The sequence below is a fragment of the Dendrobates tinctorius genome, unplaced genomic scaffold, assembly GCF_039654945.1.
Source record: "Dendrobates tinctorius isolate UK_male_01 unplaced genomic scaffold, ASM3965494v1 ptg000065l, whole genome shotgun sequence".
NCBI lineage: Eukaryota > Metazoa > Chordata > Amphibia > Anura > Dendrobatidae > Dendrobates > Dendrobates tinctorius.
Genome location: NW_027361733.1, coordinates 30873367 through 31017545, shown reverse-complemented (window position 1 = coordinate 31017545; position 144179 = coordinate 30873367). Strand labels below are relative to the sequence as shown.

Below are 144179 nucleotides of genomic sequence, written 5' to 3'. Positions count from 1 at the left end.
TTAGAGATATGATACGGGCCTGAGGAGAGCTGTATGGAGGGTCACCAGGTGCACTCAGGGGAGTCGCTGGAGGGGAGCAAATTGTCTGTTCTGCTAAGCAAGGACTGGTTTTTACTGGAGTGGACAAGCTAACACAGACACTACATGTTAATTTATGTCTAGGGAGGGGGTCCATAGAACAGGGTGTCTGAGTGTGGTGTCAGCCAGGGTGGGGTCAGCTCTGGGGAATCTGCTGTGTCTGAGGAGATAATAACAGCCAAGAGAGAACCAATAAGGATGAGAGCCGCTAATCTCTAACCCTGGGAAGGAATAAGAAACCAGAAAGGTGTGCTGCAGTCTGCAGGCACCAAGCATTCCAAATAACATAATAAATATAATAATACCATAAGAATATGAAATGCCAAAAATAATTTGTATTGATACCATGATATCACACACAAACACTAATGAGCGTATTAAAACCATTTAAAAACAGTGAAAAAGTTGTCCATGGATTCATCAGGTCATGATAAATAGGGTTTAGAGCAGAAAAAGTTAATCTCAATAGGTAATGTGGACTAAGCAATTCCAAAATGTATAGGATCTTATAAATCAGTACACTGTAAGCATACCTATGCCAATCTTAGAATTGCATCTACAGTAAATGAAATATTATAGGCAAAATATGCCAGTATAAAGAGATGCTGAACAGTTGCAATATGCAGTGATAATAGGAAGAAATCCAAAAAAACATTAATTGAAGCATTATAATAACACCATTATGGCATAGCAAAGATTCTAAATAAATAGATATTGTTAGCGTGGCTGGTCTGGAGCCGGAATCTCCAGGAGTGGACCCTCTGGGCCGTGGCACCGAGGGGCCCTTGGCGAGCTGCCAGGTGGAACTGACCCCTATACAGGGACTTTTAGGAGCAGGCCCAGTGGTTCGAGTACCACGGTAGCCGGTACTGAGAGGGGCAGCTCAGGATGGACTGGAGTAGGACTGTGGGGCTGAAATGTAGATGACAGAACAGAGCTGGAACACAGGAGACAGGAGTGGAGTAAGACTGTAGACTGGAACGTGGAGGGACTGAAGTGTAGATGACAGGACAGAGCTGGAACACAGGAGACAGGAATGGAGTAAGACAGTAGACTGGAACGTGGAGAGATGGCTGGAGCAGGAACACAGGAGACAGGATTAGAGGAGGACGGAAGGACTGGAGCAGGATGGAACTGGAACACCGGAGGCAGGACTGGAGTAGGACGGAAGGACTGGAGCAGGATGGAACAGGAACACCGGAGGCAGGACTGGAGTAGGACGGAAGGACTGGAGCAGGATGGAACAGGAACACCGGAGGCAGGACTGGAGTAGGACAGCAGGACTGGAGCTGGATGGAACAGGAACACTGAAGGCAGGACTGGAGTACAGCAGGGGACACGGATAGCTGGACTGCGAGGCTGCTGCTGGGAGCACACGAGAACGGGACTGTGAGACTGCAGAGAGCACACGAAGAAGTGAGGCCCAGTGTGCTAGGAAACACAACAATCAGGCACCTCCCTCAGGGGGAAGCGGCCTGATATGCCCCTGTCTGGTCTGCCATTGGTCAGCGGGGGCTTCCGGGTCAGGGCATAGCCAGAGCACAAGAAGCAGAAGGGAGGTGCGGCCTATGGCGCATGCGCATTGCGTGCAAAGACGCTGTCGGCCACGCGCCTGTCAGAGGTGACCGCCGTGGCTGTCAGGCGGCGAGGGGCTGCGGCGTGGGAGCGATGGCTGGGTGAGTATGCAGAGACGGCGTGACAGTTATGCATACAAACCACCAATCAGTAGTGCATAAAAAAAGGAGAATAGCCAACCCTACACGTTCCGCCATATCCCTTCAGGGGTAGTATTGTTTGTAATGTTTGGTACCTGAAGTACACCTTTTTTGTTTCTTATTTTTTCCCCCTTTTTTGGTGTATGGCACAACATTAACGTTTAAACATTCTGTGGTGCCAGATCTTACCAGTTTAGAAACCCTGGGAAGGGGCTGCTTAGTTGAGTTGAGGTTGTAACAGTAGCCAGTTGAGTGGGGACTAGCGAGGGGCTGTAATGTAGGCCCGGATACTTGGAAGCTTGAGGTGTAGATTAGTTGGCTCAGTTGTGAGGTGTTTCAGACCTAATGGAATTGTCCCTTTAGGGTGACTAGAGCTCTCGGTAGTAACCCCAGTGGTCTTGGGAGTAGAGAAGAGGTTAACAGAAACAGCGTTCTGAAGGATAGGGTCTGGGCTGCGAGAAGTATCCACCTGGGTTTTGAGGGGCAGGGAATTGGCACTGGAGAACTGTGTGTAGAAGGTCCAGGGGTGTAGAAGGTCCTATAGTGTAGAAGGTCCTGAGGTGTAGAAGGTCCTGAGGTGTAGAAGGTCCTGAGGTGTAGAAGGCCCTGAGGTGTAGAAGGCCCTGAGGTGTAGAAGGTTAGGTTACACAAATGTTCAGTTTTAGATTTTATTCAGTTAAATTCTGTCCCTTTATATGAAGAATAGAAAAAGCAAAGTGTACATCTTTAAAATTAAATTGGTCTATGATTGTCTTCTGTAAATGGAAACCACTGGAGAAAACCCCACAATACGAAACCACTAGTCAGACCACCTGGTATAATGAGTGCAGTATATATTATGTGCAATATTTGACACCAGTGCACAAGAAGACAGGTTTCCAGTTTTAGAAAACCTCTATCCTCAGACAACAGCCTTTACCTTACTCACCCTTCCCAGGTCCAGTGCTGATCCCTTTCTGCTGCTCCCAGTTTCTGTTATTTTCTGTGGTGCTGATGTCACACTTGGAGGTCTTTCTTGACTGCAATGATTTGACAGGTTGAGGGTACTAGATTTCTGGACATTTCTTTTACTCTCTTAGACAGGTTTCACACGTCCTGATATTTCAGGTACCGGAAATATCCGTGTCCGTGTGTGCCTGTGTCAAATTGTCAAATTCGTGTGGCATCCGTGTGCTATCTGTGTGTGATCCGTGTGCTGTCCATATGCTGTCCGTGTATTGAAAAAATTTGTTTCAATGTTAACCCTATGACTGTTAAAGCGCACACGAAGGGCACATGGACGCCATCCGTGTGCGATACGTGTTTACATGGACCCATTGACTTGTATGGGTCATTTTGATCCGTGCATGTCAGCATGTTTTGCTCACGGAAAACACGCTGACATGTACATAGACCCATTCATTTGAATGGGTCTACATGTGTCAGTATCTCTGGTACGTGAGAAACTGTCACCACACGTACCGGAGACACTGACGTGTGAAACCGGCCTTATATATGTGCCATTTATTACCCCAGAGCTTTCCAGACATCATTTATGGACAAGATTCTTTTTTTGCCTTTATAGTATTTGCTGCAGTTTTTTGCATTAAATTCTTCAAAATGGTGCACACGGTTCATGATTTCTATCCTGATTCAAAAATGGTCTTTCATTTTTTTGTTTTTGTCCTGTTTTCCACCTTTTGTTGTGCAAAATATCGCATTTTTTGCAAAATAGAGCAAAAATTGCCCCAGAACACTTGGCGTACAGAAAATCACTGTGTGCACACATTGCTGATTTTGATGCGGATCCGCAGCGCTTTTGACACCCGGATTTGAATGAAATCCACAGTGTAGTGCACAGGCAATGTTAGTCTATGGTAAATTAAGAATTGCTGTGCACATGCTGCGGAAAAACCGTGCAGATTTGCAGCGTTTTTTTTTCTGCAGCATTGCGGATCCGCAGCAGCGTTTTCCAGTCTGCCACATAAAAATCTCTCTCTCGCTCCCTCTCTCCCAGATGCACAAGGAAGAAAATTCACAAATCCGCACACCAAAAACGCATTACAATCCGCAGGAAATCCGCAAGCGTTTTCCCCTGCGTTTTCTGCCAAGAGATACAGATTTTGCGCAGAAAATTCTGCAGACTAAACTGCAGCGTGTGCACATACCCTAAGGGGGACTGGTTTTCATTTGAGACAAATTTTGCGACTTTGCAATAAGTCACAAATCATGAATCAGGCGAAAACATCTGGAAAGGGGAAAATAAATATAGATTAAATAATCCCTTTATTATGTGCAAAAACTAAATATAAAAACAATAACGACAAGGACAACATCTGAAAGCCCTAAAGTCTGCTTACCACGGTGAACTTCGGAAAGGCATAAATGGAAGATGAATATGGTGCAAACAAAAAAGGCACAAAACAATGTGACTTTAATTTTTCATTTCTGGATTTTTTAGTTACCATTTTTATGTATTGTGGCTTTTGTTGCCATTTTTTTGCGCTAAATTCTTCAATATGGTGGACGCAGTTCATAAAGTTTGCATAGTACCAAACGAAAATTGTGCCAAAACATAAAATTCAATCATAAAGTGTATCGGTGCAAACATTTTGTGACTTTTTAAAAAATTGCAATGAATGAATCAGTTAGAAAATAAAAATATCTGGAAACATTAAACTCTGCCCAATATATATATATATATATTTGTAGATTGTGAGCCCTCTGGGAAGGGTCCTCTCTCCTCCTGTACCAGTCGTGACTTGTATTGTTTAAGATTACTGTACTTGTATTTATTATGTATACACCTCCTCACATGTAAAGCGCCATGGAATAAATGTTGCCATGATAATAATAAATAATAATTATATATATATATAAACAAAACAGACGAACACGAAAAATAGATATAAAAAAGAGCAAAGTGCTAAATACGTGCCAAAAAAAAAAAGCCACCACAAATGCAATAATGAATAGATACATGTGCTCATCAGCAGTATCGCACATGATCAGCCCCTTCTGCCAGTCACAGAGCCCCATTGTCCATGCCCCTCTCCTCCCCCTGGGCTGCTGTGCCCTCCCACCGCCCTATATAACCCCACTCCACGTCTGCTTTGGCAGCATAACTTCAGTGATCAAATCTCTGGTCGTGGAGACAAGTCCCAGCTTCTCCTCCTCAAATGGGCCCCGTCGCCTAGCGTCTAACCCCTAGAGCCAGGCTCCTGAGGACACATCCAGTCGGAATACAGGTAGTAGTGGATGGGGTAACATGGCGTCGTGTCTACAGGGTCTTTGTTCTGTTTTGTCTTCTATGTATATTAATATTTCCAACATATACATTTGCAATATTCATCACTTTTCCAATTTCTGGCCAACACGGTACAAACGTGTTTCCAGTTGTATGGCCTTTCAGGGTCTGTACTAGGGCCTTTCAGGGTCTGCACTAGACCGTCTAACCCCTTTAAGTCCGCTATTGTACACCGCTATAGAATATGCTGGTGCCATAGAAAGCAATAATTATAAACTTATTGATGGTCAAGAAGGAGCCATCAGAGATAGATTTGAGCATAAGCTCTTGGGGGTTTTGACTTTATTTTTTCTGATTGAATTGATAGCGAGCTTCTGTATGAAAGATGTTGGATACATTGTGTCAGCAGCAAGTAATGAGGAGGCAGGCAGGAGCTCGGGGGTTAATCTGGCTGCTACATTGTAACAGTATTGTTCCTGTCCTGTAGTCAGGAAATGGACAATGTTCTCCTTCCCCACCAACCAGTGAAGGAGAACATCACAAATGGGTTCTGTCTCTGATGATAGGGGTGGTGATACTGATGATGAGGGTGGTATTGATGACTTTATAATCATTGATTGGATTTGTTTTCATGGGGGAGAATTGTCAAATAAGACAATGGTTACTTCATCAGCTCGCAAAAAAATCATGGAATGGTCCATTGGCCACTGACATGGCAGGTATAGACACAACTATCAGTCATATTAGTGCCCACAATGACTTTTAACTATCCTAGCCCCATTTTTATAGGGGCTAGGATACAGTATCCATAATCATTGATTAATGGCGCACAACAGCTTTTCTTCTTTCCTTAGAATGTCAGCTCTTGGGACAAATGGGAGTCCATGCAGCTCTGTTGACTTATGGGGATGAGTTTGAGCAGCTGAGCCTTTGTTCTGCCTGAATGCAGTTTGTTTTTCCCATCCCCATAGCAGAGAGCTGTTCTTATGGGGGAGGAGGAAGGCGCAGGGGTGGGGGGAGAGAGGAGGTGGATGTGGTTTAGCCAGTTCAGACCAGTTTCTTAACAGTAGAGAGAGAATTAATCATCCCCTAACCCTTTCCTGCCAGAAACGTTTTTTTTTGCAATTTGTGTAAAATGCATTAGGGCATTGATGTAGCATTTTTGTGAAATTGCAGATAATACAGTAGGTTATTCTGCAATCCTATACAAACCTGTGGCTACTATGTGACAAACTGGACTTTGCTTTTGCGTCTGATCTTTCCCAAAGAGATGAGCCGGAGAATAAATTTGTGTAGGTGCATGTTCACACTGGCCATTTAACAGACAAAACCTAAGATGAAAACAAATGAGCATATACTCTGCTGTTAGTGAAAAACAATAGTGCATATAAATAACACAGTACTTGGTAAACACTGTTTTTTGATCATAAAATCCATCCCACAACAAGGTGTACCCAAATTTGGACAGTCCTATCCTCTAATATTAAAACCTCACCTAGGGTCAGCTAAGGTTTTGTCTCCATCTGATCTTGTGAATTGTCATCCAAGATCTCTAGACCGTGGAAATAGATTGCAAGGTTTGCAGTCCAGATTGTGATGAAGCATAGACCATACCATCGCCTTGTGGATGTCTTGTTATCATACTGTATAATCCCCTTATGTATATGAGGAGTAATAGGTGACCTGTATGTAACTGGCCATTGTGATGGAGCATTGTGTGCAGGTATTAGACAGCCAGGTGACGCTCATCCCGCTGCCCATATGTCCACTCGTTGTAATCAGGTGGAAGATTAAGTCTCTTCAAACCACAAGACAATAGTCTATGGTGGGTGACATCTGATGAGAACTTATTGCAATCTGTCTTTTGGTGAGGGCAAACAAGAACTCACCCAAAAAGTCCTTAAAGCCCAAACTTAAAAGAATCCATCATGGTGAGAAAATTTGGAGAAATCCAGGAACCAGGACACCAGATGTCCTCCTTTTAGTAACGTTATTGGTACAGAAAAATCACAACGTTTTGGATGCGTAGGGTCTTTTATCAAGCTATAGAAAGAGGATCATTTTTATGGCTTGATAAAGGCCCTGCACGGCCAAAACGGTATGATTTTTCTGTACGAATAAAATTACCACATAATAAAATTGCCCTGGTTTCTGGATTTCGCTGTACTGCTTCAACTTTGTGGAGGGTTGCACCAAGTGTCCAGACAACTGAGTGGTGCACTGGACTCATCTATTGCAACTATGGTGTGATAATTTAGAGGTCTCTTTTTTTGCACATTGTGAAGCCCAGAACTTGCTGGAAACATGAGACCGTGATCGTAAATTTATGAAGTCCATAGTCAACTAGTAGAGGAGGAGCAGAGGGACAGATTAAAATATCTCATTATGGAATGATCGATGTACATGGAAGTAATGTGGTCCCATACCAAAGACTGAATTGGCTCACTAATCATGACCCCCAAGTTTGCCACCCATGAGAATAATGCCTCCCCAATTCTTAAATGACAAATGGATGGTACACCAAGGCTTCGCCCCATAGCTGCCACATGGTTTGTCTCTCTTCTCCATTCAGAATGTACCTTGGATGGACATAACTTACATTTCTATGCAGCTGACTGCTCCGATCCCTAGTGTTGGCGGCAGTGCCGGGTATTGACGTGCGAGTTTCTCGCAAGTCTGACCCCAGTCTATATGGACAATAGTAGCTTTTGATGTAAACAGATCCGAATATCAATCTAGACCTCAGACCAGGACTGGTCATCTTATGTTGTTGTGACATAATTTATGGAGATGTTCTTCAGACCTGAATTGATTGGACTGCAATGTGAGGAAGAAGGACTATTGAGTCCAAGGGCGCAAATTGTGACCCTGTCATGATGTTCGAGTCAATAGACGTTTACGGGGTCACATCAACACCACCAGAAAAATATGCATCTGGGGACCCCAACATAACTGAATCCGCAATGAGCATCACCTTTGGGTGAAACTGGACAAAGTCAGTTTTCTGCTTGTCAAAGAGCAACGTAACTCTGGAAATCTTTGGCGTTGTAGGTGAATAATGCCAATATGTAATACCACTCATAACCTGTTGACAAGTGTGGTGCTGTTTTTCTAACTCTGACAACAGTTTAAAGAACTTATTCACATGTCGTGATAAAGTCTTGGCTTTTTTTTTTGTGTTGGTCTGTATACCTTTCAAATTTTTTTTTTTTTTTTTTTTTTTGAGGCTTCTGAAAAACAAGGTGAAGACCGTGATGCTATCGCCATATAGGAAAGAATCCTATGGGCATGCTTACATCAAAAGTGGTTTCCATGATGAGAAAAACATTGCTGTTTTACTTTCATAAACCGCACCGTTCCTGACCGTATTCAGTGCATGCTTCTGCTCTCTGGTGTCAGCCCCATACGGATCAGCTTGAGCAGGAGGCCTGGATTTCTGACTACACAGTCCCCTACCTCTGTAGTTAGCAGCGGGGGAGGATTGCCAGTTCCTCCCTTTCTGGTGTATTTTATGTAATGTCCCCACCACAGCCTTACAAGTCTGCATTATTTTTTTTTTTTCCTCCATAACCCCCACCGGAGCGGTGGGGGTTGTGGAGGAAAAAAAATGCAGACTTGACTATGAACTCAACAACCTACTCAGATTTTTTTTTTTTTTTGTAGTTCTACTGCTTATTTTGGCACCAAAGAGTTAACCCTATCCTTGCCCAATTAATGCGCATGTGTTTTCAGTCAGCACTGATTCCTCTATGAGAAAACTGAGGCCTTTTGCTTTGGAGAAACACTTGGTGAACAGACAGGTTTTTTTCTTGGGAGGGTTTGTCTTTAGTGTCAGGTGGGTGAACTTGGGATTGGTAAAAAAATAGTCTTTATGTGAGCTACAGTACTGGTGATCTACAACCTTGTATGAGCTAAATTGGGTGGTTGAACCTGTAGTAGTGGTCCTCATCCCTGAGCCACCAAGGGTATCTACTAAAAACCATGGCACTTCTACAAATGGGATGTAGCGTTTTGGAGACCACAATTATTTTTTTTTTTTTCCTTTCATGGTTGTGAGTAGTAGTTTGTCTATCCCCTTTTAATCTCAATACATCTTCTTGTTGTCTTCCAGGGTTTACATCATCTTAAGTCAAGCAAGGTTTGAAACATGGCTGCCATTCCATCCAGCGGTTCACTGGTCGCAACCCATGATTATTATCGCAGTAAGTATTCTTACATGAAGCTTTATAACTGGAGTCTCTACAAAAGGCTTGAATCCTACAGCTGTTGGTTGAGTAATGTGGTGTAGGGCCTGACACCAGTTTTGGGTCACATGTTTAAAAAAAAAAAAAAAAAAAAAAAAGTGTAGATTAAGACTAACCCTCCACGCGCCCAAAACCATGCGGCCATTGGCCACCACATTTCTCTGCTCTTGGTAACCACACAGACTACTTGCATAGGAGCAGTGGTGTATGAGACTGGAATAAGATGTTCATTGTTGTATGTTTTATGTAGAGGATACTCTGATTAGAAGTCGGGCTATGATTAAAAGGCAGACCTCCAGAAACACTTTGAAACGGTGCAAAACATTTGTGCTACTTCAAGTTCTGCAAAAACTTTGCTAATTTTGTTTTTCAAACCAGTTCTGCTAGATATTCTTCAAAAGCTGTGCTATTTCAGTGGAGTAACTTGCTCCAGGCCCTGACTGAAGTATAGTTTCTGAGAAGGCGCACAGGCTTGAGGTTTGAGTCTGCTGTCACACTGTGGAGGAAAGACTTCTGAATCCTCAAAGGATTCAGCAAACAGTGACTGCAGACTTTAACTTTAAGTCTGGACAACCCCTTAAAGAACAGTGTTACTGAATCTGGCCCATTGACTTTAATGAAAGGAAAGTCCAGTCTGAGCCTGGATTTGACATGTGTAATGGATTTACCTCTGAATCTGTAGCGCCTCTATGTATGGCATGTACATCTTGCCTCACGGATTTCAAGTCACTTATTAACCAGCACTGGGTATAATCTCAGCATGACCATCTGTTGCCTTATGAGGTCTAGGTCGTTGGTAAATATTATTGTGAAGCTGATTTTTGGCTGCTTCTTACAGGACGCCTGGGATCCACCTCTAGTAGCAGCTCATGTGGGAGTGTGGACTACTCTGGAGAGGTCATCCCTCACCACCCAGGTACGTTCCCTTGACCTGCTCAGTTACCTGCTGATAACCTCAGCTTCTAAGCCTTGTATAAGTCTGAGTAACCATTTACCTGATAGAAGGCTTTGGGTATTATCATTTTACCACTTTATGGCTGGGTGCAGTTATCCATCTCATTTACATCTGCAAGACCTGAACCTCCAGACATAAAAGCTGCAAAAAATTCTATATTTTGGCAAGTCTCCATGAATAACTGTTTCTGAACCACTATGGACCTCCTCAAAATGGACCCCCTCTATATTTGTATATTTGCTTCCATGGTTTCTCCTTGGGTAGGAAGTATGGACATGCTCCATATTGCTCTGTTATGGTGGTCCTCATTTCTCTCATCCTTAACTATACTGCCAACCACCCTTGTACAAAGGCCATGATTGCTGTCTACACTTCCAAGGTTCTTCATGATCATTTGCTACATTAAAGTTTCTTGTGCTTTTCATAAGTCTTAATAAGTACTGCTTGTCCCACAGGTCTTCCGAAGTCTGATCCTGGTCACTGGTGGGCCAGCTTCTTCTTCGGTAAACCGGCTCATCCAGCCATGACCACTGTTTCGGAATCACCAGAGAAGTGAGTATCTTGTAACAACTTGTTCCTAGGTATTAGCGATCTTAACACGTGTAGGCTGATGACATCTGACACTATGGATTTCCTGTTGTGTGATGGTCCACTCACGTTTCTTGCCTTATCTTCATATGATAATTGGGTGACTGCCTCTTACGTGTCACTTGTGAAGTAATGGTAATTACCTGTCAGTAATCTTGTGCACAAACAGGTTCCTTGTGGCCAACTTGTGCTGTGAGATTTATTTGGTGCCAACTGTATAATGTTATGGCAGGAATGATTGGTCTGGAGAACATGACTGCAACCACTTCTAGTCTGTACAAACACATACGTTCAAAAGTAAACTGATTCTTCCTTTTATTGTCGATTTTGTTGTAATCTTTCCATATTGAAATGTATTAAGTTGTTAGTTCACCAAATTTCCCCTAACCCTTTTTCTTCTCTCCTTCTACAGCTCAGGAAGCTTCCGCGTGACCAATGGCCTTTTCCCCTGCGGCCTGGCTCAGGAGCCGGTGAGGAAGAACCATGATGGCCAGTCCAAGACTGACTCCAGCGCCTAAGCCTGATTCCCTACTTGCATTCCCCTCCTCACCGGGAAGACGCTGGGTGGCGGAGCCCAGATCCCACCCCCACCCAACAGGCTGCCCTTCCCATAGTATTAGTCACCAATCTCTTTTGTTTTTAATGTCAATTTTTTTTTAATGTCTTTTTATTACACTTGTTAACACTGAAACATTCTTAATTGTTTGGTTCAATGCCTTATAATTTCATGGTTTTATTTGTACTTCTGTAATAATAAAGATGGGCGGCCTATGAAGCAAAGCGTGGACTGCTGGTTTTATTACTCTAAAGTTTAGAAACTGCTGCTCAAGGGTAACCCCTTATGTGCTAATGTCAGGGCAGTGGTGTAACTAGAGTTCTATGGACCAGCGCACCTACACATACCACTGCTCAGATGTTTGGGCCCCAGTGGCATTGATGGTCTGTTGGCCCCCCATAACAAAGTTAAACAAATACATGATACAAATTTGACATGGCATGAAGTCCAGTATACTACTAAAACAATGGTACCACCACAACTTGACCTTGTATTACTACCACACAGTTTTAATATTACCATACGGCAAAAAGTAGCAATATCATTGTGATGTGAAGCTGGTGTGCTCTGCAGCTGCTGCCCTTTAGGCCTTTGGCTGTAGAGTAAGCCACTGGCTCCCTGCCCCATACTATCTGCTCCGCAATGATTTTCTACTACAGGACGCAACTAAATCGCTCTGGCCCCCAACGTCATTACACCTGTCAGGATATGCTAGGAAATTTTTTTTTTTTTTTTTTTTTTCTAGTTCAAAATTCTTCTAACTTTTTAGAATAGGAGTTGTCAATGTATCTGAAAATTTTTTTTTTTTTTTTTTTTTTTTAGGTGTATTTTGAAGCCATCCTTCTCTTAAGGTGTGTGTTTTTATACACCCTTCAAGCCACACTCGCTCCACGCGCAAAGCCCCATATAATATCCAATATATATTAATCTATATATCTAATATATCTCTCATAGGCACATCTTCTTGACCACAACAGGTACACTGCCTTTTGCCCATAGCAACCAATCACTAAGCATCTTTTCTTTCACCAGAGCTGTTTAAAAGATAAAAGTTGAGTTGTGATTGGTTGGTTGCTATGAGCAACAGTTTTCCTTTTAGACAGTTGTGGTAACTGAGGCCTATTCTTATTTCTATGGTATCATCGTCCTCCTGTAAATAACACAACTTATTACCGTGCTGACAAAGACCACCCTCTGACACAGACTGCAGGGGGAGCCCAGAATCAGGAACTTCTTTGTCTGGCATGAAGCATCCTCATTAACTTAATAATTCAAACAGCTTAAAAAAAAAAAAAAAAAAACACAAGATGGATTTCTCCAACCCAGGTATCATTTTAATCAGTGTGTAAGGGCTCATACTCACTTTCAGAGACTCGCATGATTCTCGTGCGACTCTCTCGCATGAAAACCTGGCACTGCCGCCAGCATTCAGACCGAAGCATGCGGCTACATGTATTTCAATTTAGCTGCACGCTTCAGTGCCGGGTTTTCATGCGAGAGACTCTCATGAGAATCGTGCAAATTTTTCGCAAGGGAGTTTGAGACCTAACAGTGCCAGCCAGGCAATGTTGGCTTTGATGGGATGATGTGGGATATTGGGGGTAGTTGTCCGGTGGCTCTGGCTGACGGGATGATGTGAGATATTAGGGCTAGTAGTTCGGTGGCTCTGGCTGATGGGAATATGTGGGATATTAGAGTGAGTGTGGCTCTACACACAGCTTTATATAGATATAATCATTATTTGTTATAACTAACCAGTTATTATGCCCGGGCAACGCCGGCCACTTCAGCTAGTACTTATAATAAGCTGGATGGTGAGTCTAGAATGGGTATCACAAGCTTATAATCTTTTGTGACCCTCTGCACCCTGCGTGTCCAATAAATGTGGACTTATTGATACTTTTGGTCTCCTCTTGACAACCTTCATACTGTACATTCTTGGCTGAGAGTTTCTTTTCCTTATTTGTATAGTTAATATCAAAATGGGTCATGTTTACGAATACGTAAAAAAAGCTGTGCTTGGTGACTACTCTGACCTTCAACAGACACTTCACTGGAGATCCTTAGGCCTGCCACAAGAAGCTCTCATAAGGCCTGAAGCCTTATGCATTAGGTTAGGGTTACATGGTGGCTTAGTTCACAACAGCCTTTGCATCACCAAAGTTTGCTTGGTGCCGCTGCTTTATTGTTTTGTTATAAAAGTCTGACCATGACAAAGTTGCCAAAAACATCCAACTGTTCCATTTTTGTCTCATCTGGCCATAGGACATTCTCCCAGAAGCTTTGTGGCTTGTCAATATGTAGTTTCGTGAATTCCAGTCTGGCTTTTTTTATTTTTATTTTTTTCCCAACAATGGTGTTCTCCTTGGTTGTCTCCCATGAAGTCCACTATGGCTCATACAATAACGGAAGGTGCGATCTGACACTGATGTTCCTTGAGCTTGAAGTTCACCTTTAATCTGTTTAGAAGTTCTTCAGGGCTCTTTTGTTACCATTCGTATTATCTGTCTCTTTGATTTGTCATCAATTTTCCTCCTGCGGCCACATCCAGGGAGGTTGGCTACAGTCCCATGGGGCCTAAATTTCTGAATAATATGTACAACTGTAGTCAGAGGGACATCAAGCTGCTTGGAGATGGTCTTATAACTTTTACCTTTAACATGTTTGTCTATAATTTTCTTTCTAATCTCTTGAGACAGCTCTTTCCTTCGCTTCCTCTGGTCCTTGTTGAGTGTGATACACACCATGTTACCAAAAAGCACAGTGAGTATCTGTAGCCCTCTATACAGGCCACTCACTGATTCCAAGATTGTAGACACCTGTGATGCTAATTAGTGGACACTCTGTGATTTAACAAGTCCCTTTTGTCACATTATTTTCAGGGGTACCATCATTTCTGTCCATGCCTGTTTCATGAGTTTTTTTTTTTTTTTTTAAATTCTGTAGAAGCATGGTTGAAAAGCAATGTCTGACTTTCATTTGTTAATTTTCATAGATTTTTTTATGTATTATTACTTTTGTCAGATTCAAGTTATTTCTGTGACCATTGTGGGTTTTTCTGTCATTAAACAATGGGTACCAACAATTTTGACCACATGATTATTAGTTTCACTTTTTGTATTGAAGAACTGAAATAAATTAACTTTTTGATATTCTAATTTTGTGAGAAGCTCCTGCATATTTGCTTGTATTGCGGCCAAACTCACCGTGTAGCCCATGCCTAGACCTTCATATGTTTGGCTCCAATTGGGATTTTCTTTGGAGGCGATTGTGTTTGTCTCCAGTGGATAAGCTGAACAATGTCTGCAGTGGATCCTGTCCAGATGACTAGTGTATTGGCTACTTTTGACACTCCAAGACCAAGTGTAATGCATGTAGCGATATTGGACGGGTCAGGCTGTTTTCTGGCATAGGCCACAGCTTTTCCTTTATACGTAAGCTGAGTACCTCCCTACTCAGAGGAGTTAGTATCGGTACCACCTTGGACACTTTGTAATGATCTCCCAGATGTACCACTATAGCACTGGTAGACAGCTTTCTTCCATAGTGTCCGCTATAGAAACCAGCACAAGGTTGGGGCTACCCTTTGTTGTGACTAGTAGTGTATCCAAAATTTGCAGCTTTGCACCATTCCCCTCTTTAAAGGGCTTGTTTGGGCCAAGGAAGGACATACCTGGTGGGTCATGTTCATATATTGAGAATGTGTCTTATTCTAACATAGCAGATGCATGATGCCTACGGATTTTGTAGGTGCTTTCTAGACATGGTGCCGGAGAACATCTATTTTGATAACCCAAGTGCCCTAACTTCATAAAAGATCAAGATTGTCCAGATTTTTTGCCAGTAACCCACTAGTGAACTCCGTAAACCCACATTGTCGATATGGTCACATGACCGCTTTCTCTCCATCCGAGAAATACGGTATGATTATTCTGTTGTGAGTTCGATCAAAGGAAAAATGTGGACTTGTGAATGGCCCCAGAAAATATCATGGTTATGAGTGCTATTCTTGAAAACCAAGGATAGCACTTGTCTGATTTAAATGCTCGTGTGCACGAGCCCTAAAAGGATAAGCCCCTTTAGAAGAAAGTGAAATAAGCCTTTCCCTGATTTGTTCCGGCTGTTGCCCAATTTCTCTGGAGCCGTAGCCCTCGTGATCCCACAATTAAGGACTGTGCTACGTGCTTATGACATTGGGAAATAGTCGTTATGTTTCAGGATCCATTATAATGTCCTGCAGGTTTAACACATCCTGGCTGGCACTACACTATAGACTCTGATCCAAGACTCTGTTCATTGTCTCTTTCTAAAACAGTGTGCCCATGAAAGTGGGATCCTGCCAAACTCTACATACAACATTATATCAAAGTGAATGAAAATCTTGATGCAGACATTATGTATATTTTACAAACATCGAGGGTACAGACCCATGGTGGTGGCCACATGCGACCAAACTTCATGTAGTAGCTGATGGCCACATGATTTTGTGGGGAACATGTCCGTTATATTGGCACACATGTATGGCTATCCACCATCGCATGTGGGCACGGTTTGTGGCTGTCCTTGCATGTTCCCTCACCATAATATCTTCCAAAGTGTCCACACCAAGCTTTCCTTGTGTCCTGAAAAGAAAATCTGCCTAGTAATGTAGTAGAATTTATCATCACATAGCTCAGAATATTCTTGAGCTTTTCCATTCAGTATATGGGAAAAGGAGAGTGACAACCAATGTGTTGGAAATCAGCTCCCATCTGGTCTTCTTCTCTTCTCACCCAAGATTTCATCTTTAATCAATTTCCATTCAGCCTAAATTCAATATTAATGTTATATAATAGTGAAGACCCCGAGGTCGTCATGTCAAACTCACTGACCTCTGTGGATCCTGCAGCTGCTGCTGATCCTTGGCAGATCCCCAAGTGTGTTCTTTCCTTCCAGCTACAGTATGACTTGCTTGTCTCTCTATATATAACAGGTCCATGCATTGTACACGCATCTCCACATGCTGCCTCCAGCTGGAGTTATGAAATCCAATGGTGTCTAACTTGTGACTTTCCCATTGCTACAAAACTACAACTCCCAGCATGCTAGAAGTTGTCATTGTGCAACAGACAATTAGCAGAACTCTAGCTTTGAATAGGAATCCCGAGGTGGGTATCCTCATGTGACTACCTGTATGGGTCATTAAAAGAGGTTAGAACCAGGAGGTAGAGATCTGGTGGTCTAGTATACCCATTTTTCAATAGGCTTTCAAGGAACTGACCCAAGGAACAACTTGATATTGGAGCATGTAATCACATATTCTTGGTAAGGACCGCCATGTTCGGACTGGAAGCAGATCTCCTATGCTTTTGAGGCTGTTGAGTTTGATTCGGGAGACCTGCGAACCATACTCAGATGCAGGTCCATGATCTCAACAGGATTGGCCAATGGTCTAATATGTATGGGGACATCTCTACTCTCTCCTGATTATTGCAAACAAGCATTCCTGCATGATTGCTATGCATTTCAAGCATGCTGGCGATCATCCTACGAATGAGTGTAACACTTGTTCGTAAGGTGAAATGACCTTTTTCATTCTAAGCATCACATAGTCCTGTACAAACAGGATCTGGATACAGAATGGTATATTACAGATCATTCACTATGCATCTGAAGTCAGTTCTGCCTGGGTACACAGGCCATTAAACAACCAAAACATGTAGCTGATCAGAGGTTGCTAACTGCCACAGATCGTGTAATATCATGTACCGTAACTGCACTTTAAAGTGAATCTGTCAGCAAGATACCACTCCCCATAGGTAGCTCTTTCCAATATCATATCATTTGAACTGATATGCAAATGAGCGAAAGTGCTATTTGCAGCCTGTGTCAGTCTAGGTCTATTACCCACCCAGCACCGCTTCCTCCTGCTTGACTGGCAGCCTCTATGCTGTGTGACTTTGGGTAAAGGAGCTGTCAGTCAAGAAGAAGGCGGCGGCACTAAGTAGGGAATAGAGCTGGAGTGACAGAGGCTTCAGATCTTCCATTGTTCTTCAGACTCATTTGCATAACAATTCAACTGCTGATTTCTCAGTAATAGAGGAAGGGACTAGCCATGTAAAGGTATTGCTGGATTTGCTTTTGAAAGCGCTACTTGGACATATAAATAGTTTGGGGTGTGAAATCCTGCTGACAGATTCCCTTAAAGGGACCCTGTCACCCCCCCCCCATGTGTTATTAAGTAAAAGAGCCACCTTGTGCAGCACTAATGTTGCATTCTGTCAAGGTGGATCTTTTATTTAGCGTCCCTTCCACCGCAGAAATAATCGTTTTTAAAGAAGCAGGCGCGGTAGGAAGGACATCATGTGATGTCAGAGAAGGGTAGCGTTAACTGCGCATGCCCAAGAAAATATATTACAGCTCATGCGCCAGCATTTGAAATGAATGCTGAGGAGGCGGAGCAAATACCGAAGGAGGAAATGACTGATGGCTCAGAGGCGTCTGTGTCAGAGGGGGAAAGACCTGCCCCACGGTCAAACTTCTGGTATGTCTGGCTAATTTTAAAAATGCTTATATCGGCGGTGGAAGGGAAGCTAAATAAAAGAGCCACCTTGACAGAATGCAGCATTAGTGCTGCACAAGGTGGCTCTTTTACTTAAAAACGCCTGGAGGGGGTGACAGGTTCCCTTTAAGGTTTGTGTATATTATATGATTTGAATCCTGCTATAACTATCAGTTTTCCCCTCTGCAGGCTCCAGTCACTAGAGGCCTCAGCTGTTCTCTCTGTGAACACAGCTTCTGTCTCCCTCCAGCATCTCCTCCCCCCCTCCATACAATTCTAGAGGCAGCAGAACTGCAGACAGATTTGAGCAGCTTTTGAGAGTAAATGATCAGTGCAGGAAAGAAGTGACTGATTGGTGGAGAAAGATGCATATTTCGCTAAGAAGATGAATTGCAAACTTTCTTATTTTCATTTGTACTAAGCATTCATAAAAAAAATTGGCGTGGTTACTCTTTAAGCACAACAACAAAAATAATGTGAATTTAAACTTTTTGGATCTCTAGGTTTCAGGGCTTGAGTGCGATCGCAACCTCTCCACCTATGATTAGCAACCATGCAAGCATTCTGTGCCCCCGATTTGTCACTGCTGAGGCCCCAAGCACAGGGCCTAATATTAAGTGCCAGTATATTATAAAAAGTCACCACTTGTATTTTGATGATAGCCTCAGTAATAAGTCTGCACTCGCCAACCTGGCCCACACTGTCTGCACTGATGTTTTGCAGTGATGTTTTGCACTTCTTGTAAATGTTTGAAAACAAAATGTACAAAATGTTAATAAGTAACTCGGCCTGGATACATAATGGCAGCACTGCTTAGCTGACAGAGGCCCTGGGTGCAGCCTGTCCCTGACTGGCACTGAGAACGGATGAACTTTGTCCTAGTTCCTATTCTGAGTCCCCATATGCAGGTTAGAACTGGGAGAGGCTAGGAAGTCATGACAGGCTGAGGCTGGCTGATATTTCGGGATGACAGAGGGTGACTGTAACGCAGAGCCCCGGGTGAAAGAACATTTTAGAACATAAGTTTTGCATAGCCGCTGAGCCTGGGACACCGGCCAGAGTTCTTTCCCAGTTTAACCTTAGCGATCTAATTACAGATTTTCCATCCTGCTGTATCGCTGGGATTTTTGCATGGCTGTTTCAAAATTAAATCAAACAGAACTTCCACTTATTGGGTTTCTTTGGAAATGTTTCATCTTTTATTTTAGATTTGACTTCAACCTACAAACTTTTTACCTTATCCTGCTTTCCTGGCACACTGCCATTGGCAGACACAGACAGAAAATGGCCCAACAATATACGGGTCCTTTTCAGTCCAAAAGCTCATTACAATGCACAATTCCTCCTGCTTTGGAGGTGGTAGTGGCCCCCTTACCTCTATACATATGTTCACCCTCTGAAGATACCAACCCAAGTGTGACCTTCAAGACCATCTATCCTCTTCTCCATCAGTCACACCTCACAGTATCTAGACCTTCTCCCTTCTACCACAACCCATCCACTGGTTTTCTGTTCTGACAACCTTTAAAAATGACCTTTTTTTTTCCGTTCGAAAGGAATGTGAAGACTGCAGACAATCATTGGTCCCTGATTGTCATGTCACTTCCCCTATAGATGTTGTTGCTCCAAAACCAAAGTGGTACCAGTTGCAGAAGTGTGACACAAGTCCAAGAGGTGAGTATAGGATAGTTTTTTTATTTTCTAACCCTGAGCCCATTTTCAATAACTTTTGAAAACCCTTTTAACCCACTTCATTAATTGACATTGACCATCTCTGGTGGCTTCTTCAATGGCAGCTCCTATCAAACATGGCCAATTGTAAGGTGCCAAAGATTACAGTCTTTCATTTTCTCCAGGTAGTCTCAATATGTCTTTGGACCATCAGGTGCAATCTATGAATCTTTGATCAACAGGCTAGGCCCCATAGCGGTGGTCAACCTCTTTAATGAGGCTCAATAGGCCTTCAGGTCCAATATTCAAATCCTAGATCTGTAGAAGTAATATAATCTGCAGTGGAGGGCTCTGTAGACATCTGGGTCTACACTCTACCCCCCATAGAGGTGATGGAGTTTTCTCATATTATGGATTCTATAGACTTTTAGGTCCAATGATTGGGCATAAAACCTGTTATAGCGCCATGATGGTGCCCATTGTTTGGGTTTAAGAGGAGATTATATTTTTGCCCCTCCTTCAACCATTTGACCATCCATGAACTAAGAAAGTAACTCATTGTCCTATATTCTTTTTCTTTGAAAGGTCCAATAGTTAAAATCCCCACAATATTTCAATTTCATCATTCCACATCTTTGCAAAAACCCATTAAAAAAGTTATATTAAAGACTCATGGAAAAATGACTATTATGGATATAAGCAAACAGAGTATTACTGACATAATTTTCAAATAATAGTGCCCTATTGTGACTAAGAAGTCCCCCATAGAGTGAAATAATAGTACCATGAAAATCCAACATAATATTGACATATAATATCATAATTCTACCATAGTGTGCCTATAAAACAAACAGTGCGTGAATAATAGTGAAATACCGTGGACTTACAACATGACCATGGCCATAAAGTGCATAGATAATAGTGACATGCAACAAGCACATACTATGGCCATGCAAAAAAACTCATAACATGACAATACAAAGAACATACACTCACTGGCCACTTTATTAGGTACACCTGTCCAACTGTGTGTTAAGACTTAATTTCTAATCAGCCAATCACATGGCGGCAACTCAGTGCATTTAGGCATGTAGACATGGTCAAGACAATCTCCTGCAGTTCAAACCGAGCATCAGTATGGGGAAGAAAGGTGATTTGAGTGCCTTTGAACGTGGCATGATTGTTGGTGCCAGAAGGGCTGGTCTGAGAATTTCAGAAACTGCTGATCTACTGGGATTTTCACGCACAACCATCTCTAGGGTTTACAGAGAATGGTACCAATTGAGCATCGTTGCAACGCCACAGCCTACCTGAGTATTGTTGCTGACCATGTCCATCCCTTTATGACCACAATGTACCCAACATCTGATGGCTACTTTCAGCAGGATAATGCGCCATGTCATAAAGCTCAAATCATCTCAGATTGGTTTCTTGAACATGACAATGAGTTTACTGTACTCAAATGGCCTCCTCAGTCACCAGATCTCAATCCAATAGAGCATCTTTGGGATGTGGTGGAACGGGAGATTCGCATCAGGGATGTGCAGCCGACAAATCTGCGCCAACTGTGTGATGCCATCATGTCAATATGGTCCAAAATCTCTGAGGAATGCTTCCAGCACCTTGTTGAATCTCTGCCACGAAGAATTGAGGCAGTTCTGAAGGCAAAAGGGGGTCCAACCCGTTACTAGCATGGTGTACCTAATAAAGTGGCCAGTGAGTGTATAGCAGTGCCATACACTCCATAGACAATAGTGACATACAGTGAACACATACTATGGACAAACAGTGCACAGATAATAGTGACATACAATGGACACATACTATGGCCATACAGTGCACAGATAATAGTGACATACAGTGGGCACATACTATGGCCATACAGTGCACAGATAATAGTGACATACAGTGGACACATACTATGGCCATACAGTGCACAGATAATAGTGACATACAGTGGACACATACTATGGCCATACAGTGCACAGATAATAGTGACATACAGTGGACACATACTAAGGCCATGCAGTGCACAGATAATAGTGACATACAATGGACACATACTATGGCCATACAGTGCATAGATAATAGTGACATACAGTTGACACATACTATGGTCGTACACTGCACAGATAATAGTGACATACATTGGACACATACTATGGCCATACAGTGCACAGACAATAATACCATTAAATGGACACATACTATGGTAATACAAAAACAGGTAACATAACAGTACAATGAACAAATAAAAGTGCCATACACTCCATAGATAATACTGCCATGCAGTGAACACATAACAAGTCAACTATACATAACAAAGATTTTTGCTATAAAACTAAACCATCTCAAGTACAATTATTTTTTAATACAGAAGCTTTATTGAACTATAAGACAAACAACATAAAAAATATATATATATCCACAAATTTAGCTTTACAGCCATAAATACTGAGCACAAACAGAAGTAACAGACGTGGACAAGGTTATGCTAGATTACAGAAATATTGGGAGGGAGAAGAAGTTCTTTGACACATTATATACTTAGCACTTACATGTAATACACCTTAGTATCAGCAAGGGTCATATATATAGGTCCTGTATCAATATAAAGATGGCACCTCAGGGGCAGGGTCTTATCATTACCACTCCCCTCCTCTCCACCCACACAGGGACAAAATAGTTTGCTGCTTTTCTAGGATTTGCATCCTTTGTAGAATAGATAAGGGGATGTATCTCTCTTATGTTGTGGTGGTGACCCCACACAAGTCCACACTATTAGAGGTATTAATTTTACTTATTTCTAAAGACCATTAATTCCAGGGCACTGTACGTGGTGTGACGAGGTCATCACAGAGGAAAATAAGCATTGCCACTCTGGATCCTGAAATTAAGGCACCCATTTTTAAGTCAGGATTCACTAATGGAGTCAAAAATGTGTGGGATTGATGTACTAACTGCTGCCAAGACCCGATGTACCCACATTCTAATGTGTATATCCATCTTTGATAGTTTTGGATGAGCTCCATTCATTCTGCATTGTTAAACCCAACTTCTGGCCACAAACTTGGTGACAAAAGATGGAACCAAGGGGATCCATGTACAGTTGTGGCCAAAAGTATTGACACCCCTGCAATTCTGTCAGATAATACTCAGTTTCTTCCTGAAAATGATTGCAAACACAAATTCTTTGGTATTATTATCTTCATTTAATTTGTCTTAAATGAAAAAACACAAAAAGAATTGTCCTAAAGCCAAATTGGATATAATTCCACACCAAACATAAAAAAGAGGGTAGACAAAAGTATTGGCGCTGTTCGAAAAATCAAGTGATGCTTCTCTAATTTGTGTAATTAACAGCACCTGTAACTTACCTGTGGCACCTAACAGGTGTTGGCAATAACTAAATCACACTTGCAGCCAGTTGACATGGATTAAAGTTGACTCAACCTCTGTCCTGTGTCCTTGTGTGTACCACATTGAGCATGGTGAAAAGAAAGAAGACCAAAGAACTGTCTGAGGACTTGAGAAACCAAATTGTGAGGAAGCATGAGCAATCTCAAGGCTACAAGTCCATCTCCAAAGACCTGAATGTTCCTGTGTCTACCGTGCGCTGTGTCATCAAGAAGTTTAAAGCCCATGGCACTGTGGCTAACCTCCCTAGATGTGGACAGAAAAGAAAAATTGACAAGAGATTTCAACGCAAGATTGTGCGGATGTTGGATAAAGAACCTCGACTAACATCCAAACAAGTTCAAGCTGCCCTGCAGTCCAAGGGTACAACAGTGTCAACCCGTACTATCCGTCGGCGTCTGAATGAAAAGGGACTGTATGGTAGGAGACCCAGGAAGACCCCACTACTTACCCTGAGACATAAAAAAGCAAGGCTGGAGCTTGCCAAAACTTACCTGAAAAAGCCTAAAACGTTTTGGAAGAATGTTCTCTGGTCAGATGACACAAAAGTAGAGCTTTTTGGGCAAAGGCATCAACATAGAGTTTACAGGAGAAAAAAAGAAGCATTCAAAGAAAAAAACACGGTCCCTACAGTTAAACATGGCAGAGGTTCCCTGATGTTTTGGGGTTGCTTTGCCATCTCTGGCACTGGACTGCTTGACCGTGTGCATGGCATTATGAAGTCTGAAGACTACAAACAAATTTTGCAGCATAATGTAGGGCTCAGTATGACAAAGCTGGGTCTCCCTCAGAGGTCATGGGTCTTCCAGCAGGACAATAACCCAAAACACACTTCAAAAAGCACTAGAAAATGGTTTGAGAGAAAACACTGGAGACTTCTAAGGTGGCCAGCAATGAGTCCAGACCTGAATCCCATAGAACACCTGTGGAGAGATCTAAAAATGGCAGTTTGGAGAAGGCACCCTTCAAATATCAGGGACCTGGAGCAGTTTGCCAAAGAAGAATGGTCTAAAATTCCAGCAGAGCATTGTAAGAAACTCATTGATGGTTACCGGAAGCGGTTGGTCGCAGATATTAGGCTAAAGGTTGTGCAACCAAGTATTAGGCTGAGGGTGCCAATACTTTTGTCTGGCCCATTTTTGGAGTTTTGTGTGAAATGATCAATGTTTTGCTTTTTGCGTCATTCTCTTTTGTGTTTTTTCATTTAAGACAAATTAAATGAAGATAATAATACCAAAGAATTTGTGTTTGAAATCATTTTCAGGAAGAAACAGTATTATCTGACAAAATTGCAGGGGTGTCAATACTTTTGTCCACAACTGTAACATAGGACAAGTGAAAACTGAGATGAACAATAGAAGATCCAGTCCAAAGAATGACTAGATTCATTGCACAGTTCATCTAGGAGTTTGCTTTACTCCACAGACAGGAACAGAACTGAGTAACGTAGATCTCCTCAAGAACACGTCAATAGACTTTCCTTCCACCATGGCCATGTACTATGAGATACATTAGTGCGACTGCTGACATCAGGAATGTAAAAGTTTGCTGCACGTTGATTATAAGTTAGAGTCTGTGTCGTACAAGGCCTGATGTTTCCTACCGCTGCATTGCTGCTGGCACAAGGCTCATTACTTAACCGGCATTTTCATCTTGGAGATCCATCCCTTTGCTTTAGAAGAAGGCTTAATTGAATCCTCGGACGGCTCATAGTGTGCCAGGTTGTCTATAGAGATCTTCAGGTCACTAAACATCGGCCTCTTATGTGGATTTTCTTGCCAACAATCCAACATAACTTTGTAGATTTTCTCAGAGCAATTTTGTGGCGCTGCCAAGCGGTTCCCTTGTTTGAGGTATCTAAGCAACTCTGAGTTTGTGATACCTACAGAAAAAATAACAAAACAATTAGCATTGGTACCAATGAGGACTCAGCTGTACATATATAATTATGTACAGAATATACCCAGTTTATACCAGCATGTTCCATATCACTATATACAGAAGATGTATAACTTATACCAGCTGTACATATATAATTATGTACAGAATATACCCAGGTTATACCAGCATGCTCCATATCACTATATACAGAAGATGTATAACTTATACCAGCTGTACATATATAATTATATACAGGAGATACCCAGGTTATACCAGCATGCTCCATATCACTATATACAGAAGATGTATAACTTATACCAGCTGTACATATATAATTATATACAGAATATACCCAGGTTATACCAGCATGCTCCATATCACTATATACAGAAGATGTATAACTTATACCAGCTGTACATATATAATTATGTACAGAATATACCCAGTTTATACCAGCATGTTCCATATCACTATATACAGAAGATGTATAACTTATACCAGCTGTACTTATATAATTATATACAGGAGATGCCCAGGTTATACCAGCATGCTCCATATCACTATATACAGAAGATGTATAACTTATACCAGCTGTACATATATAATTATATACAGGAGATACCCAGGTTATACCAGCATGCTCCATATCACTATATACAGAAGATGTATAACTTATACCAGCTGTACATATATAATTATATACAGGAGATACCCAGGTTATACCAGCATGCTCCATATCACTATATACAGAAGATGTATAACTTATACCAGCTGTACATATATAATTATATGCAGGAGATACCCAGGTTATACCAGCATGCTCCATATCACTATATACAGAAGATGTATAACTTATACCAGCTGTACATATATAATTATATACAGAATATACCCAGGTTATACCAGCATGTTCCATATCACTATATACAGAAGATGTATAACTTATACCAGCTGTACATATATAATTATGTACAGAATATACCCAGGTTATACCAGCATGCTCCATATCACTATATACAGAAGATGTATAACTTATACCAGCTGTACATATATAATTATATACAGGAGATACCCAGGTTATACCAGCATGCTCCATATCACTATATACAGAAGATGTATAACTTATACCAGCTGTACATATATAATTATATGCAGGAGATACCCAGGTTATACCAGCATGCTCCATATCACTATATACAGAAGATGTATAACTTATACCAGCTGTACATATATAATTATATACAGAATATGCCCAGGTTATACCAGCATGCTCCATATCACTATATACAGAAGATGTATAACTTATACCAGCTGTACATATATAATTATATGCAGGAGATACCCAGGTTATACCAACATGCTCCATATCACTATATACAGAAGATGTATAACTTATACCAGCTGTACATACAGTATATAATTATGTACAGAATATACCCAGGTTATACCAGCATGCTCCATATCACTATATACAGAAGATGTATAACTTATACCAGCTGTACATATATAATTATGTACAGAATATACCCAGTTTATACCAGCATGTTCCATATCACTATATACAGAAGATGTATAACTTATACCAGCTGTACATATATAATTATGTACAGAATATACCCAGGTTATACCAGCATGCTCCATATCACTATATACAGAAGATGTATAACTTATACCAGCTGTACATATATAATTATATACAGGAGATGCCCAGGTTATACCAGCATGCTCCATATCACTATATACAGAAGATGTATAACTTATACCAGCTGTACATATATAATTATATACAGGAGATACCCAGGTTATACCAGCATGCTCCATATCACTATATACAGAAGATGTATAACTTATACCAGCTGTACATATATAATTATATACAGGAGATACCCAGGTTATACCAGCATGCTCCATATCACTATATACAGAAGATGTATAACTTATACCAGCTGTACATATATAATTATATGCAGGAGATACCCAGGTTATACCAGCATGCTCCATATCACTATATACAGAAGATGTATAACTTATACCAGCTGTACATATATAATTATGTACAGAATATACCCAGGTTATACCAGCATGCTCCATATCACTATATACAGAAGATGTATAACTTATACCAGCTGTACATATATAATTATATACAGAATATACCCAGGTTATACCAGCATGCTCCATATCACTGTATACAGAAGATGTATAACTTATACCAGCTGTACATATATAATTATATACAGAATATACCCAGGTTATACCAGCATGCTCCATATCACTGTATACAGAAGATGTATAACTTATACCAGCTGTACATATATAATTATATACAGAATATACCCAGGTTATACCAGCATGCTCCATATCACTATATACAGAAGATGTATAACTTATACCAGCTATACATATATAATTATGTACAGAATATACCCAGATTATACCAGCATGCTCCATATCACTATATACAGAAGATGTATAACATACCAGCTGTACATATATAATTATATACAGGAGATACCCAGGTTATACCAGCATGCTCCATATCACTATATACAGAAGATGTATAACTTATACCAGCTGTACATATATAATTATATACAGGAGATACCCAGGTTATACCAGCATGCTCCATATCACTATATACAGAAGATGTATAACTTATACCAGCTGTACATATATAATTATATACAGGAGATACCCAGGTTATACCAGCATGCTCCATATCACTATATACAGAAGATATATAACTTATACCAGCTGTACATATATAATTATATACAGGAGATACCCAGGTTATACCAGCATGCTCCATATCACTATATACAGAAGATGTATAACTTATACCAGCTGTACATATATAATTATATACAGGAGATACCCAGGTTATACCAGCATGCTCCATATTACTATATACAGAAGATGTATAACTTATACCAGCTGTACATATATAATTATATACAGAATATACCCAGGTTATACCAGCATGCTCCATATCACTATATACAGAAGATGTATAACTTATACCAGCTGTACATATATAATTATATACAGGAGATACCCAGGTTATACCAGCATGTTCCATATCACTATATACAGAAGATGTATAACTTATACCAGCTGTACATATATAATTATATACAGGAGATATCCAGGTTATACCAGCATGCTCCATATCACTATATACAGAAGAAGTACAACTATATACCAGCTGTACATATATAATTATGTACAGGAGATACCCAGGTTATACCAGCATGCTCCATATCACTATATACAGAAGATGTATAACTTATACCAGCTGTACATATATAATTATATACAGGAGACACCCAGGTTATACCAGCATGCTCCATATCACTATATACAGAAGATGTATAACTTATACCAGCTGTACATATATAATTATATACAGGAGATACCCAGGTTATACCAGCATGCTCCATATCACTATATACAGAAGATGCATAACTTATACCAGCTGTACATACATAATTATATACAGGAGATACCCAGGTTATACCAGCATGCTCCATATCACTGTATACAGAAGATGTATAACTTATACCAGCTGTACATATATAATTATATACAGAATATACCCAGGTTATACCAACATGCTCCATATCACTGTATACAGAAGATGTATAACTTATACCAGCTGTACATATATAATTATATACAGAATATACCCAGGTTATACCAACATGCTCCATATCACTGTATACAGAAGATGTATAACTTATACCAGCTGTACATATATAATTATATACAGAATATACCCAGGTTATACCAGCATGCTCCATATCACTGTATACAGAATATATATAACTTATACCAGCTGTACATATATAATTATATACAGGAGATGCCCAGGTTATGCCAGCATGCTCCATATCACTGTATACAGAAGATGTATAACTTATACCAGGTGTACATATATAATTATGTACAGAATATACCCAGATTATACCAGCATGCTCCATATCACTATATACAGAAGATGTATAACATACCAGCTGTACATATATAATTATATACAGGAGATACCCAGGTTATACCAGCATGCTCCATATCACTATATACAGAAGATGTATAACTTATACCAGCTGTACATATATAATTATATACAGGAGATACCCAGGTTATACCAGCATGCTCCATATCACTATATACAGAAGATGTATAACTTATACCAGCTGTACATATATAATTATATACAGGAGATACCCAGGTTATACCAGCATGCTCCATATCACTATATACAGAAGATGTATAACTTATACCAGCTGTACATATATAATTATATACAGGAGATACCCAGGTTATACCAGCATGCTCCATATCACTATATACAGAAGATGCATAACTTATACCAGCTGTACATACATAATTATATACAGGAGATACCCAGGTTATACAGCATCCTCCATATCACTATATACAGAAGATGTATAACTTATACCAGCTGTACATATATAATTATATACAGGAGATACCCAGGTTATACCAGCATGCTCCATATCACTATATACAGAAGATGTATAACTTATACCAGCTATACATATATAATTGTATACAGAATATACCCAGGTTATACCAGCATGCTCCATATCACTATATACAGAAGATGTATAACTTATACCAGGTGTACATATATAATTATATACAGAATATACCCAGGTTATACCAGCATGCTCCATATCACTGTATACAGAAGATGTATAACTTATACCAGCTGCACATATACAATTATATACAGAATATACCCAGGTTATACCAGCATGCTCCATATCACTATATACAGAAGATGTATAACTTATACCAGCTGTACATATATAATTATATACAGGAGATACCCAGGTTATACCAGCATGCTCCATATCACTATATACAGAAGATGCATAACTTATACCAGCTGTACATACATAATTATATACAGGAGATACCCAGGTTATACAGCATCCTCCATATCACTATATACAGAAGATGTATAACTTATACCAGCTGTACATATATAATTATATACAGGAGATACCCAGGTTATACCAGCATGCTCCATATCACTATATACAGAAGATGTATAACTTATACCAGCTATACATATATAATTGTATACAGAATATACCCAGGTTATACCAGCATGCTCCATATCACTATATACAGAAGATGTATAACTTATACCAGGTGTACATATATAATTATATACAGAATATACCCAGGTTATACCAGCATGCTCCATATCACTGTATACAGAAGATGTATAACTTATACCAGCTGCACATATACAATTATATACAGAATATACCCAGGTTATACCAGCATGCTCCATATCACTATATACAGAAGATGTATAACTTATACCAGCTGTACATATATAATTATATACAGGAGATACCCAGGTTATACCAGCAGGCTCCATATCACTATATACAGAAGATGTATAACTTATACCAGCTGTACATATATAATTATATACAGGAGATACCCAGGTTATACCAGCATGCTCCATATCACTACATACAGAAGATATATAACTTATACCAGCTGTATATGTATATATATATATATATATATATATATATATATATATATATATATATATAATTATATACAGAAGATGTATAACTTATACCAGCTGTACATATATAATTATATACAGAATATACCCAGGTTATACCAGCATGCTCCATATCACTACATACAGAAGATATATAACTTATACCAGCTGTATATGTATATATATATATATTATATATAATTATATACAGAAGATGTATAACTTATACCAGCTGTACATATATAATTATATACAGAATATACCCAGGTTATACTAGCATGCTCCATATCACTATATACAGAAGATATATAACTTATACCAGCTGTACATATATAATTATATACAGGAGATACCCAGGTTATACCAGCATGCTCCATATCACTATATACAGAAGATGTATAACTTATACCAGCTGTACATATATAATTATATACAGAATATACCCAGGTTATACCAGCATGCTCCATATCACTATATACAGAAGATATATAACTTATACCAGCTGTACATATATAATTACATACAGGAGATACCCAGGTTATACCAGCATGCTCCATATCACTATATACAGAAGATGTATAACTTATACCAGCTGTACATATATAATTATATACAGGAGATACCCAGGTTATACCAGCATGCTCCATATCACTATATACAGAAGATATATAACTTATACCAGCTGTACATATATAATTATATACAGGAGATACCCAGGTTATACCAGCATGCTCCATATCACTATATACAGAAGATGTATAACTTATACCAGCTGTACATATATAATTATATACAGGAGATACCCAGGTTATACCAGCATGCTCCATATTACTATATACAGAAGATGTATAACTTATACCAGCTGTACATATATAATTATATACAGAATATACCCAGGTTATACCAGCATGCTCCATATCACTATATACAGAAGATGTATAACTTATACCAGCTGTACATATATAATTATATACAGGAGATACCCAGGTTATACCAGCATGTTCCATATCACTATATACAGAAGATTTATAACTTATACCAGCTGTACATATATAATTATATACAGGAGATATCCAGGTTATACCAGCATGCTCCATATCACTATATACAGAAGAAGTACAACTATATACCAGCTGTACATATATAATTATGTACAGGAGATACCCAGGTTATACCAGCATGCTCCATATCACTATATACAGAAGATGTATAACTTATACCAGCTGTACATATATAATTATATACAGGAGATACCCAGGTTATACCAGCATGTTCCATATCACTATATACAGAAGATGTATAACTTATACCAGCTGTACATATATAATTATATACAGGAGATACCCAGGTTATACCAGCATGCTCCATATCACTATATACAGAAGAAGTACAACTATATACCAGCTGTACATATATAATTATGTACAGGAGATACCCAGGTTATACCAGCATGCTCCATATCACTATATACAGAAGATGTATAACTTATACCAGCTGTACATATATAATTATATACAGGAGATACCCAGGTTATACCAGCATGCTCCATATCACTATATACAGAAGATGTATAACTTATACCAGCTGTACATATATAATTATATACAGGAGATACCCAGGTTATACCAGCATGCTCCATATCACTATATACAGAAGATGTATAACTTATACCAGCTGTACATATATAATTATATACAGGAGATACCCAGGTTATACCAGCATGCTCCATATCACTATATACAGAAGATGTATAACTTATACCAGCTGTACATATATAATTATAAACAAAATATACCCAGGTTATACTGGCATGTTCATTATTTCAACATACATGAAGACAGGACATCAGAAACATTAATACCCTAGTTACCTATATATGGGATCATTCCCCTGCTCATGATCTCATATAATAAAACGCCATAGGACCAGACATCTGACTTGAGGGTGTACCGGCCATACGCTAAAGCCTCTGGTGCCGTCCATTTATAAGGCACTTCCTTCGAGTGTGATACGTACAGTTCATCCTAAGAAGAAACAACAAATATTTCAATCCAAATCTCTGCTTTCTTTCATATCATGGTAGAGTTAAATAAGCCACCACTAGGTGGAGCTCACTGCATTTAGGTTTATACATGCTCCATTTAACTCTTTGGCAACTGTATAAATCTGCATGTAGGGAACTCTAGCGTAGTGAGCTTCCCCTAGTGGCAGATACAGGTAAACATTTTTTTTTGTTATTCCCTGATTGTCCACTGAAAAATGAGGCCCTCTTATAGTATTCAACTTTTCTTACCTTAATAAATCTTGCCAAGCCAAAGTCTGCGATCTTGCAAATATTATTTTGTCCAATGAGGATATTTCTGGCGGCCAAATCACGATGGACGCAATTTTTGGTCTCCAGGTAATGCATTCCGTCTACTATCTGACCCGCTATATCCAGGAGCCCATCAATATTTAGCTGGTTCCCTTCATTACCTGGGGAAACATTCAACAAATAATGGTAAAAATGTAAACAGGGATTCTCCAAAAGAATTCTTGCTAGATGACAGAAATATGGAATTTTTTTCTACTTGGTGCAATTGCCGCTGTTCTCCTGAATTCGGCGTTGTTTTTCTTTTGTCCCTAGGCCTTTCCTTTGCTGAGATATGCTCCCTTTCTTCCCTAATAGGAAATCTAAACCTTTTAAGCCAAGTGGGTGTGTCCCTATGTGTGATCATACCCAGTTGGCTAAAAAGACCACATTTATATTCTAGGAAGAAGAGGCCATATCTCAGGAATGGAGAGGCTCAGGGAGAAAAGAAAAACAACGCAGGATTCAGGAAAATGGTGACATTTACATCAGTTTAACAAAATGACATTTATGGCTAGTGAAAGATTTTCCTTAAAGGGAATGTCCACCTCATAGCAATATGTCAATCAGTTTTTAATGCATCTTAGTGATAGAGCTGCAATTTGTACTTCAGAGCAGCATTGTAAAAACTGAAAAATTGGACAATAGATAGCAGGGGTGTAGCTGGAAGTGTGGCAGCCAGGGCACGTGCACCTATGAGCCTTTTCTTTGATCACCACAAGCATTCATGTTTCCTCCCGTACAAGTTTCATCCTTACTTTCGCTCATTGAGTACACATGGATAGATACTCCAAAATTGAAGTGTTAACACACAAATGACAACCCACAGACACCAAAGGAGCCTGAAATGCTAATTTCTACATTTATTTCGGTTATTCTGGCTCCTGGTAAACAAGGATGCATAATAATATCCATAATCGGCAACACTCACCTCTCAGAAAGTTAAGCAGGTCCCCCTTGGTCAGAAGCTCGGTGATTATATAAAAGGGGTTTCCCACTGAACATACGGCATACAGGGATAACAGATTACGATGCCGGAGGGTCTTCAGAAATGACGTTTCCCTTATAAAGGTTTCCTGAGTGGTCACCTCTGAAGATATTGAGGAGAAGGAAAAGTATTACAAAAAAAAACAACAACTTGAGCTGTTGCATTGATAATGATCACAGTGGTGAAAAGGGGCAGAGGTGCACACGGAATTAAGGGGGCTCATCATACTGCATGGTGCAATAAAGGGGGCCCATCATAGTGCATGATGGAATAAAGGAGGGCCCATTATGGTACATGGTGGAATAAAGGGGGTCCATCATGGTGCATGGTTGAATAATGAGGGCCCATTATGGTACATGGTGGAATAAAGGGGGCCCATCATGGTGCATGATGGAATAAAGGGGGGCTCATCATGGTGCATGGTGGAATAAAGGGGGCCCACCATGATGCATGGTGGAATAAAGGAGGTCCATCATGGTGCATGGTGGAATAAAGGGGGACCATCATGGTGCATGGTTGAAAAATGAGGGCCCATTATGGTACATGGTGGAATAAAGGGGGCCCATCATGGTGCATGATGGAATAAAGGGGGCTCATCATGGTGCATGGTGGAATAAAGGGGGCCCATCATCATGATGCATGGTGGAATAAAGGGGGCCCATCATGGTGCATGATGGAATAAAGGGGGACCATCATGGTGCATGGTGGAATAAAGGGAGCCCATCATGGTGCATAGTGAAATAAAGGGGGCCCATCATGGTGCATGATGGAATAAAGGGGGCTTATCATGGTGCATGGTGGAATAAAGGGGGCTTATCATGGTGCATGGTGGAATAAAGGGGGCTCTCATCATAGTGCATGGTGAATTAAAGAGGGCCCAGCATGGTGCATGGTGGAATAAAGGGGGCCACATGGTGCATGGTGGAATAAAGGGGGCCCATCATGGTGCATGGTGGAATAAAGGGGGCCCAGCATGGTGCATGGTGGAATAAAGGGGGTCCAGCATGGTGCAGGATTTAGTCACCAAGTACAGATGGGCTCAGTATTTATGCCCCCCCCTTTTCCCATTGCATGGACTTTATAAAACTCTTTAAGCTGTGGTGGGGCATCCGTTCTGCCGCTCAACTTTTGTAGAGGGGATAAAAGCGCCCTGTTGAGGAGGAAAATTTCCAGGTCTGTCGATCAGTCTGAGTCCAAGCGCTTGGACCCCATGATCAATTATCACTGGACAACCCCTTTACGCTCTACAGACAACCCTGGATCTCGGTCCAGTTTTGGACTGCACTGCACGGACTGACTGACGACTCTCCCGACCCAAGCGTCAGTCTCCTAGAAATACATGAAGCTGTCACGCTCGGGTCAGGAGACCTTTCACCCGTCCGTGCATTAGTGGTCTGATTTGCAAGGACATCTGAATGATCCCTAATATTACAGTAAAATATTCAGAATTGAGAGTCCTCAGTGGTTGATACCTTTTAATGGCTAACTGAAAGGATGGTAACACATTGCAAGCTTTCGAGACTACTCAGTTCTCTTCATCAGGCATAAAGTATAGGAGTAACCCCGGCACACTAATAACATGAAAGTAAAGTCTTCTCAACGACAGTCTTTAATTGTTGTGATTTTATTGATTGTGAAAAAAAGGCTGGTGTTACAATCCAAAAAAGGGTGGTGTTACAATCCAACATTTCAGCTCTACATCTCGAGCTTTCATCAGGGATAAGCTCGAGATGTAGAGCTGAAATGTTGGATTGTAACACCACCCTTTTTTGGATTGTAACACCACCCTTTTTTGGATTGTAACACCACCCTTTTTTTTTTCACAATCAATAAAATCACAACAATTAAAGACTGTCGTTGAGAAGACTTTACTTTCATGTTATTAGTGTGCCGGGGTTACTCCTATACTTTAGTCTTGTTTTTTCCCAGAGCACCTAAGTTGGGGTTTGAGCCTGTCATATCTACTTTATATTCTTCATCAGGCATAGACTGATATTACATACTACATACATACATGATATTAATATTACAGTATGATTTTGTGAAACTGCTTTTGACACCAGAGGGTCCAATCATTTTTGCACACGTAACATTATATAATGCAAATAAAATAGTGGCACTTGCCCTTTAAGCGCTTCAATGCATCATTTATATATTCAGCTCACGCTACATTTGGTTTATTGTTGTCTGGGCAGTTGAGAGGTTTAACCTGAATATTCACTCAGAGCTTCACATACTGAGGTCATGACAAGGCGCCAAGCTTTAGACATTATTTGTGTGTATTATACTGGCACCTAGTGGTCAGTTGTTGAAATAGCATTATCTGGATCAGCAGAGTGTAGATGAACAGTAATGGCCTGTAGGAGGCAACAAGAACAAACACCGACTCCAAAAATTTTTAGCTTGAGTTATATGTAGAAACAATGTTTCAGCCAGTAGTCACATGAAAGTAAATATCCCCTTTAAATCATCCAATGCTATCACTCACCTTGATTAATTGTCTTAATTGCCACTTTAATTTTTAATCTTCCAAGCCAGTATCCCTCAAAGACCTGAGAAAAGTTCCCTGATCCCAGCTTCCGTGCCAGTTGGAATTCCTCCCGGGGTCTCTCCCATTCGTCAGCTGGAAGTAGGCTCAACTCAGTGTTTGTGGGCTCATCCTGCACAGAAGGTGTAAGATAAAGTGCTAAATTAGTTGTAGTTAGCTGCCTCTTGTTTTCTACTGCCATAAAAGGCCCAAAAAGTGTATCCAAGTAATGCTTAAATAGCAATGGGGTAAAAGGTAAAGTCCCTGGTGGTCTGGAGCAATAAAAAAAAAAGTATAGAGAGCAATGAAGGCATAACTGATAAAGTCCTTAATGCTGGAGAGCAATCAAGGGTAAAATATAAAGTCTTGTGTGATCTACAGCAATTACAGCAATGAAGAGGTAAATAGTTAAGCCTTTGCTGGCCTACAGCAATAAGAGGGTAAAGGGTAAAGTCCCTGGTGGTCTCGAGAGCAACGAAACATTAAGTGCTACAGAGGTACTGCATCTCCTCCTGAGGTGTGGTACCCCACCATCCAGGTAGGGTGGAGACTCCTGACCACACTCCAACACCTGCATCCCACACAACACAGTAGTGTAGCAAAGCACCTTCGGCGGCTCCCTGCTTGGAGTGCAGCAAAGCACCCATTGGTGGCTCCCTGCTTGGAACACGAAACGTGCTGGGAGGTGGGTGGAGCTTAGTTTACATTAAAGAGAGTGGGAAGAGTTTAGGACTTTAGGCAGTCAGTCAGTCTGTCAGTCAGTTGGTCAGTAAGCAGTAAGAGAAGAAGATCCCCAGAGAGAGGGATAGATGGATGGAAGTGCTGCAGCAGATCCCAGTGACCTGGGTATGCTGGCACAGGAAAGGAAGAGAGAGAGAGCGACATAGACTGAAATCCTGATTCTCCATAGAAAGAAAGATTAGTACGGAACATGAGGAGTAAGAGAGAACAGAGGACGTGGGTTAGAAGAGAACCCTTCCTAGAACTTCTAAGTGCAAGGCCGGGGCCCGGGCCCCAAGGTTGTACGGATACTAATGGTCCTGCAGCAGACACCGGAGGAATAGAAGTTGTTACCACTTTATTCCCACACAAGACTTGGGGGCACAACAGCATCAGAGAAGTGAGCCAGAACTTAGTAGCAAGGAGTCCCCGAAGCAGGCTACAGCTGTCTGCCATACAAGTAGAGTTCTTGGGAACATCTGTCAGGAGGCACTCCAGTGTAACTCAGTACTAGGAGTACTTCACACTTAAAGGCGCTAAAGAGGAGACGTTCAGAAAGGCACATGTTGGCGGAGCGTTGGAAGGGAGCATTCCATCTTGTCTGGAGGTTGACTGAGTCCCTGACCCGGAGGACACGGCACGGAGGCAGGCACCTGTGTGTACTACAGACTGTGAGTAAAGCTTTGGAACTACATGCCCTGGTGTCCTTCACTCATTCCTGCGCCACACACCTGGCACCGCTACATCCCTGTGCCTACACTGCACCATTCCTGCAACGCTTATCTACACTGCCCTGGGACTACAGCTTCACCTGTGGGGAGCTATAACATCTTTCCTGCGCCATACCAGTCCCAGAGGATCTGCATGCAGCATCGGCTTAACATCTCCCTTGCCGAACACCACAGGTGGCGTCCCGAACCATTCAACTTTATTCCATCATTCAATTCCCCTTTTACTTGGGCGCCCAGGGCCACGGACCAGGTCACCGCTGCTGTGACACCTTCCCCCTGAGATACCGGCCCGGTACTGAGTACCCCACAGCCCTGGGAGGGCGACCCACTAAAATCTCTGGTGTTCCTGGAAGAGGTAAATGGTGGAGTCTCTGGTGGTGCAGAGTAGTGATGAGCGAGTATACTCGTTGCTCGGGTTTTCCCGAGCATGCTCGGGTGACCTTCGAGTATCTTGGCGTGCTCGGAGATTTAATTTTTTGTCGAAGTAGCTGCATGATTTACGGCTAATAGACAGCCTGAATACATGTGGGGATTCCCTAACAAACAGGCATTCCACACATGTATTCAGCCTGTCCAGCAGCCACAAATCATGCAGCTGCGGCGACAGAAACTAAATCTCCGAGCACGCCAAAATACTCGGAGAACACCCGAGCATGCTCGGGAAAACCGGAGCAACGAGTATACTCGCTCATCACTAGTGCAGGGCAATGAAAGGGTAAATAATAAAGTCCCAGGTAGTCTAGAGCAATGAAGTGGTAACTGGTGACGACCTTGGTAGTCGAGAGCATTGAAGGGGTAAGTAAAGACCCTGGTGGTCTAGAGCAATGCAGTGTTAAATAGTAAAGTCCCTTGGGATGTAGAGCAATGAAGGCATGAGTGCAAGAATTCCTGGTGGTCCAGAGCAGTGAAAGTAAATGGTAAAGTTCTTGGTAGTCTAGAGCAATGAAGGGGTAAATGGTGAAGACCCTGGTGGTCTAGAGCAATGAAGGGGTAAATAGTAAAGACCCTGGCGGTCTAAATTCCCTTTTTAGAGAGGTGCATGGAGGGAGGTCTTGGAGCTGCCACGAGAGGAATCCAAATTAGACGAGCCATTTCACATGTGGAGGGTGCACGTCCAAGCTAGTTAGCATAGCAGAATCAGGAAAAAAGGAGATTGATGGCACTCCAGGAATAAAGAAAAAAATATATTATATTGTGGCAAATTAAGCCATATTAAAATCAAGTTGCTGACGAGTTCCGAGTGCCTGGTGTGCATTCTTAGTCATAGGACTCTAATGGTGGCAGGAGCGGCGTCTCTACTAAGGGGGCCAGTTAGTTCGCTCTCTTGGGTTGTTACAGGTAGACTCGTGATGTTCTCAGTCTTCTGAATTGACCTGTTTCAGTATTGAGTTCCCAGGATACAGCAGGCGTACGACCCTCACAGCAGCACGGAGACGGCCCCAATTACTGACAAGTAGTAGTTGCCGATATTGAAGATCATAGATTCTCTTCCAAAATATTGCGTCACCTCCTGGCCACTCACCTTCAGACAGGGGGAAGTCAGCAGCAGACCCTTCGCTAATGACTTCACTTTGTAGTATTCAACTAATTTATTCAAATCTGGAAAGAAGCTGGAGGAGTTCACGTGATATTCCCCCTGCTCGTCCTGAAGGATCTTGAAGTGTCGTACAGTGTTCTGATCCCGCGCTGGAATGTAAAGATTCCCAGTTATTTATGTACATTACATTGTGGGGGTGGCAGAAAGATTTTGGTGCAAAAAAGCTGAGCATATAATACGTAATTTGTGCGGATCCTATACTATAGCTTCTGTGTTACTCCAGAGCTGCATTCACAATTCTGATGATTTTCAATAAAATCAGCAAGACTGTTACTAAATAAGCTCCTAACAGGTCAAGTCTGTGTCCTACAATGCAGAGGGCAATTATGTCTTCCTGTATCTGCTGTAAAGGTGACACTTCCCAAAATGTAAGCCACACGTGCAATAAGTAGAAAATGCTGGAAGATTTCAGCTGTGACGCCAGCAAAATAGTGAATGTCGCTCTGGAGTACAATTTAGGATATAACTCCGGATTAGCACAGGATAAGTAATCAGTGGCGTAACTACAAAGTTATGGGCCCCGGTGCAAACTTTCAAATGGGGGCCCCCCATGCCAAAATACACACGTGGCTCCTCTCCGTACACCTTGTACACACGCAGCTCTGCTCCGTACACCTCGCACACGCGCGGCTCCGCTCTGTATACACATCTCCGCTCCATACACCTCGTACACACACGGCTCTGCTCCGTACACCTCGTACACACACGGCTCTGCTCCGTACACCTCGTACACACGCGGCTCTGCTCCGTACACCTCGTACACACACGGCTCCACTCCATACACCTTGTACACACACGGCTCTGCTCCGTGCACCTCATACACACACAGCTCCGTACACCTTTTACACACACAGCTCTGCTACATCCACCCTGTAAACCCCTCCTGACCCCACACATAAACTTCCCCTCATCGAGGACCATAGCAACCAGCACCACAGAGTCCTGCAGACATCGAGGCTCCTGATCATGTGACCCCACTGACTCCTCCCCTCCTGTGACCTCATCACAGGTCCTGTGCGCACAGAAAAGAACAGCCTAGGATATCATTGCAGGTTGTGGGGTGCTGGGGTGGGTCTATCTGGGAGGGCGAGGACTGGGTGCATGGGGGAACGTGGTGGCTCAGTGCAGGAAGAATAGACTCCCAGGTGGGATGCGAGGGGGGTCAAAAACGAGACTGTCCTGTGAGAATCGGGACGGTTGGGAGACATGGTCTGACTTGCCAGGCCCCTGACTTCCCCTGGGCCCGGTCGCAATGGTGACTGCTGCGACCGTGATAGCTACGCCCCTGTAAGTAATGTAATGTATGTACACAGTGACTCCTCCAGCAGAATAGTGAGTGCAGCTCTGGAGTATAATACTGGATGTAACTCAGGATCAGTACAGGATAAGTAATGTATGTACACAGTGACTCCTCCAGCAGAATAGTGAGTGCAGCTCTGGAGTATAATACTGGATGTAACTCAGGATCAGTACAGGATAAGTAATGTATGTACACAGTGACTCCACCAGCAGAATAGTGAGTGCAGCTCTGGAGTATAATACAGGATGTAACTCAGGATCAGTACAGGATAAGTAATGTAATGTATGTACACAGTGACTCCACCAACAGAATAGTAAGTGCAGCTCTGGAGTATAATACAGGATGTAACTCAGGATCAGTACAGGATAAGTAATCTAATGTATGTACACAGTGACTCTGTCGACAGCGGATTATTCAGGATACTCTCCAGGCGTGACAACAGAGCTTCTTTATTCATGAACAAACAGGAACAATATATGATAAGCTTAATAGATCAGGAATAAATCATTTGTGTGTCTCTATCTGTGCAGCATCTACAGCAGGCTGCTTCTCTCATACACAGACACTGGAAAAACAGGAAATATAGTCACATGCTCTCCCTATGTGAGCCTCTGGGAATTTTTTTGGTTCTAACTTTATAAACAGCATACAAATCTAGCAACCAAACACTCATCGACAGGAATGGAGTTGTTGCATCAAACATATTCCTACAGACTCCACTATCAGAATAGTGAGTGCAGCTCTAGAGTATAATACAGGAATCCATGTAACTGAGGATCACTACAGGAGAAATAATGTATAATATATCTAAACATATTTGCCATTAAAGATTCTAGTAGAGATGATTGACAGCCACTGTCAAAGCTATAATGCAAGAAACATCTAACATTTCAAAGTTTGATATACCTGATAGAGCATACGAGAAGCCTTGTTTGTCACTAACACGAACCAGGAAAGATCCCATTGTATTTCCTTCTTTCTTAAGGAGAGAAACAGCCTCCGTCCTCGACAGGTCTCCAAAAAACCATCTGGGGGGACAATTATTAGAGTTAGAAGTTGATTCTGGGACCGTAATATTGCCCTGGTGATGTCATGCTGCAAGATATGATGATGTAAAGGTCGGCCAGGGCGGTAGTCATGGTTGTGTATCTCGGGCATTGTATACCCTGGCCACCCTCAACAGGAAAACGGTACGTCTTCGCTTGTATGGTACAATCAGTACTCACGGTGCTTTCAGCGTCTTCTTTGCTGCGTTGACTTGAAACTGATCCTGGATTCCAATGAATAGAGACACAGTCCAGGGCAACTCTTAACTGAACAAATTTATTTGCTTCAGGACACAGCACATCCACATAGTATTCAGCATTTTCATCACAGTAAAGACGGCACAATACTTAATCTTTCCCTTCACTGTTCCTTACGTCACTAATTGTTTCCGCGGGACGGAGCATCTCAGACAACCCCTTAGTGTCCTCCCTGACAAGCGTTACCATGGTGAAATATTCTCCCGTCCGTTTCGCCCTGGACATCAGAGATCCAGCCCACGAGGCTATCCGCCACATACTGGAGTGACCTGCCCGTACACTTTTATGGTGACCTTCAATCTTCCTCTACTTCCTTCTTTTCCTCTCTACTGCTGGTTCTGCTGTACCTTGTTCTTCTCTATGTAACCCCTGGACGGCTGGGCAATAGCTTTAACTTTATGGGGTAGTTAGGCAGCTTGGGCATATAGCCCACCCGAGCACACCGGGGTCAGGCCCCTGACTGACTACTACAGGAAGACCTACAGCTAACCCCTCCTACAATTAACTCTTGTGTGTACTACATATCTACCAAGTAGTGACTCAGTGCCCCATCTAGTGACCATAACCCAAACTGCACTGTCCCTATCATATACATGGTGCAGAGACATAATAACACATAATATATAAATAATGCAGCAACATGAAATATACATTAGAACTCTACATCGGTATAAAATATATAAATATACAGTGTCTTGCGAAAGTATTCGGCCCCCTGGAACTTTTCAACCTTTTCCCACATATCATGCTTCATATAGAAAGATGCCAATTGTAAATTTTTGGTGAAGAATCAACAAGTGGGACACAATTGTGAAGAAGAACGAAATTTATTGTTTATTTTAAATTTTTGTGGAAATTCAAAAACTGAAAAGTGGGGCATGCAATATTATTCGGCCCCCTTACTTTCAGTGCAGCAAACTCACTCCAGAAGTTCATTGTGGATTTCTGAATGATCCAATGTTGTCCTAAATGACTAATGATAAATATAATCCACCTGTGTGTAATCAAGTCTCCATATAATTCACCTGCTCTGTGATAGTCTCAGGGTTCTGTTTGAAGCACAGAGAGCATCATGAAGACCAAGGAACACAACAGGCAGGTCCGTGATACTGTTGTGGAGAAGATTAAAGACAGATTTGGATACAAAATGATTTCCAAAACTTTAAACATCCCAAGGAGAACTGTGCAAGCAATCATATTGAAATGGAATGAGTATCATACCACTGCAAATCTACCAAGGCCCGGCCGTCCCTCTAAACTTTCATCTCAAATAAGGAGAAACTGATCAGAGATGCAGCCAAGAGGCCCATGATCACTTTGGATCAACTGCAGAGATCTACAGCTGAGGTTGGACAGTCTGTCCATAGGACAACAATCAGTTGTACACTGCACAAATCTGGCCTTTATGGAAGAGTGGCAAAAAGAAAGCCTTTTCTCAAAGATACCCATAAAAAGTGTCGTTTAAAGTTTGCAACAAGCCACCTAGGAGACACACCAAACATGTGGAAGAATGTGCTCTGGTCAGATGAAGCCAAAATCGAACTTTTTGGCAACAATGCCAAACGATATGTTTGGCGTAAAGGCAACACAGCTCATCACCCTGAACACACCATCCCCACTGTCAAACGTGGTGGCAGCATCATGGCTTGGGGCTGCTTTTCTTCAGCAGGGACAGGGAAGATGGTTAAAATTGATGGGAAGATGGATGGAGACAAATACAGGACCATTCTTGAAGAAAAACTGTTGGAGTCTGCAAAAGACCTGAGACTGGGACAGAGATTTGTCTTCCAACAAGACAATGATCCCAAGCATAAAGCAAAATCTACAATGGTATGGTTCACAAATAAATGTATACAGGTGTTAGAATAGCCAAGTCAAAGTCCAGACCTGAATCCAATCGAGAATCTGTGGAAAGAGCTGAAAACTGCTGGTCACAAACGATCTCCATCAAACCTCACTGAGCTCGAACTGTTTGCCAAGGAAGAATGGGCAAGAATTTCAGTCTCTTGATGTACAAAACTGACAGAGACATACCCCAAGCGACTTGCAGCTGTAATCGCAGCAAAAATGGCGCAACAAAGTATTAAGTTAAAGGGGCCGAATAATATTGCACGCCCCACTTTTCAGTTTTTGAATTCCCACAAAAATTTAAAATAAGCAATAAATTTCGTTCAACTTCACAATTGTGTCCCCATTTATTGTTGATTCTTCTCCAAAAATTTACATTTGGTATCTTTATGTTTGAAGCATGATATGTGGGAAAAGGTTGAAAAGTTCCAGGGGGCCTAATACTTTCGCAAGGCACTGTATATATACATAATAACAACATGGAGATTTAAAGGCATAAGACAACCCCTTACAATGACATCATACCGCATAGGATCCATATACTGTGCAAGAACGCCATCTAGGGCCAGTTTATCATTGTAGAAACAATGCATATTTAGAGAGAGGTCAAACTTGGAGATCCCGGGCACCAATACAAAAACTGGTCCGGAGGGCGACTGACAAATATTTTTTCAGAAGTTTCTAAGAACAGGAAGAATTCTTATAGGTCGTACACACCTGGTTTCTTTCCCATATTTTAAGTCGCATCTCACATCCTTAAACCCAGCTGTATGCACCTGCTTTATACAATATATGCGTCATCTGAATAATATGCTTAGTTTTGTCACAATAGTCTCCCGTTACAGTGAAGTAATCAGCCCCATCACATGATAGCAATTAAGGGCTGAAAAGAAGGAAACCAGGTCTAAAAATCATCATCTGGACTCTTATCCACCATCTGGAGACCTCACCAACCATCTCCACCAAGACCATGGAGTACACTGTTGTGATGGTGCTAGTACTCTCTACAACCCTTTATGGTGAGAAGTAACCAAAGACGTAGATTTTGATTCTAGTCCTGGTTGGAAATCCAAATAACTAGATCCTAGACAGGATCTTGTTACCAACGTGCATTGAAGAACACTCCTTCCAGCAGTGGTGTTACCTTCAGCCATGACCAAAATGAGACTTTATAGTATTTTGGATGCATTATGAGAAGTCCCCACTCATCAGGAGAGACAGCAATGGATGAGGAAGAGCAAGTGTACCAACACAAGAGAAAGAATGGCAACAAGATGGACTGTGACAAGCAAGGAATCTGAACGATTGGCCATTATGGAGGAACCATGTCCTTGTGGTCACCGGAGGAAGAAGTGACTTTGACCAATATTAATAACAGAGCTATAAAACTGCCGGCACTGTCCTTGGAGCTGCAATGTGACCTGTAAACTGAGATAAGAGAGCAAAGAGCAAAATAAATATGCTTAGTCAGCTAGAAATTCCCCAGAAATTCTTTGGTTGTGGCCGCTCCAGGTGTATCAGTGTAGTGAACAGTCGCTACAGTCTGGGGTGAGGAAGAACATTAACACTACATGAGCACCGCTGAGCAGGGCCGGCCCAAACGTATAGGCGAACTAGGCGGCCTCCTAGGGCGCCGACCCAAAGGGGGCGCCAGAGAAAAAATAGAAAAAATTATAAAAAATCTTTTCAAAAGGCAAAAAGTTTTAGGGATGGAAAGAAAAGTGTACATATTTAAGGGCAAATATGATGCAAGAGAGGTTGGTTGGGTTGGCAACAATTTCAATAGAATCTGAAGTTGCTAAACAAATTAATCTCGGTGACTTAGTGTCATCCTTTTAAAAAAAAAAGGCAAGGAAACAAAAATTTTAATTACCTATGGTCGTTTTTGTTTTGTGTTATTGATTACTTTGTATATATTTGTCCTATACAACTTCTCAGAAGATTAAAGAGTTAGGAGAGAGTTAATTAATCATTGTTGTTGTGGTTTATTTTGCTCCTAAATTTATATCCCAAGTTTTCATCTACTGCCAAGAATAGTAGGGGCGCAACAAAATAGTTTCGCCTAGGGCGCCGTAATCTCTCGGGCCGGCCCTGCCACTGAGCTTTAGGGCGAGGAGCACTCACTCTGGACAAGCGACCCTGTCCATCAAGCTAAGCGGAGACACACTCCACGCTACATGAGGGGGCGGAATGGTGTACTGAGCACTTGGCCACAACAAGGTAGCACCGAGGAGCCCTGATTTACATATTAAATAAACCAGTTTTCCTAGACAGCAAAAGTAGTAAAATCTGTCGTACAGGCAAGATTTTTTTTTATAGAGGTGTAAGGCTGAGTGCAGACGGACTTTTTAGCCCTGCGGATTTTTCCGCGCAGAATGGAAGAAGTCCGCAGGTCAAATGACCTACATTTTTCCTGCGGATTTCTTCCATTTTTCCTGCGGTTTTCTTGCGGTTTTTGTGCGGTTTTCCACTGCTTATTCCCCCCTGCGGATTTGGAGACAGGAGAGGTGGAAAACCGCACAAAAGAAGTAACATGCTGCAGATTTTGTACCGCAGGAAAACCGCGCAGAAAAATCCGCAACGTCTGCACAGCGTTTTTTTTTCATTGCTTTTAATGGTACTGTACATCACAATGCGGATATGCAACGTTTCTGTGCGGTAAAATCTGCAGCGGATCCGCTGGATATCTGCATCGTGTGCACATAGCCTAAGTCCCCTGTGTGACTGTACTAGCAGTTTAATTGGAGTTTTGCGGATGAGAGACTCCTGTTGCAAATTGTCCTAAAACCATTATAAGGAAAACTTAAAGGGGTAATCCCATCTTCAAGATCCTATCCCAATATGTAATGGGTGTAATAATAATAATATTATCAAATACCTACAGTTAGAAATGTAGTATAGTTCTCCTGATAAGCCATGCCACTTACCCCATGTGCAGGGCATTGCAGTAGCTTAGGTATCCATGGTTACGACCACTAACAACTAATTGTCACTATATGAGTGGCCATAACCATAGATATCTAAGCTACTGCAATGCCCTACACATAGGGTAAGAGACATAGTGAATCAGAAGAACTACACTACATTTCTAATTGGAAGTATTTGCTAATATTATTATGATTACACCTACTTGATATTGGGATAGGATCTTGGTGATGGGAATACCCCTATCACCATGGTGCCCATAACAGAATAGTGTCTATAACAGAAGCTGCAAAATTCTTCAGTTCAAATGTATGAGTTCCAAGGGCGTGGCTTCATGGGGTAACAGTACCACCTGGGCTGTGGCATGTGATGGGGTCCAAAGGCCCCTCGATGACACTAGTATTATAATGGTACACGCAAATTGGGGGCCACAGTACAGATTTTAGGTTAAGGCTCAAGAGCTTCAAGTTACGCCTCTGAGTTTCCTAATAATCATAAAAGGAGGACCAATATTTTGTATAGTCATGAAACCTATAGAACTTTTGGGTAACTTTGGGACTCATGATGTCCTTTTGCCCAGCTGTACCATTTTTAGTATCTATTATAAATCCTTGCAGGAGAATTTTGCTAAAAGACATGAAGTTTCTCAAGGTTTGTGATAATTAAAATGGCTCGTGTGGTTTACAAAAGACATTTTCTAATACCTGGATTAATAGAGGGTGATTCGTCGTTTATAACCTTTGTCAATTGGGCAGAGCAAAGAGCAGCCACAAAGAGCTTCTCTGTCTCAGGAGGAACCAGCCTGTCCATGCATTGTACTGATGTCACGTAATGCTCAATTGCTCCTGCGGTGGTGCTGTAGGAAATTTGCACACCTGTTGTCAGCTTCCTAAACAGCTTCTTGCTGACTACTAGAGCTTATTTTCAAGGGACATTTCTGAAAAAAAAAAAAAAAAATTGTCGAATCACTCCTGTAAGTGTTTGTAAAATTAAAGTGGTTGTCCACCTTTGGAGATCATTACTGCTTTTAAACTTAAATACATGGTTTATTTTGGTAAAAAAAAATCATAATTGTCAAAAATGTTGCATATCCTGCCTTCTGTAGCCACTGTTTTGCATTGTCTATTGCTGGCAGTAGAAAGAGTTAACTGAGAATCCATAAGTGAGCTCATTCTGAGGATTCAACGGTAGAGCTGCTACCTCTTTTATGTCCTTTTCTGACCTTCTCTCAGCTGATTTATGACCACGAATGACAGCAAAGCTGAATGTGCAAAGAAGCAAAGTGTCTGTGATAGCCAAACGGTGCAAATTTTTTAATGAAAGTGAATTTAAAAAATTTTTTTTTTGCCACAAATGCATGTATTAAAGTAAAAAAAAAAATGTTCCCGGGGTGAACAACCCATTTATAGTATTAAATGTATTTTTAAATGATGAAATCAGGTCAATAAAGGATATATAATACAATCTGAAACCACCTTCTCCGATTTGCAATCACAATCGCAGCAGGAAGGGATCAGTAAAAGATTCATTTGACAAGAGCTTTGTCTGAGTGGCGGAGTTTCCTCCTAGCTCCATCCACATTTGGTTTTAGGTTGCAGGGAAAGACCCATAAGGCCGACTTGGGTTTCACTTCATGCTACATCCTTGTTGATGGGGAAAATATTCTCAGAAGGCAACTTCTAACTCTATTAAGGTTTGGCTGTAATTTGAATATTTCACACCCCAGTCCGTTTCTTTATGTCTTCTACAATCCTCAAAAATCCCCTGGAAGTTATAGGGTCACAAGGAGACAACTTTTTTTCCCATCTCCAACATTGTGGATGTTCTATCTATAGTGACCATGCTCCTCTTGATGGTCTTCAGAAAATTGTTCTCAATGGTCCAATAAGGGATGTTGTTCAGCTCCAAAGGAAAGTAGTTAACACTTAGCCTTTAATCATATAGAATAAAAAATATTTGCACAATGTGCACATATTTAAAAAGATACATAATGCTTACACGTTTCAGGTTGAAAGAGCCCTAATCATATCAGAAAAGTGTGAGTAGACTGATTCTGGAAAAATCCAGGGAAAGACAATTGTGTTTGGATGGGATGATAAGTAAAGTGTAAGAAGGTAGTGGATCCTCTAGAAACTGGTGGATAATGGGGTTTTCCATTCTTTGACCCATTTCTCCTCTGTCTTTGTGCCTATATTGGTTCCGTAAGGTCTCTAAAACATTTCACATGCATGAATGATCATACACATTATTTGTATGTCAGCTGGTCTGGACCCTCCGATTTGAGAAGATCCTGACATTCATCTAATGTATATGGTGGCCTCTTGACTGTCCCCCGATGACAGATGTTAGGGAAGATCAGGACTGATCAGATGGATTTAAGCTCCCCAACCCTTTGGTCACCAGAGGAGTCTGGCCATGGCATGATATTGCCTTTCAGCATGTCACTCACACAACCTCTCTCCTCTCTGGTCCCGAGAGAGTTGTCATATTTGGAGGACCCTCCTTTATTATTTCTATACTCTTTATTTGGGAGTAATTGCTCATGTGTTCACCAAAGAAGTCATGAAACCTATAGTTCTAAATGTTGACCTCTCCCAATGATAGAGCCGATCTTCAATCACTACTGGATACTGTTTTCCTTACTTTTAGAACATCGCAGGACAACTGGGAAGACCTTCACCCTGGTATGTCCAATTAGATGTTGTGTATGGAGCTTCTTAAGATATGTGCCCACAGAGTTTTTTGAGGAGTTTAAGCTAAAAAAAAGCTTAAAAAACACTTTGACATCATTGTTTTTCATATGTTCAATATTTTGAGCCTATTTTTTTTCCCATTTTGAAAAACTGGTGAAAAAAAGTGCATATAATTCCTTTGAATTGGTTCCTGGAGGACTCTGCTCCTAACTTGACATTGTCCAATCAAAAGGCTACAAAAAAAGCAAAAAACACTCCAAGAAACAAAAAACTCCTTCACAATAAACCTTATGCCATTTTTAAGACATGCCTGAATCATTGACTCCAACCCTCTGGTCAACGTTGGTCTTGATCTGATGAATTGGGTCCTATATATTTGGAAGAATAGAGCAAAGAAATTTCATCAAAACGACCCCCGGTGTTTCCTTGCAGTGTTTTTGCCTTGGAAAACTCAGCGTTTCAGCTGGCTCCTTAAAGACACTGTGTGCATACACCCCAAAGAAGCATTTTCTGAAGTGGTTTCCACTAGAAAACTCAATTTCTGAGCACATAAAATAACAATCCTATGTGCACACATCCTAATTGTCTCATTTTGACCCTCCATCTCAAGGCTAAAAAAACCTCTTGGAGATCGACTAACATAGATTATGAGTTTGAGTTGTCCATTAGTTAGAACAGCTGAAAGATTGTGGTCCAAAGTTCACATTTATTTACCCAAGCAAAATTTATCTCCATTTGTTTAATCAACCTCTGAGGGTTCCAATCACTTAATGCTCATTCAGCTGTCAGTATTTTCTGAGAAAAACGGACCAATATTATTGATCAGAGCAAGGTCTGAGTGTCATCAGTTTTTCTCGTACGTGGAAACAAGCCCCCAGGAATTTCTCCACCTTCTCCTACCCATCAGTGGACAGATCATGGATGGCATCGAATGCTGTCCGATTTTTTCACAAACCCATAGACCTTCATTGTTGATTTTGATCAGACACGACTCAGATCAATATCAGACGTGTTTCCGCAATTTTGCACTGGACCACTGGGTCCGAAGACAAAATCTGACATGTGAATAGCCCCTTAAGCCCCTTAGGCCGGGACCACACATGTGAAAAACAGGGCCGAGTCTCGCATGTTTATACCCGGCACTGCCGCCGGCACTCGGGAGTGAAGCGTGCGGCAACATAGCAATACATGCAGCTGCACGCTCCGCTCCCGATTGCCGGTGGCAGTGTCGGGTATTGACATGCGAGACTCGGCCATGTTTCTCACATGTGTGATCCCGGCCTTAGACTGTTACAGGTTACGAATGCAAAAAAAACTTGTATGTGAAAGCTGACATCTGAATGGGGCCTTAGGTTCACCGTTCCGACGACCTCTAATCTAATGGAAGCGGTTTGGTTATTTGCACTCTCCTACAATGTACTATGGGTTTTGCTGGTGGCTACGTTGCTATTATTTATGCCAAACTTATTAAAGTGTTGCACAATGGTTGCTCTATTTGGCAAATCTTCAGATACGTTACCTCCTTCCAGAGCTGTTTTTCCACTGTTTACTCTACCCCCTGCTAAAGTGCACATTTTTGCGTCTTTTTAAAAATTTGCAATTAATAAGTCTGTATTAGATCCTTTTTTCCATAGATCAAGCAAACATAGAAAAAAGTTGCACATTTCGACTCAAAAACCCCAAATCTTGATAATTTACCCCCATTGTAGCAAGCTAAGTGCGAGCATAATTGCTCTGAGGCTACACGTATAAGTAATATTGGACTACTTACGGCTGTACTTCCAGCGTTCCTTCTTCTGCCATGTAATTATATGGCACGAACCCCTTCTCGCCAGTCTTGGTGCCATCTGCTCTCAGCTTCTCTACTATCCACCAGTCCCCACTTCTGTCCAGAGCTTGGAAACGATCTCCAGCTTTGAAGCTCAGCTCCTGACGGCCAGCACCTTTAAAGTCCCATTGACTTACATACCTATTGGTCGGTTGGTTGAGGTCACCCATGTTGTACGGTGGATGCAACAACCTCACATGTATTCAGCCCAAGTCAGAAGACACTGTTTACTCGCCAAGACTTTCCCGTCCGGGGATTCTTATAAGATGGGTGTGGAGGCTTAAGAACCGCAGAAGAAAGAAGGTTGGATGAAATATGTAAATATCTCAGGTCACAATGTGCAGTGATTGCTGTGTCCGGGCATTGGAATTATTACCTTTTACTTCCTCATTGCTTTTTACTATTAGCAGTAGCACCTCTGTCACATGGGAGGAGGCAAGTGCGGAAAGTTCACCTGCTTTTTTGTAAGAGGAAGAAAATCCCAAGAATCAACATTTAATCATGAAACTTTCACATTGCCTATAAGATTAGTACTCAGTAATATAAATGCACCGCAACTGGAGCTATGCCAGCAGGTCCTGCCTGCCAAGGGCTCATTCAGATGTCAGTTTTTCACAGATACAACTTGGACCTATTATAATCTATGGGGCCGTTCACATGTCCATGGGTTTTTGCAGACTGTGACAAAATCACGTACGACTTTGTTCTGAGTCTCAGTTCAAACTCGCCAATGCAAATCCATGGGTCCATGTCTAAGGAGCTGGAGATGTTGCCTACATCCCAATACATTGAAGACATATGTATTGTTTCAATGTATTTTGCTATGCAATGTGTTTAGTGATATGCCTTATTAGTAATGGAGTTGTGTTATGCCAGCCACAGGTAGTTACTAGAGACAGTTAATGTTAATGATTGAGACTAACCCAGAGTGGGAGGGGCTAAGGTGAAGGGAAAAATAGAGTTACCTGCCAGGAGATCAGAAAGGGTTTAGCCCACAACAAAGCAGACCTATGGTCTGGCTAATCAACAGAGTCACGTGAAGTGGGTGCTCCTGAAGTGAGAGGAGACCGGGGCAATGCATAGCGTAATCCAGAATAGAGACAAGGAAAAGTGATAGGAGTGAGTGATCTTCCGAAGACTGGATCTGGGGCAGGAAGGCTAGAGGGACGGTTCTGACTTTGCAAGTCAAAGAGGTAATGGAACAGATCAGAATACGGAATTATGAGATGAAATGAGTGCTGAGGCGCCAGCAAGCAGAGAAAGTGAGTGACAGCCATGGTCGCATAAGTACCTCCCCTAAGGGCAAAAGGATGCGTTGGGTTGAAGTACAGGACACTCATTTACTGGACTGTAGTGCTATTTTGGGGACGAGGGAAGCTCCTGCAGCACTGTGCTGAGTTGTGGTGAAGGCAGAGGAACTGAGACACAGAGCTAAGCAAAGATATCCAGCTAAGGGAAAGCTACAACTGATAATGACTACTAACAGCTAGCCAGTTAAATATCTTGCAAATTATTAAAGACGGGAGGCACCTGAGGAAATGCCAGCAGACTAAACCAGATAGAGCAGTAGGACTGTCACTCAAACTGCTGACAGCCCATCACGCCACAGGATTAGATTGAATGACTGGACTGTCACTTACACAGCCATCAGTCCAGCACACTCCAGATTCCATAGAGTGGCTGAGTTGTCACTCACAGTTTTCCTAGGCTACAGTCAGTTGAGAAACCATGTCAGTATCTCAGGATTAGTATAGAATATGTGGCACCCCAGAGGTTTCAGTGCAGTTGGTGCTGGGGACTTGAGCCGTGAGAAGCTCAGCACTGGACCAGCAGACAGTGGAAAGAGAGCAAGGAAAGAGAAGAACAGAAAGATAAGCTTCAGTGGAAGAGATAAAGAAGGGGTCCTAGGGGCACGGGTAGTGAGGAAACCACCAGTGGGGCCTGTATCCACTCCTACTGCAGTTGGGTGGAGGGACCAGGTCGCAGTAGGAGACCGGCCCCAGACTAGTGGAGAAACTGAGGAATCAGCTAGCTAACCGGAGGTTGCAGTGTCTGCATGTGCTGCAGCCACATCCAGCACATTCGCTGAAAAGGCAGCTGTATAGGATGCAGGGGACCTAGAGCACGTCACCCGACAAGATCCGAGACTGCTGGCTTGGGACACTGTTTGTAAAGGCGCAGGGCAGGAGAGGATGGAGCCAGCGCAATGAGACGGCCAGGAAAGGAACATCTGAAGGGGGTTCTGACCCGGTGTACCCCAAATTACCTGGGAGCTGACTGTACCACCGACCCTGAAGACACAGCACCCTGGCTAGGGAATGTAACATCAAAACTGTGAGTAAAACCTGTGAACATTGCACACTGCTGTGTCCTAAAATTTATTTACTGAGTCACTTGTCCTGCACTACAACCACCATCATTACCATCGTATCACACTACAACTGCCCTGGGGTTTAGCTCTACTTGTGGAGAGCTGTAAGGCTATGTGCACACGCTGCGGAGTGGTCTGCGGATTTTTTATCTGCGGAACCGCAGGTAAAACCGCAGGTAAAATGACCTGCGGTTTTCCCTGCGTATTGGCCTGCGGTTTATCACCTCTACAATAGAGGAGATGGTAAACCGCAGCAGAATCCACAGAAAATAATTGACATGTCATTTCTTTCTGCAGATTCAAAACCGCAGCTTTTCCGCAGTTAAAAATCCGCTGCATGTGCACAGCAGAATGTAAATCCCATAGGATAACATGCTACTGTGCACTGTCTGCAGAACTGCTGCAGTTCTGCTGCGGCCAAAACCGCAGCGGAACCGCAGCAAAAACCGCAGCGTGTGCACATAGCCTAACAACTCTGCTGCATCACCATCAGCGCCAGCGGTCTCCCCAAGCAGCGTCGGCTAACATCTCCTATTTGCCGAGTGCCACAGGTGGCATCACGAATCATCTCTTACAAACTTTATTTCCCCTTAAATCATCATTTTTCATTGGATGTCCAGGGCCACGGACCAGGTCACTGCTGCCGTGACACCTCCCCTTAAGAACACGTCCGGTATCGAGTATCCCCACGGCCCTGGCGGGCGCTCTAGATAAGTAATGTATTGTATGTACACAGTGACTACACCAGCAGAATAGTGAGTGCAGCTCTGCAGTATAATACAGGATGTAACTCAGGATCAGTACAGGATAAGTAATGTAATGTATGTACACAGTGACTGCACCAACAGAATAGTGAGTGCAGCTCTGGGGTATAATACAAGACCGGGTCGGACTGGCCCACCAGTGAACCGGAGGATTTCCGATGGGCCCAGGCACTGACACCTGGCCCCCAATGCTCCAGGCATCCCAGCCAGTGGCGCACCCAACTGCTATGGGGCCCCTGAGTCGGGGGGCCGGCCTCGTGCCAGCGGAGCAGCAGCTGGAGACAGCCTGTCCCCGCTGCTAAAGAGAAATGAATATTCACACTTCCCCACGCCCCATACCATTTTATTTTAATAGCAGGCAATGTTAGCGGCAGGCTGGGGCTAACGCTGTCCACATGTAAAGCCGGTGCAGCTGCATCGAGGCCCCGGAGGTGGGTCCCTGCAGGGTGGCTAACCCTGGGATCTGATGCCATTCTGCTTCCTGTCTGACACAGCACAGCTGGATGGTGTCATCATTCAGCTCGGCTGTTTCAGAGAGAAAGCTTCCGGCGATGAAGATGCTGCCGGGATGTGCTGCGGCTGCAGGGAACATGCGAAGAGGTGAATGGTGCTGTGTGTCTGTCTGCCTGCGTGTATGCGTGTATGTGGTGTGGGGCAAAGTTTTGTGTGTGTGAGAAAGTGATGCGGTGCTGTGTGTGTGAGAGAGGTGCTGTGTGTGTACTGGAGATTGGCAATGATGTGGGTGACGGAGAGAGCAGTGATGGGGGTGGTTGGGGAGAAGGTAATGGTGGTGGTGGAAAGGACGATGGGGTGGTGGGGGATGAGGAGGCAATGATGGAGTTGGTGGAATGGGCAATGATGGGGTGGTGGGGGAGAAGGCATTGATGGTTGTTGAAAGGACAATGATGGTGGTGGTGGGGGGAGGCAATGATGGATGTGTTGTAATGGGCAATGATGGGGGTGGTGGGAGAGAAAGCAGTGATGGTTGTGGTGGAAAGGACAATGATGGTAGTGGTAGAAAGGACAATGGTGGTGGTGGGGGAGGAGGCAATGATGGAGGTGGTGTTAAGGGCAATGATAGGGGTGGTGGATGAGAAGGCCGTGATGGAGGTGGTGATGAGGACATTGATGGGGGTGGAGGGGAAGAACAATGATGGAGGTGGAGGGGGGCTGCATTATACCCTATGAGGGGGGCTGTGTTATACTTTATGAGGGGGCTACATTATATTCTGTGGGGGGCTGCATTATTCTCTCGGGGCTACATTATATTCTAGGGGGCTATATCATACTATATGAGGGGGCTAGAGTATATTCTACGGTGGGCTGCATTATACCTTATGAGGGGGTTGCATTATACTCTGAGGGGGCTACATTATATTCTGTGGAGGGGCAGCATTATACTATATGAGGGCAGCTGCATTATACCCTATGAGGGTGCTACATTATGTTTTCTGGGGGGTTGCATTATAACTTACGAGGGGGTTGCATTATATTTTGTGGGGTACTGCATTATACCCTATGAGGGGGGCTGCATTATATTCCATGAGGGAGGCTACATTATATTCTATGAGGGTGGCTACTTTATATTCTATGTGGGAGCTTCCCCAACCCCTGCTACATAATTAAGATGTGTACTACCTTATGTTATACTCTGATATTAGTGTGTTTTACCACACAATTGGTGGTCTTGTATTTATTTCTATGTAGATAGATAGTAGGTCCCAAGAATGATTTTCTCTGGTGGGCCCAAGGTGCTCCAGTCCGACGCTGATACAGGATGTAACTCAGGATCGGTACAGGATAAGTAATGTAATGTATGTACACAGTGATTCCACCAGCAGAATAGTGAGTACAGCTCTGGAGAAAAATACAGGATGGAACTCAAGATCAGTACAGGATAAGTAATGTAATGTATGTACACAGTGATTCCACCAGCAGAATAGTGAGTACAGCTCTGGAGAAAAATACAGGATGGAACTCAAGATCAGTACAGGATAAGTAATGTAATCTATGTACACAATGACTACACCAGCCGAATAGTGAGTGTAGCTTTTGGGTATAATACAGAATATAACTTAGCATCAGTACAGGATAATAATAAATAATAATAAATGTTATTTCTATAGCGCCGACATATTCCGCAGCACTTTACATTTCAGAGGGGACTTGTACAGACAATAGACATTACAGCATAACAATAATCACATAGATCATAACAGATACCAAGAGGAATGAGGGCCCTGTTCGCAAGCTTACAATCTATGAGGAAAAGGGGAGACACAAAAGGTGGGTGGTAACAGTTACCTTCATTGTTCAGACCAGCCATAATGTTAAGTGTGTAACAGTACAGACACAGAGGGCTAATAGATGCATAAAGCATGTGGGAACATGATGCGGGGAACCTGGTTATGGTAAAACTTTTGACTGTGCCACACAGGGATAGTTAGGGTAATGTGTTAGGTTAATGTCTTGAGGCGGTAGGCCAATCTGAATAAATGCGTTTTCAGGGCACGCTTAAAATTGTATGGATTGGCGACTAATCGTATTCACCTGGGAAGTGCATTCCAAAGAATTGGCGCAGCACGTGTATTGTCTTGGAGACGGGAGTGGGAGGTTCTGATTATTGAGGATGCTAACCTCAGATCATTAGCAGAACGGAGGGCACGGGTAGGGTGGTAGACTGAAACGAGGGAGGAGATGTAGGGTGGTGCTGAGCCATGGAGTGCTTTGTGGGTGAGGGTAATAAGTTTGTACTGGATTCTGGAGTGGATGGGTAGCCAGTGTAAGGACTGGCACAAGGTAGAGGCATCAGTGTAACGATTGGCGAGGAATATGAACCTGGCTGCAGCATTCAAAACAGATTGGAGGGGGGAAAGTTTGGTAAGAGGGAGACCGATTAGAAGAGAGTTACAATAGTCCAGACGAGAATGAATAAGAGAAACAGTAAGAGTTCTTGCGGAGCCAAAGGTAAGAAAAGGTCGAATTCTAGAAATGTTTTTGCAGATAACAAGAGCGAGCCAGTGATCGGATGTGGGGGGTGAATGAAAGCTCGGAGTCAAGTATGACCCCAAGACAGCGGGCATGTTGCTGGGGAGTAATAGTGGAACCACACACAGAAATGGCAATGTCGGGCATCGGTGCATTAGTAGAGGGAGGAAACACAAGGAGTTCAGTCTTTGACAGGTTCAGTTTCAGATATAGTGAGGACATGATGTTAGACACAGTGTTTAGACAATCGCTGGTATTTTCTAAAAAGACAGGCGTGATGTCAGGAGAAGAAGCGTATAATTGGGTGTGATCAGCATAGAGATGGTACTGGAAACCAAATCTACTGATTGTTTGTTTGATTGTTTACTATCCAGCAAAGGCTAAACAGACAGCTGTGGACTGAAATGAATAGCCTACAAAGGGTCAGTGTACAAAGAGAAGAGGACGGGACCTAGAACCGATCCTTGAGGAACCCCAACAGTAAGGGGAAGATGAGAGGAGGAGCCAGCAAAAGATACAGTAAAGGAGCCGTCAGAGAGATAGGAGGAGAACCAGGAGAGAACGGTGTCCTTGATGCCGATGGATCGGAGCATAGTGAGGAGGAGCTGATGATCCACAGTGTCGAATGCTGTGGAGAGATCCAAGAGAATTAGCATGGAATAGTGACCTTTAGATTTAGCTGTTAATAGATCAGAGACTTTAGTGAGGACAGTTTCAGCAGAGTGTAAAGAGCGGAAACCGGATTGGAGAGGGTCGAGAAGAGAGTTATCAGAGAGATAACGGATCAGACGGGAGGGGACCAGGCGTTCCAGGAGTTTAGAAATGAAGGGAAGATTAGAGACAGGTCTATAGTTAGCGGCACAGTTTTGGTCGAGGGATGGTTTTTTAAGTAGTGGATGTATGATGGCACGCTTAAATGAGGGAAAGATACCAGAAGAGAGAGAGGTTAAATATTTTAGTTAGGTGAGTGGTGACAGCAGGGGAAAGGGACTAGAGGAGATGTGACGGAAATGGGTCACTGGTGCAAGTGGTTGGGCAAGAAGATGCAAGAAGCCTGCTTACTTCTTCTGTGACTGGTTCAAAAGTGAGCTAGATGCAGTTGGGGAGAGGTGATTGGTAGATAATTTCCTGTTGGATATGGTCAATTTTTTCTTTGAAGTAATTGATCGTCAGCTCGAAGCTCTGTGGCTGGGGCCTGCACTCTTGGGTTGAGCAGGGAATGAAAAGTGTCAAAGAAACGTTTAGGGTTATTGGACAGTGAGGTGATGAGGGTGTTGGAATAGGTTTGTTTGGGGAGGTGAAGGGCAGTGTTGTACGTTTTAAGCATAAACTTATAATGGATGAAATCTTCGTGTAGATTGGATTTTCTCCACAGACGTTTGGCACACCTGGAGCACCGCTGCAGGAAACGTGTTTTCAGGGTGTGCCAGGGTTGTTGCTCTCTGGATAAGCAATGTAATGAATGTACACAGTGACTGCACCAGCAGAATAGTGAGTGCAGCTCTGGGGTATAATACAGGATGTAACTCAGGATCAGTACAGGATAAGTAATGTATGTACACAATGACTCCAGCAGAATAGTGAATGCACCTCTGGAGTATAAAGGCCCCGTCACACATAAAGATGCACCAGCGACCCTGACAACGATACGACCTTGTCAGGATCGCTGGTGCATCGCTACATGATCGCTGGTGGGCTGCCAAAAAGGCAGCTTCACCAGCGATCAGCACCAGCGAGGACGCTGGTCTCTAAGGTAAATATCAGGTTACTAAGCTGTGCGCGTCACTTAGTTACCCGATGTGTACCTTAGAAACCTGCGTGCTCGCACTGGGAGCTGCCAGCTTAGAGCACTGGGAACCTCGCTGATCGTTGGCTCCCGCTGCCACACGCAGCGATGCGCGCTGGCCAGCAGGAGACCAGAGATCAAAAAATGGCCCAGGTCGATCGAGCACGATCAGCGATACCGTCGCTGATCCCTGTCACACACAGCGATCTCGCTGGCGAGATCGCTGTGGCGTCACAAAATCAGCTATCTCGCTAGCGAGATCACTGTGTGTGACGGGGCCTTAAGGCCCCTTCATACACTCTAGTGATTCCTGTACTAGAAAAAACGGTACTGATAAGATCCATGGTCCATGTCCGTGTGCCATCCGTGTGTACTTGTGTGACATCCGTGTGTCCATTTGCTGTCAGTGTCTGTGTCCATGTTCTGTCAGTGTGACATGTATATAATGAAATGCAGCAGAAATGAAAGAGTTTTATATATTAAAGATGTTCAAACATAGAGACAGATAGCGATGAGGAACATGACAGATAAAGAAAGAAATATGCCAGTGTGATTTCTAACCTTAATTTTTACAACCAGCTGAGGGAAAACCGAAGGCTGGGGGCTCATATTAATATTCTGGTAAAGGGGCCAAAAGCCATAAAGGTTTCCAGGCTATTAATATCAGTTCACAGCTGTTTGATTTGCCTTTACTGGTTATTATAGGGGAGATCCCCTACCATAAAAATGACATGGAGTTTCCCCTATATTTACTATCCAGCAAAGGCTAAACAGACAGCTGTGGACTGAAATTAATAGCCTACAAAGGGGCCATGGCTATTGGCCCCTCCCAGACTAAGAACATCAGCCCTCTGCCGCCTCAGAAATGGGGCATCCATTAAGTGTGCCAATTCTGGCACTTAGCCTCCACTCTTCCCACTTGCCCTGGATCGGCAGCAAAGTAGGGTTATAGTTGTGAGGTTGATGTCACTTGTTTTATGGCTGCTGATATCAAGCCAAGGGGTTATTAATGGAGAAGCATTCATAAGACACACCCATTACTAACCCCTTTGTCAAATTTAATAAATACACAGACAGAGTAAAGTCCTTTATTTGAAATAAAAACTCCCAGACCATCTGTTACCCATTTGTTCAACAAAAATAGAAAAGCAAAATTATGCTGGCAGGTCCGCCGATAATCCAGTAATGCCCATGTCCCACGACGATCTGGATGGTTTTGTAAGCGGTCACATCAGTGATGCGCCCTCTCACCATGACAGTCGGAATACACTGAGCTGAGCATGACAACGTGACTGCGTTTGACCGTCTGTGACATCTTTAAGGTTACTGCTGGTCACAGGCAGGGTATCTCATGATCAGCTTATTGTGTTCTATTTGGGGTAGTGACTGGTCGCATCACTGACCATCAGTAACCATCAGCCCCCAGTCGTCAGCTTTCCCTCAGCTGGTTATGAAAATTAAGGGGGACTCACTGTCGTTTTTAAAATGTAATTATTTAATACATGCTAAACAGACAGCGGATGCTGACTCCAACTCACATCAGAGTCGCCTGGTCTCGCTGATCGCAGGGCATGCATTTTGTCCCTGATGTTTGAAAAATAGGAAATGTCTGCAGGTTTTTTACATGGACACACAATCCGTGTGGAAAACCTGACATGTTCCCACCATCTTTAAATTCAATGGGTGTGCGTATATCCGTATTTGCAGTCATTAAAAAATGGAACACATATGGACTTAAAAAACGGACGTGCGAAGAAGGCCTAATACAGGATGTAACTCAGGCTGAGTACAGGATAAATAATGTAATGTATGTACACAGTGATTCCACCAGTAGAATAGTGAGTGCAGCTCTGATCAGCTGTTGCTCACTAGGCTAATTGAGGGTATGGTCTCACTGATCCTGCTTTGTTCTCCTCAGCTACTGTGAAGCAACACCTCTCCACCTGGGGGGAGGGACTGCTCTCTCTCCTACCCAGTGAAGAAGTGGACTTCCTGGGATGAGCATTGGAGCCAAGACACAGGTTTCTGTTCCCCAAACCAGGCTGGCGGGAGCAGGAGAAGCTAGCAACCAGCCTGCACATCAGAGAACTTGGTGAGAGGTGCTCCACCAGGAGTCGCAGCAATGTGGCTCCTACTCCTCCCAGGTCTGTGGATAGCCAGAGAGCAGTGGCGGATTAAGTGGACTATGGGCCCGGGGCTGTTCATAAAACCTGGGCCCCTGTACCCCCCTTCCCACCTGAGCGCTGCGGTCCCCGTGCGGGAATTGACAGCCGTACGGACCGCAGCACTTGGTTTGCTGCGGGTCCATACGGAAAACCCGCCACCATTCCACCACGTGTGGACATGGCCTAAAAAGACGTTGCACATAAGCTGTAGGCCTACGGCCAATACGCACAAAATCGCCCAACGTGATCCTGGCCATAGGGGATCTACTTTAATGTCCCCACTTTAATTTGAAGTCCCCTTACTTCATCCATTGCAGTCCCCTATCACCCACTCACTTCATCTGCAGTGCCGCTTCATAATTTGCAGCCCCTTATCCCCCCTTCCATTTCATCATGTGCAGTCCCCTTCCCCCCCAACTTCATGTGCAGCCCCACTCCCCCATCATCATGTGCAGTTAATTTTACCCCCACATCATGTGCAGTCCCCCTTACCCCCACTTCATGTGCAGTGCCCCTTACCCCCAATTCATCATGTGCAGTCCCCCTTACCCCCAATTCATCATGTGCAGTCCCCCTTACCCCCCAACTTCATGTGCAGTCCCACTTACCCCTTAATTCATCATGTGCAGTCCCCCTTATCCCCCCCTTCATCATATGCAGCCCCACTCACCCCCCTTCATCATGTGCAGCCCCACTCACCGCCCTTCATCATGTGAAGCCCCTACTCATCCCCCCTTCATCCTGTACAACCCCAGTCACCCCCCTTCATCCTGTACAACCCCAGTCACCCCCCTTCATCCTGTACAACCCCACTCAACCCCCTTCATCCTGTGTAGCCCCACTCACCCCCCTTCATCATGTGAAGCCCCCACTCATCCCCCCTTCATCCTGTGAAGCCCCCACTCATCCCCCCTTCATCCTGTACAACCCCAGTCACCCCCCTTCATCATATACAGCCCCCAGTCACCCCCCCGTCATCATATACAGGCCCCAGTCACCCCCCCCTTCATTGTGTACAGCCCCCACTCACCCCCTCCCCCATTTAATTCATTTTATAAATAAAAAAAAATAAAAAAAGTTCCCCATACTTACCTCACAGCCGGCTCGCTTCCCAGCAGCGCCTCTGCTTTCAGCATCCTCCGGGACATGTCGGCGCGTGCACGATGACGTCATCGCGCACGCCCGACATCTGACCCGGAAGTACAGCCGGAGGGAGCCGGAGCTGAGCAGCCGTCAAGGTGACGGCCGTGCACAGCTCCCGGCCCCGGCCTCATAGAATGTGACGCGGGCGGCTGTCTGCTGCCGGCGGCGTCACAGCACAGGGCACGGCCGGCACTGTACAGGTGCTGGGGGAGCGGCCCGGGGGGCATTTGCCTCTCTGACACCCGGCCCAGCCCGCCCCTGCCCCTGCCCCCCCAAAAAACCTTGGGCCCGGGGCGACCGCCCCATCCGCCCCTATTAAGATCCGCCATTGCCAGAGAGGCCACAAGGCTTCCAACATGGAGGAAAAGCCTCTCAGCATGGGTGATGGCGGTCCTTCCGGAGGAAAGCTGAGTGCTCATGGAGGTGACGCCGGCCTCACTGAGGAAGGCTGGGGACTGCAGAGACCTGTTTCCATTTATGGTTCCTGGGTCATGAGCCACCTCCATGACTATGAAGAAGCAAGCAAGACCATCAGGAGGCTCTGGGAGGAGCTGCGCTGATCATGTACCAAAGCTGCGGGTGCTTCCATACCGAACAAGGCGCAATTCTAGGGTGAGGTAAAGAGGCTGAAAATTTATATAAATGCATGGGAAGTAAGGAAAGCATTCATCAGAGAAAAGAGTAGTCTTTTCATGGAAAAACTGATGAATGAGAAAAATGGATGATACTAGATGGCAAAAGCAGATGGGGCTGCAGCCTGAGAGCAAGGTGGATTACAAGAGTGATAATGACCAACAGAAAGCCCCATCTGGCAATCTCCAAAGTCATCTGCAGGCCACGTGCACCGAGCTCCCTGCAGGACAGGCGACTGATATCCGGTCGCAGTTCTGCCGGGTCTGGGGAGGACAGTGACAAGAGCGGCCAGGGAGGGGTGCTAATGGTGGAGATAAAGCTCCTAGAGTCTCCAGTGTGCCTTCAGAACTTCCACCTTGGTGATGATCTACCAGAGGAGGCAACTAGAGACAATAAGAAACAGACTAAGAAGAGCAAGTCAAAGATGCAGAAAGCTGTAAGCAAGTGGTGAAGATAAAGCTCCTAGAGTCTCCAGTGTGTCTTCAGAACTTCCACCTTCGTGCTGATCTACCAGAGGAGGCAACTAGAGACAATAAGAAACAGACTAAGAAGAGCAGGTCAAAGATGCAGAAAGCTGTAAGCAACGTGAATGCCCCCCTCCCTGTTACCCTCAGAGTCGGCTGCAAGGTCAGCTTGCTGTATTAGCCCCATTTCCAAGCCCAGCCCTAGTTCTGCTGTGGATTCGGTGCAAAGGCATAGAGAGATAACAAAACAAGATAAAGAGGCACTGAGCTCTGTCTCTGCATTTAGTAGTGGGCACGTAGCAGGATAGGCATCAGTTGAGAAGCTGCACAGTGAGGGCGGCCTGGCAGTGGGCAATCGGTCAGGCCACAATACTGTGATGTGCCCCTCAGAGGGATGGGGGTTTCGGGCTGGTGTTGGGGGCAGCTCCGGTGTCCTCGGCTCCTCCAAATGCTGTTGCCGCTGGTCACTTAGTTGAGAAGCGGCGACAAAGTGTGATGAGGAAAAATCATTGCCTAAAGATGTGAATAGCGATGTTGTTGGTTTGGTGGAAGGCGAGATGGTGGATGGTAATGCTTTATAGGCTAATGTAGTCACTGGTCCGGATGACACCCAGCAGTGGCAGCGTCCGTCAGGAGTTATGCCGATGTCACCTCTGGGGCAAATAGGGCATTCTCCTTGTCTCCGGGCTCTGGGGATTGCATGTTGCAGCAACGTCTCATGGAGGCTCTAAAGAAGGGGAAAGATCACTAATGGTAGAGGCTCAAGAGAATGATTCAGATAGAGACATATTGCCTTGGGGCCTTCTAAGAGCAAAAAGAGGGGTATATTGTGTGGTCTCATCCAACAGCTGGGCCTGACAGTGTGCATAGGAATGTGGTCCGTCTTCGGCGGAGGGACAGTGATTCGTGTCCTCCAAGTTCTAAGGTTGTGGAGCTCTGCTGAGGATGGGCTTCAAGGCAATTAACATCTACACCTTGATACATCCCTATTCCATGCCTGAGTTTGATGTCAGCTTTGTTCAACCAGAGGGGCTTGAGCTCTTCTGGCCGGATTATGAGTTGGCAAAAAATTAGCCTTGGTGACGAGACTTTGCAGTTCAGGCGGTGTCTCTCCAAAACCATCTGTAGATTATGGTTTCAGTCTTTCTTCCAGGAATGGGAGACAGAAGAGCAAGTGAAGGATCTTTGCACATCGCATGGATATTTTCCGGGTTACACTACCTTGGTTCTGAAGATAATTCGCCAGTGGGGTCTGGAAATGTGGGAGACCAGGACAAAAAATCTCCTTGACAAAAGGATTCTGGTAACTCATTTTCAGAAGCCTTTGGCACCCAAGGATTGCCCAAGTTGGGATTTTGGGGTGGGTTTGCATCTTTTGACTTCTATCAGGATACCCTTGAAATGTGGCACTGCTTCCATGGGAAACTGTGTGTCAGGGACAATCTGAAGTGTAGTAGCTCTGAGGACAGGAACTGTGAATTGTGGTACTGTGCTGGAAAGCATGGACCACTTCCTCCTTCACTGTCTATTTACCACAGAGGTGTACAACAGGGTGTGTGCCTCCATCTACTGGCCTCGGCTGGCCGGTCTTTCTTATGTGGAATGTGCCTATGGAGCATTCAGAGACCTGGGTGGTCTGGATCGCAGCACCTTATTTCTACTTAGCATAGCGGTTAGGTATCACAGTGGAACGCACGGTGCTTCGTATCAACGCAACCTAAAATCCTTTCAGGGGGCAATGTGTTTATTACCATACTCAGTGACCTGGTAAAGGTGCGCTCTCTGGAGTATGAGAGACTGGGCACACATTGCGCTACTCTTCTCTGGAAGGGCTTTTGTTTCATTATACCCTAGTCTGGTCATCTCCATTTGTGGTGGTGGGTGGTTGCTGACACTGTAGATTTTTGTTTTGTTTTGATCACTATACAGTGATGTAGGGCTCCAGACCCTAATCTTGGGCTTTGTTAGTTGTGTTTTTTTTTATGTGTAACAAGGTGGCATGGGGTGGTAGTCATAGGCGAGTCCACTAGATCACAGTCAGTGAGCACCCCGGCCCCTTGTACATGAAAAGACAGTTCAAGTCCCAGCCATGTAGCACAGTCAATTACCTCCAGAACACGTTTGCTCTCCACACAGGAACGGCGTTCTCCATATGTATTACATGGCACGCTTCGGTTCCAACAGTAGAAAACTTTTTTAATGAAGATGAAGTAAAGAAGATAGCAATTCGTGAACTTTCACTATTCAAAGATGCTGCTCCATTAGCTCCCAAATGACTCCTGGGAGCTAACAGTCTCTTGGAGGGCATCTCCTCCATCCTGTCGCAGTCCTTTCTCCCCTCTAGGGGTATGTTATGCTCCCATTAGAGGAGCACGTCCTGCCTCGGGCAAGCCTGCCCGGGCTCTGCCTGGGAGACAGGAACTTCCTGTCCCTTTGAGGCTGCTGATCCAGCCCCCTTAGTTAACCTCTTACTAGTCCTAATCTATCTTCTGCATATTGTATATTACAATGCACAACAGAAAAACATTAAAGGGAATCTGTCATCAATTTTTTTGACTATCAGCTGCGGCCACCGCCATCAGGGGCTTATCTACAACATTCTGTAATAAGCCCCCGATGTACCCTGAAAGATAAGAAAAAAGAGTTATATTATACTCACCCAGGGGCATTGCAGGTCCGGTTCGGGTCCGGAGGGAGTCGCGGTCCGGTCCGGCGCCTCCCATCTTGCAGCGATGACGTGGGTGACAAACTGGCACTGCCTGATCTGGCCTACATATCGTATTTTTCAGATTATAAGACGCACTTTTCCCCAAAAATTTTGGGGGAAAAAGGGGGTACATCTTATAATTCGAATATACCTTACTGGCCGCGGTGAAGCAGGGTCCCAGGGTCGCTTCTGGAGGAAGCAAGAGTGGCGCGTTGCTGCAAGCCATAGGCTGGGATGAGGGGCTGTTTGGAGGTGCAAGCCTGCGGGTGTTCGGTGGTGCTGGGACTCCGCCGACATTTTGTGAAAGCCCGGAGCCCACGCAATTCAATGGTTTATATTGCGGTGGACTCCAGGAAAATGGCTTCCAGGGGCAGCGCATGGACAGATGGAGATCTCAGCACCAAGATCTCGAGAGATGAGATCTCAGCACCAAGATTTCCATCTGTGCATGCACTGCCCCGGCGTCCATTTTCCCAAAGTCCACCGCAGTTTAAGCCATGGAAGTATGGGGGCTCTGGGCTTTCACAAAATTTCGGCGGAGCCCCCGCACCACCGATCAAGGCAACATCGCACATCCGAACACCGCTTTCTCCCAGTCTGGGGTCCACAGCATCACCCCACTCCTGCCTCCGCCAGCAGTGACCATGGGACCCCGCTTCCAAGCAGCCACCACCAGTAAGCAATAAGACACATGGATTGTAAGAAGCACAGTCATTTTATTAAAAAAAAGTTTTTTTCCCCTCAAAATTTGGGGTGCGTCTTATAATTTGGTGCGTCTTATAAACTGCAAAATACGGTATGTTGGACATGGACTGAGGCATGAGACGCAAGACCAGCTCTCAGGTCATTGCAGGGGTTGATGGTCTTGAGTGTGGGGTGGTTAGTTTAGTCTTGTATATATTTGTATACTTAGTGTTTATTTTATATTAATTTAAAAAAAAGTTTATGTACCGTATTTTTAGGACTATAAGACGCACCGGACCATAAGACGCACCCCAATTTTCAGAAGGAAAAAAAAATAATGTGTCAAATGGGGGTCCGTCTTACAGTCTGAATTCAGCTTACCTGGGAAGGGATCCGGCACAGGTGGAGAAGTAGTCACAGGGGTCACTCAGTGGTCCAGGCTCGTGCGGTGGCGGCTCTGTGCTGGGGAAGGTTGGTTGTGCTGGGGCAGTTGTGCTGGGGCAGCTGTGCTGGGGTAGGTGCAGCTGTGCTGGGGCTGTGGCAGCTGTGCTGAGGTAGGTGCAGCTGTGCTGGGGTAGGTGCAGCTGGGGCTGGGGCAGCTGTGCTGGGGCAGGGGCAGCTGTGCTTGGGCAGGTGGACTCTTCCCGGCGTCCATGCTCCCGGAGGCCACCGCAACATGGCGGCGGCCAGCAAGGGAAGTGCGGGGGCCTCCGGGCTGCGAAGAAATGCCGGCGGAGCCGCCGCCCCTGCACCGGAGCACAGCCCGCTGCCACCACCGCACCACAGAGCGCTGCCCACTGCCACCAGCGCACCAGCCAGAAGGTTAGTACCGTGTATTGCGACCATAAGACGCACCCCCCACTTCCCCCAAAATTTTGGGGGAAAAAAGTGCGTCTTATGGTCGGAAAAATACGGTATATATTTTGTTGGCTATTGTTTATTTTATTTATTCTTTCCAGTTATTTTCTTTGATAGCCGGACCAGAAGATAGAGGTGCAAGTAGTTATTATTATTTACTTTTACTTTTTTGTATATATGTATAACTAGCTGAAGAGCCCGGCGCTGCCAGGGCATAGTAACTAACTATGGTTAGTCATAACAAATTATAATGGTTATATCTATATATATAAAGCTGAGTGTAAAGTCCCACCCACTCTGCATAGCCACATTCACTATAATATCCAAAATCATCCCGTCAGCCAGAGCTACCGGACTACTACCACTAATATACCACATCGTCCCGTCAGCGTGGGGTCAGAACCAGAGCACTGAGTGGAACGGTCCTAACTTCCATACCGGGGATCCCTTGAAGAGAGGCCTGAGGTCAAAACCAAAGCGCTGGATGGATTTGCCCTGACTTCCATACCAATTATCCCTTTAATAGAAGCCTGGGATCAGAATCAGAGCGCTGAGTGATTTGCCCTAACTTCCATACTGGAGATCCCTTTAAGAGGGAAGATGTGCCTATGGGATGGAGGATGTGTGATGGGGATTTGGGCAGGGAGGGGGTGATTTCTGTCATGTGCTCACTGCGCCTTTCTGGGGGGCAGACAATGGCTGGGAGCTTATGTTTCCGGGGATGCTAGATTTCTCCCACCATGTCAGTGTCTGCTGAGGTGTTGTGGAGTGGGAAAACTGTTGCTCATAGCAACCAATCACAGCTCAGCTTCTTTTAACCAGCTCTGGTGAAATGAAAGATGCTTAGTGATTGGTTGCAAGGAAAACTGTTGCTCATAGCAAGCAATCACAGCTCAGCTTCTTTTGAACAACTTTGGGGAAATGAAAGATGCTTCGTGATTGGTTGGTGATACACACATACATTCAGTTACATTCAGTTTTATATATAGATGTATGTGTGAAGACAGAATGAGCGGCTGGACCAGTATTCATTATATTGAGTATTTTCTGGTTGATATTTTTGTTATGTTTCTGTTATTATTGTTATATTTTTCATTTTTAAAATAAAAGATCTACAGTAGGTAACTCAGGATCAGTACAGGATAAGTAATTATTTTGTACACAGTGAATCAATTTCTTATGTAGATTAATCCTACAGTATATGTAAAAGTTATGTTTAAAAGTTGACCTACTTGTTAAAGTTCCTACATGTTTTACCAGTTACTGTTCCCTTATTTTTCAGACATTTTGAATTCCTTGAATCTCATGATGTACAGTGCTTTTAGGGGAAGAGAGCAATCAGGTAAACCAGCACACATACTTTAATAGCAAGAAGTGTAATGCTAGTATTACAGAAATCCCAGGGTGGCCAAACCAGTCAGACTAGTGGCAGGAAAAAACGAAAATGTAGAGGAGATTCTAGACAATGGTAATCTTTAATAAGAACAGTCAAGCATCACAATCCCTTCTCTTTGTCTCAGTAAAGATCCTGGCTCCTATTGCACAAGTGCTATTATCTGATATATTCAGGAGATTTTCTTAACATGTTTTTGCGCTAAAACTCTCTAAAGTCAGCCATATACGCAGGGGCATAAAGATCGCAGTCACAGAGGTCGCATCGCTATCAGGCCCGTGCGGGTGAGGGGTCCACAATGCCAGCACAAACTTCAGCTGGATGTGGGTCCTCAGATGCACATTCAGTGGAAGTGTATTGCGGCACAGAGTCCTGTTGGGTCCATGCGCTGCAATACATGCTGCTGGCCAATCAGAGGCCAGCAGCTGGTTTGCCTGTGACTGGGGGTGCATAGCAGTGATGCGCCGATAGCTGAAGTCAGCTACCGACTTCAGAAGATGCCGCAAGGCAGGGGAGCAGAGGAAAGGTTAGTAGAATCATTTACTTTTTTTGTACGCATTAACCCCTTTACCAACTTAAACATATTGCTACATCTAAGGTGACGCAGTTTACCAGCTTCCATATTATGGCCATAATATCAACTAATACCTTACATATATTGATATGTTTTTGGTGCACTGTATATTTTTTTTCAGGGTGCAGTTGGGCCCAAATGGTTCTGCTAACTGTGGCCTCTGTTCACACGGGATGCATTTTAGTTAGCACTGGGCAGCCCCCCTATATGGTGTTACTAAGAGGTTGTGAGCCAGAAGCCCTGCATTCCCTGTGTGAACACTGCCACATGCGGATTATTTTTTTGCACTGGTGTACTACATGGCCAATCCCTGATTGTAGGCTGGCTGTTTCATTTGGTATTATTGCACCTGTGCAGCTGCCATTTTACTTGGGTCCGCTGCACCCTGTATTAGTGCAGATGTATTTAGACCTGTCTGGTTTTCTGCATCATCACAAAGTTTCAGATCTTTGATATTTGAGGTGCAAGATGAGGATGTTCACATGATATGTGAAAAATGCCCACAGAAAATTGCCCACAGACATGAATACCCACAGGAAAACAGTAGCGAGTTATAGGTGAGATGCTCTGCAGCACAGAGAGTAGCATAGATCTATAGGTTAAATGCTCTGCAGGACAGGGGGATAGTATGCAGGTATACGTGAGATGCTCTGCAGGGCAGAAGAATAATCTAGAATTATAGGTGAGATGTTCTGCAGGACAGAGAATAGTATAGAATTATAGGTTAAATACTCTGCAGGACAGGGGGATAGTAGTATACAGGTATAGGTGAGATACTCTGCAGGGCAGGAAAATAATATAGAATTCTAGGTGAGATGCTCTGCAGCACATTTGCTTCTGCTTTTTGAGGGCAGGAGTCATGATAATGTTCTGTTGATTCTTGAACTACGTTGTCATCTTTTGTTTTGAGAACTGAATGGCACTGCGTTGATAGTATGAAATGCAAGATATTCAAACCCCAAGTAAATCATAACTTTGTTATTCCTCTGCCTAGAATACTTTAGATCAGGGGTCTCAAACTCGGCAGAGTAAATCTGCCGCACATAAAAAAAAATTAAGCTGGCGGGTTGCATTCCTTTCAAACTTAATACAGTCACAATTGATAGCGGTATCTAAGGGGTTAAATGGCCGCGATCGGTGCTAATACCGATCGTGGACGTTCAAATAGGTTGTCAGCTGCGATGTACAGCTTACCTCAGCGGATGATAGTGTCGGCTCTGCATGTGAACCAGCGCTATCATCTCACTGTACACGCAGAGCCACAGTCACCTGTAAAATCCAGCAATGGGGGGAAAGTCACGCATCCGCTCTCTGCGCGCTGGCGTGATGTCATTACACAGCGCCAGAGGGATGTCATCACGCAGGGCCACAGCCACTACAGAGCGGCGCACTCCTCCTCTCTTCTAGCGTGAGCAGTGGCGTAACTACAAAGTTATGGGCCATGGTGCGAAGTTTCAAATGGGGCCCCCCCATGCCAAAATACACGCACATCTCTGCTAAGCTCACCTCGTACACGCACATCTCCACTCCGCCCACCTCGTACACACGCGGCTCCGCTCCCTACACCTTGTACACACGCGGCTCCACTCCCTACACCTCGTACATACGTGGCTTCGCTCCCTACACCTTGTACACATGCGGCTCCGCTCTGTACACCTCGTACGCACAGGGCTCCGCACACCTCGCACACACGCGTCTCCGCTCCGTACACCTCGTACACACACGGCTCCGCTCCGTACACCTCGTACACACACGGATCCGCTCCGTACACCTCGTACTCACACGGTTCCGCTCCGTACACCTTGTAAACACACGGCTCCGCTCTGTACACCTCGTATACACACGGCTCTGCTCTGTACACCTCGTACACACACGGTTCCGCTCCGTACACCTCGTACACACACGGTTCCGCTCCTTACACCTCGTACACACACGGTTCCGCTCCTAACACCTCGTACACACACGGTTCCGCTCCTTACACCTCGTACACACACGGTTCTGCTCCTTACACCTCGTACACACACAGCTCCGCTCTGTACACGTCGTATACACATGGCTCTGCGCCGTACACCTTGTACACACATGGCTCTGCTACATCCACCCTGTAAACCCCTCCTGGCCCCACTCAGAAACTTACCTGCACCCAGCACCATGGAAACCAGCACAGACACAGACAGCAGCGTCCACACACTGAGGTCCCTTATCATGTGACCCCTGACTCCTCCCCCTCCTGTGACCTCATCACAGGTCCTGTGCACACAGAGCAGCCATAGCATGCTCCTGAATGCGTGCCTTCCCCCTTCTACCTGCCTCAGGGGGTGAGACATGTGGTGCACCGCAGACCGCAGAAGACTGCCTCAGGGGCCGCATGCGGCCCGCGGGCCGCGTGTTTGAGACCCCTGCTATAGATTAACTCAAAATACACTTTTATTGAAAAGAAATTAAAAAATATGGTGATAGATCTATTAAAGTGCATGCTTTAACTAACCAAAACACAATTTGCTGGCACAGCAGGAAAGCCAATGTTCACTGGGGTTGTACCAAAAGGAATGACAGGATTGCCAATTGGAAACAATGGGGGTGGGGGAGCGCTGGAAGGAACATGTGAAATAATGTCAACAAGGAAACCCAGTTGACTTCCATGGGCTCCATTGAAATACAATACAGCACAACACAGGCAGCAAAGAAAATGTAGAATGGATTTCACCACAGGTCTCTGGGTCCAGCTTACTTCTCCGGGTTCTGCAGGTTCGGGCCACTCATACCTAGTCCCAGAGTACAGATTATGTTCTTACGAGCTGTCAGTCCACTGTGCTAAAAATAATTCCACTCTCTGTGTGGTGTGTATGGGCCTAGAGACCCTTAATCATATCCATACTGCATTTTCTTTCATCCTATGCCTGCCTACACCTGCAGTATATGTGTATGATGCATAACTACGTAGGATCTGTTCACTCTAACTCTTGGTAGTCATAAATGGACAGGGAAGGAAGTGCAGGCGCCAGATTCACTGCCACTGAAATCAATGGGAGAGCGGCGCTGCTCTGCCACTTCCAGCTGCTCTGTTGGTCAGTGACATCACTATGGAGACACACTGGTCAGTGGGTGCTCTTGTCTACTGGCCTGGCTGTCTTTCGAGAGCCCGCAAAAACCAGGGCTCATCCCAATGAACGCCTGCACTCGATCCCCACGGGTAGAACACCACTCAGACAACACAGGGTGCGGGGAACACACATTGGTAAGACTATTGGCTCACCAACAGAAAAAAAAACAGAGGTGCAACGACTGTGGTCGCAGCGATGAAGGCCACAAAGCAGGCACGGGGGTGCAGATGCCTGCTTCTGCTGGATCTCCGTCCTCACTGAAGATGCAGATCCAGATGACATGTGTGGAAAGGGCCGGGATTGGGGGGTGGTCTACTGCTTACCACATCCGGACGACACAGGCACCAGGCGAAGCAAGGACGAGACAGAGGCAGAGTTCAGTTGCAACAGTCCCGGATTTTATTCGTCGTCCTCCTGATGACCACAACCATGCACCGCAGTTCTTTACAGTTTTCCATCTCCAGGCCCGGGTACCTGCACCTTTCCCTCAGTCGAAGTAACGTCCCTCGGGGATCTTTCGCTGGGGCTGTCCTAGACCAATCTTCCGCCAGCGCTTCACCTGCCCAAGGTCGTCGTCCAATTGGTACCCACGGGGCCTCATCTGTCCTGCGGTCCGTCGGGTCAGGGCCACCCCCCTGACTGTCTCTTTGCTGTCAGTCCCCTGGTCAAGCTCCTCCTGGGACTAGCCTGCCTGGAACCCCAACCAGTCCTATATATCCCCTCTTTCACCGGGAATTCCCCTCCTCGGTTCCTATCTCCCCGCCCCCGTGACTAAGCGTTTCTCAAGCCCTAAGCTGCTGTTGAGTCCTGAACTACTCCCCTCTGCCATCTTGTGGTCATTTCTAGGTACTGCACTCTCCTATCCACCTTTCCCAGCTGTCACCCTTCTATCCTGTCAATCTCCGTCTCTAGTGCACCAACCGTTCCCTCCTACTTCCAGTCAAGTCTGTCCGTCAAGTCACCTTCCCCACACATGCATGGTGTTGCAGAGACCCGTCGAATCCCTGCACTGCGATACATGCTGCACTGCAACACATGCAGTGGCTGTGAGCTGATGTCGGAGGTGCAGCCACAGGGAGGGGCGCATGACAATGGCGCACACTCCGATGTCAGCTGCCGGGCTGTGCAGTGGATACAAAAGACACTGGGCGACATGGGAGCAGAGGAAAGGTGAGAAGAATGTTTTTTTTTTTAATTATGCATTAGGATCAGAACGGGGCCACATACACTAGGATTGGGGACCATGTAATCCAGGATGGGGACATACAGTATAAAACAGGAAGTGGGCATATATACCAGGATGGATACCATTTGGACCATACATACTAGGATGGGGACCATATATATCATCATTGGGACATATTCTGTATACCAGGATGCGGACATATTCACCAGGATGATGGGCATATATACCAGGATGGGGGACATTTTACTACTTAATGAAAGGGGCAATTCATAAGTCTTTATAGAATTTAGAACACTACAGGGGCCCATACATCTGACCAACGTGTGTGTGTGTGGGGGGCAGGTCCATATTTGGCACTGGGGCCCATCGGACTTCAGTTACACTACTGCAAAAACATACATTCTCAGCAAGTACACAAGGTGGTACAAGTGGCAGAATTTCACCTTTCTGCTGTGCCTTCTGGGCTTCCAGGAACATCTATCTCTGCCAGCAGCTTCCGGCTTTTGGTGGGCTCCCACTGAGATGATAAGGTATTAGATGTGACCTGCAGTCCCATGTAACTCCACAGATAATACAGTGATACTTTTGTGAGTACTGATAGCAGTGATGGCTCCTCTGGATCACACTGCTGCTGGTTCTGCATGTGCTGCTGTTTTGGGCTGGTTGGAGGAGTAAGGCAGAATCAGTGAGCAATGAGAGCAGAAAAGAAAGGAAATTCTTATCCTCTCTTGCTGACAACTTTATCTTCCAAAAGGTAGGGGAGAAAACAAGGGGAACTGCTACCTTGGATCTAATCCTTATAAACAGGGAGGAAATGGTTGAGGAGGTAAAAGTGGCTGGGACCCTAGGAGGTAGCGACCATGCTATTTTAGAATTTTGGATAACTAGAGGCGGAAGACCTGTGAAGACTCAGACGTCAAGGTTATATTTCAGGAAGGCAGATTTTAAGGGATTCAGAAAGAGAATTGGAGGGATCCAATGGCTGGATATCCATAAAGACAAAAATGTCCAGGAAGGATGGGAAATCTTGAAAAATGAAATTCTCAAAGCACAGTTGTTAACAATTCCGAAAAGAGGGAAGAATAGGAAGCATTTAAGGAAACCAGGATGGATTAACACAGAACTTAAGCACATGCTAAAAAGGAAGAAAAAAATGTTTATAAAATGGAAAGAGGGAGGCATATCTAAAGAAGAATATAATGCTGTCTGCAGAACCTGCAGGGCACAAATCAGATTTTCTAAAGCTGAAAATGAATTGAGGCTTGCAAGAGATGTCAAAAGCAATAATAAAGGATTTTGGGGATATGTCAAAAGTAAAAGAAAAGTCAAAGATGCTATAGGATTTTTACAGGATGAAAATGATGAAATGGTAAGACAGGATGTTGAGAAGGCTGAACTTTTAAATTCCTATTTTGCATCTGTTTTCTCTCAGAAAGGAAATGTAACATCAACTGTTATTCACTGTCCTATTAAGGGAATAGAAGAATCCAGGATATCTATAAACAGAAAGATAGTGAGGAAACACTTAGCTAACCTAAATGAATTCAAGTCTCCAGGTCCAGATGAATTACACCCCAGAGTACTGAAGGAGATAGCAGAAGAAATTTTTGAACCCCTCTCCATAATCTTTGAAAATTCTTGGAGAACAGGAGAAGTGCCAGAAGACTGGAGAAGAGCAAACGTTGCTCCTATCTTCAAAAAGGGGAAGAAGGTGGACCCAGGCAACTATAGGCCAGTGAGTCTGACTTCTATACCAGGAAAGATCTTTGAACAAATTATTAAACAACACGTATGTCAATACCTGGATAAGAATGAAGTGATTAAACAGAGTCAGCATGGGTTTGTAACTAATAAGTCATGTCAGACTAACTTAATTTCCTTCTATGACGGTATCACTGATTGGGTGGATCAAGGAAATGCTGTAGATATAGTATATCTTGACTTCAGCAAAGCATTTGACAAAGTCTCTCATACAATCCTTATTGAAAAAATGACTAAGTATGGAATGGACAAGGCAACTGTTAGGTGGATTCATAACTGGCTTAGTGATCGGACCCAAAGAGTGGTCGTAAATGGCTGCACATCCAGTTGGAAGAATGTCTCAAGTGGGGTACCACAGGGCTCTGTCCTGGGCCCTGTATTGTTCAACATCTTTATCAACGATTTAGATGAAGGAATTGAGGGTAAACTGATTAAATTTGCTGATGACACAAAGCTAGGAGGGATAGATAATACTAGAGAAGAGAGAGAGAGGATTCAAAAAGATTTAAATAAACTGGAGAAGTGGGCAGCAACTAACAGAATGGTTTTTAACAGGGAGAAATGCAAAGTACTACATCTGGGCAATAAAAATGAAAAAAGCATATATAGAATGGGAGGAATAGGGCTAAGTGACAGCACATGTGAAAAAGACTTGGGTATACTAATAGATCACAGACTGAATATGAGTCAACAGTGTGATGCAGCAGCAAAAAAGGCAAATGCAATTCTAGGATGTATTAACAGAAGCATACAGTCTAGATCACATGAAGTCATTATTTCCCTCTACTCCTCTTTGGTCAGACCTCATCTGGAATATTGTGTCCAGTTTTGGGCACCACATTTTATAAAAGACATCAACAAACTGGAGCAAGTTCAGAAAAGAGCGACCAGAATGGTGACCGGTCTGCAAACCCTGTATTATGAGGAAAGGTTGCAGGATTTGGGAATGTTTAGTTTGCAAAAGAGAAGACTGAGAGGAGACTTAATAGCTGTCTACAAATATCTAAAGGGCTGTCACATTGTAGAAGGATCAACTTTATTCTCATTTGCACAAGGAAAGACTAGAAGCAATGGGATGAAACTGAATGGGAGGAGACACAGATTAGATATTAGAAAAAACTTTTTGACAGAGTGATCAATGAGTGGAACAGGCTGCCACGAGAAGTGGCGAGTTCTCCTTCAATGGAATTCTTCAAACAGAGGCTGGACAGACATCTGACTGGGATGATTTAGCGAATCCTGCTTTGAGCAGGGGGTTGGACCAGATGGCCCAGGAGGTCCCTTCCAACTCTACGATTCTATGATTCTAGAATATATCTATCGCTGATAATGACAGACTGCTACAAACACAGATCTTCATTTTTGCAGTTTTGCACTAGGTCAACTGTAAATCATAAGTTAATCACATATCATGTGAACATTCTCACCTTGCACCTCAAAAATCATAGATCTTAAACTTTGTGATGTTGCAATTGGCAATTTTCTGTGTGGGCAATTTTCCATGTGGGCAATTTTCCGTGTGGGCAATTTTCCATGTGGGCAATTTTCTGTGTGGGCATTTTTCCTGTGGGCATTTTTCAGGGAACCGAGTGCTACTTAGCAGTTGGCACTCATAGCAAGTAAGCATTTCTGCTACATAGAGCATAGCTGAAGTCCTGCTCTGTGTAGCACAGGCGATTGGATGATTGCAGCTTCTAGTCTCCCATGGAGACTATTGAAGCAAGTAAAAATGAAAAAAAAAAAGTTTTTAAAAATATAAAAAAATTAAAAAAATGTAAAAGTTCCAATCACCCTCCATTCGCCCCATTCAAAATAAAACAATACATTTAAAAAAATACACATATTTGGTATCATTCAGAATCGCCTGATATATAAAAAGAATTAATCCAATCGGTAAACGGCGGAACGAGAAAAAAAATCAAAACGTCAGAATTACGTTTTTTTGTCGCTGCAACATTGCTTTAAAATGCAATAATAGGTGATCAAAAGATCTTATGTACACCAAAATGGTATCATTAAAAATATCAGCTCGGCACGCAAAAAATAAACCCTCACCTAACCCAAGATCATGAAAAATGGAGACACTACGGGTCTCGGAAAATGGTGACTTTTTTTTAGAAACTTTGGATTTTATTTTCACCACTTAAATAAAAAAGAACTTAGACATGTTTGGCGTCTATGAACTCATAATGACCTGAAGAATTATAATGGCAGGTCAGTTTTAGCATTTAGTGACCATCAGAGGGTGAAAAAGACTCCACTGACCGGGATGACCGTCATCTTATTCGAATGTCACTCAGCAACCGCAGGATGACATCAATTGACCTACAAAGGGAATGGCAAATGGCAGCTGGGGTGAAGTGCACAGCAAGAACAGTTCGGAACAGGCTCCTAGAGGCAGGGCTCAAGTCATGTAAAGGTAGAAAAAAGCCTTTCATCAAGGAGAAGCAAAGGAGAGCCAGGTTGAAGTTTGCCAAAGACCATAAGGATTGGACCATAGAGGACTGGATTAAGGTAATCTTCTCTGATGAGTCTAATTTTCAGCTTTGACCAACACCTGATCATCTATAATAATTAATAAATGATATAATAATTTTATTTCTATAGTGCCAACATATTCCGCAGCACTTTACATTATAGAGGGTACTTTTACAGACAATAGACATTACAGCATAGCATATCAATAAACACATAGACCAAAACAGATACCAAGAGGAATGTGGGCCCTGCTCGCAAGCTTACAATCTATAAGGGAAAAGGGGAGACACGAAAGGTTGATGGTAACAATTGCTTTTATTGTTTTTATGGTTTGGACCTTCCCTAGTGTAAGAATCGGGTGTTCCTGTTGCTGAATGAACCAGTTAACAGTCTAAATATGTAACAGTACAGACACAGAGGGCTATTAAATGCAAAAAGCAGGTGAGAACATGATGCGAGGAACCTGGTTATGGTAAAAAATTTAGAAATGAGCCACACAGGGATATTTACGTTTATGCATTAAGGTGATAGGCCAGTCTGAACAAATGAGTTTTTAAGGCACGCTTAAAACTGTGGGGTTTGGGGATTAATCGTACTAGCCTGGGTAGTGCATTCCAAAGAATTGGCGCGGCTTGTGAAAAGTCTTGTAGCCGGGAGTGGGAGGTTCTGATTAATGAGGATGTTAACCTCAGGTCATTAGCAGAACGGAGGGCACGGGTAGGGTGGTAGGCTGAGACGAGGGAGGAGATGTAGGGTGGTGCTGAGCCAGGGAGGGCTTTGTGGGTGAGGGTAATAAGTTTATACTGAATTCTGGAGAGGATGGGTAGCCAGTGTAAGGACTGGCACAAGGTAGAGGCATCGGTATAACGATTGGTGAGGAATATGATCCTAGCTGCTGCATTCAGGACGGATTGGAGAGGGGAGAGTTTGTTAAGAGGAAGACCGATTAGTAGAGAGTTACAATAGTCGAGACGAGAATTAATAAGGGAAACGGTAAGAGTTTTTGCAGAGTCAAAAGTAAGAAAGGGTCGAATTCTAGAAATGTTTTTGAGGTGCAGATAACAAGAGCGAGCCAATGATCGGATGTGGGGGGGTGAATGAAAGCTCTGAATCAAGTATAACCCCAAGACAGCGGGCATGTTGCTGGGGAGTAATGGTGGAACCACACACGGAAATGGCAATGTCGGTTAATGGTTAGATGGAGACCTTGAGAGGCGTACAAGCCACAGTGTCTTGCACCCAGTGTGAAATTTGGTGGAGGATCGATGATCTGGGGATGCTTCAGCAAGGCTGGAATTGGGCAGGTTAATCTTTGCGAAGAACATATGAATCAAGCCACATACCAGGTTATCCTGGAAAAACAGTTGATTCCTTCTGCTCAGGCAATGTTCCCCAACTCTGAGGACTGTTTTTTTCAGCAGGACAATGCGCCATGCCACACAGCTAGGTCAATCACTGTGTGGATGAAGGACCACCACATCAATTCCCTGCATTGGCCAGCCCAATCTCCAGACCTGAACCCCATTGAAAACCTCTGGAATGTAACCAATAGGAAGATGGATAGTCACAAGCCATCAAACAAAGAAGACCTGCTTAAATTTTTGTACCAGGAGTGGCATAAGGTCATCCAAAAGCAGTGTGAAGGACTGGTGGAAAGCATGCCAAGACGCATGAAAGCTGTGATTAAAAATCATGGTTATTCCACAAAATATTGATTTCTGAACTCTTCCTGAGTTAAAACATTAGTATTGTTGCTTGATTATGAACTTGTTTTCTTAGCATTATTTGAGGTCTGCAGGCACTGCATTTTTTTGTTATTTTGACCATTTCTCATTTTCTGAAAATAAATACAAAATTTAGTGCTAGGAAATTCGAAGACATGTTGTCAGTAGTTTATAGAATAAAAGAGCAATTTACATTTTACTCAAAAATATACCTATAAAGAGAAAAATCAGACTAACTGAACATTTTGCAGTGGTCTCTTAATTTTAGTCAGAGCTGTATATATCAGGATGAGGAACATATTTTCACATATTTTCCAGGATGGGGAACATATATACCAGGTAAGAACCCAAGATCGGGGACATTACTACATAAAGGGGGACTGGGGGCAACTTGTATGTCCTTATAGGATTTGTAACGCTACCCATACTTCTGACCAACGTGCAGGGGTGAGTTTCCCAGGTCCAAATCTTGCTTTGGGGCCCATCAGACTCTAGTTGCGCCACTGCATAAACATTATATGGCTGTCGTCCAAACGATGCTTCAGAAAACCATTTGGCCAACAGTCATTTAATGAGATACATAATTTAATGTAATTTGTTGTATTATTTTAGTACTTTATCTGTTCATTTGATTCAACATCATATTTTTTATTGCACTATATTATATATTCAGATTTTATATTATATATATTTTTACCCTCATATGATAATGTGATTTTTAATGCCAAATGTAACCTATCCATGTAATTTCATGCATTCACTATAACATATGCAACTATATGCACATGTAAAGGTTAATCACAGTTTTCTGTATTGTTAGAGATTTGTGATGTAATTTATGATCTGGCCAGTAGAGGGCAGAGTTGCATCTCTGGAGTTTGGCAGCTTATGACAGTTCTCACAGGAGTGAGTGAAGCTGTGCATTTTTGCAAAAAGGTCTAGATAAAGCGGTGAGACTCTGGATCTGTTTTTGGTGACTCTGGGTTGGCATCTTGGGCTAGGCCACGTGAAGCCTTATATCTAAGGACTTGGAGAAGCCTTGCATTCACCACTGGGTTTCTTCGCACACCTCTGTGTTCGAGTCCAGACAAACCAGGAAATAAAAATATATTTGTCTTTTTTTTTTTATTTTCACGAATGCAAGAAAGGAAAGACACTTTGTTATCAACAGTATATTTATCATATGAAGTTTATTCCTTTGGACATGTTCTGTTTATTGTTTTTATTCATATGTGTATGCAGTTTTTCAATTATTTGCTTTTTGATTATTTACAAAAATATTGTTTTGTTTTTTTTCTCAACTTGAACCACATCACGTGCCTACCCTATGAACTCCGACTCATCACGCAAAGTCATGTGACCTTTTTTTTGGCACGCTATTTCACACCTCACCTCTATATAAACCCTGTATATGTATATTTTTTTATTTCCTGAAGAAGAAGTGGTTTACGCTTTGAAATGGGTAAAAAAATAAAAGAAACTGTTATTTTATGATACTTCTGGCGTCCAACGTTTTTCACAAGCTGGCGGAGCGGATGTGGACCACAAACGTTCCATGTTTTATTTGCTCTCCTGGTGAAATCACCTGTGGATCTCCAGCAGCCTTTCAGCCCGGGATCAGGACAGCATATATCGGTACAATTTCTGATATTTATCAACCACATAAGACCCTATACTTGCGTTATTTTTTCTCCTCGGCTTCCTTTTGTAATCTTCCATACATAGGAGCACTTGTTTGGCGGAGCGCTCATATTTTCTTTATGAGAAAGCCGCCGACTGGCACATCGGCCGGCGTCTTATCTCCAGGAGAACAATGTGATAGGCGGTCCGCAATCAAACATGCTCGATCCAGCAGTCTCATACACACTGGACTCTAGGTTGATCCTGACGATATTCACGAGTTCGGCTGACATTAAAATAGTGTGTATAGGGGCCTTAAGAGTTTGTGCACTCAACGTCTTATACTCAGGCTGGTGAACCCACTTTTTCAAGAGGAAGTTACTTTAGGAAACACTGTTTTTTTTCTTGAAGTATCTCTTTAGCATTTTTTGGGATATTTCCTGAGTACTTTTTCACCATTCTTAATTACCAGCTGGATCATAAAACTAGGAGTCAAAAGCACAAAGCATAAAATCCTTGTGTCATTCTCCACCCCGTAGACATAACCTGCACCAATTTTTTTCTGGACCGTTCAGTTGAAGAGTGAGAATTTAAAATAAATATCAGAAATTTTCAGAAGAAAATAAAGTCTCCAATCATGTATCTAATCCTCATGAAAATTCCACGGCAGAGGTGGGCAGTTAATTTTCCCGAGGTGCCACATGAGAGACCATGACTGTTGTGGAGGCCAAACCAATAGGCAAAAGATAATTCTATGCAATATTAATATTAACATTAATTATAATTATTTATATTCAAGTTAACTGTATCATTTAATATTGAGAATAATTATGTATGCTGACATCCTCCTATATTCCATAAAAGCCCCTACACAGCCCCCTATATGCCGTATGAGCTCCTACACAGCCCGATGTATGCCGTATGAGCCCCCAGACAGCCCACTATGTGCAGTTTGGGCCCCCATACAGCCCACTATATACAGTATGAGCTCTCATACAGCCCCTCTATGCAGTATGCACCCTCACATAGCATCCTATATACAGTGTTAGCCCTCTTACAAACTCCTATATGCAGCATGAGCCCAACATAGCCTACTTATATATAGCGTGAGCCCTCACATAGCTTCGTATATGTAGGGTGAGGCCAATACAGCCTCTCATTTGCAGCATGAGCCCTCACATAGGCTCCTATATGCAGCGTGAGCCAAACATTGCCTCACTATATTCAACGCGAACACCCACATAGCCTCCCATATACAGCATGAGCCCCCACATGGTCTCCCAAATACAGCATGAGCCCTCACTTTGCCTCATATAAAGAGCATGAGTCCTACATGGCCTCCTATATACAGCATGAGCCCCATATGGCCTCCCAATATACAGCTTGAGCCCCACATAGCCTTCATATATACAACATGAGCCCCCCATGGCGTCACCAATGTATACAGTGTAAGCCTCACATACTGTAGCTTCCCTATAGCCCCATAGACAGCGTGAGTCCCACATAGTCTCCAATATACAGCGTGAGCCACCACATAGCATCCATATATACAGTATAAGCACCCACATAGCCTCCATATAGACAGTAGTATGGGCCCCACATAGCCTCCCTATATATAGCGTGAGCCACACATAGCCTCCAATATACAGCATCAGCCCCACATGGCATCCATATTTACAGTATGAACCCCACATAACCTCCCTATATACAGCGCAAACCCCAAATAGCCTCTTTATATACAGTGTGAGCCCCATATAGCTTCCAACATACCGCATGAGCCCCATATAGCCTCCTATATACATACAAATATCCCATACACATGGAAAAAAACACCACATACTCACCTTGCTCCCGTTCCATTGACACTCTGCTCCTGTCTCCAATGCAATGATTCTCCACAGTGCACAGGTGTCATGATAAAGTGTCATTGCGTCTGCTGGCGGCCCCTCCTCCACCAATGTATTCACCGCTGTCTGCATCCCTAGGATGCGAATAACGATGACATCAGGTTGGCGTGGCGGATGGCGGCAGGCAGAGGAGGACACGGTGCGGCCTGTGGGCCAATGTTTTAGCCCTCTGGTTGTTTCAGTTCGAGAGGCCAGACTGAAACAGCCAGAGGGCCAGATAAGGCCCATGGACCGCACTTTGCACAGGTCTCGTCCACAAAATAGTGAATAGAGGCATAGCTATGGAGGGTGAAGGGGTTGTAAATGCACCCAGGTCCTGGAGCCTATGAGGGCCCAAAAGGTCACTTTGACCCATGCTAGACAACTGATACTATACAACTCTGCTGGAGATATTTTAGTGTGACCCACAAGCTTCAAGTTACAGCACTGCTTGCAATATTTCATGCATATAATTTACATATAATTTTTCCTATTTACTGGCACAATTTCCTGCATGTATTACTAGTGATCGGAAAGTCCCCTCTATAGACAAAAGCAATCTTCAGCAAGTTTCTTACAAGATTTATCAGCCTCTAAACACTAATCTCTATAAGATGCTGAAAATAAGTGAACCCTATCATTGGAATTTCAGTTATTCAAGTCAAAAATAAAAATACCTCAGCCTTCAACCTGGTCTTATCCTCATTCTTGTTCTTAATGTGCAGTTTTAAGGCAGTTATATTTTGTACACAAATGACAGTATTATAGTAGTTATATTCTTGTACATAGGAGCAGTATTATAGTATTTATATTCTTGCACATAGGAGCAGTATTATAGTAGTTATATTCTTGCACATAGGGGCAGTATTATAAAATAGTTATATTCTCGTACATAGAGGGCAGTATTATAGTAGTTATATTCTTGTACATAGAGGCAGTATTATAGTAGTTATATTCTTGTATACAGGGACAGTATTATAGTAGTTATATTCTTGTACATAAAGGACAGTATTATAGTAGTTATATAATTGTACATAGGGGTAGTATTATAGCAGATATATTCTTGTATATAGGGGCAGTATTATAGTAGTTATATTCATGTGCATAGGAGCAGTATTATAGCAGTTATATTCTTGTACATAGGGAGCAGTATTATAGTAGATATATTCTTGTACATAGGGAGCAGTATTATAGTAGTTATATTCTTGTACATAGGGAGCAGTATTATAGTAGATATATTCTTGTACATAGGGAGCAGTATTATAGTAGTTATATTCTTGTACATAGGGGCAGTATTATAGTAGTTATATTCTTGTACATAGGGAGCAGTATTATAGTAGATATATTCTTGTACATAGGGAGCAGTATTATAGTAGTTATATTCTTGTACATAGAGGCAGTATTATAGTAGTTATATTCTTGTACATAGGGGTAGTATTATAGTAGTTATATTCTTGCATATAGAGGCAGTATTATAGTAGTTATATTCTTGTACATAGAGGGCAGTATTATAGTAGTTATATTCTTGCACATAGGGGCAGTATTATAGTAGTTATATTCTTGTACATAGGGGCAGTATTATAGCAGTTATATTCTTGTACACAGGGGGCAGTACTATAGTAGTTATAATATTGTACATAGGCAGCAGTATTATAGTAGTTATATTCTTGTACATAGGGAGCACTATTATATTAGTTATATTCTTGTACATAGGGATTATAGTAGTTATATTTTTATACATAGGAGGCAGTATTATAGTAGTTATATTCTTGTACAAAGGGGCAGTATTATAGTACTTAGATTCTTGTACATAGGGGTAGTATTATAGTAGTTATATTCTTGTACACATGGGGCAGTAATATAGTAGTTATAATATTGTACATAGGCAGCAGTATTATAGTAGTTATATTCTTGTACATAGGGAGCACTATTATATTAGTTATATTTTTGTACATAGGGATTATAGTAGTTATATTCTTATACATAGGAAGCAGTATTATAGTCGTTATATTCTTGTACATAGGGGCAGTATTATAGCAGTTATATTCTTGTACATCCGAGCAGTATTATAGTAGTTATATTCTTGCACATAGGGAGCAGTATTATAGTAGTTATATTCTTGTACATAGGGGCAGTATTATAGTAGTTATATTCTTGTACATAGGGGCAGTATTATAGTAGTTATATTCTTGCACATAGGGAGCACTATTATATTAGTTATATTCTTGTACATAGGGACAATATTATAGTAGTTATATTCTTGTACATAGGAGGCAGTATTATAGTAGTTATATTCTTGTACATAGGGGCAGTATTAGAGTAGTTATATTCTTGTACATAGGAGGCAGTATTATAGTAGTTATATTCTTGAACATAGGGGCAGTATTATAGTAGTTATATTCTTGTACATAGGAGCAGTATTATAGTTGTTATATTCTTGCACATAGGAGCAGTAATAAAGTAGTTATATTCTTGTACATAGGGGAGTATTATAGTAGTTATATTCTTGTACATAGGGGCAGTATTATAGTAGTTATATTTTTGTACATAGGAGGCAGTATTATAGTAGTTATATTCTTGTACATAGGGGCAGTATTATAGTAGTTATATTCTTGTACATAGGGACAGTATTATAGTAGTTATATTCTTGCACATAGGAGCAGTAATATAGTAGTTATATTCTTGTACATGGGGGGCAGTATTATAGCAGTTATATTCCTGTTCATGGAGACAGTATTATAGTAGTCATATTCTTGTACATAGCAACAGTGTTATAGTAGCTATATTCTTCTACATAAGGGGCAGTATTACAGTAGTCATATTCTTGTACATGGGGGCAGTATTATAGTAGTTATAATATTGTACATAGGCAGCAGTATTATAGTAGTTATATTCTTGTACATAGGGACAATATTATAGTAGTTATATTCTTGTACATAGGAGGCAGTATTATAGTAGTTATATTCTTGTACATAGGGGCAGTATTAGAGTAGTTATATTCTTGTACATAGGAGGCAGTATTATAGTAGTTATATTCTTGAACATAGGGGCAGTATTATAGTAGTTATATTCTTGTACATAGGAGCAGTATTATAGTTGTTATATTCTTGCACATAGGAGCAGTAATAAAGTAGTTATATTCTTGTACATAGGGGAGTATTATAGTAGTTATATTCTTGTACATAGGGGCAGTATTATAGTAGTTATATTTTTGTACATAGGAGGCAGTATTATAGTAGTTATATTCTTGTACATAGGGGCAGTATTATAGTAGTTATATTCTTGTACATAGGGACAGTATTATAGTAGTTATATTCTTGCACATAGGAGCAGTAATATAGTAGTTATATTCTTGTACATGGGGGGCAGTATTATAGCAGTTATATTCCTGTTCATGGAGACAGTATTATAGTAGTCATATTCTTGTACATAGCAACAGTGTTATAGTAGCTATATTCTTCTACATAAGGGGCAGTATTACAGTAGTCATATTCTTGTACATGGGGGCAGTATTATAGTAGTTATAATATTGTACATAGGCAGCAGTATTATAGTAGTTCTGTTCTTGCACATAGGGGACAGTGTTATAGTATTTATATTCTTGTACATGGGGGCAGTATTATAGTATTTATATTCTTGTACATAGGGGGCAGTATTATAGTATTTATATTCTTTTACATAGGGGCAGTATTATAGTAGTTATATTCTTGTACATAGGGGCAGTATTATAGTAGTTATATTCTTGTACATAGGGGCAGTATTATAGTAGCTATATTCTTGTACATAGGGGCAGTATTATAGTAGTTATATTCTTGTACATAGGGGCAGTATTATAGTAGCTATATTCTTGTACATAGGGGCAGTATTATAGTAGTTATATTCTTGTACATAGGGGCAGTATTATAGTAGTTATATTCTTGTACATAGGGGCAGTATTATAGTAGCTATATTCTTGTACATAGGAGCAGCATTATAGTAGTTATATTCTTGTACATAGGAGCAGTATTATAGTAGTTATATTCTTGTACATGGGGGGCAGTATTATAGCAGTTATATTCCTGTTCATGGAGACAGTATTATAGTAGTCATATTCTTGTACATAGCAACAGTGTTATAGTAGCTATATTCTTCTACATAAGGGGCAGTATTACAGTAGTCATATTCTTGTACATGGGGGCAGTATTATAGTAGTTATAATATTGTACATAGGCAGCAGTATTATAGTAGTTCTGTTCTTGCACATAGGGGACAGTGTTATAGTATTTATATTCTTGTACATGGGGGCAGTATTATAGTATTTATATTCTTGTACATAGGGGGCAGTATTATAGTATTTATATTCTTTTACATAGGGGCAGTATTATAGTAGTTATATTCTTGTACATAGGGGCAGTTTTATAGTAGTTATATTCTTGTACATAGGGGCAGTATTATAGTAGCTATATTCTTGTACATAGGGGCAGTATTATAGTAGTTATATTCTTGTACATAGGGGCAGTATTATAGTAGTTATATTCTTGTACATAGGGGCAGTATTATAGTAGTTATATTCTTGTACATAGGGGCAGTATTATAGTAGCTATATTCTTGTACATAGGAGCAGCATTATAGTAGTTATATTCTTGTACATAGGAGCAGTATTATAGTAGTTATATTCTTTTACACCAAAGCAGTATTGTAGTAGTTACATTATTGTACATAGGCGGCAGTATTATAGTAGCTATATTTTTGTACCTAAGGGGCAGTATTATAATAGTTATATGCTTGTACCTATAGGGCAGTATTATAGTATTTTGTTTATCTTTTACATTAAAGTTGTATTATTGTAGTAAGAACAGCATTAACTGTTTACTATCTGTTGTGAGTTCTCGTCCCCTCTCAGTTTAGAAACTCATACAAAGTGCCTGGTAATAAATAAAAAATACATAAAGAAAGTGTAAAGTGTTTTTGAGATGTAACAATTTTCTTATTATTGTTTATTATTACATTTCCTGAATGTTGTTGATTTTTATAAAATGATAGAAAAGTTTCTTATTGTCTTCAGATATTGTTTCCCCATATTTAGAGCGGAGGAGACTAGCGGCCACACATGTATCCATTTCCTGTACAGTCTTTATTCTGTGGTCACATTCTTAGAATTTTCTTTCTTTATGGAAGAAAGTTTCCTCTACTGTAATATCTGTCACAATATAGTGTAAAGTCCTTGTAGAGTCTGATGTAATGTGCCCCAGAGATTATTTATAGTTTTCATAGTTCCAATTATTCATAGTTTTCATAGTTCTTCACTAACATTGACTTTCGCCAGATTACCTATTGGGCCTGGGCCAGACTTGCGAGAAACTCACACGAGTCTTGCATGTCAATACCCGGCACTGCCGCCGGCACTCGGGAGCGGAGCTTGCAGCTGCATGTATTTCTGTGCAGCCACACGCTCCGCTCCCGAGTGCCGGCAGCAGTGCCGGGTATTGAGATGCGAGACTCGTGCGAGTTTCTTGCATGTGTGACCCTGGCTTTAGTCAGGAGTTGTTCTTCATCGGACTGATCTCTGAATGTCAGTTAATTTCTCTACCACCTCCTGGAAGCTTGGCCGATCCTGCGGTTTGTCCATCCAGCAAAGCAGCATTAGGTTGTACATCTCCATAGTGCAAAGTCGAGGCTGTCGTAGCCTGTAGCCATTAGTGACTTGTGAGATTACCTCTCGATTGTTCATTCCTACCAAAGATAAACATATATTGATCAGGGGAGGAAGCAGCCATTGGATTGTTCCTTAGATCCACATTGAGAAGATAGACAGTTGTAATCAAAATTGAGGTATTCAATCCCCATTCAAAATTAGGTTTATTTTCAAAATTTGCAGTCTCAGAATTATTCAACCCCCCTGAATGGAATCCTACACAAGAGCACATAATTGTACATCAGGGGTTTTATTGGGATGCATCATATGTGCTGGAACTAAAACATAGGAAATACAGTTGTGTGAAAAAGTGTTTGCCCTTCCCGATTTCCTATTCTTTTGCACATTTGTTACACTAAAATGTTTCAGATCACCAAACATATTTAAATATTAGACAAAGATACAAAGATAACACAAGTAAACACAAAATACAGTTTTTAAATGAAGGTCTTTATTATTAAGGGAGAAAGAAACCCAATCCGACTGGGCCCTGTGTGGAAAAGTGATTGCCCCTACCACCTTAAAACATAAATAAACTGTGGTTTATCATGATTGGTTTCAAACATATTCGGTAATTTCTACTCTCATTAACTCTAATGACAATCGGCTGTGTTTGACGAATATTGTGAAACCAATATTCGACGCCGATCGTATTCGGAACCGAATCCGAACAAATTCACTCAACTCTAGTTTTAAAGCCCTTCCTAAAGCTTTGAGACTCCAGTGAACCACAGTGAGAGCCATTATCCAGAAATAGCAAAAACATGGAACAGTGGTGTACCTACCCAGGAGTGGCTTGCCAACCAAAATTACCCCAAGAGTGCAGCGACGACTCATCCAAGAGGTCACAAAAGACCACACAACAACACCCAAAAAACTGCAGGCTTCACTTGCTTCAGTTGAGGTCAGTGTTCATGACTTCATCATAAGTAACTTGAAACAACTTGGCACTCAGTTGGTGAAGCAATTTGACAGTTCTTTTATTTGCATCCAAACAAAAAAAATTTTTGAACGTTTTCGGTCCTACACTGGACCTTCCTCAGAAAATTATTTTCATAGAAGATTACTAGAAGATGAGCTGTGAAAGCAAACCCATATTTTGATGGGTCAATTGTCCATGAAAGATATCCTGTGATACTGGATGTGCTTGAATTTGTAATGTGGGCTGTCTTGCGTTTGGCAGAGAGTGGCACACAGAAAAAGGGTGGCACCGTGAGGTAGCCAGAGGAAAAATGATTCCTTGTTGAATGCCTCAAAAAGGCAATCAGCGGAAGTGCGCTTCTATGGGTGGCAAACGTATTGCATATGAATTGCGCTGTAGCATAATTGGCCTGTAAAGGAGCCCAACTGAATACTGTGGACCAACAAGTAATAAAGCTACAGTACGTTCATAGGAATAACAACCGTATTGCCCCAGAATGGCACTTAAGTCAGGACCTGGAGGAGATGTGTGTTGCTCTACTCTTTGTGAGTGTTTCCACTGTTGTGTTATCTTTGTCTAATATTTAAGTTTGTTTGGTGATCTGAAATATTTTAAGTGTTACAAACATGCAAAAGGAAGAGGATTAGGAAATCAGGAAGGAGGAAAACACTTTTTACACAACTGTACTTGGACAGGATATGGGGATTGTTGACGATAATTCAAAAGAGCGGTTCAAAAGAATTAAGAGAAGTGTTCATTGCCTTACACAAGCAAGGAAAGGATTAAGAAAAGATACAAAGGCATTGTGATACAGTTGACAGCATAGCTCACAAGTTGAAACAGAAAGGAACACTGACTGCAGAATAAATTTGGAGCCAATCAGACGCCTCCTTGATGATAATGTATGATGGATCAGTCTGGGATTCAATTCAGATGACTGTGACGGCCCTCCAGAATCTTTCATGTTTTCTTCAGAAATCAAACCTTAGGATACATTGGCTCATTGTCTTGTTGAAAGGTCAAATCTTCAGCTTCCTCACACAAGGCCTGACATTTTTTTCACTGTAGGCATCCCGGAGCCACCCCCATGCTTACATATAGGCAAGGTGTTCTTTTCAGCGCCGGTTTCTTGCATCCTGTTCAAGACATAACTGCTCATAGGCTCGATAAGATCCATTTTTGTTTAATCGTGTCACAGAAAAGAATTCCAAACCTTCCTTGGTTTATTTATATGGTTTGGAGCAGGAACGGACATACCGCCGGTTCAATTGGTGCAGTTACACCGGGGCCCGGAGGTGAAGGGGGGCCCCTGAAGGACAGCTAAGAATGAGGGCAATCTGGCCTGTTTATCCAACCCTGAGGGGCCCCTGGCCAGATTGCCCTCATGTGCGGTGGGCAGGGAGCGATCCCTGCAGCCCCGCTGCCCTCCACTGCCTGCAAGAGAAAATGGCAGCGGAGCGGAGCTGCAGGGATCCGTCCTGCTTCCTGCCCACGCTTCCTGTCTCACACAGCAGCGGTTGAATGACATCATCATTCAGCGGCGAGGCTGAGCGAGACAGGAAGGAAGCTGCCGGCGATGCTGCGGCTGCAGGATACTGTGCGCAGAGGTGAGGTGTGTGTGTACATATGCAGAGAGGTGAATGGTGCTGTGTGTGTTTGTGTGTGTGTAGGTGGAGGAGAGGGCATGTGTGTGTGTGGATACAGAGAGGTGAATGGTGCTGTGTGTGTGTAGGTGGAGGAGGGGACAATGATGGGGGTGATGGGGCAGAAGGCAATGATTGGGTTGACGGAGATGGCAATGATGGGGGTGATGGGGCAGAAGGCAATGATTGGGTTGACGGAGAGGGCAATCATGGGGCAGAAGGCAATGGTTGGGTTGACGGAGAAGGCACTGATAGGGGTGGTGGGGGAGAAAGCAATGATGGGGTGGTGGAAAGGGAAATAATGGGGGTGGTGGGGGGGAGGAGGAAATGATGGAGGTGGTGGATGGGCAATAATGGGGGTGGTGGGGGAGGAGGAAATGATTGAGGTGGTGGAATGGGCAGTAATGGGAGTGGTGGGGAGGAGGAAATGATGGAGATGGTGTATTGGGCAATGATGGAGGTGGTGGGGAAAAGACAATGATGGTGGTGGAAAGGGCAATGATGGGGATGGTGGGGGAGGAGGAAATGATGGAGGTGGTGGAATTTGTAATGATGGGGTGGTGGGTGAGAAGGCAATGATGGTGGCAGTGGAAAGGACAATGATGTGAGTGGTGGGGAGGAGGCAATGGTGGACGTAGTGGAATGGGCAATAATGGGGTGGTGGGGAGAAAGCAATGATGGAGGATGGCAGAGAGGACAATAATAGGATGCAGGGCAGGATGACAATGAGGGGTGTGGGGGATTGGGATGGGAGGAAGGGGGATTTATAATGGATTTAGGAACAGGGGAGGTGGAGGAAGACGTTATTATCGCTTATTATGTCTAACACTGCCCCTTAGTATAAAGTGTACTCACTTATTATGTATAGCACAGTCCCTTCCCTTAGTATATAGTGTACTTGCTTATTATGTATAGCGTCATCCCTCAGTATATAGAGTCACTTTTTATGTATAGCACAGGTCCTTAGTATATAGTGTACTCACTTATGTATAGCACAGTCCCTTAGTATATAGTGTACAAACTTATTATGTATAACACCATCTTTAGTTACATAGCTTACTCTTTTGTTATGTATAACACCATCCCTTATTATGTACCATCCTCTCTAGTAATATATGATGTCGTCCCTTATTATATAGCTTCATCTGCTGTTATGTATAGTGCTGTCTATTACATAGTGTATTCTTGTTATTTTTGTTTTTCACAGTGCCCTCTTTTAGTACATAGTCCCCTCTCTTGTTAGATATAAAATGACTGCTGAGGGAGGAGCCGGTGACCAGACTACCAGTCCATCAGCTTCTCCTTTAGAAAAGAAGCTTTCCCATGCTCCATCAGCCATCATTGCATTATACAGCTAACAAGACAGGACAGTAAGTAATAAAAAAAAACAGGGCTCTATATAATCCAATATGTAAGTGACGGTGCTGTACCTAACAAGACAGGACACTCTATAATAAGGGATGGCAATATACATAATAAAGGAGACTAAAGTATGTAATATATACGTGTGTGTGGCTATATATATATATATATATATATATATATATATATATATAAAATATGTGATGCAGTGACCCCTGTGACAGCTAGGGGGTGCTGTATGGGACATGCATGCAGGCGTTCCTTCATTGTAATAGGGAAAATGGTGAGATGGGTGGGACCAGTCAACTACAAACCCACCCAGGGGCGTGTGTCTGAACGCCCAGGATAAAGTCTGTGTGTGTGGCTGTGTGAAATAGGACCTTTAGTGAGGTCATAACCATGTGATCCATACCTCACCTATGGGTGTGGTTACGGACGATATAATGTGCCTGAGGTCTGGTCACATGGGGGAGAGTGTATGGACCTAATTGGTTCATGTGGAAGGTCCTGGAAGGCCTATGTGTAGGAAGGTGTGCTACCTCCCTGAAGAGCACATGGAGGCTTTGGACCTGGTGGCCTTTGTGTTGGACGGTTCCAAGTGGGGACAGAAGTCCTAAACAGCACACAGAGAGGCCATGTTTCCAGAGTCAGTGATGGCTCTGCATTGGGAAGCTGCTGCCCGGCTGAGGATCTGAAAGTGTTAGGCGGCCTAGTGAGCAAAGCGTTGTCTGGGATGGTGATCCCAGTTCGGCAGCTTCCCTGACAAACGTGAGTGATACTGACCAAGGTCAGAAAGAGGGGTTCAGACTATGGAGCCGGCATCTGGAGCAGGGGCTCCTAAGAGGTAGCCTCAGACAGGGGGAAATAACTGTGTTGAGGCTATAGAGCCTGTTTACTGGACATGGCACAGCCTGTGTGGCCACAGGTCTCAGAGAGCGGAGCCCTAATATGAACACTGACCTGTCTGATGTAAGACTGTTGGTTTTATGGTTTATGCTGTATAATAAACCACATAGACTGTTAAATGGAAAGTGTTCCTGTTTGCCGTGAAACCGATGCCAAGTGAGTATTCCCCAACACTAACAATAAGCGCTACCTTACATAATATAATATAGCTTTGTCTCCTTAAAAGGAGGGGGGCCCAGACATTTCCTGCACAGGGGCCTGTTGTGAGTTCATTTTCCCCTTCATTACTGAGGCCCGAGGAACTCCCTCTTCTGGTAAAGAAAGGTAGTGAGCCTGATTATCAAACACCTGAGGCTGATGATGATGACTGGCTGAGTGGAGTTACGGACTGGATATAAGGCTGCCGACGCCCTTCTGCCCTGCGGGTGATTTCTCTGTGGGATCCTTGGAGACCAGTCTGAATTCCTGCTCCTCTAAAGCTAAGTTTGCTGCTCGGCCTTTTGCTTTTGTGCTTTGACTTTGTTTTGCTTTGTTTTTCTGGATTTCTGCCATTCCCTGCTGGGGTGTGCTGAATTCATTTAGCTCTGTCTTCTGAAAATACCTGAGTGCTGATTTAGTTTTTGAAGCCTAGCTGCTTCAGGGCCTTTTTCATATCAGCTTGTTGGCTTATGTCTTTGATAGGGTCCTCCCTTGTTTCAGTATACCACCCTACCCGCGCCCTCCGTTCTGCTGATGACCTGAGGTTAGCATGCTCAATAGTCAGAACCTCCCACTCCCGTCTCCAAGACTTTACACGTGCCGCGCCAATTCTTTGGAATGCACTTCCCAGGTCAATACGATTAGTCCCCAATCCCCACAATTTTAAGCCTGTCCTGAAAACGCATTTATTCAGACTGGCCTATCGCCTCAACACATTAACCTAATCTATCCCTGTGTGGCAGAGCCAAAAGTCTTACCATAACCAGGTTCCCCGCATCATTCTCCCACATGCTTTATGCATCCATTAGCCCTCTGTGTCCGTACTGTCACACACCTAACATTATGGCTGGTCCATACAATCAGGGCAACTGTTACCACCCACTTTTCGTGTCTACCTCTTTCCTCATAGACTGTAAGCTTGCGAGCAGGGCCCTCTTTCCTCTTGGTATTTGCTATAATCTACTGTATGTGATTATTGTTATGCTGTAATGTCTATTGTCTGTACAAATCCCCTCTGAAATGTAAAGTGCTGCGGAATATGTCGGCGCTATAAAAATAAAATTTATTATTTATTATTATTATTATTATAGGGTTTTGGCAGATTGCAGACAGCAGCCTTCCTGTCCTTTCCTATCTAGATAGTTGCGGGCCCCATCTTTGCTCAGTCTATCTTTCTGTCTGTGTTAGTATTTTCATCTTGCTTCACCGTCATTATATGTTGGGGGCTGCCTATTGCTTTGGGGTCTGCTCTGGGGCAGTTTAGATTTCCCCTTTCTTTCTTTAGGCCTATGTAATTCTCCGGCTGTGATCGAGGGGTCTAGGGCTTCGTAGGAACCCCCCACGGCTACTGCTAGTTGTGTTGATAGGTTCAGGGGTCTGCAATTTGATAGTTGCCAACTTCTCTGGTTTTCTGGACTTAGCTTGTATTTCTGCTTTTGCCTCCTACGGTGACTCATTCATAACAGGGGCCCCAAGCTGTCAGTGTCCTCCCCTGGTTTGGAGCATATTAGACTTCACTTTTTTGGGTGTTCAAACATGGAGAATTTCACAGCATTGAGGACACAAATAAGTCTGACCAAATTCCCAACTCCATTTGCTCACATGCAGCCCCAAACTTACAGGGACCCTCCACCATGCTTCACTGTTCATTATTATACCACACTCCAGCCCATCATTCTAGTACACCTTCTGACACTTTCTTGCACCCCAGTTCCTATATTTTTATGCTTAATTGAGTCACTTGGACTTGTTTAAATCTATTCACACTTCTCCGAACAGTAGCTGGATGTAGCTGTTTACTGTAACTGATTGATACCATGTCTGAGCTAATGGCATTGCTGCACATGTTCCAATTTCAAAGGGAAGTGTCTTTTACCTGCTGCTAAGCTCTTTAGGCCGACTATGTTTCTAAATGTCCTTAGTGCTGAGAAATACAGGCAGATACTTATCGATCATGCTCTACTATCGGGGAGGCGTTTGAATGGCTCCAAATTCATATTGCAGCAGGACAATGACCCCAAACCTACATCCAATGTCATTAAGAATTATCTTCAGATAAGAAGAATAAGGAATCCTGGAAGTGATGATACGGCCCCGCAGAGCCCTGATCTCACATCATCCAGTCTGTCTGGGATTACATGAGGAGACAGAAGGATTTGCACGAGCAACAGCCACAGATCTGTGGTTAGTTCTCCAAGATGTTTAGAATAACCTCCCTGCTGAGTGCCATCAAAACCTGTTAGTAAGCGTACCAGGGTTGCCCACGTCTAGGAATTCCAAGACAGTCTGTAAAAATAGGACACTTTTTGCCCCATCTATAAAAAAAGTAGGCATTTTTCAAGGCTGAAGAAATTCATATGGCTAATTTTAACTGTAATTATCATCACTTTACAGTGCACAATGAAGGGTGCTGATGTCTTCATATGAGAACTATGGGCTGTAGACAAGTATCACTTATAGAATCATAATGATTTATAAAAGTTTTCCAATGTGTCTGTAAAGAGTATGGTTTGTCTGTGATATTTTGAGAAGTCTTCCGGAAGAAATAAAAAGTCATGTTGGCAACCATGATGTGTACCTAGAAGAATAGACGCTGTTTTGAAGGCAAAAGGCAGTCACACCAAAAATTGATGTGATTTTAGAATTCTCTTTCATTCATTCACTTCGCATTTTGTTAATTAATAAAGATAATCTATTCTCACTTCTATTTTTGGAAGCATTCTTACTTTGCAGCATTTTTCTACACCTGCCTAAAACCTTTGCCCAGTGCTGTATATTACCTTTATAGGGCATATCTCCCAGCATGTAAACTTCATACATCACAATCCCAAATGACCATACGTCTGACTTGGTAGAATATTTGCAGTACGTTAACGCTTCGGGCGCTGTCCATCTTATCGGGATACAGCGATTGTTTTCTGGAGAGTAACAATCATCCTGGAATAAATTGAAAACCAAGATTTTTTGCACATTTTTAAAGATTTTTTTTTTTTTTTTTAAAGAATTCATTTACTTATACAGTTTAAGCCACAATGTTGTTCTTAGGCCACATTCACACGATCAGTATTTGGTCAGTATTTCACAGCAGTATTTGTAAGCCAAAACCAGGAGAAGCACAATCAGAGGAAAAGTATAATAGAAACACATCACCACTTCTGGATTTATCACCCACTCCTGGTTTTAGCTTACAAATACTGATGAAAAATACTGACCAAATACTGAACGTGTGAACGTGGCCTGACAGATATTTCTTCATATTTGTATATGCAGGTAAAGGACCTATAGCACCACCTAGTGATAGAAAATGAAGGGATTTTTATTCTCAGTTTTGTTAAACATTCGAGATTGTTGATGATTGATTTTCACAGTGAGTACTTTGTTTTTTTTTTTAAATTTTTCTGCCCTGTTGTACTTTTTTAGGCAGAGTTCCAATTTTCAGATATAGAGCTGCAAATCCTTTTCTTCCCTTCACCAAGTCATAAAGTTACCGTAAATGATTACGCTGTGTCTGGGGGAGCTCATTGCCTCAATGAAGGAACTGAAAGGAAGCAGTATGAATCTGTCTGCAGTGTACTCCCCCTAGTGGTGGCTGGAGGCAGACGGAATTATGTAATTCACTGATATGACAGGAAGGGATTCTGACTGAGCCGTACTAAAATATTAAGCTCTGCTTTTTTTGTAGGACCGCAAATTTTCTATGCCAAACAGCCCATCAACAGAACACAATGGTAGTAAAACAGACTATGGATAACCTTAAGAAGCCGTGCCAATCCAAAATCAGCAATCTTGCAGACCAGGTTGTCTCCAACGAGAACATTTCTTGTGGCCAGATCCCTGTGGACAACATGTTTCTTCTCTAGATACTCCATACCATCCGCCACCTGACAAATCATCTGAATAAAGTCAGCATTTTTTAGCCGATTACCTTCAGTTCCTGTAGAGACAGAATGTGGGTCATCTCTATTATTGTCTCAGAATCGAATCTACAATGTCCTTGAGCCACCCTCTTCTGTCAAGTTATTAAAACCGTTTCCAACTTTCAAAAACAGTAGTCCCCATATGATTGGATACTTGTAAAAAAAAAACCCCACAGGTAGCATTCACCATCTGCCAGTTCAGCGCCATCTTGCTTCTCTTGCTACAGTACCAGTGTTTGGCACAACCACAGCGCACATTACCACTGCAGCCAATCACTGAGCTTGGCAGCTTGTGCCTTCTACATCAGTATAGCTTCTGAGCTCAGTGATTGGCTGCAGCGGTGATGTGTGCAGTAGTAGTGACGACAACAATGCAGTCAGAAAGCTTATACCAGAGCAAAGGTAGAGCGCTGACCCTGGACTGAAGGATGTGTGTACTTTCAATGTTTGCCTTCCTACAAGTATCCGAACAATTGTGAACTACTTTTTTGAAAGTGGAACACACCTTTAAAATTTTGTTCAGCCATTTCGTAGCTATATTTGCTTCTAATAATTCTGGGTGAGTCGGTGACAACTAATGTACTCATTCAATAGGGGTGGTCATACCTAAAATTGAAATAATACTTGTTATGCAGTGAAAAGCCTTCACAGATCTGTCAACAGCAGATTGTTGACTATCTCTATCCAGAAACATCTAGACGGTTCCAAAGAGGAACCATCAGTAGAAGGTATCTGTCCAGTATATCATAACGTGATGGTCCATCTGAATTTCAATCCTCTTCTAGTTCTGACTACATAAATAGCCAGTGGTCACTAGCACCTGAAGATAGAAATACTCTAAAAAGCAATATCTAGGAATAGCTACAACTGCCATCAGTTAGTGTCCTGGCTGACAATAAAATGTTAGTAAGAAATTCAGATTCTAAGAGAATCAATACTGGATCTGACAACAGCATATTTCTAACTGTTTTCACTCTACAAATAGAGAGCTTTATTCTTCCATCAATTTTTTTAATGGTAGGACCCTACGGTAGAATAAGAACTTTGGTGGCACACAGAGGGCTTCCATGACAGTCTGGACCCTACGGTAGAATAAGAACTTTGGTGGCACACTGAGGGCTTCCATGACAGTCTGGACCCTACGGTAGAATAAGAATTTTGGTGGCACACTGAGGGCTTCCATGACAGTCTGGACCCTACGGTAGAATAAGAACTTTGGTGGCACACAGAGAGCTTCCATGACAGTCTGGACCCTACAGTAGAATAAGAACTTTGGTGGCACACAAATGGCTTCCATGACAGTCTGGGCCATTGAACAGTAAGTGAAGTTTTGATAGTTCATTCCTGATTATACCTTATCCTATTTGTGTTTTATAATCCTCCATTAGTCTTCAAGACCTAATTCTGTAGCGTTACCTTTCAAGTAGTCATTTAGGTTTCCTTTGACCATAAGCTCAGTGACAATGTAGACAGGTTCTCCTATCGAGCACACAGCCATCAACTGGATGAGGTTCCTGTGGCAAAGATTCTTCAGAGCATTTATCTCCTTCTCAAAGTCACTTCTGTTGAGGTCATCTGCAAGAGGAAGACCATCCTATAAGGAGGATATCTCCAGACTGTCACCTTATTGGTGGAACTCCATATTCTTCAAAAAGTCTAACCTTGCTTGAAAGTCTTAATGGCTACTTTCACAGTGTCGTTCCAGATACCTTCATAAACTTCTCCAAAAAATCCTTGCCCCAACTTCCGGACCAGCTGGAACTCAGAATGTGACCTCTCCCAGGTTTCACTGAGGTCAATCTTGAGGATAAGTGATAGAGTAGATGACAGAAGATTGTGTTAAGTTAATGGAAAATTACAAGACAAGATGAAAGATCCAAGACTGTGAAATCAAGCCCAGCAGTCAATATATCCCTACTTTGATACCTTGATATCTATGGAACCAATCTATAAACTTTGCGCAATAATATTTCTGTCCCTCACAAAAGCTAACTCATACATCTACTGAAATACTCTGTGCTGCTGTGGACCCTGCTCATCATGATAACATGAAATTAGATTGTCAGGTACTTCCCTCCTCTTCACAACATAACATTATTTCTCCATCACATGCAGCATTGTCCTAACTAAGGCCGGTCACTTCCCTATACATGAGCACATTTACTAAAAAAGCAGGATCTGGTTACTAATTAATGTATCTTCCAGTCTTTCTAATAACGCAACTTTAAATTAGCCTCTAGGTGGTGCTGCAATCCAGTAAATACAGCAGTTCTGTATAGATAATCAGATAATGTGTGAAAACAATCACAGTAATTGTTAAAGGCATATTAATGTAGAATGAACAGAAATTAGCCTCATGTCTGGACAGAGTATAATGTTTTATGCTTAAAAAAATATATAGTTTATATCCCAACTGGTATTAATTTTGCATTAAATTCTATAACTACTGTAATACCGCCCTCTGACCACAAATATAACTATTATACTACTTACCATATGGCCAACAAAATAACTTCTATAATACTGCTTCTATGTACAAAACTATAACTACAATAATACTCACCCCTATGCACAAGAATATAACTACTATAATACTGCCCCTATATACAAGTATATAACTACTATAATACTGCCTCCTATATACAAAAATATAGCTACTATAATACTGCCCCCTATGTACAGGAATATAGCTACTATAATACTGCTCCTATATACAAGAATATAGCTACTATAATACTGCTCCTATGTACAAGAATATAGCTACTATAATACTGCTCCTATATACAAGAATATAACTACTATAATACTGCCCCTATGTAAAAGAATAACTACTATAATACTGCTCACTGTATACAAGAATATAACTATTATAATACTGCCCCCTATGAACAAGAATATAACTACTATAATACTGCTCCCTATGTATAAGAATATATCTACGATAATACTGCCTCCTATGTATAAGAATATCACTACTATAATACTGCCCCCTATGTACAAGAATATAACTACTATAATACTGCTCCTATGTACAAGAATATAACTACTATAATACTGACTCCTATGTACAATAATATAACTACTATAATACTGCTCCTATGTACAAGAATATAGCTACTATAATACTGCTCCTATATACAAGAGTATAACTACTATAATACTGCCCCTACGTAAAAGAATAACTACTATAATACTGCTCACTGTATACAAGAATATAACTATTATAATACTGCCCCTATGAACAAGAATATAACTACTATAATACTGCCTCTTATGTACAAGAATATAACTACTATAATACTGTCCCCATGTACAAGAATATAACTACTATAATACTGGTCCCTATGTACAAGAATATATCTAAGATAATACTGCCTCCTATGTATAAGAATATCACTACTATAATACTGCCCCTATGTACAAGAATATAACTACTATAATACTGTTCCTATGTACAAGAATATAACTACTATAATACTGACTCCCATGTACAATAATATAACTACTATAATACTGCTCCTATGTACAAGAATATAGCTACTATAATACTGCTCCTATGTACAAGAATATAGCTACTATAATACTGCTCCTATATACAAGAATATAACTACTATAATACTGCCCCTATGTAAAAGAATAACTACTATAATACTGCTCACTGTATACAAGAATATAACTATTATAATACTGCCCCCTATGAACAAGAATATAACTACTATAATACTGCTCCCTATGTATAAGAATATATCTACGATAATACTGCCTCCTATGTATAAGAATATCACTACTATAATACTGCCCCGTATGTACAAGAATATAACTACTATAATACTGCTCCTATGTACAAGAATATAACTACTATAATACTGACTCCTATGTACAATAATATAACTACTATAATACTGCTCCTATGTACAAGAATATAGCTACTATAATACTGCTCCTATATACAAGAGTATAACTACTATAATACTGCCCCTACGTAAAAGAATAACTACTATAATACTGCTCACTGTATACAAGAATATAACTATTATAATACTGCCCCTATGAACAAGAATATAACTACTATAATACTGCCTCTTATGTACAAGAATATAACTACTATAATACTGTCCCCATGTACAAGAATATAACTACTATAATACTGGTCCCTATGTACAAGAATATATCTAAGATAATACTGCCTCCTATGTATAAGAATATCACTACTATAATACTGCCCCTATGTACAAGAATATAACTACTATAATACTGTTCCTATGTACAAGAATATAACTACTATAATACTGACTCCCATGTACAATAATATAACTACTATAATACTGCTCCTATGTACAAGAATATAGCTACTATAATACTGCTCCTATGTACAAGAATATAGCTACTATAATACTGCTCCTATATACAAGAATATAACTACTATAATACTGCCCCTATGTAAAAGAATAACTACTATAATACTGCTCACTGTATACAAGAATATAACTATTATAATACTGCCCCCTATGAACAAGAATATAACTACTATAATACTGCTCCCTATGTATAAGAATATATCTACGATAATACTGCCTCCTATGTATAAGAATATCACTACTATAATACTGCCCCCTATGTACAAGAATATAACTACTATAATACTGCTCCTATGTACAAGAATATAACTACTATAATACTGACTCCTATGTACAATAATATAACTACTATAATACTGCTCCTATGTACAAGAATATAGCTACTATAATACTGCTCCTATATACAAGAGTATAACTACTATAATACTGCCCCTACGTAAAAGAATAACTACTATAATACTGCTCACTGTATACAAGAATATAACTATTATAATACTGCCCCTATGAACAGGAATATAACTACTATAATACTGCCTCTTATGTACAAGAATATAACTACTATAATACTGTCCCCATGTACAAGAATATAACTACTATAATACTGGTCCCTATGTACAAGAATATATCTAAGATAATACTGCCTCCTATGTATAAGAATATCACTACTATAATACTGCCCCTATGTACAAGAATATAACTACTATAATACTGTTCCTATGTACAAGAATATAACTACTATAATACTGACTCCCATGTACAATAATATAACTACTATAATACTGCTCCTATGTACAAGAATATCACTACTTTAATACTGCTCCCTATATACAAGAAAATAACTACTATAATACTGCCTCCTATATACAAGAATATCACTACCATAATACTGTCCCTATATACAAGAATTTCACTACTATAATACTGCCCCCTATGTACAAGAATATAACTACTATAATACTGCCCCTATGTACAAGAATATAACTACTATAATACTGCTCCTATGTGCAAGAATATAACTACTATTATTCTGCCTCCTATGTACAAGAATATAACTACTATAATACTGTCCGTATGTAAAAGAACGTAAATACCATAATACCGCCCCTTAGAACAAGAATATAACTATTTACTGTACTACTTTTTTCCATGTGTCAGATTAGGCCTGTTTCACACATCCGTTTTTTGGCGTCCGCCAAAGTGTGAAAAAATGGATCCGTTTCCGTTTTGCCACAAACGGATGCTAACGGATCCGTTTTTTGGACGGATCCGCTTTAGCCACTAATGCAAGTCTATGGGGAAAAAAACGGATCCGCCAAAAAAAATGGCGGATCCTTTTTTTTGCAAAACGGCAGATTTTGACAGACGTCTAAAAACAGATGTGCGATACAGGCCTTAGACTCACCCATTCAAGTCTAAGGGTATGCAGAAAAAAATATCTTATTCCATACAGAGCCACCATATGGCATACAATTTTTATGGATACATTCTAATTCTTTAACATAGGAAACTGTATGTAGTCTTGTCCATTTTTAATAACTTCTGCTGTATAAAAACAAATGGATGACAAATGATTGTCTAGGTTTTCCGGATGAATCTCACACTTTTTTTTATATGCTGATGTGAATATGCCCTAATACTGCCCTCTGAATATTTTCGCAGCTGAATTGTCCTACCAGGCTGGATCTGACCTTATCCTCTTTATCTGACTATTGGACTTTCCATGTGTAGCACATTAGTTGTTTGCACCTTAGACAAACACACCTACACTGATATACGCGGCACTCCCCATGCCGATGGTCAGTATGCTATTGCACTATGCAGTGTGCTCACTTTTTTCTCCCCTGTGTGTGTATAATATATATTTATTATATATATATATATATATATATATATACACATATATATATAATTATACAGTATATATGTATATACATACACACACAGTGGGTTCGGAAAGTATTCAGACCCCTTTAAATTTTTCACTCTGTTTCATTGCAGCCATTTGGTAAATGCAAAATAAGTTATTTTTTTTCTCATTAATGTACACTCTACACCCCATCTTGACTGAATAAGAACAAATGTAGATATTGTTACTAATTTCTTAAAAAAGAAAAACTAAAATATCATATACATATATTACGCGGTCATAAGTATTGGGACACTTTGCTCAGTTTTGATTAGAAGCACCCTTTTGAGCTAGTACAGCCATGAGTCTTCTTGGGAATGATGCAACAAATTTTTCACACCTGGACTTGGGGATCCTCTGCCATTCTTCCTTGCAGATCCTCTCCAGTTCCGTCAGGTTGGATAGTGAACGTTGGTGGACAGCCATTTTCATGTCTCTCAAGAGATGCTCAATTGGGTTTAGGTCAGGGCTCTGGCTGGGCCAGTCAAGAATGGTCAGAGCTGTTGTGAAGCCTCCTGTGTTATTTTAGCTGTGTGCGTAGGGTCATTGTCTTGTTGGAAGGTGAACCTTCAACCAAGTCTGAGGTTTATAGCACTCTGGAAGAAGTTTTCATCCAGGATATCTCTGTACTTGGCCACATTCATGTTTCCTTCAATTGCAACCTGTCGTTCTGTCCCTGCAGCTAAAAAACACCCCCATAGCATGATGCTGCCACCACCATGTTTCACTGTTGGAATTGTATTGGGTAGGTGATGAGCAGTGCCTGGATTTCTCCACACATACTGCTTATAATTATCACCACCCTACCCTCATCATGGGTGATTTCAACATCCCCATTGCTCTTCCCCTCTCACCATCTGCTACTCACCTTTTATCTCTAACCTCCTCATTTGGCCTTTCGCAGCTTACTAATTCTCCAACGCATGAAGACGGAAACTCCCTCGACTTGGTCTTCTCTCGGCTTTGTGCAGTGGATGATTTTGCAAACTCCCCTCTCCCGCTCTCTGACCACAATCTTCTTTCATTCTCTATCAAGAACTGCCATGCTGCTCAGGTCACCCCCACTGTCCATACTTATAGAAACATACAGGCCATTACCACCCAGAAAATTATGAAGAACTTGCAGTCTTCATTGGCCCCTATCTCCTCCCTCTTCTGTCCTGATTCTGCATTGAAGCATTACAATGAAACACTTCAAAGTGCCCTGGATGAATTTGCACCCCCTATAAATAGAACACCACAACGCAGACGGCGACAACCCTGGCACACGGTGCAAACACGTTTCCTGCAGCGGTGCTCCAGGTGCGCCGAACGTCTGTGGAGAAAATCCAACCTACACGAAGATTTCATCCATTTTAAGTTTATGCTTAGAACATACAACACTGCCCTTCACCTCTCCAAACAAACCTATTTCAACACCCTCATCACCTCACTGTCCAATAACCCGAAACGTCTCTTTGACACTTTTCATTCTCTACTCAATCCAAGAGTACAGGCCCCAACCACGGAGCTCCGAGCTGACGATCTGGCCAATTACTTCAAAGAAAAAATTGACCAGATCCGACAGGAAATTATCTCCCAATCACCTCATACCATGCACTGTCCTCCCTCCCCCACTGCATCGAACTCACTCTCTGATTTTGAACCAGTCACAGAAGAAGAAGTAAGCAGGCTCCTTGCATCTTCTCGCCCAACTACTTGCACCAGTGAACCATTTCCGTCACAGCTCCTTCAGTCCCTTTCCCCTGCTGTCACCCCTCACCTAACTAAAATATTTAACCTCTCTCTCTCTTCTGGTATCTTTCCCTCCTCATTTAAGCATGCCATCATACATCCACTACTTAAAAAACCATCCCTCGACCAAAACTGTGCCGCTAACTATAGACCTGTCTCTAATCTTCCCTTCATCTCTAAACTCCTGGAACGCCTGGTCCACTCCCGTCTTATCCGCTATCTCTCAGAAAACTCTCTTCTCGACCCTCTCCAATCCGGTTTCCGCTCTTTACACTCCACTGAAACTGCCCTCACTAAAGTCTCTAATGATCTGCTAACAGCTAAATCAAATGGTCACTACTCCATGCTAATTCTCTTGGATCTCTCTGCAGCATTCGACACTGTGGATCATCAGCTCCTCCTCACTATGCTCCGTTCCATTGGCCTCAAGGATACCGTTCTCTCCTGGTTCTCCTCCTATCTCTCCGACCGCTCCTTTACTGTATCTTTTGCCAGTTCCTCCTCCTCTCATCTTCCCCTTACTGTTGGGGTCCCCCAAGGATCGGTTCTAGGTCCCCTCCTCTTCTCCTTGTACACTGCCCCTATTGGTCAAACAATCAGTAGATTTGATTTCCAGTACCATCTCTATGCTGATGACACCCAATTATACGCTTCTTCTCCTGACATCACGCCAGCCTTTCTAGAAAACACCGGCGATTGTCTAATCGCTGTGTCTAATATCATGTCCTCACTATATCTGAAACTGAACCTGTCAAAGACTGAACTCCTGGTGTTTCCTCCCTCTACTAATGTACCTATACCCGACATTGCCATTTCTGTGTGTGGTTCCACTATTACTCCCCAGCAACAGGCCCGCTGTCTTGGGGTCATACTTGATTCCGAGCTTTCCTTTGCCCCCCACATTCGATCACTGGCTCGCTCTTGTCATCTGCACCTCAAAAACATTTCTAGAATTCGACCTTTTCTTACCTTTGACTCTGCAAAAACTCTTACTGTTTCTCTTATTCATTCTCGTCTCGACTATTGTAACTCTCTTCTAATCGGTCTCCCTCTTACCAAACTCTCCCCCCTCCAATCTGTCTTGAATGCTGCAGCCAGGATCATATTCCTCACCAATCGTTACACCGATGCCTCTACCTTGTGCCAGTCATTACACTGGCTACCCATCCACTCCAGAATTCAGTATAAACTTATTACCCTCACTCACAAAGCCCTCCATGGCTCAGCACCACCCTACATCTCCTCCCTTGTTTCAGTATACCACCCTACCCGCGCCCTCCGTTCTGCTGATGACCTGAGATTAGCATCCTCAATAGTCAGAACCTCCCACTCCCGTCTCCAAGACTTTACACGTGCCGCGCCAATTCTTTGGAATGCACTTCCCAGGTCAATACGATTAGTCCCCAATCCCCACAATTTTAAGCGTGTCCTGAAAACGCATTTATTCAGACTGGCCTACCACCCCAACACATTAACCTAATCTATCCCTGTGTGGCAGAGCCAAAAGTTTTACCATAACCAGGTTCCCCGCATCATGTTCCCACATGCTTTATGCCTCCATTAGCCCTCTGTGTCTGTACTGTTACACACTTAACATTATGACTGGTCCATACAATCAGGGTAACTGTTACCACCCACCTTTCGTGTCTCCCTCTTTCCTCATAGACTGTAAGCTTGCGAGCAGGGCCCTCTTTCCTCTTGGTATTTGTTATAATCTACTGTATGTGATTATTGTTATGCTGTAATGTCTATTGTCTGTACAAATCCCCTCTGAAATGTAAAGTGCTGCGGAATATGTCGGCGCTATAAAAATAAAATTTATTATTATTATTATCACCAAAAAGGTTTATCTTCATCTCATCAGACCAGAGAATCTTATTTCTCATAGACTGGGAGGCCTTCATGTGCTTTTTAGCAAACCATGCGGGCTTTCATATGTCTTGCACTGAGGAGAGGCTTCCATCGGGTCACTCTGCCATAAAGGCCTGAATGGTGGAGGGCTGCAGTAATAGTTGACTTTGTGTAACTTTCTCCCATCTCCCTACTGCTTTTCTGGAACTCAGCCACAATGATCTTGGGGTTCTTCTTTAACTCTCTCACCAAGGCTCTTTTCGCACGATTGCTCAGTTTAGCTGGACGGCTACTTCTAGGAAGACTTCTGGTGGTCCCAAACTTCTTTCATTTAAGGATTATGCAGGCTACTGTGCTCATAGGAACCTTGAGTACTGCAGAAATTGTTTTGTAACCTTGGCCACATCTGTGCTTTGCCAAGATTCTGTTTCTGAGCTCCTTGGCCTGTTCCTTTGATCTCATGATTCTCATTTGGTCTGACAAGCACTGTGAGCTGTGAGGTCTTATATAGACAGGTGTGTGCCTTTACAAATCAAGTCCAGCCAGATTAATTAAACACAGTTGGATTCCAATGAAGGAGTAGAACCATCTCAAGGATGATCACAAGGAAATGGACAGCACGTGACTTAAGTATGAGTGTCTGAGCAAAGGGTCTAAATACAATGCTCAAAAAAATAAAGGGAACACTAAGATACCACATCGTAGATATCACTCAATGAAATATCGCAGCTGCAAATCTTTATTCATTACATAGTGGCATGCGTTGAGAACAAGAAAACATAAAAATGATCAATGCAAATCAAAATTAATATCCCATGGAGGTCTGGATTTGGAAGGATATTCAAAATCAAAATGGAAAATCAAATTAAGGGCTGATCCAACTTCAGTGGGAATGCCTCAAGACAAGGAATTGATGCTCAGTAGTGTGTGTGGCCTCCACATGCCTGTATGACCTTTCTACAATGCCTGGGCATGCTCCTGCTGAGGCGGCAGATGGTCTCCTGAGGGATCTCCTCCCAAACCTGGACTAAAGCATCCGCCAACTCCTGGACAGTCTGTGGTGCAATGTGACATTGGCGGATGGAGCGAGACATGATGTCCCAGATGTGCTCAATCGGATTCAGGTCTGGGGATCAGGCGGGCCAGTCCATAGCTTCAATGCCTTCAACTTGCAGGAACTGCTGAGACACTCCAGCCACATGAGGTCTGGCATTGTCCTTCATTAGGAGGAACCCAGGGCCAATCGCACCAGCATATGATCTCACAAGGGGGTCTGAGGATCTCATCTCGGTACCTAATGGTAGTCAGGCTACCTCTGGCGAGCACATGGAGGGCTGTGTGGCCCTCCAAAGAAATGCCACTCCACACCATTACTGACCCACTGCCAAACCAGTCATGCTGAAGGATGTTGCAGGCAGCAGATCGCTCTCCACGGCGTCTCCAGACTCTGTCACATGTGCTCAGTGTGAACCTGCTTCTATCTGTGAAGAGCACAGGGTGCCAGTGGCGAATTTGCCAATCCTGGTGTTCTGTGGCAAATGCCAAGTGTCCTGCAAGGTGTTGGGCTGTAACCGTTTGTTCAGACATGCACATTTGTGGCATGCTGGAGGTTATTTTGCAGGGCTCTGGCAGTGCTCCTCCTGTTCCTCCTTGCACAAAGGCTGAGGTAGCAGTCCTGCTGCTGAGTTGTTGCCCTCCTACGGCCCTCTCCACGTCTCCTGGTTTACTGGCCTGTCTCCTGGTAGCGCCTCCAGTCTCTGGACACTACGCCAAGACGATCGCATTATTATTAAACCCGCAGACAAAGGGGGAGCGATCGTGGTTATGGACAAGATAGCCTATACCAATGAGGTTTTTTGTCAACTAAATGGCAACACGGTCTACACTGTATTATCTAACAATCCTACAAATGGGATTAGGGACCAGATCAACTTGATCTTGAAGAATTTTCTATCCAGGGGAGTCATTGACCAGAAAACACTGGAATTCCTTACCAAAAAAGATCCCGTAGTTCCTGTATTTTATATATTACTTAAAATTCACAAGAATTTGGAAAACCCCCCTGGTAGACCTATAGTGGCCTCACTGAGTCTATTCTCTCACCACTGTCTTTCTTCTTAGAGAAGGTTCTCACTCCGTTGACACGTTGAGTACCATCCTTTCTCCTGGACACGGGATTTCCTACAAACTATCCATAACCTCGGCCAAATACCCACCACTTCTATACTCGTTTCCTTCGATGTGAAGGATTTATGCGCGTCTATCCCACATCAACAGGGTATAGCCTGTGCACGACGTCTTCTCCTTAGCTCTAACAAAAGCCCTGATGTGATTGAACTATGCTTAGAGCTCCTTACAAGTTTTCACCCGTAACTACTTCATGTTTGAAGACACATTCTATTTACAGACAAGGGGCACCGCGATGGGAACGAATGTAGCACCACCTTATGCAAATAGCTACATGGCTGCATTTGAGGAGGGAATAGTATACACTGACCCCCTCTATAAATCCCATTGTCTTCTTTGGAGAAGATTTATCTTCTGTATTTGGACCGGTACTTTGGATTCTCTGAATCTATTTTTTTCTAAACTCAATTCATCCTGGGCAGGCATATCTTTCACAATGACCCATAACAGTGAACAAGTGAGCTCTCTGGATACCCTTGTACTCAAGGATGAACATGGCAGAATTAGTACTGATTTATATACCAAACCTACCGATCGGAATAGCCTTCTGCACTACAACAGTCTCCACCCTCCATCCATAAAAAATCCATTCCTAGGTCACAGTTCAGACCAGTACAGAGAATTGTCACTGACCCCACTAAGAGCGCACAGAGGATTAATGAGATGCAGATGAAATTTGTAGAACGTGGCTATCCTCCCACACTGCTAGCAGAGGCCAAGAAACCCTCTGATACACCACGGCGATCGGTTGAGAAACGCATTCCACTGGTACACACATACCATCCGTATGTGCACATCTTACACCGCACGATACGTAAACACTGGAACCTACTACAGACAGCATATCCTAATATCAGTGAGTTTCACAACCCTTTTTTGCCATGCTACAAACGCCCCTCCAACATCCGGGACTCACTAGTGCGTGCAGATGTTGGCACCCGGACACGACTATCCACACAGAGGTTCCTCCATACGCCTAAGTTAGGCACATACCCCTGCCTGCATTGTAATCAGTGCAATAATGTATTAAAGGGTGACGCTTTTTACCATCCCCACTCAGGCAAAAAATATACAGTAAAAGTTTATTCCACATGTGACTCATCCTTCATGATTTATCTAATAAAATGCCCCTGCGGACTATTATATGTAGGCGAGTCAACACAACCCATAAAGGACCGCATCTCAAAACATAAATCTACCATCCGCTGCAAGAATGTTATTACCGGATCCGTTTAATTTCATCACCGAGGGGCATACCATAGCCCAATTGAAATTTCAGGTTATTGAGCACATTCCTATTCCCAGAAGAGGGGGCAACCGGATCCTAACATTGAAGAGGAGAGAATCCTATTGGATCCATCAATTACAGACCTTGTCTCCCAAGGGGTTAAAAAGAGAGTATGATTTACATTCTTTTATATGAGTTTTTTGTCTGTACTGTATCCTTTACATATACCTCTGAGAACTATTGTGGTTATCTGAAGTCAATCAATTCTGCATTTGCATATTGTTCCAATATATATATATATATATATATATATATATATATATATATATACAGTCTTGGCCAAAAGTATTGACACCCCTGCAATTCTGTCAGATAATACTCAGTTTCTTCCTGAAAATGATTGCAAACACAAATTCTTTGGTATTATTCTCTTCATTTAATTTGTCTTAAATGAAAAAACACAAAAAGAATTGTCCTAAAGCCAAATTGGATATAATTCCACACCAAACTTAAAAAAGAGGGCGGACAAAAGTATTGGCACTGTTCGAAAAATCATGTGATGCTTCTCTAATTTGTGTAATTAACAGCACCTGTAACTTACCTGTGGCACCTAACAGGTGTTGGCAATAACTAAATCACACTTGCAGCCAGTTAACATGGATTAAAGTTGACTCAACCTCTGTCCTGTGTCCTTGTGTGTACCACATTGAGCATGGAGAAAAGAAAGAAGACCAAAGAACTGTCTGAGGACTTGAGAAACCAAATTGTGAGGAAGCATGAGCAATATCAAGGCTACAAGTCCATCTCCAAAGACCTGAATGATCCTGTGTCTACCGTGCGCAGTGTCATCAAGAAGTTTAAAGCCCATGGCACTGTGGCTAACCTCCCTAGATGTGGCCGGAAAAGAAAAATTGACAAGAGATTTCAACGCAAGATTGTGCGGATGTTGGATAAAGAACCTCCACTAACATCCAAACAAGTTCAAGCTGCCCTGCAGTCCGAGGGTACAACGGTGTCAACCCGTACTATCCGTCGGCATCTGAATGAAAAGGGACTGTATGGTAGGAGACCCAGGAAGACTCCACTTCTTACCCCGAGACATAAAAAAGCCAGGCTGGAGTTTGCCAAAACTTACCTGAAAAAGCCTAAAACATTTTGGAAGAATGTTCTCTGGTCAGATGAGACAAAAGTAGAGCTTTTAGGGCAAAAGCATCAACATAGAGTTTACAGGAGAAAAAAGAGGCATTCAAAGAAAAGTACACGGTCCCTACAGTCAAACATGGCGGAGGTTCCCTGATGTTTTGGGGTTGCTTTGCTGCCTCTGGCACTGGACTGCTTGACCGTGTGCATGGCATTATGAAGTCAGAAGACTACCAACAAATTTTGCAGCATAATTTAGAGCCCAGTGTGAGAAAGCTGGGTCTACCTCAGAGGTCATGGGTCTTCCAGCAGGACAATAACCCAAAACACACTTCAAAAAGCTCTAGAAAATGGTTTGAGAGGAAGCACTGGAGACTTCTAAGGTGGCCAGCAATGAGTCCAGACCTGAATCCCATAGAACACTTGTGGAGAGAACTAAAAATGGCAGTTTGGAGAAGGCACCCTTCAAATATCAGGGACCTGGAGTAGTTTGCCAAAGAAGAATGGTCTAAAATTCCAGCAGAGCATTGTAAGAAACTCATTGATGGTTACCGGAAGCGGTTGGTCGCATTTATTTTGGCTAAAGGTTGTGCAATCAAGTATTAGGCTGAGGGTGCCAATACTTTTGTCCGGCCCATTTTTGGAGTTTTGTGTGAAATGATCAATGTTTTGCTTTTTGCTTCATTCTATTTTGTGTTTTTTCATTTAAGACAAATTAAATGAAGATAATAATACCAAAGAAATTGTGTTTGCAATAATTTTCAGGAAGAAACTGAATATTATCTGACAGAATTGCAGGGGTGTCAATACTTTTGGCCATGACTGTACATTGTATATCTTTATATGACATGTTCTTTCATCAACTGTATTTATGGGCATTGTATTAATACCTATATCTTTTCCCATACAGAGCTGTCTTTACTGAACACACCTTGAAAACTCTCTAACCTGATTCATCCCTCTGGATCTCTGGTTTCCTACCCCCTGCTCGACTGCTATATAGATTACTCGTTTCTAGTTACATAGCGCTTAATTCTTGTTTTCACATACTGATTTAGCTTACACCTATTCAAACATGGCTGCTGGAACACAAAGCTGGCAAATGACATCACTTCTTGTGATACACTTCCTGCATGATCACACAGGCATGTCCCTCCCCTTTGCCATTTATACAGTGTCTCAGAGACACTTCAGCTCACCACAGCAAGCGGTGGACACGTGCTGATGAGCCTGACACACAGCTCACTGAACCACCACTGTGCTTCTGAATACATTTAACCCTATAATGCTTTCCACTAGTAGCAGTAATGGGCCATATTATTTTCTTAGGGCTGACGCTAATACTGCCAGGGGACATAGTGAGACCATACATAAATAAGCATCTCTGGTTCCGGTTCCCCCATATGTTGTTGTTTCCTCTTACACTAACTGGACATATTTTTTCTTATATTTATTGGACATATTATCATTATAGGTAAAGGTTTTTCCCTGTATGAGAGATTTAAAAACTTTTCCATTATCCTATTAGAGGACGTTTTCATCCACTCAATGCCGACTTTTATTTCCCATTGACTTGCATTGGGGTCAGGTTTCAGATGAAACTCCGACTTTTTTTTTGCCCTAGTCGGACCAGTTTCATCCGACTCAAATTTTGTTTCATGAAACCCGATCCGACCAAAGTCGCTCAACTCTAGTTTGTACCATTGCTCTGAAATAATTACTGACACATATCCCTCACACTCAGTATGATATGTCAATCGATTTATTTATCTCCATAGGGTCAATTTACCCACAGATCATTTAACTATACCTCTTGAAGGTGCACCCCAGTCTACACGGTACGTTCACTTACCTGAGATACCTCAATCTAGTTGAGGTGATTATTTAATATTTTCAGGCTGGTTTCTATCCCAACATATTGGAGTGTGTGCACACTGAGCAGTCGAGTAGGTATCCTCATACCCCTCTTTTCCTTCCCAACTTTTCTTTTGCACTTTAAGCACGTATACGATGCCTGATTGGCTGTTGATTAATTTTCAGTTTTGACATTTAGATTTTTTTGTCTCATGTTTATGTTCAAAGTATCATGTATTTGAGATATGTTGTTTACTTATTGTATATGATACACATTTGTTGCAGTACTTGTTGAAGGTTCACTTTGGGACCGAAACGTTGTTGATTTTGGACTGCACTAAAATTTTCATAATCATCAAAAGTTGAGTGCCAAGTTTTCTCTTGATACTACGCTGACAGACACAGCAAACCTTCTTGCCACAGCTCGCATTGATGTGCCATCCTGGATGAGCGGTACTACCTGAGCCACTTGTGTGGGTTGTAGAGTCCGTCTCATGCTACTACAAGTGTGAAAGCACAACCAACATTCAAAAGTGACCAAAACATCAGCCAGAAAGCATTGGTACTGAGATGTGGTCTGTGGTCCCCACCTGCAGAACCACTCCTTTATTGAGGGTGTCTTTATAATTGCCAATAATTTCCATCTGTTGTCTATTCCATTTGCACAACAGCATGTGAAATTGATTGTCAAACAGTGTTGCTTCCTAAGTGGACAGTTTGATTTCATAGAAGTTTGATTTACTTGGAGTTATATTCTGTTGTTTAAGTGTTCCTTTTATTTTTTTGAGCATCGTACTTATGACCATGTGATATTTCAGTTTTTCTTTTTTAATAAATTTGCAAAAATTTCTACGTCTGTTTTTTTTTCAGTCAAGATGGGGTGCAGACTGTACATTAACGAGAAACAAAAATGATATAATATAATATAATGTTTTTAAATATATATATATATATATATATATACAGAGCATTATATGTGTTACCTCCACCACACAGGGCTGCAGCAGGGGACTTTTCAGAAGCTTCCAGTTTGTTCTATGGAAGATGATAAGTTCCTGGATGGTTTTGAAACTCCTGCCATTCTGAAGGTAAAATTCTCCATTGGAGTCCATGTTGATGCGGAAATGAGTGACCTTATTCTCATTGCGAACTGAAGACAAACAAGAAGAATGTCGTTAGAGCCGGTTCCTAACTAAAACACTCCAAAAATGTTAACTTGAGGGCGTTCGTGTTGTATTTTTCTTAGAAAAAAAACTATTCTAGCGCAAGATAAGCCAGCGTTGTGATTTTTTCCGAAACTAGGGTATTCCCATCTCCCATTCGCTTCTCCTCCCATTTAGCACAGGTGATTTTAATTAGCAGGAAACTGCAAAGTAAGGGGTGTAACCCATTTCTGCTCTCACTGAAGAGCTGGAGGAAGGTGAGTTTCGGTACTCCTTTCGTTGGTGTGGGTGCTGTGTGATGACCATTGTTGCTGTAGTTTTGTGCTGGTGGGGTGGCGCAGTCCGGAGTCGTGGGGACTCCGTCTAGCAGCATGGGCGCTGTGGGGCACTAGGCCGTCTGCCCTGCCTATGCATTGTTGCTGTGGCAGTGGTCGGCTCATGGCTCCGCTTCATTAGGGCAGTAGGACCCACTACGAGGTTTGCCGTTACGTGGCAGTGGGCTTCATACAGTCTCATCAGAATGTTAAACTAAGAACCTCAAGTTCAGTTATATAAATTTTTGTCTAGCCGCATTAGATCAGCGTATGATTCTTGGAGGTGCGGTTCATGCTCTTCTACCTTTTTTTGGGGGGGGGTTCATTATTATTATTACACCTACTACATATTGGGATAGGATCTTGGAGATGAGAATACCCCTTTAAGTGGGTTATCCTGCGCCCCTCATTTCTGCATTAGGAGGTGGCATGCGCCGGATGATTTGTTAGGTTTTTGTGCGCTTGACAGGTTGTGTGAATCCATTCTATAACTAGTGTAGAATAGGACAGAGGCACATCCCCAGCAGTGCATTTTGCCTTCCAATGTGGAAGCGAAAGTTGATAAATAACTCCCTTAGGCTCTTTTATTAAATTTTTTTTTGCAAAGGTTAAAAACCTGGTTTGTGACATTTCAGGCAATCCTCTGTGAGCCAAAAGGCAAGTCACTTCATCACGTACACTGGACCCTCTAAGGGGTCTCCGGGGCTGATGAAGGGGGCGGCTGGTCATGTGACTGCAAGTATGCGACTTGCATACTTTCCGCAACGTTCTGAGTAGACGGGTCACTGAATGCCCTTGAATTGAGCTGCACTTGAAATGAGTGAGACCGTACATGTCTAGTCGGTGATGACCAAATGTATGCAAATCATACACTTTCGTGGAAATGCCCACCACTCCCAGTGCCGCCACCACAGCATCCTCACAGTGCGCATGATCTGAGGATTCACAAGTCTTCAGTGTCACAGTGACTACAGACTCAACCACACCTTTAATATTGAAATATTTTTTTTACTTGCATCTGCCACAAGGGGGAATTCACTATGTAAGTCCCATTGAGTTCAATGCAGTGATCCCCCCTCCCCCCAGTGGCAGTGCAGGGAAAGGCAATTTTATACAACTCCATGCATCTGTATTAGAGAAATGGAGCTGTCTATCAGCCCATTATACCAGTAAGAATATTACATGGTAATCCAATCATCACCCTAAACCTCTCGGGATAATACTATTAAATAGAGATCAGTGAATCGAATTCATATCAAATTTTTAAGGAGTTTGTGGAATCACGCTGATTGGTCATTGCCATTATGTGCACTGCTGAAGATGACATCAGCCAGAGAAGAATCAAATGACCTTGGTCAGACTTCTTCATAATGTCTTGTAGCTACCAGATCACATTGTATAGCACAGCCAATCAGGAGGAACTACTGTAGCCTGTATAAAAGCTGAGGCAGTGAATGCAGCAGCCATTTTTGGTGAATCTGGAGAGGACATCATAGATTAGCAATAAAGATAGGAGGACAAAGCCATTAAACACTGAAGAAACTGATCATATAGTATGCAACAGAAGATTAGTGTGTGAAAAAAAGAGACTAGTGGCATACATGTTTTTCCGGGCTATTGGAGGTTTTAGGGTACTTTTTGATGTTCATAATCATATGTTGTTCCATGACTTATAAACTTTCATTTTTAATGGTGACCTGATGTTCAGTAAGCAACCTCGGTCTTGGGTTCAGCAGCTCCACCTCCAGCTTTGTGATGGACATAGGAAAACTAAACTGTGTCAGTACCTCATCAGAGTTTTGGTCAAAAGCCAAACCAGCCCCCTTTTTAGATAAAGGGGCTGGCTTGGCTATTAAAAAGAGAAAGTCAGCCATCTCCCTTCATACAAATTTCTGAAACAGGAAACTAATGTACACAGGGTCAAATGTAGAGCTCTCAGAAATTGAGCTAATAGCTGAAGATCTGGGCACCTTCGGAAATAAAAATCTATTAATAAATTCTCTAGAATTGTATGATGAACAAATCTAACAGTATTTTTTTGGGAAGTGGAAACCTTTTTAATGCAAAATGACATCTTAACACCTTTACCCCCAAGGGTGGTTTGCACGTTAATGACCGGGCCAATTTTTACAATTTCGACCACTGTCCCTTTATGAGGTAAGAACGCTTCCATGGATCCCGGTGATTATGACATTGTTTTTCTCGTGACATATTTTACTTCATGTTAGTAGTAAAATTTCATTCATATAGTTTGCATTTATTTGTGAAAAAAATGGAAATATGGCGAAAATTTTGAAAATTTCGCAATTTTCCACATTTGAATTTTTATGCCCTTAAATCACAGAGATATGGCTCACAAAAACTTAATAAGTAACATTTCCCACATATTTACTTTACATCAGCACAATTTGGAAACCAAAATTTTTTTTTGTTAGGAAGTTATAAGGGTTAAAAGTTGACCAGCGATTTCTCATTTTTACAACACCATTTTATTTAGGGACAACATCACATTTGAAGTCACTTTGAGGGGTCTATATGATAGAAAATACCCAAAAGTGAAACCATTCTAAAAACTGCACCCCATCAAGGTGTTTAAAACCACATTCAAGAAGTTCATTAACCCTTCAGGTGCTTCACAGGAATTTTTTGAATGTTTAAAAAAAATGAACATGTAACTTTTTTTCAAAAAAAATTACTTCAGGTCCAATTTTTTGTTATTTTACCAAGGGTAACAGGAGATATTGGACTGCAAAAGTTATTGTGCAATTTGTCCTGAGTACGCTGATACCTGATATGTGGGGGTGAACCACTGTTTCGGCCCATGGCAGAGCTCAGAAGGGAAGGATCGCCGTTTGACTTTTTCAACGCAAAATTGGCTGGAATTGTGATCGGACGCCATGTCACGTTTGGAGAGACCCTGATGTGCCTAAACAGTAGAAACCCCCCCACAAATGTCACCATTTTGGAAACTATACTCCCCAAGGAACTTATCTAGATATGTGGTGAGAACTTTGAACCCCCAAGTAAGTTTATAAAGTACAGCCATAAAATTAAAAAATCATTTTTCCACAAAAATGATCTTTTGACCCCCAATTGTTATTTTCCCAAGGGAAACAGGACCCCAAAAGTTACTGTGTAATTTGTCCTGAGTACGCTGATACCCCATATGTGGGGATAAACCACTGTTTGGGCACATGCCAGAGCTCGGAAGGGAATTGGCTGGAATTGAGATCGGGCACCATGTCGCGTTTGGAGAGCCCCTGATGTGCCTGAACAGTGGTCTCCCCCACAAGTGACCCCATTTTGGAAACTACAACCCCCAGGGAACTTATCTAGATGTGTGATAAACTAAAAAAATCATATTTTTTCCACAAACATGATCTTTTAGTCCCCATTTTTTTATTTTCCCAAGGGTAACAGGTGAAGTTGGACCCTAAAAGTTGTCCAATTTGTCCTGAGCACGCTGATACCCTATATGTGGGAGAAAACTACTGTATGGGCACACATCGGGGCTCAGAAGTGAAGTAGTGATGTTTTGGAATGCAGACTTTGTTGGACTGGTCTGCGGGTGTCATGTCACGTTTGGAGAGCCCCTGATGTGCCTAAACAGTGGAAACCCCCCACAAGTGACCCCATTTAGGAAACTAGGCCCCCTAAGGAACTTATCTAGATGTGTGATGAGCACTTTGAACCCCAAAGAGCTTCACAGAAGTTTATAACGTAGAGCCATAAAAATAAAAAAATCATATTTTTTTCCACAAAAATTATATTTTTGTCCCAATTTTTTCTCCCAAGGGTAACAGGAGAAATTGGACCCAATAAGTTGTTGTGCAATTTGTCCTGAATAGGCTGATACCCCATATGTGGGGGTAAACCACTGTTTGGGCGCATGGCAGAGCTTGGAAGGGAAGGAGCATCGTTTGACTTTTTCAACGCAGAATTGGCTGGAATTGAGATCAGACGCCATGTTGCGTTTGGAGAGCCCCTGATGTGTCTAAACAGTGCAAACCCCCCAATTCTAACTCCAACCCTAACCCTAGCCCTAACCCTAACGGGAAAATGGAAAATATTTTCATTCGGTCGTCCATGACAGCACCACCTGAGAGAGGGGATCCGCCCTTTAGGAACAGGAAACCTACAGATACAAAAAGGTGGCACCTCTCCCACGCATCAGTTGGTTTCCTGTTCCTAGAGGACGGGGGTTCCTTCAGATCGTCCGTCATGGAGTCGTCGAGGGATTCCCAGGCCGGCTGACCGACCAAGGTAGCGGGGGGTTCTCCTACCTCGGTCACGCTCGGGTCCCTGGAAGCGCCACGGTGGGGCCGGGTAGGTCGCCACGGCAGTGGTCGGAGCAGGTGGAGCACAGGGTCCGGTAGACAGCCGCCTCCATAGTGCGGGCACCAGGTATGTATGCCCCGGGCCCCTCCTGGTGCGTTTTCCCCCGGGGGTCCGGTCCCTCTCTCCTATCCGGGCGGCGGTTGCGGCGCAGGTCGGCGCGTGTGGCGCGGCAGACATACCGGAGCCGAGGGCGCCGTGCCGGCTCCTTCCGCGCGCTCCCACGAGCGGCGGAAGTGACATGGCGGAAGGGGCGGGGCCGGGAACGCCAAAACCGGAAGTCGGGTGCCGGCCGGCTTTCCAGTGCGCGCCGCGTGTGCACGGCGGTCCGGGGCGGCGCGCGGTGCCCAGGGCGGGGAGGGGGTGGCCGGTACGGGGGGAGGTCGCGGGGGGTCCCGGGTGGGAGGTGCCGCGCCAGAACCCTGCTGACTCAGACACTGGGAGGCCTTAAAAGACAGGAGGTAACGCTGCTGGGGGCCCAGCAATGGAGACGACAGAAGCCCCCATAGAGGAGCAGGACGAGGTGCAGGAGCGCCCACAGAAACAGGCCACGGTGAAGCCTCATGCGAGTGGCCAGCAGAAGAAACAGAAACGTCCGAGCGAACATAGCCACAGAAGTTCCTCCAGGATAAAGGACCCTCCTGCCTCCCTCCGTGATCCGGTACCTGCCTCATCTGCATGGGTAAGAGCTCTCCGTGAATGTACCCTGATGCAGTGTTCCCTTATGTTTTTTTCGCAGGGGAGGAAAGCTACGAGAAAACAGAAGCACAGGGAATGTGCCCTCTGTAGTTGCCCCTTGCCAGACGGCCATCCTAAAAAGTTGTGTCAGCCATGCGTGCGACAAACGGTAGGGGTTGGATAGGGACGGGAGCCCAGGGGTAGATTGACAGGCCCTTACACTCTCCCCCGTCCATACAGGTAGCGGAAGAAACGCCGGATTTCACCACAAGCCTGAGGGAAATTATCAGGTCGGAAATGAAGGCTGTTATGAATGAGTCACCGTAGGAGGCAAAAACAGAAATGCTAGCTAAGTCCAGAAAACCAGAGAAGTTGGCAGCTATCAGATTGCAGACCCCTGAACCTATCAACACAACTAGCAGTAGCCGTGGGGGGTTCCTACGATGCCCTAGACCCCTCGATCACAGCCGGAGGACTATATAGCCTAAAGACAGAAAGGGAAATCTAAACTGCCCCAGAGCAGACCCCAAAGCAAAAGGCAGCCCCCAAAATATAATGACGGTGAAGCAAGAAGAAAGAACACTAACACAGACAGAAAGATAGACTGAGCAAAGACGGGGCCCAAGCTAACTAGATAGGAAAGGACAGGAAGGCTGCTGTCTGCAATCCGTGAAAAACCCTATGAAAATAAGAGCCAACAGACTGACAGTCAAAAAGGCCCTGAAGACGCTAGGCTTCAAAAAGACTATGTCAGTACTCAGGAATATTCTGAAGACAGAGCAACCGGCAAAAGGAGATTCAGCTCACCCCAGCAGGGAATGGCAGAATCCAGAGAAGCAAGGCAAACAAAAACAAAACACAAATGCTAAAAGGCAAAGCAGAAAACTTAGCTTTAGAGGAGCAGGAATCAGACTGGTCTCCTAGAAGTCCACAGAGAATTCACCCGCAGGGCAGAAGGGCGTCGGCAGCCTTATATCCAGTCCGTGACTCCACTCAGCCAGTCATCATCATTAGCCTCAGGTGCCTGATAATCAGGCTCATTGCCTTCCTTTACCAGAATAGGGAGTTCACCAGACCTCAGTGACGAAGGGGAAAATGAACTCACAACAGTACCTCCCCCTTGAGGAGGGGTCACCGAACCCTCAACCACGCCGCCAGGGCGATCACGGTGAGCCCGATGAAAGGCACGCACCAATCTTTTGGCATGAATATCAGAGGCAGATAACCAGGAATTATCCTCCTGACCATAACCCTTCCACTTAACCAAATACTGGAGTCTCCGTCTAGCCAGACGGGAATCCAGTATTTTCTCTACCTCATATTCCATGTTACCTTCAACCAATACAGGGTCCGGAGGTGCCACCCCAGGTACAACTGGTTCAACAAACCTCTTCAACAAGGAATTATGGAACACATTATGGATTTTAAATGTGACAGGAAGAGCCAAACGAAAAGAGACCGGATTAATAATCTCCAAAATCTTGTAAGGTCCAATAAATCTAGGCTTAAACTTAGGAGAAGCCACCTTCATAGCAATATTTTTTGATGATAACCACACCATATCACCAATCTTAAACTGGGGACCAATGGTCCTATGTCGATTGGAAAACCGCTGGGCCTTTTCCTGGGAGAGAGATAACTTATCCACCACTTGGTCCCAGATCTGGTGCATTCTCTCCACCACAGTGTCAACAACTGGGCAGGCAGAAGGCTTCACCTGCCCTGAAGAAAATCGAGGATGAAACCCAAAGTTACAAAAAAAAGGTGACATCAAAGTGGCAGAACTAGCTCTATTATTTAAAGCAAATTCGGCCAAGGGCAAAAATGAAACCCAATCATCCTGATCAGCGGAAATAAAACATCTCAAATACGACTCCAAGGTCTGGTTTGTTCTCTCTGTCTGCCCATTGGTCTGAGGGTGAAAAGCAGAGGAGAAGGACAACTGAATTCCCAGCTTGGAACAGAAAGTCCTCCAAAATCTAGACACAAACTGAACTCCTCTGTCAGATACAATGTTCTCAGGAATACCGTACAAGCGAACCACCTGTTGCAAAAACAGGGGCACCAACTCAGAGGAAGACGGCAACTTAGGGAGTGGTACAAGATGAACCATCTTAGAGAACCTATCACAAATCACCCAAATAACAGTCATTCTTTGAGAGACCGGCATATCAGAGATGAAATCCATTGAAATATGGGTCCATGGCCTCCTGGGGACCAGCAAAGGCATCAACAACCCACTAGAGCGAGAACAAGATTTAGACCGGGAGCAAGTCCCACAGGACTGCACAAAATTCCTGACATCACGAGACAAGGTGGGCCACCAAAAAGAGCGACTCACCAGATCTCTAGTACCAAAAATACCTGGATGACCAGCCAATGCAGAGCAATGAACTTCAGACATCACTCTCTTCTTCCACTGGTCAGGAACATACAACTTTCCACTGGGACAACGCTCAGGTTTGTCCTCCTGGAACTCTTGCAGAGCAAGTCTCAAATCGGGCGAGATGGCAGAAAGAACTACCCCTTCGCCTAAGATGGTAGCAGGCTTGGTCACCACAGGAGAATCAGCAAAGAAGCTCCTAGAGAGGGCGTCTGCCTTGACATTCTTTGTTCCAGGAAGAAAAGAGACCACAAAATCAAAACGTGTAAAAAACAAGGCCCACCTTGCCTGTCTAGGGTTCAAGCGTTTAGCCAACTCTAGGTAAATCAAATTCTTGTGGTCAGTGAGGACCACAACTTGATGTTTAGCTCCCTCCAACCAATGTCTCCACTCCTCAAATGCCCATTTCATGGCCAACATTTCCCGATTCCCCACATCATAGTTACGTTCAGATGGAGAGAACTTTCGGGAAAAGAAAGCACAGGGATTCATTTTAGATGTTACAGGATCCTTTTGGGACAAAACAGCTCCTGCACCAATCTCAGAATCATCCACCTCTACCTGGAACGGGAGTGAGACATCAGGTTGCAACAAAACCGGGGCGGAGGTAAATCTTCGCTTCAGCTCCTGAAAGGAAGCAACAGCCTCCGGAGACCAATTCAACACATCAGCACCCTTCTTAGTCAGATCAGTCAATGGCTTGGCAATACTAGAAAATTTTGCTATAAATTTCCGATAAAAATTAGCAAAACCCAAAAACTTCTGGAGGGCCTTCAAAGAAGTGGGCTGAACCCAATCATAAATGGCCTGTACCTTGGCCGGGTCCATTTCAATAGTTGACGGAGACAAAATAAATCCCAAAAATGAAATCCTCTGTACTCCAAAAAGGCATTTCGATCCTTTGACATACAGGGAATTCTCCCTCAAGATCCGGAACACAGTCCGAATATGTTCCACATGAGAATCCCAATCCTTGGAGAAGATCAAAATATCATCCAGATAGATAATCAAAAATTTATCGACAAAGTCTCGGAAAATATCGTTCATGAAGCACTGGAAGACAGAAGGGGCATTAGTGAGCCCAAAAGGCATCACCAGGTACTCAAAATGTCCCTCTGGAGTATTAAACGCCGTCTTCCATTCATCCCCATGCTTAATGCGGATAAGATTATACGCCCCCCTGAGGTCAAGCTTTGTAAACCAGCAAGCACCTCTAACTCTAGAGAAGAGATCCGAAATCAGGGGTAACGGTTACTGATATTTAATAGTAATTTTGTTGAGGGCACGATAATCAATACAAGGCCTTAAAGAACCATCCTTTTTGGCCACAAAAAAAACCCCGGCACCTAAGGGTGAAGAGGATGGTCTAATATGACCCTTCTCCAACACCTCCTTAATATAGGATCACATAGCCTCGTGCTCGGGTACAGATAAATTGAAGAGCCAACCCTTGGGAAATTTACACCCCGGGCTCAGTTCAATTGCACAGTCATAACTCCTATGAGGAGGCAAAGATGCAGACTCATTCTCACTAAATACATCATAAAAGTCCGCCAAATAGTCAGGAACATCATGCGACTGAGGAGAGGTGGAAAAAACCGGAGCCTCACTAAAGGCACACCGACAACCCCAACTCACCACAGACACAGATTTCCAATCCAAAACTGGATTATGAATTTGCAACCAGGGAAACCCCAGAACAACGGCATCATGCAGACCATGCAACACCAAAAATCTGCAATTTTTTTGATGGTCTGGGGCGACCCGCATGACCACCTGGGTCCAAAACTGAGGTTTATTTTTCGCCAAAGGAGTAGCATCAATTCCCCATCAAAGGGATAGGCGTCTGCAGAGGTGTCATCGGAAATCCACAACGTTTAGCTGCTCCTGAATCCACAAAAGCCTTGGCGGAAAATGTGGACAGGGAGCAGATCAGAGTAATAGCCAGAAGAAACTTAGGTTGAACACCACCAACAGAAAACGTGTGTGCAAAGCGTTTCTCTCGTTTAGGACAAACAGAAATAATATGCGAGGCATCTCCACAGAAAAAACACAGCTTATTACGCCTTCTGAACTCCTGACGTTGCGCCCTAGACAAAACTCTATCACATTGCATAGGTTCAGACGTCTGTTCAACCGGTGGCAACACCTCTCGTGCAATCCTGCGTTCACGTAAACGCCGATCAACCTGAATGGCTAATGACATAGAATCGTCCAGACCAGAGGGAACAGGAAATCCCACCATAGTATCTTTTACGGCTTCTGACAAACCCTTCCGAAAGAGAGCAGCCAAGGCATTATCATTCCAGGTAGTAAGGACCGCCCACTTTCGGAACTTTTGACAGTACAACTCTGCAGAATCTCGACCCTGGTTCAATGCCAACAGGGTCTTTTCAGCCTGATCAATAGCATTAGGTTCGTCATACAACAACCCCAAGGCTTGAAAGAATGCGTTCACATTAGTCAGAATAGGATCATCTGGTTTCAAAGAAAACGCCCAATCCTGGGGATCGCCACGCAGCAAAGAGATGACAATTTTAACCTGCTGCGCGGAGCTCCCTGACGAGTTAGGCTTCAAGGCAAAAAATAATTTACAATTATTTTTGAAACTCAAAAATTTAGATCGATCCCCAAAAAATACATCAGATGTAGGGATCTTTGGTTCAACAGCATGCGAACGAGCAAGGTAGGCGGAAATTCCCCGCACTTCTGCAGCGAGCTGCTCCACACGATCAGACAATTGCTTTATCTCCATCGAGAGAAAAAAAAATTCCCCCTACGGCCTCAGAGATATAGAGGAAAGAATATACACACTTTTTTTTTTTTTTTAAACACAATTCTTTCCTGCTATTGAGTACCCTAGGATCTGCGGTATGGCGGGTGATTCTGTTATGATTGAGTCACCGTTAGAGGCAAAAACAGAAATGCTAGCTAAGTCCAGAAAACCAGAGAAGTTGGCAGCTATCGGATTGCAGACCCCTGAACCTATCAACACAACTAGCAGTAGCCGTGGGGGGTTCCTACGATGCCCTAGACCCCTCGATCACAGCCAGAGGACTATATAGCCTAAAGACAGAAAGGGAAATCTAAACTGCCCCAGAGCAGACCCCAAAGCAAAAGGCAGCCCCCAACATATAATGACGGTGAAGCAAGAAGAAAGAACACTAACACAGACAGAAAGATAGACTGAGCAAAGACGGGGCCCAAGCTAACTAGATAGGAAAGGACAGGAAGGCTGCTGTCTGCAATCCGTGAAAAACCCTATGAAAATAAGAGCCAACAGACTGACAGTGAAAAAGGCCCTGAAGACGCTAGGCTTCAAAATGACTATGTCAGTACTCAGGAATATTCTGAAGACAGAGCAACCGGCAAAAGGAGATTCAGCTCACCCCAGCAGGGAATGGCAGAATCCAGAAAAGCAAGGCAAACAAAAACAAAACACAAATGCTAAAAGGCAAAGCAGAAAACTTAGCTTTAGAGGAGCAGGAATCAGACTGGTCTCCTAGAAGTCCACAGAGAATTCACCCGCAGGGCAGAAGGGCGTCGGCAGCCTTATATCCAGTCCGTGACTCCACTCAGCCAGTCATCATCATTAGCCTCAGGTGCCTGATAATCAGGCTCATTACCTTCCTTTACCAGAATAGGGAGTTCACCAGACCTCAGTGACGAAGGGGAAAATGAACTCACAACAGAAGGCCCTATCTAAAAGGGATTCTTCTAAAGGAAGAGAATTTAGTCTCTCAGGTTCGGAGTCCTCGGCTGCCCCTAGGATCGATGACTCCTCAGATTCCCCGGCCTCCACTTCGTCTTCTTCAGAGGAAGACTCAAGCTGATTCTGCTTCCCCTTAGATCAAATGGATAGGCTGGATAAAGCAATAAGGTCCACCATGGGGGTAGCAGACGCGAAACCAGAACTTTCCGCACAGGACGTGATGTTCGGGGGTCTAGATCCCAGAAAGCGCAGGGCCTTTCCATTAAATGACAAAGTCCAGAGCCTGATAGATAGGGAATGGAAAAGACCTGAAAAAAGGGGCTCCTTGCCACCTGCCTTCAAGCGGAGGTACCCGTTCGATGATCCAGTGCTAAACAGATGGGATAAGGCCCCTAAGCTGGACGCGGCAGTAGCCAAAGCCTCCAAAAAATCCTCCATACCATTCGATGACATGGCCTCCTTAAAAGACCCGCTGGATAAAAAAGCGGATTCCTTTCTAAAGGGAACATGGGACTACCATATACCCATTCATGCAGCTCATCAGCGCTTCCTCAGAGTAGCGGTTCAGTTAGATGGGTCAGTTCAGAATTTCCAATATGCGGCCCTCCCCTTTGGGGTGGCAGTCGCTCCCCAAGTATTTACTAAAGTGGTAGCGGAGGTTATGGCCCATCTACGTGAATCAGACATTCTAGTAGTTCCCTACTTAGATGACTTCCTGATTGTAGGGAAAACGGTGAAACATTGTATGGAACAGCTACAAAGGGCAATGTCTGCCTTAGAGTGGTTAGGTTGGCTGCTTAACATTAAAAAATCTCGGTTACAACCGGTGAGAGTCCAACAATTCTTGGGCTTGATCCTAGATTCTGAGAAACAGGAATGCCGTCTGCCTCCGGAGATGCTTGTTTGCCTACACTATCAGGTCCTGAACGCTTCCAATAACCCTACCATGTCCCTCAGGAGAGCCATGTCCCTTCTGGGTTCTCTTTCATCCTGTATCCCGACTGTCCAGTGGGCCCAATTCCATTCAAGAGCACTACAGGGCGAAGTTTTAGTACATCAAAGAATGCTCGGAGGTTACTTAGAGGGCCAGCTAACCTTGTCCCGGTACACAAGGGAGTCCCTAGAGTGGTGGCTAGATAAGGTTAATTTATCCAGAGGGGTTCCCTGGGAGTATGACATATCCCGCATAATCACCACGGATGCTAGCCCTTCCGGTTGGGGGGCTCATATGGGTGAGATTCTGGTCCAGGGCCTATGGGAGCATCATCAGATAGAGATGTCATCTAACCTGAAAGAGTTGACAGTAGTAGAACAGGCAGCTAAGAGACTACTTGTGTATCTACAGGGCCATCATGTGCGAGTGTTCTCCGACAATCAGGTCACCGTGGCTTATATCAACCACCAAGGCGGTGCTCGTTCCAAACCCCTGATGAATGTGGCAGAACGGTTGTTCCAGCTAGCAGAGCAGCATTTTCTATCTTTAACAGCGCTACATATAAAAGGGAAAGAAAATATCACAGCAGATTTCTTAAGCCGCAATCTACTAAGACAAGGAGAATGGTCCCTAAAAACTTCCATCTTCGATCTGATTGTACAAAAATGGGGACAACCAGAGATAGATCTCTTCGCTACCATGGAAAACAGAAAATTAAGGCAGTTCTGCTCCCTAAATCCCTGGCGGTAGATGCCTTTCTGATAAAGTGGGACTTCAGGCTAGCATACGCCTTCCCTCCCCTATCACTACTACCCCTGGTGATGAGAAAAATCAGGAGGGAGAGAGCGAGGGTTATAGTTATCTCTCCATTTTGGCCCAGGAGGGCATGGTTCTCATGCCTCAGGACCATGTCGGTGTTCGAGCCTTGGGTCCTTCCGGACATCCCGGATCTCCTATCCCAGGGCCCAGTCTTCCATCCTCAGGTGGCTGGCCTACATCTGACGGCGTGGAGTTTGAACGGACATTGCTAAGAGAAAAAGGCTTCTCCCCAGACCTGATTAACACTCTACTTAAAAGTAGAAAAATCTTCGCTACCAAAATCTGTCAGGATTTGGAAGAGATTCCTTCAGAACTCCGGAATAGTCGCTGGGGGTTCAGCACCTATAAACCAGATCTTAGAGTTTCTTCAGAAAGGTCTGGATATGGGGCTTTCCAGTAGTACCCTTAAAGTACAGGTATCAGCCTTGGGGGCCCTCTTTAGCTGCAACATCGCGGGTAATTACTGGATCAGTAGATTCATTAAAGCAGCAGGTAGATCCAGGCCAATAGTGAAAGATAGGTTCATGCCGTGGGACTTAAACCTAGTCCTCACGGCTATGACAGAGGCTCCATTCAAACCTATTTCATCAGCTTCCATAAAAAACCTGTCCCTTAAAGTAGCCTTCCTGGTAGCTCTAACCTCAGCTCGTAGGGTAAGCGACATCCAGGCATTATCTAGGCGTCCTCCTTATATACAGGTTAAGGACGATAGGGTAACACTCAGGCCTGATCCGGCGTACCTACCTAAGGTAGTTTATAGCTTTCACAGGACACAGGAAATAGTCCTTCCATCCTTCCTCCCTAATCCAGCTAATGAGAAGGAAGAGAAACTACACATCCTAGATGTTAGGAGATGCCTCATAGAATATCTGGCAGTTACCGATCCCTGGAAGAAAGATAATGCCCTGTTTGTCTCCCATCAAGGCCCTAGGAAAGGTTGTAGAGTGTCAAAAAGCACACTAGCCAGGTGGATTAGAGAGGCGATTTCAATAGCATACACCTCAAAAGGCAGGTCGCCACCCGGGAAGCTGAGGGCGCATTCCACCAGAGCCATGTCGACCTCGTGGGCCGAGAGATCAGAAGTCTCCATCGACCAGATATGTAAGGCGGCTACTTGGTCCTCTCCGAGCACCTTTTATAGTCATTATAGGCTAGACTTGGGTGCTTCCACAGACCTCTCTTTTGGTTTAAGGGTTCTGCAGGCTGTAGTCCCTCCCTAAATAGTTATTACTCTCTGTAATTCTCTCAGGTGGTGCTGTCATGGACGACCGAATAAAGTCGTAGTTACTCACCGGTTAACGGTATTTTTCGGAGTCCATGACAGCACCCGTATATTCCCTCCCTTTAGTTTAAAATTTTGGGTGTGCACTTCTTCTCCTTATACTGTAGGTACACGGGTAATTTAAATAGTCGTGTAAAGTATTGTAGCTAAATTATGCTATTAACCATTGTGGTCCTCTTGTGCTCTGTAATCCAACTGATGCATGGGAGAGGTGCTGCCTTTTTGTATCTGTAGGTTTCCTGTTCCTAAAGGGCGGATCCCCTCTCTCAGGTGGTGCTGTCATGGACTCCGAAAAATACCGTTAACCGGTGAGTAACTACGACTTTTTAATTTTATTATTTTTCTCTAACTAAGGGAGTGATAAAGTGGGTTTGATTTACTATTTATGGCGGGTTTTTATGTTTGGCAGCTGTCACACGCTAAAATACGCTTTTTATTGTAAAAATAGTTTTTGCATCACCACATATTGAGAGCTATAATTTTTCCGAATTTTGACTTTATGAGTTATGTGAGGTCTTATTTTTTGCGGGACAAGTTGACGTTTTTATTGGTACCATTTTCATGCACGTGACATTTTTTGATCGCTTTTTATTCCGATTTTTGGGACGCAGAATGAACAAAAACCAACATTTCATGAATTTCTTTTGAGGGGGGCATTTACGCCGTTCCGCGTGTGGTAAAATTGGTAAAGCGGTTTTATTCTTCGGGTCAGTACGATTACAGTGATACCTCATTTATGTATTTTTTTGTGTTTTGGCGCTTTTATACAATAAAAACAATTTTATATAAAAAGTAATTATTTTTGCATCACTTTATTCTGCAAGCTATAACTTTTTTATTTTTTCGCTGATGACGCTGTATGGTGACTCATTTTTTGCGGGACAAGATGACGTTTTCAGTGGTACCATGTTTATTTATATCCGTCTTTTTGATTGCATGTTATTCCTATTTTTGTTCGGCGGTATGATGATATATATATATTTTTTGAAGGGGTTCACTAAAGGGGTTAACTAGTGGGACAGTTTTATAGGGCGGGTTGTTACGGATGCGGCAATACTAAATATGTGTACTTTTATTGTTTTTTTATTTACAAAAAAAAGAATTTATTAGGGAATTTTTTATTTTTTTTAATTTAGGAATCTTTTAAAATTTATTTTTACACTTGTTTTTTTTTTTTTTTTACTTTATTATATTGTCCCCGGGGGAGACATTACTAAAAAGTGTCAGATCGCTGATCTGACACTTTGCAGTGCACTGTGTCAGATCAGCGATCTGACAGGCACTGCAGGAGGCTTTCTCGCCTGCTGATCACGGTGACGTACTATCCCGTCCACGGGACCGGGTCATGTGGATGGGATAGTACGTCACATGTCAGAAATGGGTTAAAATACATCTTAAAATGGTAGTTGTCTTCTTCCAGACAGCACACGGATGACATCCATGTGCTACACATTTTTTTTTCATTGATCCATTGCCTTGTATTGGTAAGTGTGATCCATTATTTGTATCACAAAGTGACGTTTCCATTTTTTTTTCTGTGGACTCTCATAGATGTGAAAAACAGACATCTAAAGGGGGTTTTACACATAGCGATATCGCTAGCAATATTGCTAAAGCATCACCGATTTGGTGACGTGTGGCGCCCCTGAGGCTTCAGTCGCCACAGAGGTACTACACCTTCTCCTAAGGTGTAGTGCCCCACCATCCAGGTAAGGTGGGAACTCCTGACCACGCTCCACACCTGCATTCCACACACAGGATAGTTCAGTGGGGCCACCTAACAGCTTCATGCTGGGGGTTAGCAGAGCACCCCTCGTGGAACCCTGCTTCGTAACACGAGATGTGCTGGGAGGCGGGTGGAGTGAGATGATATAAAAGAGTGGGAAGAGTGAGAGTTAGGGAGTAGTTGGTTAGTTGGAGAGAGAAGAGAGAAGATGGGTGTCTGAAGGACGTGCTGCAGCAGGTCCCAGTGATCTGGGCTGCTGGCACGAGAAAGACCAGAGAAAGAGACTGATAAGATTGATAACCTAACCTTCCATAAGAGAGATAGAACAGATCGGAACGAAGGAGAATAGAAGGACGGTGGGAAGCTGGTTGAAGAAAGATAGAGCACCCTTCCAGTCCAGAGAGCGCAAAGGCCGAGGCCCGCTCCCCGAGGTTGATTGGATCTTTATGTCCGGCAACAGACACCGGAGGAGTAGTGAGCCGCTAACGCCTTGCTCCCATCATAGACTTGGGACACAACAGCAACTGAATAGAGAGCCGGGACGCAGTGAGGAGTCCCCGAAGCAGGCTACAGCTGTCTGTCATACAAGTAAAGACTAGGAACACCTAGAGAGAGGCATTCCAGAGTAACTAAGTACTGGAGTGCTTCGCACCTAAAGGCACATTGGAGGAGTCGTTCAGTAAGGTACATTTTGGCGGAGTGTGGAAGGGAGAATCCTATCCTGCCTGGAGGTTGGCTGGAGCCCTGACCTGAAGAACACAGTGCGGAGGCAGGCAGTTGAGTGAACTGCAAACAGTGAATAAAGCTTTGGAACCGCATACTCGGGTGTCCTCCAGTTATTCCCGCACCACTACACCTGGGTACCATTCTGCGCCTCTCCTCATCCATTGCACCTATACTGCCCTGGGACTACAGCTCCACCTGTGGGGAGATACACCATCTTTGCTGCACCACACCATCTGTCCCAGCGGATCTGCATGCAGCGCTGCTGTGACACATTCCCACCTTCACACCGGCCCGGTAACGGGTACCCCACTGCCCTGGGTGTGCGAGTTCGACCCAGATGCAGCAGCAATATCGCTAGCGATATCGCTATGTGTGATACTTACCTCCGACCGGCTCCCCCGCTGTCTGTCGTTGATCGCGCAGCTCCATTTCTCGTTGGGCGCTTCCTGCTGGCGCCGACAAGCGACGCGTGGACGCGGACAGGAGGACGTCAGGATCGCCGCGTCTGAATGGTAAGTAACGACCGCTGTATCGCTGCTTCATCGCTGTGAGATCTGCCTGTTTGGCAGCTCACTAGCGACCATTTAGCGATGCACCAGCGATCCTGACCGGGTCATATCGTTGTCGGGATCGCTGGTGCATCGCTAAATGTAAAGGGGCCTTAAGTGCGGCCTAAACCCATCTGCTCTCAGAAGATATCGCTCCTCTAAGCTCTTATTCATACATTTACCTGATAACGAGAAGAGTCCAGGATTAGTATCACTGGGTCGGACCAGGTAGGAGCCGTGGGCATTAGGTGGGCACAGAAGCAATCTTTCTGCTTCTTGTCTACTGGAAACTTCTATGTACCAGCTGTGAGAAAAGAGAAGTTGGGAGAGAATGAGGATTAGTGAATAATTCACCTGTCTGCGATTTATAGCACAATAAGAGGAAGTTGCCACAATATGATTTTGCTGCTGGGTCGTAATTTTGAGTTAGAGTAAGATACAATTAAATATCTGTGCATTTATCATGTGGCAGATAGCTCTTCACATTTCCTTGGTCCTTAGGACATATTATCTGATGTCCTGTGGTCTTCCCTCTTCACACACAACACACTATAACGTGTCAGCCTGCCAACTGCTGAACACAGGGCTCTTACTCACCCACTATCAGGAAGTCTTCTTCTGTTTTCCCACATAGCCCCTTCCATTCTGGGCTAGTCCCAACTGTTAACTTTATCTAATCCCCAACTAAGTGCAAGCAAATGACCAAACAGATAAAATCACATTTATAACAGTGAAATGCATTATATTCACAACACATGTCTCTTCAAGAGGATGTGGGCAGCAACTCCACTTCTTTAAACGTCTTCCCATAAAAATGCGTTGAGTTGCACATTGGTTACAGCGCGTGCCAGGTTGGATAGTATGACCCTGTTTGGTTGTGAATAAAGTGGATGTGTCTGTAGTGCGATGGGCTGTGTTGCGTGTGCCCGTCTTTCCGATACCTCGCACATTGTACATATTCTTCTGTGTTTCCCCTGTATTGTAAATTGCTTATGCGACTGTCGGTATTGCTACACGTATATGTGTATTACCAATGTGTAAAGTGTGATGTACATATATATATTTCTGTGTTAGATAGGGAGAGTGCAGTGTTTAGGATGGCCACTAGATGGGGGGCATCCTAGCACACACAAGTTACAGTTAGTGGATAGAGTTAGCTTAGGGTTAATCACATAGGAGGAGCTGCTGTGGAATAAGATAGTGATGAGTGTAGGAAGTGGGAGAGAAGGGCGAGCATGCCCGAAGTGTCCACAAGGGCTCTAAGTCCAAGACTGCAAAGCAGCTACGAAACGTTGAAAAGAAGTAAGAGAAGCTCAGGAAAGGCAGCCGGGTACAGGGCAGCAAGAAAGACAGAATGTGCTGCATCTGAATAGCAGGCTACACCTGGAATAGCCGGACCAAGAGACATGCAGGGCGCAGGAGTTTACGATGTGGCAGTTCATCACAAGGGCTGAGGCAAGATCTGGGGCAAAACAGACAGGTCGTCTACCCTACGTGGTGAGAATGTACAGACGTGATACTGCGGTACCGCCTAAGGCGCTACTACCCCGGAGTGTACGGGAGGTCGGGGAGGAAGTAGAAGTAGGGAAAGTATAGGAAGAATGCTGCAAATCTTGTAAAGTACCTGCCTTGACTGAAGGAAACAGTAAAGTTGAAAGTTCTGCATTGACCACCATTTGTGCCTCCATTATTCAGCGACTGTGTGCAAAACCGAGCTCCTGGAACCACTGTGGTATCCCTGATGGCGTCCCAGTTGAAGCACAAGGTATGCAGACAGGTACAGAATACATTATCTGTGGGAAAAGGCCAGGACACCAAGCCAAGGGTGTCCTCGGCCATGACTACACTCCTGGCCTCTTCCTACATGTCATCAGATTTGACAATGCAATCTGAACACATTACTAAATAAATCCATATCAGGTTGTAACAGATGGGATAGGGTAGAACACTTCATATTTCTTGCTTTCTTAGTACAACAAAAAATCAGCTCTACCACTCTTTCCTAATGGACTATCCCTAAGCCCAATGACTTCGTCAACCTTTAGGAATTTCCTGAGCGCTTAAGGAGTGCACCTGAGATCCATTACCTTCTGTCTACTCGGGTCTCTATCCATCTTCCCTGTACGCCAGAGGACACAATGTGCCCAGCAGCTCATATGCTTGACCTTGGGCTCCGGACGTGACAGGAGCATCCGCTTGGGATTCCAGTACACCCACTGCCTTGAATGATTGATACATGTTGGCCCTAGCAGCCCATTGCACTTGAACTTGAAATTATTACTGTACTTCCCTATCTGCCCTAGTACCAGGAAGTGCCCCCTTTTTACCAACACTAGTCCCCACCCACAGTGGGCTAGTGCTATACATTAACTGTATTTTACCCTTATCTTATGTCCTTGTCAGGATCCTGACAGCACCGGCGTACAGCCCTCGCTGAGCAGGGACTCACCAGTGCTGTAGGGGTCCCGGGGACAGTAACAGCTGGAAAGTACAGACGCACAGGACCTGAACGCTGAAGTATTAGCAAGCAGGCACGGGACCTACGGTCATGTGACCACAAGGGGGCGGGGCTTAGCGTCCTGCTTGCTAAGATGGAAGAACACTCAGAGTCGGGCAAACCAGAGATCATACACAATACGGGCGAACGAGGTACAGGAGGGACAAGCAGATGGGAGGTCAGACGAAGCCAAAGGTCATACACAAGAGGGCGGTGCGGCACAAAAGGGACGAGCAGAGAGCAGTCGAGTCACAAGCAGAGGGTCATACACGAGAGGACGGTGCAGTACAAGAGGGTCAGGCAGAATTCGTAACAGGGACAGAACCAGATCACAACCAAACAAGCAACAAGTTATCAGGCACAAGGCACACGTATACAAGAGGTCACTTAACTCAGCCGAGGGCAGGCGTATAACTGACACCGGACCCAGGTCCAGTGAGCATTAAATAGCTGCCCTCTGCCAGAGAGAGGCAGAAACAATTAACCCCCTGTCTGACCAGGACGGGCCAAAGTGAAACCCCGTCCTGGATCATGACAGTCCTATTCTTAGCCTATGTCTAATCCTGTGCTTACCCTGCACTACACACTACTCACATTGCACATTAACACTTTACATTACTTATACGCTGTAAATTACCGTAACACAATATACGAGAGACACATCACTATTCATGTTACATGTAAAACCGCATGACACTGCACAGATGGCGCGATTGTTGTCTTCAGGGGTAGGAACGCAGCAGGACAGTCCACCACTCTTACATTATATGAAAAACTGATAGGTGGACATAACAGCGCTTATGTCAAAGCTGCACCCTCAGAATGTGAGACAGGGAGTTTTGTCATGGGGACATTAAAATGGAATTTTACATTGGTAACAAGTTGCAAGATATAAAAGGTGCAAATTCAAGGATCTGCTAAGCAGTTTGCACTTTGAAAAAGCCAACTGTCATTGACTTGCACTGATCGGGGGTGGGTGCATACATCTGTGTTTGTCAGTCCATTCTTGGCAGCAAGGCTCGGACCGACCCGGACCGACCGCGAGTCTCCTAACCTGAACTAAATGCTTCATAGGTTAACTCAAGAAATTTAGGTCTGGAGACCCGCAGTCGGGCCTGGTGCTGTCGTTTGATTCTGGTCATATATTACACATGTGGTTTTATTGTATGTGGTTTATAATGATTTTATTGTTTATGCAGTTGAGAGGGTGAGTGGTTGTATTATTATTACTGATATTAGAGCACCGGTGCTGCGCAGGCCTGCGTCCGTTAACCCTAGCCACCAACTGCGGGGACTTGAGAGAGGTGCAGGGTGCCTGGTGACTACCAGAGAGCAAGGTGCCGTACATTCCATGTCCGTGGGTACAGCGCATGTGCCACATAAGGGAAACCGGGTACGAGACTGACACTTGCACCCTGATTTGTCAGTTGATACTTGCCAGTCTACATTGGATCCGGACAGCGCTGCGGCCTTAATTGACTCCGCTGAATCAGCTTATGGACTAGGGGCTCAGCGGAGGGTACCGGAGACCGACCGTTGCCTCGTTGCCTACATGACCTTTCTGGATAAGCACCACACTATTGACTTCCCAGCGTGAGCCACAGTCTGACTGCCCTTACCTGATTCATTGTTCATGAACTCTGCATATCCTTTGCAAATTGAACCATTTATTCCCTAATTTAACGTTTACCTCCCTGCGTGGAGTATTCTCCTGTTAAAGTTATTAACTCTTGCTCTGCATTCTGTCTGTTACTACATCCCGAAACCTGCTTACACTACTGTCCTCCGAGCCTCTCGCACAGAGAGAATCGGAGCACAGCTGCAGAGGAGGTGGAGAAAGTATTTTCTCCATCTCCTCCATTGTCGGCGTATATTGCACCGCACTCGGATGATATCCGAGTGATGTGCGTTGTGCCACTATCACACATAGACTTATATGGCTGCGATTGAGCTGGGTCTTGGTGACTATTGCAGCATGCTGCGATTTTACACGCACGCTGAATACAACCAAGAAAATAAACGCTGATGTGAGCTACCCCATAGATTAACTCTGGGCCGAGTGCTATGCGATGTTTTCTCACATAGCACTCGTCCGTGTTATATGGTAGTGTGACTCCAGCCTTAGTAGTAATACTAGTAGTTGTAGCATCACTATTAATAAGAGTAGCAGTAGTATTATTAGTAGCATCTGTATTATTAATATCAGTAGTACTGTAAGTATTGGTAGCATTACTCTTATTATCAGTAGTAGCAGTAGAATATCTATAATTATTGCTATTTGTAGTATTATCACTATGATTATCATTATTACTGTAATTATTACTGTAGTAGCAGTATCACTATTACTAGTAGTAATATTATTGCTACTATTAAATTACTAGTAATACTAGTAATGCTATTAATATTAGTAACTAAAGGGGGATTTACACATAGTGATATCGCTAGCAATATCGCTAAAGCGTCACAGATTTTGTGACGCAGCAGCGATATTGCTAGTGATATCGCTACATGTGATACTTACCTCCGACCGGCTCCCCCGCTGGTTATCGCTGATCGCGCGAGATCAGCCTGGTCCATTTCTCGTCGTCGGTTTCCTGCTGGCGCCGACAAGCGAGCCATGCATGCAGGTGGAAGACGGACACCCTCGCCGCGTCTGAAAGGCAAGTGCGACCGCCGACCGCTGCTGCATCGCTAGTGAGATCTGCCTGTTTGGCAGCTCACTAGCGACCATTTAGCGATGCACCAGCGATCCTGACAGGGTTGTATCGTGGTCGGGATCGCTGGTGCATCGCTAAATGTAAAGGGGCCTTAATACTAATTTCTATTGCTTCTATTATTACTTGTAGTCAGAATTATGATTACTACTAGCTGAAGAGCCAGAGTAACTTACTGTGGTTAGTTATAAGAAATAACGGTGGCAGTTAAGGGGCCTTATTCCTCCTGCTTCTTCTTTTTACACAGCCTCCTCCTGCACCTCACGCTCCTCCTTTTATGTGGCGCCCCTGAGGCTCAGTCGCCACAGAGGTACTGCACCTCCTCCTGAGGTGTGGTGCCCCACCATCCAGGTAAGTTGGAGGCTCCTGACCACGCTCCAACACCTGCATCCCACACAACACGGTAGTTCAGCAAAGCCACATTGCGGCTCCCTGCTTGGAGTGTAGCAGAGCACCTTTGGTGGCTCCCTGCTTGGAACACGAAACGTGCTGGGAGGCGGGTGGAGTTAGAATACATAAAAGAGCGGGAAGGTTTAGGATTTCAGTCAGTCAGTAGGTCAGTCAGTCAGTCAGAGAGTCACTCAGAGAGGAGGGAGGAAAGGAGATCCCTGAGAGAGGGATGGAGGAAGGAGGTGCTGCAGCAGATCTAAGTGACCTGGGTCTGCTGGCACGGGAAAGGAAAGAAGGAGAAAGACATTGAACCGAAACCTGATCTTCCATAAGGAAAGACTAGTAAGGAACGAAGGAGTAAACGGGAACAGAGGACGTGGGTTAGGAAGAACCCTGCCTAGAAGTTCTAAGCGCAAGGCCGGGGCCCGGTCCCGAGGTTGTATGGATACTAATGGTCCTACAGCAGATACCGGTGGAGTAGTGGGCTGTAAATGCACTACTCCCATCTAAGACTTGGGGGCACAACAGCAACCTTGATAGTGAGCCGGGACTCAGGAGTAAGGAGTCCCCGAAGCAGGCTACAGTGGTCTGCTGTACAAGTAGAGTTCTTGGGAACATCTGTCTGGAGGCACTCCAGTGTAACTCAGTACTAGGAGTACTTCACACTTAAAGGCGCTATAAGAGGAGACGTTCAGAAAGGCACATGTTGGCAGAGCGTTGGAAGGGAGCATTCCATCTGGCCTGGAGGTTGATTGAGTCCCTGACCCGGAGGACACGGCACGGAGGCGGGCACCTGTATGTGTACTACAGACTGTGAGTAAAGCTTTGGAACTGCAAGCCTGGTGTCCTCCATTGATTCTTGCGCCAACACACCCAGCACCGATACATCTGGGTACCAGTTTCTACACCGCTTGTGCCTCTCTTCTACCCCCTACAAATACACTGCCCTGGGGCTACAGCTCCACCTGTGGGGAGCTTCACCATCTTGGCTGCAACACACCACCAGCCCCAGAGGATCTGCTCGCAGCGTCGGCTCAACACCTCACTTGCCGAACACCACAGGTGGCGTCACGAACTATTCCATTAACTACATTTCACCATTCAATCTCCCCTATTAATTGGGCGCCCAGGGCCACGGACCGGGTCACCGCTGCTGTGACACATCCCGCTGACACCGGCCCGGTACCGAGTATCCCACAGCCCTGGGAGGGCGACCCATTTGTACCCAGCATTTTTCTGCAGCACAGCTTTTATATACACACAGTGGCAGGCAGTGTCACCGGCAGCCAGCTCTACCCCATCCCCTCCATGCCAGCATTGCCCCATCCTCTCCATGCCAGCATTGTCCCGTCCCCTCCATGCCAGCTTTGCCCCGTCCCCTTCATGCCAAAAGTGGCCCTCTGCCTCTCTCAGGTCGTTCCCGTTAACCCCTATTAAGCCTGTGGGACCTGTAGCGGGGAAGGGTGTGATTTAAGCCTTCTGCACAGGTTTGCGCCTGTTCCTGCTGGCGTACATGATGCTGGTGTTCATGTCACTGCTCTTCTCCAGCGCAGACTGACAGCGGAGGCTCCGCTTGTGTGGTGAGTTTCTTTCCTCCTTCCTGGCAGGCCAGCAGATGGTGCACAGATCCAATCCCAGGTCCGGAGAGTTTCTGGGCTTTATGTCCCAATCAGCACATTGGCGGCAGCGCACAGCACAGACAGAGTGAGAGGATGGCACCGCCCCGCACCACCACCTGCTGCAGCTTTTTTCCTCTCTTCCCTGCCTGAACTCTCGGTAGATGCAAGATCCTGGGCAGTAGTGATGGATCGTTCTCGAACGAGCCGGTACAAACAGCCGGCTCCCTGCTGTGAACAATGGGAGCCAGCATCCCAGTGAGTGCCACTAAATTCTCTGAATGGCTATCACTGGGTGTAAAATACCGATGTTCAGCAGTCGTAACTCCACCCACTCATCAATTAAATTGGTTACTAGCAAGTGTGCGGAGTTTCAGCCGTGGTGGGAGGGGTCTTGGATCATTACGCCAGCATAAATATGCGTTCACATATTGTGAACAGCCGGATCACCAAAAAGAGCCGGACTGCCCATCACTACTGGGCAGCTAAAGGACCTGTGATGATGTCACGACCATGTGTCATGCTTGGGTCGAGGAGTCAGACGCATCGCTGTGCCGGTGCTGGAGTGGAAGTGTCAGCTGGTGTCACAGAGCAGGGTCTTAAATCACATCACTGGGGGAAGTACAGTAACACTGTATACATGGGATCAGAGGGTTCCTGCAGCAGAGCTGTGTGTGCAATGTATGTGAGGCCAAGCTGTGTGTCACAAATATTGTCGGGTGTCCCTGGATCAGGGGCTCTTACACTGTGGGCGTGGCTCTGTTGAGTGGGTGGGGCATGGCTCATTGGAGTGGGAGGGGCTTGACATACACACACTCACATATATATATATATATGAATAATATATATATTATATATAGATTAGTAGCAGTGGTACTATTACTAATATTATTACTATTAGGCCTGGGTCACACTTGCGAGTGTGATGGATGTGTCTCTCGCATCAATGCCCAGCACTACCGCCGGCACTCGAGACCGGAGTGTGCGGCTGCATGTATTTCTATGCAGCTGAACGCTCCAGTCCTGAGTGCCGGTGGCAGTGCCAGGTATTGATGCGAGAGACTCGCATCACACTCGCAAGTGTGACCCCGCCTTAATAGTAGTATCATTATTATTAGTAGTAGGTAGCGGTAGTAATATAACTTAATGTTGGCTAAACCCATTGAACTAGGAATTGGTTACTGACTATTACACCAGCAGACGACGGAGGAGGAACATGAATTCAATATGCAGAATTTTGGTACCTGATAGTTTTGTGTTGGTTGACCAGTCCCATGCGTTCCACAATGATTCACCCCACTTTGATTATATCGACTGACAGTCAAGGGAATCGAGGCGGGTGAAGTAACTGGAAACTGCATTGGACTAGTCAGCTGAGACACATGATCCCTGGCTTTTTAAAGCATGTTTTTTCAGAAACACTGCAGCATTTCATTATAACCTACATGGCCATAATTGCACAGACAGGCTCTGATTCATGCTGACCATTGTTAGGGCAGCATGAATCTGATGACAGGATCCCTTTATGGCCTCATGCTCACATTCAGTATTCTGTGAGTTTTTTACCTCAGTATGTGTAAGCCAAAACCAGGAGAAGGTGATAAATCCAGAAGTGGTGACGTGTTTCTATTATACTTTTCCTCTGATTGTTCCTCTCCTGGTTTTGGCTTACAAATACGGAGGTAAAATACTGACCAAATACTGATAGTGTGAACGTGGTCCAGGTTTTCCACAAAATTCTGCAGACTCTCTATGAGACTGGTGCCAGTGGTGAGACTGGGCGTATGCGATATGCATACTTCTGGCCACATTCAGACTAGATGTGAGTGGTTTCACTCAGCAAGGCCGCACACGTCTAGTCAGAATGTGGCCAGGAGTATGTATATTGCATACTTGCGGTCACATGATTACCTATTCTCTTTGCCACCACCAGAAAATCCTTCACAGTGCGCACTGAGAGGATTCACAAGTCTGCAGTCATATAGTGTGTCTGCAGACTTTTGTGTTAAACCTGACAAACCCTTTACGTTCACACCCCACACCACCGTAGTAATACCTACTGCACCAATGCTGCTAATTTTTGCAGATTTCCCCTTTTTCACAGCAAATTCAACACTGAATCCCAACCCCCCACTCCGTTATGTTGCACTGCCGTTAGCTGTCGGTGTGTACATTGCCTGACGTTGTAAACACTACATAGAGAGGTGAACGGAAGAGTGTAGCAGCTGTCAGTTCTTCACACGACGGTGTTTCCCACGCTCAGGTAAAGCCCCAGGGACAGTTATATTAAATTTTACAATGAGATGAGAATAAGTAAGAAGTGTGATGGCAGGGAGAGAGGTCACCATCTTTGTACAGTTCCCCCTACAATCTCTCCCTTACTTCCCCCCCATGTGTCAGTCTTTACTACAGCTCTGGCATTACATTCATGAACCAGAAAGACTATGATGAACAGCCAAGTGCCGGCTGCTCATGGAACAGCTTTTTGCAGACATTGAGTAGTCATCTTGATACTTACACCTCATTGCTCAGACTGAAGTAGCAGTCTTTGTCATAGATGTTGGATTGACCAGGAAAGTCGAATGCCACTTGATTGTTGATGGCGCTGGGGGTGAAACTTAACGCCGATGTATAATTTGCTGGTACCAGTCCCATCTCCATGGTTCCTTTTAGTTTCCTGGCCAAGATATAGTCCCCCTCTTCTCTGATCATGCAAAGTTCCTCCCCAGTTTTCACGGTCAGTTCTTGGTCGTCTCTTGCAACAAAGTCGTAGAGCACAACGACAATGTCCACGCTTGGCATCACGCTGGAGATGGGACGATCTATGGTGGGCACAGATGTGGCCCTCGCTGGAGGAGTCCAGATTTTATCCCACAGACACACCATACACTTCATATAGTTCCTACAAAAGCCCTCCATGCTTGGGTAAGGTGTGTGCCAGCGCAGGTGCGGATCAGCCTCCTGCCAGCATGCTCCCTCCTGATCTGTGCGCGATTTTTCATCTGCTTCACTTCCTGATCACCTGAACCTTTTATAAACAAAAGTAAAACTCCCATATTACACCAGGAAGATCAATCTGAAGGAATGTGGTCAGACCAGTAATTTTGCACAAAAGAGGGGCTAATGCCAGAGTAAAGACGGGAATGGAAAAAATACCAAAAGTCTGTGATTCCTCATTCTTGGGTGAAATGTCACCTATTGTACGCAGAAGTAGCAGAGCTGAGTTTGCCATTGTGTTTCTAGTAAGAGTACAAATAAAATGTGCTGTATGACAACTCAGCAGTAGCACTGCTACATCCGTAATGATCATACATATGGGAATAGCGCCTTGTTGATGCTAAATAACAAACACAGCACTGTTACATCCGTAAACATCATGCTTTTGGGAATAACATCTTGTTGACACTAATTGACAAACACAGCACTGCTACATCTGTAATGATCATGTATTTGGGAATAGCATCTTGTTGACGCTAAATGACAAACACCAGATAGAAGGAGACATGGATATCTGGTACCTTGAATCGGTCAATGATTTGACCTGTGGATCTGCAGCAGCTGTTGGCTCTGATGAGTCCTATATGCTTTTGCATTGTGGAATATTAGGTGAGTGCAAACTAAAATTAATTTTAAAATCATCACCGGATAAGACCCTATTGACGCTTTTCTCTCCTATAGCGGTTCTGTGTTTCTAAATGACAAAACACAGCACTGCTACATCTGTAATGATCATGTATTTGGGAATAGCAACATGCTGACGCTAAATGACAAACACAGCACTGCTACATACGTAATGACCATGTACTGTATTTGGTAAAAGTAACTTGCTGACGCTAAATGACAAACACAGCACTGCTACATCCGTAATGATCATGTATTTGGGAAAAGCAACTTGCTGATGCTAAATGACAAACACAGCACTGCTACATACGTAAT

The 144179-nt window shown here is 43.4% G+C and overlaps 3 protein-coding genes across 4 annotated transcripts; 1 reads left to right on the top strand and 2 right to left on the bottom strand.

Annotated features, from left to right (window-relative positions):
* The first annotated feature begins 4863 nt into the window (after nt 1–4863).
* On the top strand, nt 4864–11586 carry PPDPF (pancreatic progenitor cell differentiation and proliferation factor). 2 transcript variants are annotated; one of them, XM_073580876.1, is made up of 5 exons: nt 4864–5020; nt 9131–9221; nt 10102–10179; nt 10674–10770; nt 11219–11586. In XM_073580876.1, the coding sequence occupies exons 2-5, from the start codon at nt 9167–9169 to the stop codon at nt 11322–11324; spliced, it is 336 nt and encodes a 111-aa protein (XP_073436977.1). In that variant the 5' UTR covers nt 4864–5020; nt 9131–9166; the 3' UTR covers nt 11325–11586. The 2 variants fall into 2 exon arrangements, with proteins under 2 accessions (XP_073436977.1, XP_073436978.1); XM_073580877.1 differs by lacking the exon at nt 4864–5020 and adding an exon at nt 8793–8854.
* Nucleotides 11587–21935: 10349 nt separating this feature from the next.
* PTK6 (protein tyrosine kinase 6) lies at nt 21936–51590 on the bottom strand. The gene is made up of 8 exons (XM_073580875.1): nt 51181–51590; nt 41546–41667; nt 39265–39428; nt 36253–36424; nt 33708–33866; nt 32720–32901; nt 32297–32450; nt 21936–24873 (listed from the first exon to the last, which is right to left on the bottom strand). The coding sequence occupies exons 1-8, from the start codon at nt 51405–51407 to the stop codon at nt 24623–24625; spliced, it is 1431 nt and encodes a 476-aa protein (XP_073436976.1). The 5' UTR covers nt 51408–51590; the 3' UTR covers nt 21936–24622.
* Nucleotides 51591–78392: 26802 nt separating this feature from the next.
* SRMS (src-related kinase lacking C-terminal regulatory tyrosine and N-terminal myristylation sites) lies at nt 78393–143256 on the bottom strand. Its single transcript, XM_073580874.1, has 8 exons — nt 142762–143256; nt 133209–133330; nt 115390–115556; nt 99810–99948; nt 99565–99723; nt 97984–98165; nt 97012–97168; nt 78393–89238 (listed from the first exon to the last, which is right to left on the bottom strand). Exons 1-8 carry the CDS (start codon nt 143160–143162, stop codon nt 89057–89059), a joined length of 1509 nt encoding a protein of 502 aa, XP_073436975.1. The 5' UTR covers nt 143163–143256; the 3' UTR covers nt 78393–89056.
* Nucleotides 143257–144179: the final 923 nt, after the last annotated feature.

Bases quoted from the DNA above. Each gene is read 5' to 3' on its own strand.
- PPDPF (XM_073580876.1), top strand. From the start codon at position 9,167: ATGGCTGCCATTCCATCCAGCGGTTCACTGGTCGCAACCCATGATTAT. The intron at 10,180-10,673 runs GTACGTTCCCTT...CTTGTCCCACAG, and splicing joins GGTCATCCCTCACCACCCAG to GTCTTCCGAAGTCTGATCCT. The intron at 10,771-11,218 runs GTGAGTATCTTG...CTCCTTCTACAG, and splicing joins GTTTCGGAATCACCAGAGAA to CTCAGGAAGCTTCCGCGTGA.
- PTK6 (XM_073580875.1), bottom strand. From the start codon at position 51,407: ATGGGTGACCTCAACCAACCGACCAATAGGTATGTAAGTCAATGGGAC. The intron at 33,867-36,252 runs GTGAGTGATAGC...CAATATCTTCAG, and splicing joins AATTAAGACAATTAATCAAG to AGGTGACCACTCAGGAAACC. The intron at 32,902-33,707 runs GTGAGTGTTGCC...ATGTTTCCCCAG, and splicing joins CCTGCTTAACTTTCTGAGAG to GTAATGAAGGGAACCAGCTA.
- SRMS (XM_073580874.1), bottom strand. From the start codon at position 143,162: ATGGAGGGCTTTTGTAGGAACTATATGAAGTGTATGGTGTGTCTGTGG. The intron at 133,331-142,761 runs GTAAGTATCAAG...CTTTTCTCACAG, and splicing joins TTCAGTCTGAGCAATGAGGT to CTGGTACATAGAAGTTTCCA. The intron at 98,166-99,564 runs GTAACGCTACAG...CTGTCTCTACAG, and splicing joins CCTAAATGACTACTTGAAAG to GAACTGAAGGTAATCGGCTA.